Raw genomic sequence first — 117,207 nt, forward strand, 5'->3', positions numbered from 1 at the left:
TGTCCACAACCTCAAACAGTCACACTCCAAACTCCACTATGGCCAAGACCAAAGAGCTGTCAAAGTACACCAGAAACAAAATTGTAGACCTGCACCAGGCTGGGAAGACTGAATCTGCAATAGGTAAGCAGCTTGGTTTGAAGAAATCAACTGTGGGAGCAATTATTAGGAAATGGAAGACATACAAGACCACTGATAATCTCCCTCAATCTGGGGCTCCACGCAAGATCTCACCCCGTGGGGTCAAAATGATCACAAGAACGGTGAGCAAAAATCCCAGAACCACACGGGGGGACCTAGTGAATGACCTGCAGAGAGCTGGGACCAAAGTAACAAAGCCTACCATCAGTAACACACTACGCCGCCAGGGACTCAAATCCTGCAGTGCCAGACGTGTCCCCCTGCTTAAGCCAGTACATGTCCAGGCCCGTCTGAAGTTTGCTAGAGAGCATTTGGATGATCCAGAAGAAGATTGGGAGAATGTCATATGGTCAGATGAAACCAAAATATAACTTTTTGGTAAAAACTCAACTCGTCGTGTTTGGAGGACAAAGAATGCTGAGTTGCATCCAAAGAACACCATACCTACTGTGAAGCATGGGGGTGGAAACATCATGCTTTGGGGCTGTTTTTCTGCAAAGGGACCAGGACGACTGATCTGTGTAAAGGAAAGAATGAATGGGGCCATGTATCGTGAGATTTTGAGTGAAAACCTCCTTCCATCAGCAAGGGCATTGAAGATGAAACGTGGCTGGGTCTTTCAGCATGACAATGATCCCAAACACACCGCCCCGGGCAACGAAGGAGTGGCTTCGTAAGAAGCATTTCAAGGTCCTGGAGTGGCCTAGCCAGTCTCCAGATCTCAACCCCATAGAAAATCTTTGGAGGGAGTTGAAAGTCCGTGTTGCCCAGCAACAGCCCCAAAACATCACTGCTCTAGAGGACATCTGCATGGAGGAATGGGCCAAAATACCAGCAACAGTGTGTGAAAACCTTGTGAAGACTTACAGAAAACGTTTGACCTCTGTCATTGCCAACAAAGGGTATATAACAAAGTATTGAGATAAACTTTTGTTATTGACCAAATACTTATTTTCCACAATAATTTGCAAATAAATTCATTAAAAATCCTACAATGTGATTTTCTGGATTTTTTTCTTCTCATTCTGTCTGTCATAGTTGAAGTGTACCTATGATGAAAATTACAGGCCTCTCTCATATTTTTAAGTGGGAGAACTTGCACAATTGGTGGCTGACTAAATACTTTTTTGCCCCACTGTATATGTGACCAATAAAATTAGATTTTAAATATTTTGCTGCGCGACTTATAATTTAGGAGCACCAGCGCGCCAAGAAAAAGGTAAGGATTCCAGCTTTAATATCTTCCATGTTTTTATGCTCCTACATTTCTTTGTGTGTGCCCCCAAAAAAGACCCTTGCTGTACCAGCATCTCCAGCTCTACTGGCACTGATCCTGTCACCATGGGCAAATGGTAAATGCTTTTTGTGGGAGAAGGAAGGAGACTTCTCTTGCTTATTCAAGGAGCTCTGGTGAAATACTAAACAATCTTTGGCTCTGTGTGTAAAGCTCTGGAACAGACACAAATGTACATTCATACACAGACAAGATATGGAATGTGAAATAGACAAATAAACCATGAGATTAGGAGATTAATCTACGCTGTGTGGTGTGTTGTGTTAAACTGTGTGTAGGTGTGTGTGGGCGTACTAGTGTGTGTGTATTTAGTACTTCTTCAGTTAACAAGGAAACAACAAGTCACAAGATTGTGGACAATGGAAAAGCTACCTAAAAACACATCACTGCCACAGAAACAAACCACAAGAGGAGTCCTCCAATCAGCAAAGAGCCTGACAAAAGAGAAGCCAATCAGAAGCACTCTTTGCCTGGGGAAACAGCTCTGTGTGTAGGGGACATCCACCTGCGTTGTTTCCTAACATGCAGCACCATGTAGAGGGGCAGTGTGTGTGTGTGGTGTGCCTGTCAGGGTGTGTCTGTGTCTCCCTGAATGTCTTCACTTTGGTGTGTGTGTTAACATTACTGTATACCAGCACGTGTGTGGTTGTGCGCCTGTCAGAGTGTGTCTGCGTCTGAGTGTGACCCTGTGTGTGTGCTCCTGTCACAGTGTGTATGTCTCTGTATGTGTCCCTCCCTGTGTGTCTCTCAGTGGGAGGCCTTCTGCTAGGCTGTCAGATTGAGAGGTCAGCCGTCAGGGAGGGGTCAGCCCGTCAGAGAGGGGCCAGCCCGTCAGAGAGGGGTCAGCCCATCAGAGAGGGGTCAGCCCGTCAGAGAGGGGTCAGCCCGTCAGAGAGGGGTCAGCCCGTCAGAGAGGGGTCAGCCCGTCAGAGGGGTCAGCCCGTCAGAGAGGGGTCAGCCCGTCAGAGGGGTCAGCCCGTCAGAGGGGTCAGCCCGTCAGAGGGGTCAGCCCGTCAGAGAGGGGTCAGCCCGTCAGAGGGGTCAGCCCGTCAGAGAGGGGTCAGCCCGTCAGAGGGGTCAGCCCGTCAGAGAGGGGTCAGCCCGTCAGAGGGGTCAGCCCGTCAGAGAGGGGTCAGCCCATCAGGGAGGGGTCAGCCCGTCAGAGAGGGGTCAGCCCGTCAGAGAGGGGTCAGCCCGTCAGAGAGGGGTCAGCCCGTCAGAGAGGGGTCAGCCCGTCAGAGAGGGGCCAGCCCGTCAGGGAGGGGTCAGCCCGTCAGAGAGGGGTCAGCCCGTCAGAGAGGGGTCAGCCCGTCAGGGAGGGGCCAGCCCGTCAGGGAGGGGTCAGCCCGTCAGAGAGGGGTCAGCCCGTCAGAGAGGGGTCAGCCCGTCAGAGGGGTCAGCCCGTCAGAGAGGGGTCAGCCCGTCAGAGAGGGGTCAGCCCGTCAGAGGGGTCAGCCCGTCAGAGAGGGGTCAGCCCGTCATATGGTCAGATGCACGGTAGCGGGTTGCTATTAGCGGAGTGGAATGTAGCGAGGTAAAACCGCTGTATGGGAGCGAGAGAGCTCAGCGTGGGATAGACAGCAGGGTCATTTCCCACAAACCACTGCTTTCCCACCCATCCAGAAAGGCCACCAAGATTTTTATGAAGTTAGAATAGTCACATTTACTCGCATGGAGATCCTCTCTAGCTTGATGCATTTCTATGCTCAAAACACACAAGTAGAAAGTGTTGTTATTGACTTGGCCAACAGTTCAACAGTGGTTTAATGTCTATCATATTATAAAGTAACACAGCCATTCAAAAATAAAACTTACAATGTGAAACCATTGATAAAACGCTCATGTCGTTCAGTGCAGTTACAATACAGTATCTCCTTTCCCATTCAGTGAATCACAGACTCTTGTTTTAAAACCCACTTCACGTATAAAGAGAGAGAGAAAATATAATGTGAATTAGGCAGAAGGGTGTAATCTCCTGTGTGAGATTAAATGGGCGATAGGCGAGACGAGGGCAGGCCGGGGTGCTGACAACAAGATAAACGTGCGACTCTCCCTGGCCCCTCCGCACCACTTCACTGCCAGCCCATCAATCCTCTCCTTTATGAAACACAGAGTAAAGGGAGTTGAAGTGTTTTTTGGGCCCTGGTTAAACCGCTAAGCTAGAAGAGGCTTCAAAACAGAGGAGGACATATTCTTCCAGCCAAAGCTCCATTTGTAGACTTCAATTTCAGTCAGCCGCGTTGCGGTTCTAATGGGGTATAGGCCTATCTGCAAAAACATGTTACACCAGCGCAGCCATCATAATAGATCACACGGCGTGTCAGTGTGTGTGCACGTGTCCTGGTACAGAGAGCTAAAATGCTGTAGCAGTGTTTTGCCTGGTGTTTAATATGCAGCATATTAAGGAAGAGGGGCCATTACACAGGTGCACCTTGTACAGGGGACAATAAAAGGTCACTAAAATGTGCAGTTTTGTAACAAAGCACAATGCCACAGATGTCTCAAGTTGAGGCAGCGTGCAATTGGTATGCTGACTGCAGAAATGTCTACCAGAGCTGTTGCCAGAGAATTGAATGTTCATTTCTCTACAATAAGCCGCCTCCAACATCGTTTTACATAATTTGGCAATACGTCCAACCGGCCTCACAACTTCAGACCACGTGTAACCACACCAGCCCATGACCTCCACACCCGGCTTCTTCACCTGCGGGATTGTCTCAGACCAGCCACACGGACAGCTGATGAAACTGTGGGTTTGCACAAGCAAATCATTTCTGCACAAACTGTCAGAAACCATCAGCGTGTGTGGGCAAGCGGTTTGCTGATGTCAATGTTTTGAACAGAGTGCCCCATGGTGGCGGTTGGGTTATGGACAGGCATAAGCTACGGACAAGGAACACAGTTGCATTTTATCGAAGGCAATTTGAAAGCACAGAGATACCGAGACGATCTTGAGGCCCATTGTCGTGCCATTCATCAGCCGTCATTACCGCATGTTTCAGCATGATAATGCACGGCCCTCTGTTGCAAGGATCTGTACATAATTCTTCCATGGCCTGCACACTCGCCAGAAATGTCACCCACTGAGCATGTTTGGGATGCTCTGGATCGACGTGTACGACAGCGTGCTTCAGTGCCCGCCAATATCAAGCAACTTCACACAGCCATTGAAGAGGAGTGTGACAACATTCCACAGGCCACAATAAACAGCTTGATCAACTCTATGAGGAAGAGATGCATCGTGCTGCATTTGGCAAATGCTGGTCACACCAGATACTGACTGGTTTTCTGATCCACGCACCTACCTTTTTTTGAAGGTACAGTATCTGGGACTAACAGATCTGTATTGCCAGTCATGTGAAATCCATAGATTAGGGCCTAACGATTTGATTTCAATTGACTGATTTCCTTATATGAACTGTAACTCATTAATGCCTTTGAAATTCTTGCATGTTACGTTTATATTTTTGTTCAGTGTATTTTCTTTGAGGGAAAACTAAAGTTGCTCCCCCTGATCAATCTACTGAAGCAACAATGTTTGCTAATTTATAAAAATAAAAAAACATTTACATAAGTACTCAGTACTTTACTTTGTTGAAGCACCTTTGGCAGCGATTACAGCCTAGAGTCTACTTGGGTATGAGGCTACAAGCTTGGCACACCTGCATTTGGGGATTTTCTCCCATTCTTCTCTGCAGATCCTCTCAAGTGCTGTCATGTTGGATGGGAAGCGTTGCTGCACAGCTATTTTCAGGTCTCTCCAAAGATGTTCGATCGGGTTCAAGTCCGGGCTCTGGCTGGGCCACTCAAGGACATTCAGAGACTTGTCCCAAAGCCACTCCTGCATTTTCTTAGCTGTGTGCTTAGCGTTATTGTCCTTTTGGAAGGTGAACCTTCACCCCAGTCTTCGCCCCAGAGGTCCTGAGCGCTACCTGGAGCAGGTTTTAATCAAGGATCTCTCTGTACTTTGCTCCGTTCATCTTGCCGCAATCCTGACTAGTGTCCCAGTCCCTGCCGCTGAAAAACATCCCCATAGCATGATGCTGCCACCACCAAGCGGGCTGTGATGTGCCTTTTACTTAGGAGTGGTTTTCATCTGGCCACTCCACCATAAAGGCCTGATTGGTGGAGTGCTGCAGAGATGGTTGTCCTTCTGGAAGGTTCTCCCATCTCCACAGAGGAACTCTAGAGCTCTGTCAGTGGCCATCTTGCTCAGTTTGGCCAGATGGCCAGCTCTAGAAAGAGAATTGGTGGTTCCAAACTTCTTCCATTTAATGATGGACACCACTGTGTTCTTGGGGACCTTCAATGCTGCAGACATTTTTTGGGTACCCTTCCCCAAATCTGTGCCTCAACACAATTCTGTCTCGGAGCGCTACGGACAATTTCTTCGACCTCATGGCTTGGTTTTTGCTCTGACATGCACTGTCAACTGTGGGACCTTATATAGACAGGTGTGTGCCTTTCCAAATCATGTCCAATCAATTGAATTTACCACAGGTGGACTCCAATCAAGTTGTAGAAACATCTCAAAGATGATAAATGGAAACAGGATGCACCAGAGCTAAGGGTCTGAATACTTATGTAAATAAGGTATTTCTGTTTTTTATTTTTAACACATATGCTAACATTTAAAAAAAACTGTTTTCACTTCGTCATTATGGGGTATTGTGTGTAGATTGCTAAGGAAAAACATTTATTTAATACATTTTAGAATAAGGTTGTAATGTAACAAAATGTGGAAAAAGTCAAGGGGTCTGAATACTTTCCGAAGGCACTGTATGCAGCATATTAAGGAAGAGGGATTAGGGTTGTCTGGTGTTCATTTAGCAGCATATTAAGGAAGAGGGATTAGGGTTGTCTGGTGTTCATTTAGCAGCATATTAAGGAAGAGGGATTAGGGTTGTCTGGTGTTCATTTAGCAGCGTATTAAAGAAGAGGGATTAGGGTTGTCTGGTGTTCATTTAGCAGCATATTAAGGAAGAGGGATTAGGGTTGTCTGGTGTTCATTTAGCAGCATATTAAGGAAGAGGGATTAGGGTTGTCTGGTGTTCATTTAGCAGCATATTAAGGAAGAGGGATTAGGGTTGTCTGGTGTTCATTTAGCAGCATATTAAGGAAGGGGGATTAGGGTTGTCTGGTGTTCATTTAGCAGCATATTAAGGAAGAGTGATTAGGGTTGTCTGGTGTTCATTTAGCAGCATATTAAGGAAGGGGGATTAGGGTTGTCTGGTGTTCATTTAGCAGCATATTAAGGAAGAGGGATTAGGGTTGTCTGGTGTTCATTTAGCAGTATATTAAGGAAGAGGGATTAGGGTTGTCTGGTGTTCATTTAGCAGTATATTAAGGAAGAGGGATTAGGGTTGTCTGGTGTTCATTTAGCAGCATATTAAGGAAGAGGGATTAGGGTTGTCTGGTGTTCATTTAGCAGCATATTAAGGAAGAGGGATTAGGGTTGTCTGGTGTTCATTTAGCAGCATATTAAGGAAGAGGGATTAGGGTTGTCTGGTGTTCATTTAGCAGCATATTAAGGAAGAGGGATTAGGGTTGTCTGGTGTTCATTTAGCAGCGTATTAAGGAAGAGGGGCTCGTGAGTATTGCGTTTCAGCCTGGAAATTCAAGGTATTTTCACTAGGCATCAATTCAGAAAGGGGTGTGAGGGAGGGAAAGAGAGAAAGGGGAGTAAGGGAGGGAAAGAGAGAAAGGGAGATGGAGAAGAAGAGAGAGAAACAGAACGAATAATAGAGAAAAGATAAGCAAAAAAGTAGGAAAGAAAAGGAGAGTGAAAGAGCAGGAGAGAAAGAGAGAGAGAAAGAGACAAAGATCTAAAAAAAGAAAGGGTAAGAGATTGAGAGAGGGAAAGACCGCAAACTTAACCCAGGCGAGTGATTTCCAAGAGGCCTCTCTAAATCTTGTTTTACAAAAACTCTGATGGTGAAGATGCTTTTTTCGAAACTCTCACCCCAATAATCTTTACACAATGCTGCAGCTGAACTTAACAGAAAATATGTAGGTATTATTTTCCACCTAGTCCTCAAAAGCTGACTTTATCCACCCTGTGCGTGACTTAGGTGGATAAGTCTGTAAAGACAAACTTTTCAGCAACCTTTTCAGTACACATTTATTCCCACTAAGAGGCTCTCTAAAATCTCTAAACCTGGAGACAAATGCAAACATTATTTAACACACACACACACAGATTTAGTTACAACGTTCACGAGTGAGACTGAGCTGAGATTCTTGAGCTTCCTCTAAATTCAGAAGGCAGTGGATCTTTTCAGGGATGGGGGTATGGTGTTGTTCCTGCCGTTATCCTGGTGGGCCACATGGAGAAGCAGGGGGGTGTAATACGACTTAGAGGGGCCCAGCCCAGGGTATTTACTTAGAGTACCCAGGCTACTTACCAGGTCCTCACTGACTCAGGGCCACAACACATCACAGGCCACACACACACACACAGACTATATTTAGGGCTTTTTTAGGGAGATGGAGGAGAGGGGAGAGAAATGGATTGGGCTTTCAGAAGCAGAGGAATCGCGTGTCAGGCAAGGTGATTTATTTCCTGGTAATCCTGTCCTTATAAGAAGTACATTTCAAAGAATTCATTTTCCTTGCAGTGAAGAAAAGAGCTGATTTTGTGAGGCTTTATTGTTGACCTTATGCAATAGTGTTGCATACAGTATAAAATAGGTTGAGCTGTCTACTAAAGTGATGACTTCAGTTGAAATACCCAATATCCATCCTCATCCTATGCTTTGTGCATTGCAGAAAGTTCAGGACTTAACCAGTGAACTATTCATAAACATTGTACCCATACATGGGTGTTAACTGGAAAGGTCTAGGACAGGGGTTCCCAAACTCTTTTAGTCCACGACCACATTTTGATATTTAAAAAAATTTGCAACCCGAAACCATGTGATTTTTTTTTCTTCTGCCAATGTAAACTTTTTTATTTGGGGCTATGGCAGTCAATTTAAAAACATTCTAACAGTATTTCTGATTTTCTTAACTCACCATTACATACTTTTAATGTGGGGCTATCACAGTCATTTGCAAATTAGTCTGACATATGCCGCGTTCAAAACAACTGGGAACTCGGAAATCTCCGACATCTGACTACAGACAACTGAGAACTCTGCAAAAAAACGAGCTCTGATTAGGAAAAAATCGTTTTGAACGGTCATACAACTCGGAATTCCAACTCGGGAACTCGGGCCTCTTTCTAGAGCTCCGACATTCCGACCTGAAGATCACTGACGTCATGAATTGACCTTGTATTTTTGAGTTTCCAGTTGTCTTGAACGCACCAATAATGCATCTTATCCAACCTGGATTGATTTTTGGTTTTAATGCAGACAAAAGCACTGAATCGAGCTTCACACATATGAGCTGGCAAAGGGTACCATGAGTTTTATGGTGCTTCCAAGACTGGGAACTTGGAAAAATATGTGGTCAATTCATGACGTCAGTGATCTTCAGGTCGGAAAGTCGGAGCTCTAGAAAGAGGACTGAGTTCCCGAGATGGAATTCCGAGTTTGATGACCTATCAAAAAAATTATCCCAGTCAGAGCTTGTTTTTTTCCCCAGTTGCCAGTTGTCTTGAACGCACTAAAGTCGGAAGTCTGAGATTTGAAGAGTGACCAGTTCCCAGTTGTTTTGAACGCAGCATTAAATCTCAAAGGGAGATGGCAGGGTGTTCCCTATGAGTCATGAACCAAAACTCCTCTGTAGTGACCCGTGAATGCGTTGGCTGCAGCATTTGTTCACGTCAGCTAGATCAGCTGTTCAGTTTCACTTTCCGGCATGTCAACTGAGCCAGGATCACAGTCAAACGGATTGGGAAGTAGGTCCCAAAGTGCTATTCCAAGCGTTGGAGATGAGCAGTCGTCACTCGTGTGGGACACTTACTGGTGCTGTTTCTGTTAGAAACATGCACAGCTGAGGGAAGGGGGCATGTTTCACTCTTAAAATACTTTCTCCATCTGAATCCAAAGATTCGATCTGTAGAATGATTTTGTACTTCCCCTACATGCTTGCATCCAGTTCGTTCAATTTCCCAAATATGTCTGTTACATTGGCAAGAAGGCAGTTTCTTTTATTACATCCATTGTGAATGACAACAGTTCCTCTCTCAATGCAAACAATCTATCCAACACTCCCTCTCCATAACCACCAGGCCTCGGGGTGAAATAGAACATTGTCAAGGTCTGATCCCATATCTCCATACTGTTTTGCAAACAGGCATGCATGCAGTGTAACAATCGAAGTTACCTGCCGCAGTATATATATATTTTGTTTTACATTTTTTTAATAGATTTAACCTCTATTTAACTAGGCCAGTCAGCAAGTCAACAACGTCTTATTTACAATGACGGCCTACCCAAACCCGGACGACAATGGGCCAATTATGCGCCGCCCTATGGGACTCCCAATCACGGTGATACAGCCTGGAATCTAACCAGGGTCTGTAGTGACGCCTCTAGCACTGAGATGCAGTGTCTTAGACCGCTGCACCACTCGGGAGCCCTATCTCCAAGTTCTGTGCTTAGCTCTTTTGCCGCCAGTTCCTCTTGGTGCATCATATCATGACTCCATATGGGGATACACATTCATCATTTTCATTTAGATTTTTAAGGTTAACCACATTACAATGATTGAGATACAAAATACATTATTATAATATATATATTTTTGTATATATATATTTTTTTAAGTCTCCCGTGACCCCATTTTTATATCAGGCGACCCCACGTGGGGTTGCAACCCCAAGTTTGGGAACAGCTGGTCTAGGAGATGGAGCATGCCAGATGTGTATCCCAGTACTAAGAGACTGGCTTCTTCCATTCTCCTGAGTGGATGAATAGGCCAGAGGGAAGAGAAGCGTCATAGAGACAGCTTTTAAATAAATCTAGATAGGCCTAGTCCCCTTGGTCTAATGCACTATTCATTGAGTTGAGTCCCACAAGCCAAACCCTCTCCAAGTCGCCTTATGGGCAAAGGGAAGGCAGGGGAGGGAGGTTGAGAGGGTTGGAAAAACCAGGAAGCGGACCAATATTTATTTAGGTCACCCTGCTGCTATATAGAACAGGTGCAGCACCAGAAGCAACAATATGTTGCTTTTACAACAACGTGAGATGTCCAGAGCTGTCTGTTCAGACACTATTGCCAGTCGCTCTCAGGACCTCCCACCCCTGTTGTGGCCTACTACTACCCCACAACAGCCAACACCCATCCCTGCCATGGACATACGCAGGCACACACACCTCAAATGCCCCCACCCAATGGCATAGCCTAGTGGAAACTGAAGGGGCAAATATGCTGTGCAATTTCAGCCAAAATGTTTCACCTTATTTTCCAGAGCAAAACACGGCAGAAGCCTTTTATTTTTTGAGAATGAGAGAGAAGGAGGGAAATAGAGAGAGAGGGCTCTATAGAGCCCTGGGGCATAGCATTTTGCATTGTGTTAAGTTATTTATGTGAAATCTTCCAGGGAGGGAGTTGCAGAGGTCAGGACTTCATGGCAGACACACATCTATGGGCAGTGGGATCTGCTGTAGTGTGTACGCACACGCCCGATCGCCCACTCACACACATTCTCTTCTTTTCCCCTGTTATATCACTGTCATACTGGATCTCAGCGATGGTCACCTGATTGAAATATGCATTGCTGTATCTCTGCTCTCTCCCTCTTATTTATGAGTCTGTAGGTAGCTACTGAAGACAGCATGCCTTTGTTAGATTCTGGGTTAAACTTGGAACATTGTTATACTCAGAAGTATAGTATATAAGGAGTGAAAGAGACTGGTTTTTACATCAGAAGTTAATGGTTATCTGTAGGAGACAGATGGCTGTGGAATGTGTTAGGGGAGACGGGTGGAGATCTTTGGATAAGGCCTCAAGGGGGTTGAGGTCAGGTCAGATTCCGTTAAGGGAGAAACAATGGTTAATTATCCTATCACGTCGTCTTCCTGTCAGACCATAAAAATGTAAGGATGAGTGGCTAAATTGGAGTATATATATATATATGTCTGAATGCAGCTGTATCGACCCTCTGGGCAGAATAAACTTGGTTAAGCTTTCATAAATGTCCGTTGAGTTTTTTACTCTGAGAATTAGAACCTAACACCTTACTGTCTGATCTTTCACTGTGTTGAGTGGGTTCCCAGGGCTATGCTGGGGTAGTGAGAGGTCGGCGACACACTGGAGGGTGGCAGTGGTAGGGAATGCACATATTTTGTAGGGGACACTATCTTCCAGACTATGAGTAAGCCATTGAGTCAATCTATAAAAGTGTCCCGGTGTGTCGCAGGGTTCCTTTTGATTTCCTGTTGTATTGACTGTGTCCTACCACTGTTCTCAGGAAATGGGAAAGAAAGAGAGATTGATTTCCATCCCATCTGTCCCTGTACCCCCCTCCCTTCATAATTCTCTCTCTCGCTTCATTCCTCCTTGACACCACTGTGTTGCAGTGAATAGCAACTTGGTGAAGACTGATTAACCTTATTGCTTTGGCTACGGATTCTATCAATGTTAATCTAATTTAGCCCTGACCTGCTTGTGTATGTGTGTGCACGCATGCGTGTCATCGCTCTAAATCCAGTTTGCATGAATGTGATTGTGTGCATTAATCAAATGACCCCTTAACTCAGTTAATGTAGTAGGTTAAATGCAGTAAATGGCTTCTGTGTTTATAAAAATATTGATTGGTCTACATTCTAAAGATAGACCACCAACAGCACTTTTTATAATTTCCAAAGTAACTACAAAAACACCTTCTTAAAAATGCATAGTATGCCAAAAATGGGAGATTGGTTAAACTTGATCCCTGTGCATAGGTCTGTGAACCGTTCCTAAGATTCATTGTACTGTGACCCACAGTGGAATGTAAAGCAATTCAAATCCAGGGACTGGAGATGTTTAGCACGGCACTGCTGGTTTTCATCCTTCCGTCCCCTCTAACAAGGGACGGCTTCAGACCTGGTTGGTACTTGGGACACAACGAAGCAAATTTTATTGGTCGCGTACACATATTTTGCAAATGTATGGCGGGTGTAGGGAAGTGCTTATGTTCCTAGCTCCAACAGTGCAGTAATACCCAACAATACACGCAAATCCCAAAAAAGTAAAGGAATTAAGAAATATACCTGGCCAATCAGTGACAGTTATACACTCAGTAGTCAGTTTATTTGCTCCTAAAGACAGTGAGTCACGTGGCCTGCTATATAAAGCAGGCAGACAGGCATCGAGGCATTCAGTTACTGTTCGATTGAACTTTAGAATGGGAAAAACAAGTGACCTAAGCGACTGAGCGTGGTATGATCATCGGTGCCAGGTGCACCGGCTCCAGTATCTCAGAAACGGCAGCCTCCTGGGGTTCACGCACGACAGTGTCTAGGGTTTACAGAGAAAGGTCTACAAACAAAAACATCCAGTCAGCGGCAGTCGTTTGGGTGAAAACAGCTTGTTGATAAGAGGTTGAAGGAAAATGGCAAGAATTGTGCAAACTAACAGGCAGGCCACAAACAGGAAAATAATGGAGCAGTACTACAGCGGTGTACAGAACGGCATCTCGGAATGCACAACTCTTCTGTCGTTGTCACAGATGGGCTATTGCAGCAGAAGACCACACCGGGTTCTATTCTTATCAGCTAAAAACAAGAAGAAGTGGCTCTAGTGGGATCACCAACACTGGACAATTGAGGAGAGGAAAAACATTGCCTGGTCCTACAAATCCCAGTTCCTGTTGCGTCATGCTGATGGCAGAGACAGGATTTGGCCTGGGCACTAAGCAGCATTAGTCCATGGCCCCATCCTGCCTGGTGTCAACTGTACAGGCTGGTTGTGTTGGTGGTGTAATGGTGTGGGGAATGTTTTCCTGGCACACGTTAGGTCCCTTGATACCAATTGAGCAAAGTTTGAATGCCACACCTTGTAGAATCCATGCCCCGATACTAGATGGGTGTACCTAATAAACTGGCCACTGAGTGCATATCAATTATCTATCAGGGAGAAAGGAAGAGCAGAAAAAGGAATGCAGGACCCGGAGGTGTGGATGTGACTGACTTGCCCTGGTGTAGTGGGTTTATTTAGTCTAGTTGGTACGAAGTAGGGAAAGGGGATACCTAGTCAGTTGCACAACTGAATGCATTCGACCGAAATGTGTCTTCCGCAGTTGTTGTTGGGGGTTAACTGCCTTGCTCAAGAGCAGAACGGCAGACTTTTCCACCTTGCCGGCTCGGGGATTAGAATCAGCTCCCTTTCGGTTAGTGGCCCAACGCTCTTCACCGCTAGGCTACCTGCCACCCTAAGTAGCTTAAGTACTGTGTGTCTAATTAGACAATGGACTGAACTGGCGGGCTGCTGGTGACATTTGGTGTGTTTTAGCCATTGTGACATGTCAACACTCTGGCCAAAACGCAGACCGGCCGGCTTGACCTTTCCAGCGGCTCAGCAGTTTCCCCAGAGACAGTCATTATTTCATTTCTCCTTCCTCTATTATTCTCTCTCTCCCTCCCTGCAGTTTGTCACCCCAGAGAGGTCAGCTCTCCATCTGAGAGGCACGCCTAATGAGAGAGAGAGAGAGAGAGAGAGAGAGAGAGAGAGAGAGAGAAGGAGAGAATGAAAAAATAAGGAAAAGCTGGAAGGGATGAGCTCCCAGTAATAGTGCTAAAGACTGAGAGATAGCACCAGAGAGCCACAGAGATAGCATACACCGATAGAGATGCAGAGAGAAGAGAGAATTCTCTGGACACCGTGGGCCAGTGAAGGGGGTTCACCTAGGGGTCGTGACAGGGGCTGTACCAAATGTTTGATGTATTATAATAATTGATTATGCTTATGTTGTATTAATAGAAGGGGAGGGGTTATAAGATCCCGCCCTCCTTACATTTATAGGGTCCTAGACTACAGATTAACAATATATATTCATTTTAGAGGTTTAGTATTGTTCCACAGTTGTTTTCTGGTCTCTTTGCTCTTATTAAAGAGACCCCTCTGAGAAATGTGTGACTGTGAAGACAGAACTCTGCAGGGAGTGTAAGAGATAAGACATTAGTCAGACATTCCACTATAAATCAACTTGGATATTTACTGCTAAGCTTTTAGATAGCTATATAAACAAGAGTTTTAGTGTAGAATAGGCATTGTTTTGGTCTCATGAGTAAAAGATAATGACGTAGGCAGTGACATCACTAGGGCTGACTTCGGGTTTAATAAATAACTTGGGACTTTTTCTTTGATGCAGAACTGACTCGGAAACATGCGTTATGTTCCTGTTGTCAACTTCTGTCTGCAACTGCATTAATAAAGGTTTTTGAATGATTTAATTAAAGATATTGTCATAATGCTAATTTCACCAATGAGCCAATGACTGACAAGGAACAAGGAAACGAACCCCAACACCAGACTAACACATGACCCTTAGTCCCTCCAGTACTAAACACTGCAACCAAATGCTATATAACTCTAAATCAAATCAAATCAAGTTTATTTTATTTTATATAGCCCTTCGTACATCAGCTAATATCTCAAAGTGCTGTACAGAAACCCAGCCTAAAACCCCAAACAGCAAGCAATGCAGGTGTAGAAGCACGGTGGCTAGGAAAAACTCCCTAGAAAGGCCAAAATTAATTAACTCTAGGAGCCTAAATTAATTACCAGTGGAATGAAAGAGGAATGCAGCAGCTACCTAAACCTTTACCCTACCACACAAAATTCAGTTCAACAGCCAGCCCAGTTGGAAGCGGCCAGGGGGAAACCAGAAGCTTTGTGTCTTATTACCTGAGTCAAGACTCTTAACAATCCCATGGGCCCGGTGACAGGATGAACCTCTTAATCCCATGGGCCCGGTGACAGGATGAACCTCTTAATCCCATGGGCCCGGTGACAGGATAAAACTCTTAATCCCACGGGCCCGGTGACAGGATGAACCTCTTAATCCCATGGGCCCGGTGACAGGATGAACCTCTTAATCCCATGGGCCCGGTGACAGGATGAACCTCTTAATCATATGGCTCTGTGACAGGATGAAACTCTTAATCCTATGGCTCTGTGACAGGATGAAAGTCTTAATCCTATGGCTCTGTGACAGGATGAAACTCTTAATCCTATGGCTCTGTGACAGGATGAAACTCTTAATCCTATGGCTCTGTGACAGGATGACACTCTTAATCCTATGGCTCTGTGACAGGATGAAACTCTTAATCCTATGGCTCTGTGACAGGATGAAACTCTTAATCCTATGGCTCTGTGACAGGATGAAACTCTTAATCCCATGGGCTCTGTGACAGGAGGAGTTTGTGTGAATGGAGGAGAGGCGTGGATGCCTTTTATGACCAAGAGTAGGGCTAGGCCATCTATGAAATTCATTTGATATTCCAAAGGCCTGTATCGCAAGAATCCAAGTTATAATTTTTTTTATGAGCCTTTATCTCCGCTTGTTCACATCTTGTCTTTTTTATTTAGTCTCCTTCGCTCCTTCTGCTGTGACTGTGAACCTCCCCTGCCCCTCACAACAAAGATGAGAGATCACTTCTTCCTGTCTGTAACAAGTGGTTTCAACTCGCTAGTCGCTATTTGCATTTGAGGTTTGGTCCAACAGAATCAGTCATATGGACACCAAAATATCACTTTACTGTAATAGAGGAGAGGTTAAGCTTTCTAACGATACCCTTTTTGTGTCTCAACTGCTCAAGTTGCGCGCAGAGCAGACATTACTAACACAGGAGTATCAATGAACACAGATTTTGGAAAATGTATGCTCAGTTTGTCTCAGTTTGTCTAAACTTGAAATATAAAGATAAGATGGCTACTCACTAGTACTTGGGCTTGTGCTTGAGAGATTGTTTATGAGACCTGTGTTAATGTTCTATAATGCCTGCTACAAGAAGTTAGTCATTATTAGTGTATGTGCATTATGCATGGTTATGGTTAAATTTGAGAGAAAGAAGGCCTTTTCATAGACTTGAAAGCCAGATCAGTGAATATTGCAAAAAAAGCAGAGTAAACTATTTTTATTAAAATAATGACATTATTTGTGGGTCTTATTGTTGTAGAAGGCTTATATGCTGTTGTTAGGGTTCGTTCCTTTCGTCCTTGTCAATCATCATTGGCTCATTGGTGAAATTAGCATTATGACAGTATATTTAATTAAATTGTTCAAGAACTTTTATTAATGCAATTGCAGACAGAAGTTGACAATCAGGAACATAGAACACATGTTTCCGAGTAAGTTCTGCATCAAAGGAAAAGTCCACGTTGCTTTTATCATGCTTGGAGTCAACCCCCTGTGATGTCACTGCATACGTTATTACATCCTACTCCTCAGACCAAGCCCATGCATACACAGCTATACTAACTTGCAAGAGATACAATAGTTCCAGTGTTTTCTAACGCCTCAGCAGTAAATGTCCACTCCCCCAAGTTGATTTATTGTGGAATGTCTGACTAGTCTCTTACCTCCTTCACTCCCCTGCACAGTTCTGTCTCAGTCACACATTTCTAAGAGGGGTCTATTTATAATAGGCAGAGAGAGAGAGAGAGAGAGAAAACAACTGTGGACCAATTCTGAACCTCTATAATGAATATATATATTGTTAATCTGTAGTCTAGGACCCTATAAATGAAAGGAGGGAGGGCTCTTATAACCCCTCCCCTTCTATTAATACTACATAAGCATAATCAATTTATTCTAATACATCAAACATTTTGGTACAACCCTTATCATGACCCCTAGGTGAACCCGACACTGTGGAAGGCTTATATTATCACGCCCTGACCTTAGAGATCCTTTTAATTCTCTATTTGGTAGGTCAGGGTGTGACTAGGGTGGGAAATCTATGTTTATATTTCTTTGTTGGCCGAGTATGGTTCCCAATCAGAGACAGCTGTCTATCGTTATCTCTGATTGGGGATCATACTTAGGCAGCCCTTTTTCCCACCTTCAGTTGTGGGATCTTGTCTTTGTGTGTTGCATGTGTTGCACTCCTAGCTTTACGTTCGCTGAGTTGTTTATTGTTTGTGGTGGAACATTTACAATTAAAAGAAAATGTACGCCTACTACGCTGCACCTTGGTCTTCATTTAACGACGGACGTAACATATATGCTGAGCACAGCCAACAAGTGCTCAGCATATGTGGAAACTCCTTCAGGACTGTTGGGAAAGCATTCCAGGTGACTACCTCATGAAGCTGGCTGAGAGAATGCCAAGAGTGTGCAAAGCTGTCATCAAGGCAAAGGGTGGCTACTTTGAAGAATCTCAAATTTTTTTAACACATTTTTGGTTACTACATGATTCCATATGTGTTATGTCATAGTTTTGATGTCTTCACTATTATTCTACACTGTAGAAAATAGTAAAAATAAATAAAAAACGTTGAATGAGTAGGTGTGTCCAAACTTTTGACTGGTACTGTATATCGTGAATCGCCCATAACTTTGAAAAAAGATTGAGATATCATTTTTAGGCCATATCACCCAGCCCAAACCAAGAGGTACAGACACTGAACTGATTGGCTGGTGGCCATTGTACAGCTTAAAGTAAAGATTTAACTGTGTAGAAGCCACAGAGAGAGCGAGAAAGAGCCAGAGAGAGCGAGAGAGAGAGCCAGAGAGAGCGAGAGAGAGAGAGCCAGAGAGAGACAGAGCGAGAGAGCGAGAGAGAGAGAGAGCCAGAGAGAGACAGCGTGAGAGAGCGAGAGAGAGAGCGAGAGAGAGAGCGAAAGCGAGAGAGAGAGCGAGCGAGAGCCAGAGAGAGCGAGAGAGAGAGAGCGAGACAGAGCCAGAGAGAGCGAGACAGAGCCAGAGAGAGCGAGAGAGAGCCAGAGAGAGCCAGAGAGAGAGACAGAGAGAGCGAGAGAGAGCCAGAGAGAGCGAGACAGAGCCATAGAGAGCCAGAGAGAGCGAGACAGAGCCAGAGAGAGCGAGACAGAGCCAGAGAGAGCGAGACAGAGCCAGAGAGAGCGAGACAGAGCCAGAGAGAGCCATAGAGAGCCAGAGAGAGCGAGACAGAGCCAGAGAGAACGAGACAGAGCCAGAGAGAGCGAGCCAGAGATCTGTTTATTTATCTTCCCTTGCCATTCACACAATACCTAGTTGCACAACGTTACACCAGTGTAAATAGATAATAATATAACATTTGAGATGTCTATATATTTTTTATGCTTATTTTTTACATTTCGGATTGCATATTTCACGTTTGTTTGTTTTTCACTTGCTTTGAGAATGTAAACATAAGTTTCCCACGCCAATAAAGCGCCTTAGAATTTGAGATAGAGAGGAGAGCGAGAGAGCAAGAGAAAGAGAGAGTGAGAGAGGGCGAGAGAGCAAGAGAAAGAGAGTGAGAGAGGGCGAGAGAGCAAGAGAAAGAGAGAGTGAGAGAGGGCGAGAGAGCAAGAGAAAGAGAGTGAGAGAGGGCGAGAGAGCAAGAGAAAGAGAGAGTGAGAGAGGGCGAGAGAGCAAGAGAAAGAGAGAGTGAGAGAGGGCGAGAGCGTGCTGTGATTCTCACCCAGGATAGTTAAGGACTACAGGTTGCAGAGGGACTTGGTGATAAAAGCTAACAGAGTGTGAAGTGCATGTGGAGGGTGTTAAAGTCAAGTACAGCTGAAGAGTAAACATACCAGTAAATAGGTGTTTTGTTATTGGGAGCTGAGAAGCCACCTGACATCGACAGGAGATCAAGGTTGTGAAAATCTGGAGGTGCGAGTGGAACTTCAAACTTTTTGAAGAGGCAGAGAAGTAGGCTTGGACGATATACCGCATGTCAGGGTATCTGGAAATAACCACGGGATGTTTTTTCAATACCGTCAAAACTATTTATTTTCAGTTTTTTAATACATTTGAATTTTTGTGCCTACTTTTTAAGTAAGTACCTGCAATCAACTTGTGAAATATGTTAGGAGATAGAGGACTGCGTTCTTCATTTCACTGGACAAATAATTTTTCATTAGGAAGTTTACCGGTTGTCCCCAGTCACATGGTGTTTGTTTACAAGCACACAAGACCGGAACCTTGTAAGTCACTCACTGTTGTGCAGCACGAGCCAGGTGATTTAGTTACAGTATGGAATTCACAGATAAATGTTTGTGAGCTAGATAGCTTAGAACTATTATTTAACTGTCTAAATGTGCTAAATGCTCTGGAGTTGTGCATTTGGATAGCTAAGCTATCTAGCTAAGTGGTTAGCTTCTTCCAAAATCAAGCTTCACTTGGTAACAGCAGAGAATCCCCTCCTGGATCAAGCCTTGCTGTCTAGTATTTGTTTTGTGTGTGCAGCAAACTGTGAATAGCATTTTTTAGTACTTGTACAGTGCATTCGGAAAGTATTCAGACCCCATTTTGTTACGTTACAGCCTTATTCTAAAATTGATAAAATCCTCAATCTACACACAATACCTGATAATGACAATGCGAAAACATGTTTTCAGAAATTTTTCCAAATATATTAACAAATAAAAAACAGAAATATCTTATTTACAGAAGTATCCAGACCCTTCGCTATGAGACTCTAAATTGAGCTCAGGTGCATCCTGCGTCCATTGATCATCCTTGAGATGTTTCTACAACTTGATTGGAGTCCACCTGTGGTAAATTCATTTGATTGGACATGATTTGGAAAAGCACACACTTGTCTACATAAGGTCCCACAGTTGACAGTGCATGTCAGAGCAAAAACCAAGGTCGAAGGAATTGTCCGTAGAGCTCTAAGACAGGATTGTGTCGAGGCACAGACCCCCCCCCCCCCCCAAATACAGTGGGGAGAACAAGTATTTGATACACTTGACAATTTTGCAGGTTTTCCTACTTACAAAGCATGTAGAGGTCTGTACTTTTTATCATAGGTACACTTCAACTGTGAGAGACGGAATCTAAAAATCCAGAAAATCACATTGTATGATTTTTAAGTAATTAATTAGCATTTTATTGCATGACATAAGTATTTGATACATCAGAAAAGCAGAACTTAATATTTGGTACAGAAACCTTTGTTTGCAATTACAGAGATCATATGTTTCCTGTAGTTCTTGACCAGGTTTGCACACACTGCAGCAGGGATTTTGGCCCACTCCTCCATACAGACCTTTTCCAGATCCTTCAGTTTTCGGGGCTGTCGCTGGGCAATACGGACTTTCAGCTCCCTCCAAAGATGTTCTATTGGGTTCAGGTCTGGAGACTGGCTAGGCCACTCCAGGACCTTGAGATGCTTCTTACGGAGCCACTCCTTAGTTGCCCTGGCTGTGTGTTTCGGGTCGTTGTCATGCTGGAAGACCCAGCCACGACCCATCTTCAATGCTCTTACTGAGGGAAGGAGGTTGTTGGCCAAGATCTCGCGATACATGGCCCCATCCATCCTCCCCTCAATACGGTGCAGTCGTCTTGTCCCCTTTGCAGAAAAGCATCCCCAAAGAATGATGTTTCCACCTCCATGCTTCACGGTTGGGATGGTGTTCTTGGGGCTGTACTCATCCCTCTTCTTCCTCCAAACACGGTGAGTGGAGTTTAGACCAAAAAGCTCTATTTTTGTCTCATCAGACCACATGACCTTCTCCCATTCCTCCTCTGGATCATCCAGATGGTCATTGGCAAACTTCAGACGGGCCTGGACATGCGCTGGCTTGAGCAGGGGGACCTTGCGTGCGCTGCAGGATCTTAATCCATGACGGCGTAGTGTGTTACTAATGGTTTTCTTTGAGACTGTGGTCCCAGCTCTCTTCAGGTCATTGACCAGGTCCTGCCGTGTAGTTCTGGGCTGATCCCTCACCTTCCTCATGATCATTGATGCCCCACGAGGTGAGATCTTGCATGGAGCCCCAGACCGAGGGTGATTGACCGTCATCTTGAACTTCTTCCATTTTCTAATAATTGCGCCAACAGTTATTGCCTTCTCACCAAGCTGCTTGCCTATTGTCCTGTAGCCCATCCCAGCTTTGTGCAGGTCTACAATTTTATCCCTGATGTCCTTACACAGCTCTCTGGTCTTGGCCATTGTGGAGAGGTTGGAGTCTGTTTGATTGAGTGTGTGGACAGGTGTCTTTTATACAGGTAACGAGTTCAAACAGGTGCAGTTAATACAGGTAATGAGTGGAGAACAGGAGGGCTTCTTAAAGAAAAACTAACAGGTCTGTGAGAGCCGGGAATTCTTACTGGTTGGTAGGTGATCAAATACTTATGTCATGCAATAAAATGCAAATTAATTACTTAAAAATCATACAATGTGATTTTCTGGATTTTTGTTTTAGACTGTTTTAGACTGTCTCTCACAGTTGAAGTGTACCTATAATAAAAATGACAGACCTCTACATGCTTTGTAAGTAGGAAAACCTGCAAAATCGGCAGTGTATCAAATACTTGTTCTCCCCACTGTATATATATATATATATCTGGGGAAGGGTACCAAAAAATGTCTAAAGCATTGCAGGTCCCCAAGAACACAGTGGTCTCCATCAATCTTAAAAGGAAGAAGTTTGGAACCACCAAGACTCTTCCTATAGCTGGCCGTCCAGCCAAACTGAGCAATCGGGGTAGAAGGGCCTTGGTCAGGGAGGTGACCAAGAACCTGGTGGTCACTCTGACAGAGCTCCCAGAGTTCTTTTGTGGAGATGGGAGAACCTTCCAGAAAGAAACATCTCTGCAGCACTCCACCAATCAGGCCTTTATGGTAGTGTATACCATTGTCACGATCGTCTTTGGGTGAGAGATTGGACCAAGGCGCAGCGTGTGGAAAGTACATCTTCTTTTATTCAGAAGAGGGAAAAAAACACGAAACGAACACTATACAACTAAACAAACAAAATAACAAACTGACGACCGTGAAGCTATAATAACAAAATGGTGCTGACACTGACCACTACACACTGACATAGACAATTCCCCACAAACAGCTAAAGCCTATGGTTGCCTTAAATATGGCTCCCAATCAGAGACAACAATAACCAGCTGTCTCTAATTGAGACCCAATTCAGGCAACCATAGACTTTCCTAGATACCTACACTCAACCATAGACACAGCTAGACTTCTATACTAAACATAAACCCAACTACTCTAATAAACCCCCTAAACCTTACAACCACCCTAGACACTACAAAAAACACATACATTCCCCATGTCACACCCTGACCTAACTAAAATAATTAAGAAAACAAAGAATACTAAGGCCAGGGCGTGACATAACCCCCCCCTTAAGGTGCGAACTCCGGGCGCACCAGCACATAGTCTAGGGTAGGGTCTGGGTGGGCGTCCGTCCACGGCGGCGGCTCCGGCACTGGTCGTGGTCCCCACCCCACCACAGTCACTACCCGCCTCCGTAGCCTCCTCCAAATGACCACCCGCCAACTTAACCCCACTGGATTAAGGGGCAGCACCGGACTAAGGGGCAGCACCGGACTAAGGGGCAGCACCGGACTAAGGGGCAGCACCGGACTAAGGGGCAGCACCGGACTAAGGGGCAGCACCGGACTAAGGGGCAGCACCAGGATAAGGGGCAGCACCAGGATAAGGGGCAGCACCAGGATAAGGGGCAGCACCAGGATAAGGGACAGCACCAGGATAAGGGGCAGCTCCGGACTGAGGGACGGATCCTGGCTGGATGACGGCTCTGGCGGATCCTGGCTGGACGGCTCTGGCGGATCCTGGCTGTACGGCTCATGGCTGGCTGACGGATCTGGCTGCTCATGGCTGGCTGACGGATCTGGCTGCTCATGGCTGGCTGACGGATCTGGCTGCTCATGGCTGGCTGACGGATCTGGCTGCTCATGGCTGGCTGACGGATCTGGCTGCTCATGGCTGGCTGACGGATCTGGCTGCTCATGGCTGGCTGACGGATCTGGCTGCTCATGGCTGGCTAACGGCTCTGGCAGATCCTGTCTGGTTGGCGGCTCTGGCAGATCCTGTCTGGTTGGCGGCTCTGGCAGATCCTGTCTGGTTGGCGGCTCTGGCAGATCCTGTCTGGTTGGCGGCTCTGGCAGATCCTGTCTGGTTGGCGGCTCTGGCAGATCCTGACTGACGAATGGCTCTAGCGGCTCCTGACTGACTAACGGCTCTGACGGCTCGGGACAGACGGGCGGCTCTAATGGCTCGGGGCAGACGGATGGCTCAGACGGCGCTGGGGAGACGGATGGCTCAGATGGCGCTGGGGAGACGGATGGCTCAGATGGCGCTGGGGAGACGGATGGCTCAGATGGCACTGGGCAGACGGATGGCTCTGGCCGGATGAGGCGCACTGTAGGCCTGGTGCGTGGTGCCGGAACTGGAGGCACCGGGCTAAGGACACGCACCTTCAGGCTAGTGCGGGGAGAAGGAACAGGGCATACTGGACCCTGGGGACGCACATTAGGCCTAGTGCGTGGTGCCGGAACTGGTGGTACCGGGCTGGGGACACGCATCTCAGGCTAGTGCGGGGAGCAGTAACGGGATGCACAGGACTCTGGAGATGCACAGGAGGCTTAGTGCGTGGTGCTGGAATTGGTGGTACCGAGCTGGAGACACGCACCATAGGACGAGTGCGTGGAGGAGGAACAGGGCTCTGGAGACACACTGGAAGCCTGTTACGTGGTGTAGGCACTGGTGGAACTGGACTGGGGCGGGGAGGTGGTGCCGGAAATACCGGACCGTGCAGGCGTACTGGTTCCCTTGAACACCGAGCCTGCCCAACCTTACCTGGTTGAATGCTCCCCGTCGCCCGACCAGTGCGGGGAGGTGGAATAACCCGCACCGGGCTATGTAGGCGAACCGGGGACACCATGCGTAAGGCTGGTGCCATGTATGCCGGCCCGAGGAGACGCACTGGAGACCAGACGCGTTGAGCCGGCATCATGGCACCTGGCTCAATGCCCAATCTAGCCCTACCAGTGCGGGGAGGTGGAATAACCCGCACCGGGCTATGAACACGTACAGGAGACACCGTGCGCTCTACTGCGTAACACGGTGTTCGCCCGTACTCCCGCTCTCCACGGTTAGCCTGTGAAGTGGGCGCAGGTCTCCTACCTGCCCTCGGCCCACTACCTCTAAGCCCCCCCCCAAGAAATTTTTTGGGCTGACTCACAGGCTTCCTACCGCGTCGTCGTGCTGCCTCCATTCGCCGGTATCCCTCCTCACACTGTGCCAGAGAATCCCAGGCTGGCTCCGGCACTCGCCCTGGGTCGATCGCCCACCTGTCGATCTCCTCCCACGTAGTGTAGTCCATATTACGCTCCCATTTCCATTCCTCCTTGCGCTGCTCCTGTTGCCGCTTTTCACGCTGCTTGATCCCGCATTGGTGGGTAATTCTGTCACGATCGTCTTTGGGTGAGAGATTGGACCAAGGCGCAGCGTGTGGAAAGTACATCTTCTTTTATTCAGAAGAGGGAAAAAAACACGAAACGAACACTATACAACTAAACAAACAAAATAACAAACTGACGACCGTGAAGCTATAATAACAAAATGGTGCTGACACTGACCACTACACACTGACATAGACAATTCCCCACAAACAGCTAAAGCCTATGGTTGCCTTAAATATGGCTCCCAATCAGAGACAACAATAACCAGCTGTCTCTAATTGAGACCCAATTCAGGCAACCATAGACTTTCCTAGATACCTACACTCAACCATAGACACAGCTAGACTTCTATACTAAACATAAACCCAACTACTCTAATAAACCCCCTAAACCTTACAACCACCCTAGACACTACAAAAAACACATACATTCCCCATGTCACACCCTGACCTAACTAAAATAATTAAGAAAACAAAGAATACTAAGGCCAGGGCGTGACAACCATGCACTGTCAACCTATACACAGGTCATGTCCAATCAAGTTAGAAAACATCTCAAGGATGATCAATGGAAACAGGATGCACTTGAGCCCAATTTCGAGTCTCATAGCAAAGGGTCTGAATACTTATGTAAATAAGGCATTTCAGATTTTTTATTTATTTAACATTTGCTAAAATTTTGAAAAAAATCTGTTTTCGCTTTCTCATTATGGAGGATTATGTGTAGATTGATGAGGTATGTGTCTATCTTTTTAGGATAGCAAAGGGCAGGGTTTCTGCGTGTGTGTGCGGTTTATATAGTGATGTATGTCCTTACCTTGTTGGGCTGTCCAACGAAGGGGTTCCCAGCACAGCGCTGGTTGATGACATCTCTGATGAGGTGTTTCTGTCTATTGTAGGTGGTGAGGATGCTGATCCTGTCGGCAGGGTAACCCAGCAGACGCATGTACATGAACAGATCCACACAGTACTCTGCCTCACCCAAGTTCGACAGAGAGAGGGAGGAAGGGTTGAGAGAGAGGGAGGTGGGGGGGGGGGGGTGTTGAGGAGAGGGGGGTGAAAGAAAGAGAGGGCAGGTTAGACAACAAAAAGTTTTGCACACAGGGGAAATCAAACAAAATACTATTACTAAAACAGATACAAAAACAAATTTCCCAGTGTATTAGAATGTTTTCCCCTACTGGTTTGACTATAAGCGAGATGATTACAAAAGTCTTCATGTTTGTAATACACATTTCCACACTAATTCCAAGCTCTTTTAGTACCCAGAGGGCACTGTAAACCAGTCTGTGTGTGTTTGTTTTAATATATGAAATCTGTGCCCGTGCCCCTGTGCTGGTTGGTCTGCCACGCAGAGAGGGGTCTGATGGGGGTGAGGTTAGGCTGGCTGGGGTTTATGTCCCGCCGGGCTGGTAGGCGGCATGACGGGGTGTGAGGCTCAAGCTCATTGGCCTGCTGCTGAACCACACTGGGACTGGGATATGCGTTACTTTCCCTCTCACTAAACTAAAACACAGGATCGGGTGGCAGGTCTCATGCACACAGATGTTCACTTACAGATACACAAAGAAATGCACGTAAAGTTGCACGCATGATAAAAAAAGATAGACACCATCTTACATACGACACACAAATACACACAGACAGGCACGCACACACATGTGCACGCCAATGCATACACACACACACACACACACACACACAATGTGCAGTCAGCTGGGCTCTCAGTGCCTCGATTCTGTCTGCAGTGCAGTGAACAAAGGGGGTTTGGAGGATCATGACAAAAGTAGAACATCACGCTTCTCTTTCTCCTCCCAAATACAGACAGGTCACAGCTGTTCAACAGCAGCTGGCCAGCCTCTCTCTCCATCTCTCACTCCCTTTCTCTCTTCATCCCCCTCTCTCCGTCTCTCGCTCCCTTTCTCTCTCCATCCCCCTCTATCCATCTTTCGCTCCCTTTCTCTCTCCATCCCCCTCTCTCTGTCTCTCGCTCCCTTTCTCTCTCCATCCCCCTCTCTCCGTCTCTCGCTCCCTTTCTCTCTCCATCCCCCTCTCTCCGTCTCTCGCTCCCTTTCTCTCTCCATCCCCCTCCCTCCGTCTCTCACTCCCTTTCTCTCTCCATCCCCCTCTCTCCGTCTCTCGCTCCCTTTCTCTCTCCATCCCCCTCTCTCCGTCTCTCGCTCCCTTTCTCTCGCCACCCCCCTCTCTCCGTCTCTCGCTCCCTTTCTCTCTCGCTCACCCTCTTTTCCTCCATCTCTTTCTGCCTTCATCTCTTTCTCCATCCAAGTGTTTGATCCCTCCCCCACACTCATTAATACGTAGACATCTCTATAAAAAAATCAAAAGGCAGTTATATGTCTTTTTTTGTATACATTTGCAGCCTCAAGCTGCAGTGGCCTTACTATCACCGATCCTCTGATTCTCACCATCTATGTTCTAATTAGCGACCAGAAGCGTTTCAGTTAATCCGCTGTTTTCAGATTAAGACCACTATTAAAGAGGACTGTTTTCAGATTAAGACCACTATTAAAGAGGACTGTTTCCAGATTAAGACCACTATTAAAGAGGACTGTTTTCAGATTAAGACCACTATTAAAGAGGACTGTTTTCAGATTAAGACCACTATTAAAGGGGACTGTTTTCAGATTAAGACCACTATTAAAGAGGACTGTTTTCAGATTAAGACCACTATTAAAGAGGACTGTTTTCAGATTAAGACCACTATTAAAGAGGACTGTTTTCAGATTAAGACCACTATTAAAGAGGACTGTTTTCAGATTAAGACCACTATTAAAGGGGACTGTTTTCAGATTAAGACCACTATTAAAGGGGCTTGGATAGATTTGATAAAACACTTACCCGTCTCACTATTACTAAATTGTTATCGGTTTCAGTGACTTTTAACCAGGGCTGAAAGGCTATAATATACCACAAGCACACGGAGACGCACACACACACATGGAGACTGAGATACGCACGCATACACACACTGAAACGCACCCTGGAGGCAGTGCTTCCACAACGGAGAATGATCTGCCCTCCAAATGTCGCCAAAATGAAATTACACATTTCCAACAGTATGCATTATTCATCCAGTTTCAATTAAGGCTGGGCACGGTGGAATAACAGGGTGGAATAACAGAGCAGGGTGGGGTGGAATAACAGGGTGGAATAACAGAGCAGGGTGGGGTGGAATAACAGGGTGGAATAACAGAGCAGGGTGGGGTGGAATAACTCACACAGCCTGGACCTTTGCTAGACAACCTGCCATGGAACCCCATCAAAACACTGCACCACGTCTGTTTCTGTTCCCACTGACTTCCCCTTACCTGGCTCCAATGAACCCTGTTAATATGACTACCGACAGATTTTCCTGACCATGTGATCTGACCAGGAAACACTCTGGGCGCCTAGTTGTAACCCAGAGACACACAGACACGCTGTAAGACACACATAAGCACCAATGGACACACACATCCACCCACCAGAGGAGACATCTGTGTGTGCCCGCGCCAGGGTTTTCGTTAGGAAAATGTGATACCGGACAATGTGACCTGGAAGATTTTAATTTACCAGCCGTTTGAGAAATTTACAGGACCCATATGCATTGGGTGCATAATCCATTATTGAGTTGCGGCTGTCAGTGAGAGCATCTAAAATATGTGTGAAGATGTCTTGAGTAGGACTATAATTCTAAATATTGAGACAAGAAAGGGAAGGGTGTGTGGCGAAGATATAGATGAGTCTCTCCAGAATTGCTCAGCTGTCTCCCACCAATCTTAGCACATTCATTGTTTCATTGTGTGAATTATTTCCCTTTTTTGTATTTTTTTTTAATCAACTCCCCATTACATACACTATATGGCCAAAAGTATGTAGACACCTGCTTGTTGAACATCTCATTCCAAAATCATGGGCATTAATATGGAGTTGTTCCCCCCTTTGCTGCTTTAACAGCCTCCATTCCTCTGGGAAGGCTTTCCACTAGATGTTGGAACATGGAACATTGCTGCGTTAGTGAGATCGGGCACTGATGTTGGACGATTAGGCCTGGCACACAGTTGGTGTTCCAATTCATCCTAAAGGTATTCAATGGAGTTGAGGTCAGGGCTCTGTGCAGGCCAGTCATGTTCTTCCACACCGATCTCGACAAACCATTTCTGTATGGACCTCGCTTTGTGCACGGGGGCATTGCCATTCTGAAACAGGAAAGGGCTTCCCCAAACTGTTGCCACAAAGTTGGAAGCACAGAATCATCTAGAATTAAGGGTTCCATGCTCTCACTTACAGTGTATACTGTAGCGTTAAGATTTCCCTTCACTGGAACTAAGGGGCCTAGCCCGAACCATGAAAAACAGCCCCAGACCATTATTCCTCCTCCACAAAATTTTACAGTTTGCACTATGAATTGGGGCAGGTAGTGTACTCCAGGCATCCGCCAAACCCAGATTCGTCCTTCGGACTGCCAGATGGTGAAGCGTGATTCATAACTCCAGAGAATGTGTTTCCACTGCCCCAGAGTCCAATGGCGGAGAGCTTTACACCACTCCAGCCGACGCTTGGCATTGCGCAAGGCTTGTGTGCGGCTGCTCGGCCATGGAAACCCATTTCATGAAGCTCCTGCCGAACAGTTCTTATGCTGATGTTGCATCCAGAGGCAGTTTGGAACTCGTTAGTGACTGTTGCAACCGAGGACAGACAATTTTTACGCGCTGTGTGCTTTAGCACTTGGCGGTCCTGTTCTGTGAGCTTGTGTGGCCTACCGCTTCCCGGCTGAGCCGTTGTTGCTCCTAGACGTTTCCACTTCACAATAACTGCACTTACAGTTGACCGGGGTAGCTCTAGCAGGGCAAACATTTGATGAACTGACTTGTTGGAAAGGTGGCATCCGATTACGGTGCCACAATGAAACTCACTGAGATCTTCAGTAAGGCCATTCTACTGCCACTGTTTGTCTATGGAGATTGCATGGCTGTGTGCTCAATTTTATACACCTGTCACCAATGGGTGCGGCTGAAATAGCCAAATCCACTAAGTTCAAGGGGTGTCCACATACACTATATATAAAAGTATGTCACCAGTAGTAAATGTACTGTTAATACCGGTCATTTGGTTACATGAATTGAACTTAATGCATGTATTAATTACAGTCGTTTACCATTCTCGGAGTGGAAACGTTGTTTACAGAGTTGACAAACTGCTACACTTGTGAGAAACAAGTTTTGGTTAATTTCATAACCATAATTTACAAGATTTGTCCATTTTTTTATATTTTGTTTGGAATGCTCCATGTGAGCAATAAGTGTGTCTGGTTTCTCTGTCCTGATAATGTTGGGTGAGCGCTGTCGTGGTAATTTCCTGTATTACTCAATAAAGAGAGAGCCAACCACACACAAGTCAGAGTTATATTATACAGTACATCTTTAATATATATAAGCCCTTTTTTGACTCTCAGATCAATTCAGTGTCTATAAATGAATTCTCTGAGAGTGCTTACAAAAAATTCTTAGTTTAATTTATAGCCAAGATACACCCCTCTCAACTTACAAAGAATCCTTTACCCGAAAGAGGAGTATCCTATCGCTAGACAGCATCAGCTATAAATCATCGTTCAGTTTGATCTCCCAAGACAAGGTTTCAATCTCATTCTTGGTACTTCACTGTCTACCAACCATTACCTCATCCAATGGCATATATCAATTGTCATTTGAGATACTCCCATCTCAAATACACCCCCTCCTGGATAAGCTCAGAAAAGACAGAGAGCCTCTTAGGTCATATACTAGATCAAGATAAGGGCAACCTCAGAGGGGAGTGTTTGGAACAATGGTTCCAAACACTGCCAAACTCCTTCCCCCTATGAGAAAAGTAGGGAGTGACTGGCGTACAGACATTGTATGAGATAACTAACTGGTTCCCCATTAATAACGCCATCCCGTCACATGGTTTAGGAATAGTTACAGACACGTTCTCATAAGAAAACAACGTTCCCATAAGAAAACAACGTTCCATTCTGTCCTCCTCCCCTTCTGATATTCTACCTAGCACCACATGGTTTAACAGATACATTGACTTATGAAGACAAGCCTGACCTCTCCCCTCTCTGGCCCCAAGTTACTAATCCCTAGCTCAGAAGGGAAAATGCACTGTCAATCCTATAGGCCAGAGGGCCCCATTCTAATGACAAGTATCTCACAAGCATATGATGAAAATAACATCTTATCTATGTTACTTAGCTAAATCTGATGCTGCCACGACAGCGCGCACGCCTGAGCATGCACAGAATTACCTGGCCTACTGTTGAAACACTGTTTTTGTTTTTTTACATCCATTGCGAATGATAATATTTCTCACAGTAAGCTATTTGAAAAATCTTTACAACTCTCCCCCTCGATAACTTAACCTCGTTGTGAAAAAGCAACGGAAGTAATAGGCCTACTGCTGCATTGGTCTATAGGCTATGAGTTCCATGCACTAATTTCTTTAGCCGCCAATGGATCACGGTGCATCAATGTGTCCATATGACAGAGGTTGGTGATCTCACATTAGTTGACCTTTAAATTTGAGATTTTTATCATCTTAATTCACATTTTTATGATTAACCAGGTGACAATGATTGAGAAATTAAAAAGTTAATATTGAAATGAAACTGTTCCATGAAAATGATCATATGAAAATCATAACTGGCTCGCAGAATGGTAGGATAAATTGTAAGCTTCTCCAAACTTGAAACTCACAGGCCGCCTTTGAAGTCTTTATAAAATAATTGCCTCCACGTTTCCATGGTGGGATTTTGCCTATAGACTACTTTAAAGCAAGGTAAAATATACATCACAATATGAAATACAACACTCAGGTGTCGAACAATTAAGTATGTTTTCAAAATGCATAGTGCCTTCAGCCCACATTGTAAAGTGGTGGGTGACGCGCTGATAGCCTGTTGCCTGCATCTGAATGGTGAAGGGAGGCGCGCCTTAAATTACCAGTTGAGAAATAAATATAGTAACTCTTTTCAAATCGTGCACCAAAACTTTTTTGGACATGCCATTGCCTTTAGAATTGTTTCACAATGAATGGGCTTATAAAAGCACATTTTACTCCAGCAGAAACCAACTGAGGAGCTGCAGGAGAAATCCCACTTAAAATACGCTCTGTATGCTGTGCGTAGTTGTGTTGGATAAATAAGATACATGATGAGTAAGGAAAATACACACAGGCCAATTGAATTACATTAAACTTGAAAATGAACGTATAGACTGTCACGATCGCCTTCGTTGTGGAAATGACCGGACCAAGGTGCAGCGTTTTTCTTTATTATAAATGTCGCCAACAAAACAAGAAACAACAAAAACGAACGTGAAGCTTACTAGGGCTATACAGGCCAATAACAAAGACAACTACCCACAAAATACAAAAGGAAAAAAGGCTGCCTAAGTATGATTCCCAATCAGAGACAACGATAGACAGCTGTCCCTGATTGAGAACCATACCCGGCCAAAACATAGAAACACAGAACGTAGAGTTTCCCACCCGCGTCACACCCTGACCAACCAAACATAGAGAATAAAAAGATATCTACGTTCAGGACGTGACAATACCCTCCCGCCGCAAACCTGACACTATAGGGGAGGGTCCGGGTGGGCATCTACCTCGGTGGCTGCTCCGGTGCGGGACGCAGACCGCGCTCCACCTCTGGCTCCCCCCACTTTGGTGGCGCCTCTGGTGCGGGGACCCTCGTCGCCAACCCCGGACTGGGGACCCTCTCTGCAGGCCCCGGACTGGGGACCCTCGCTGCAGGCCCCGGACTGGGGACCCTCGCTGCAGGCCCCGGACTGGGGACCCTCGCTGCAGGCCCCGGACTGGGGACCCTCGTTGCAGGCCCCGGACTGGGGACCCTCGTTGCAGGCCCCGGACTGAGGACTGTCGCTGGAGGCTACGGACTGGGGACCGCCGCTGGAGGCTCCGGACTGGGGATCAATGCTGGAAGCTTCGTGCCATGGATCCTCACTGCAGGCTCCGGGCCATGGATCATCACTGAAGGCTTCGTGATGGATCATCACTGGAGGCTTTGTGATGGATCATCACTGGAGGCTTTGTGCCATGGATCATCACTGGAGGCTTCGTGCCATGGATCATCACTGGAGGCTTCGTGCCATGGATCATCACTGGAGGCTTCGAATGTGGAGCCGGAACCGGTCTCACCGGACTGAGGAGATGTATGGGGAGCCTGGTGCGTGGAGCTGCCACAGGGCTTTACCAGGCTGGGGAGACATACTGGAGGCCTGGTACGTGGAACCGGAACAGGTCTCACCGGACTGGGGAGATGCACTGGAAGCCTGGTGCGTGGAGCAGGCACCGAATACACTGGGCCGTGGAGGCGCACTGGAGGTCTCAAGCGTAGAGCTGGCACAACTCGTCCTGGCTGGATGGTTACTTTCGCCCGGCAAATGCGGGGCGCTGGCACAGGACGCACTGGGCTGTGCAGACGCACCGGAGACACAGTGCGCTGAGCCGGCGCAGGATATCCTGGGCCGAAGAGACGCACTGGAGGCCAGGCGCGCTGAGCCGGCACTATCCGTCCTGGCTGGATGCCCACTCTAGCCCGTCCAATGCGGGGAGCTGGAATGTAGCGCACCGGGCTGTGCACGCGCACTGGAGACACTGTGCGCTTTACCGCATAACACGGTGCCTGACCAGTACCACGCTCCTTGCCGTGAGCACAGGGAGTTAGCTCCGCCAACCTCCCCGTGTGCCCCCCGCCCAAATTTTTTGGGAGTGGCTTCCCGGTCTACCTTGCCAGCCTTGACACTATGTAACGCTGGTCCCCTTGACTAGCTGCTTCCGCCCTCCTCGCTGCTTCCACCTGCTCCCACGGCAGGCGATCCTTTCCAGCCAGTATCCCTTCCCACGTCCAGGATCCCTTTCCTTCCAGAATGTCTTCCCATGTCCACGCTGTCTGCTCCTCCCGGCCACGCCGCTTGGTCCGTTTGTGGTGGTTAGTTCTGTCACGATCGCCGTCGTGGTGGAAATGACCGGACCAAGGTGCAGTGTGGTGAGCGTACATTTTTCTTTTTTATAAATGTCGCCAACAAAACAAGAAACAACAAAAACGAACGTGAAGCTTACTAGGGCTATACAGGCCACTAACAAAGTCAACTACCCACAAAATACAAAAGGAAAAAAGGCTGCCTAAGTATGATTCCCAATCAGAGACAACGATAGACAGCTGTCCCAGATTGAGAACCATACCCGGCCAAAACATAGAAACACTGAACATAGACTTTCCCACCCGAGTCACACCCTGACCAACCAAACATAGAGAATAAAAAGATCTCTACGGTCAGGGCGTGAAATAGACAGATAAGCATGACTGTCAAATGTTATTTCCATCAATGAATAAAAACGTATTTTGCATTGGGATTTCTTTTCTTCACCGGTCATTTTATTTAAAATGGGGGGGGGGGGGGGAAACGGCAATTGCCGACTAATGGAAACCCTGGTGTGTGTGTGATCTCTCCAGTATGCTTGTGTCTCGCATGTCTCTGCTTGACACAAATGTGATCTTATGTGCCCAAACGCAAGAGAACTCAGTAACCATGGCAACAGCTGCAACAGCTGCCTCAGCCCATCGCCTCAGGTTGAGTGTAACGGCCCAGGACTGGCACGTGGCTGAGTAACTGAGGGAGATGTAAAGTAAAGAGGGAATACAATTGGGGAGGGAGTGAAAGAGCGTGCGGCTGTGGCACACTACCCCTAAAAGGAAAATAAGAGTTAAGACCTCAATTGAACTACTGTAGAATCAGGGCTGCGTGAAACATACTGAGAATGTAATGTACTGGTAAATACACACATGCTAAAATAATCCATCTAATGTTAACCTTTTCAAATGACCAGTGATTTCAATATTCCCCCGTGTCCCATCAGTGATCTACTGAATATTATAAACCAGGTAGCTGGGGTCCTGGATGCTGATTGGCTCGAACAGCATTTCAGCCGTGTGTATATCAGCCATTATATAATGGCTGGGTCTAATCCTGAATGCTGATTGGTTAAAAGTGCATTCCAGCCAGCATTCCAGCCAGTGTCTATTCCACAAGTTACCACCAGCTAAATCTACGACGTTAAAATGCCTATTTAGTCTGTCTCATCAATGGGCTCCCGAGTGGCGCAGCGGTCTAAGTCACCGCATCTCAGTGCTAGAGGCGTCACTACAGATCCTTGTTCGATTCCAGGCTGAATCACAACCGGAGCCCCGAGTGTCTTGCAATGGAACATTTAGAACGAAAGACTGGATTGCGTACATAGATACAGAACAAAAAGACTGGTTGCGTCTCTGGCAACCGAACCAATAGAACGAACGACCAGCCGGCTTGGTTAGCAACCCTAGATTTGTTTCGGGACTATATCTTGTGAAAGGATGAAATAGTACGAATAAATTCATCAAAATAACGTTAATAAAAATGTGTCAATCATTATTTGAGTATGTTGGTAACCCGAAGTATAAAAGTGATAATGCCCTAGAAGCTGGTGTTTGGAGGATATATTGGCACAGTTTGCCGGCCCTCTACGAATATATCCTCCAAACACCGGCTTCTCGGGCACTATCACCTAAATATACCATGGGTATGACACAGAAATACCCGTTTACTGTTCCATTTATGTTGGTAACCAGTTTTTAATAGCAATAAGGCACCTCTGGGTTTGTGGTATATGGCCAATATAGCACAACGCAACACTGAGTTCCTGGAGACAGCCCTTAGGCCTTGGTATATTGGCTATATACCACAAACCCCTGAGGTGCCTTATTGCTTTAATAAACAGGTTACCAACGTAATTAGAAAAGTAAAAATACATGTTTAGTCATACCCGTGGTATACGGTCTGATATTCCATGGCTTTCAGCCAATCAGCATTCAGGGCTCAAATCACCCAGTTTACGTATAATGGTCAAAATACCACACCCCCTCAGGCTTTGTCACTTAAATGAAGGGGGTCTACTTTACATCCCAACCATACAATGTGTATGATGTGACGCACGTCATTTTCCAACTACCCGAGATAAATAAAGAGAAAACATTTTCCTTTATGACTCATTTCAGAACAGTGCAAGTGCAGAGCAGGGGCACCAACAATGAGCTTGAGGGGTTGGAGTATTAACGCACATGTACTTTAGCAAATGAGCCACACCAAAGAGAAATGGGGATAGATTGTTGCTGGCTAGGTCTCATGTTGCTAGTGCTCAATGGAGTGCGTGCTTGTGGCACGGGGGAAAGATGGCCGTTTGTGTACTGCTGTGACAGGCATTCACCAAACACTGGCACTATCGCCACACTATCGTTTGTGTGTGTGTGTGTGTGTGTGTGTGTGTGGGAGGGAGGGAGGGTACCCCTCTGGTCTCGGGACAAGTGTGTGTAAGGGGGTGAGATTTGAGAGATGTGGTCAGTTCCCTTGAGGCGTCTGAAATTGGCAACAGCCAAACGGAGAGGAGAAACCGAGACACACATGCTCCTCATTTAACATGTCCAGACCGAGACACATGCTCCTCATTTAACATGTCCAGACCGAGACACATGCTCCTCATTTAACATGTCCAGACCGAGACACATGCTCCTCATTTAACATGTCCAGACCGAGACACATGCTCCTCATTTAACATGTCCAGACCGAGACACATGCTCCTCATTTAACATGTCCAGACCGAGACACATGCTCCTCATTTAACATGTCCAGACCGAGACACATGCTCCTCATTTAACATGTCCAGACCGAGACACATGCTCCTCATTTAACATGTCCAGACCGAGACACATGCTCCTCATTTAACATGTCCAGACCGAGACACATGCTCCTCATTTAACATGTCCAGGCCGAGAGATACATGCTCCTCATTTAACATGTCCAGACCGAGACACATGCTCCTCATTTAACATGTCCAGACCGAGACACATGCTCCTCATTTAACATGTCCAGGCCGAGAGATACATGCTCCTCATTTAACATGTCCAGACCGAGACACATGCTCCTCATTTAACATGTCCAGGCCGAGAGATACATGCTCCTCGTTTAACATGTTCAGACCGAGACATACAGTGTCTTGCAAAATAATTCATCCCCCTTGGCGTTTTTCCTATTTTGTTGCATTACAACCTGTAAATGTAATTGATTTATATTTGGATTTCATGTAATGGACGTTGGTAACCAAATAGTACAAATTGATGAAGTGAATTAAAAAATATATATTTATACATTTTTGGGGGGACAAAATTAAAAAGGGAAAAGTGGTGGGTACATATGTATTTACCCCTTTGCTATGAAGCCCCTAAATAAGATCTGGTGCAACCAAATACCTTCAGAAGTCACATAATGAGTTAAATAAAGTCCACCTGTGTGCAATCTAAGTGTCACATGATCTCAGTATGTATACACCTGTTCTGAAAGGCCCTAGAGTCTGCAACACCAAGAAGCAAGGGGCACCACCAAGCAAGCAGCACCATGAAGACAAAGGAGCTCTCCAAACAGGTCAGGGACAAAGATGTGGAGAAGTACAGATGAGGGTTGGGTGATAAAAAATATCCAAAACTTTGAACATGCTCCTTTTTGATTTGATGATAGTGGGATGTTCCCCTTAAACCCCCCATGATTTAAGGGGAAACATTTAAATGTCTTGGAATGGCCTAGTCAAAGCCCAGACCTCAATCCAATTGAGAATCTGTGGTATGACTTAAAGATTGCTATACACCAGCGGAACCCATCCAACTTGAAGGAGCTGGAGCAGTTTTGCCTTGAAGAATTGGCAAAATTCCCATTGGCTAGATGTGCCAAGAGACTTACAGCTGTAATTGCTGCAAATGGTGGCTCTACAAAGTATTGACTTTGGGGGGGTGAATAGTTATGCACGCTCCAGTTGTTTGTTTCACAATAAAACATATTTAGCATCTTCAAGATGGTAGGCATGTTCTGTAAATCAAATGATTACAAACCCCCCAAAAAATATATTTTAATTCCAGGTTGTAAGGAAACAAAATTTGAAAAATGCCAAGGGAGGTGAATTATTTTGCAAGCTACTGTATATGCTCCTCATTTAACATGTCCAGAACGAGAAACATTGTCCTCATGTCCAGACCGAAACATACAGTTGAAGTCAGAAGTTTACATACACCTTGGCCAAATACATTTAAACTCAGTTTTTCACAATTCCTGACATTTAATCCTAGTAAAATGTCCCTGTCTTAGGTCAGTTAGGATCACCGCTTTATTTTAAGAATGTGAAATGTCAGAATAATAGTAGCGAGAATGATTTATTTCTTTCATCACATTCCCAGTGGGTCAGAAGTTTACATGCACTCAATTAGTATTTGGTAGCACTGCCTTTAAATTGTTTAACTTGGGTAAAAAGTTTTGTGTAGCCTTCCACAAGCTTCCCACAATAAGTTGGGTGAATTTTGGCCCATTGATCCTGACAGAGCTGCTGTAACTGAGTCAACTTTGTAGGCCTCATTGCTGGCACACACCTTTTCAGTTCTACCCACAGATTTTCTATAGGATTGAGGTCAGGGCTTTGTGATGGCCACTTCAATACCTTGACTTTGTTGTCCTTAAGCCATTTTGCCACAACTTTGGAAGTATGCTTGGGGTCATTGTCCATTTGGAAGACCCATTTGCGACCAAGCTTTAACGTCCTGACTGATGTCTTGAGATGTTGCTTCAATATATCCACATAATTTCCCTACCTCATGATGCCATCTATTTTGTGAAGTGCACCAGTCCCTCCTGCAGCAAAGCATCCCCACAACATGATGCTGCCACCCTGGTGCTTCACGGTTGGGGTGGTGTTCTTGGGCTTGCAAGCATCCCCCTTTTTCCTCCAAACATAATGATGGTCATTATGGCCAAACAGTTCTATTTTTGTTTCATTAGACCAAAGGACATTTCTCCAAAAAGTACGATCTTTGTCCCCATGTGCAGTTGCAAACCGTATTCTGGCTTTTGATGGCGGTTTTGGAGCAGTGGTTTCTTCCTTGCTGAGCGGCCTTTCAGGTTATGTCGATATAGGACTCGTTTTACTGTGGATATAGATACTTTTGTACCTGCTTCCTCCAGCTTCTTCACAAGGTCCTTTGCTGTTGTTCTGGGATTGATTTGCACTTTTCGCACCAAAGTCCCTTCATCTCTAGGAGACAGAACACGTCTCCTTCCTGAGCGGTATGACGGCTGCGTGGTCCCATGGTGTTTATACTTGCGTACTATTGTTTGTACAGATGAACGTGATACCTTCAGGCATTTGGAAATTGCTTCCAAGGATGATCAGACTTTTGGAGGTCTACAATTCTTTTCTGAAGTCTTGGCTGATTTCTTTTGATTTTCCAATGATGTCCAGCAAAGAGGCACTGAGTTTGAAGGTAGGCCTTGAAATACTTCCACAGGTACACCTCCAATTGACTCAAATTATGTCAGTTAGCCTATCAGAGGCTTCTAAAGCCATGACATAATGTTCTGGAATTTTCCAAGCTGATTAAAGTCACAGTCAACTTAGTTTATGTAAACTTCTGACCAACTGGAATTGTGATACAGTGAATTATAAGTGAAATAATCTGTCTGTAAACAATTGTTGGAAAAATGACTTGTGTCATGCACAAAGTAGATGTCCTAACCGACTTGCCAAAACTATAGTTTGTTAACAAGAAATTTGTGGAGTGATTGAAAAACGACTTTTAATGACTCCAACCTAAGTGTATGTAAACTTCCGACTTCAACTGTACATGCTCATTTAACATGTCCAGACCGAGAGACATACATGCTCCTCATTTAACATGTCCAGACCGAGAGACACACATGCTCGTCATTTAACATGTCCAGACCGAGACATACATGCTCGTCATTTAACATGTCCAGACCGAGAGACACACATGCTCCTCATTTAACATGTCCAGACCAAGAGACATACATGCTCCTCATTTAACATGTCCAGACCGAGAGACACACATGCTCCTCATTTAACATGTTCAGACCGAGAGACATGGTGCTTATTTAAACAACAATGAGCAACTTCAGGACACTCCTGAGCGAGCCACTTTATAAGGAAAGACAATCTGGCTGCTAGTCCAGAGGACAAATCACTAGCCTGTCCTGAGTGGCTCCAGTGTTAGCGGTGCACTAGGTAATGTATATATCAACTGGACTTGTCCCGGATCCATTATGGTTTAAATGAATGAATCATTGAACAATATCCTCTGCTACTCTGCGGAGTGAGTGTGTATGTGGAATGCTTGTGTGTGTGTTCCTGTGTACTTGTGTGTGTGTGTTCCTGTGTATGTATGCGTGTGTTGCTGTGTACGTGTGCATGTGTTGCTGTGTACAGTACCAGTCAAAAGTTTGGACCCAGCCTAAAACCCCAAACAGCAAGCAATGCAATACAATATGTACTGAGCATTTCTGTTTTAACCATATTCACTGTTATGTCCCCAGTGCCCCTAACCCACCTGGCACGGGCACGTCCCTGGTCATCCAAGTCAACGGTGGGTACCCCAAGGTGTACGAAGCGGGTGAACAGGGACTGCTCCATGTTGGAGTACTTCTGGAAGGCCATGTTCTTAATGACGGGGGGCAGCTGCTGGTGGTCTCCTATCATGATCCAACGCTTCCAACCTGCTGTAACCATCCTCTGGGTTCTGGAGAGGAAATATACTGTAGGTCAGTGTCAAGGTTCAAGGTCAGTTCAGTTCTCCTCCACAGAGACCATAGAGTGTTTGAGGGAAAATGACTGCCCATGCATTACCAATTTAAAAAAAAAACGTTTTGATTGTAAAAGAAAAGTTTGCTTAAAGCTGCAATATGTACATTTTTGGGCGACCCAACCAAGCAGTAGATCTGTTCTATGTGCCCTATTGCTATGCTTCCTGTGCTTTGTTTTTGCGTCTTACTTTCGGTTTTGTACACCAGTTTCAAACAGCTGAAAATATATACTTTTGGTTATGGAAAATATATTTCACAGCGGTTTAGATGGTACAATGATTCTCAACACTACACTTGCTTGTTTTGTCACAAACTGAAATTAGGCAAACTATTAGAATTTTAGCAACCAGGAAATGGCAGAGTGATTTATGCATAGTGCATCTTTTTTAATTTTTAATTTTTTTATTTTTTTTATTCCATTTTCTCCCCAATTTTCGTGGTATCCAATCGCTAGTAATTACTACCTTGTCTCATCGCTACAACTCCCGTACGGGCTCGGGAGAGACGAAGGTCGAAAGCCATGCGTCCTCCGAAGCACAACCCAACCAGCCGTACTGCTTCTTAACACAGCGCGCCTCCAACCCGGAAGCCAGCCGCACCAATGTGTCGGAGGAAACACCGTGTACCTGGCCCCCTTGGTTGGCGCGCACTGCGCCCGGCCCGCCACAGGAGTCGCTGGAGCGCGATGAGACAAGGATATCCCTACCGGCCAAACCCTCCCTAACCCGGACGACGCTATGCCAATTGTGCGTCGCCCCACGGACCTCCCGGTCGCGGCCGGCTGCGACAGAGCCTGGGCGCGAACCCAGAGACTCTGGTGGCGCAGTTAGCACTGCGATGCAGTGCCCTAGACCACTGCGCCACCCGGGAGGCCCTGCATAGTGCATCTTTAATTATGGATGGTTAGATCTGATTGTATGGTGGTGATTAGCTAGTTAATATCTGTGTCAGTGTTGCTTTAGTTTAGCGCCCCCTTCCACAGCGTACAGGCGTTCCACTAGGACAGCTCATAGACTGGTGGTCATGGGGAGACATATTGCAGCATTAGTGTGTGTTGGTGGTGAACATGTGTTGGGTGCTGACGTTCTTTGCATTTGTCTGCTGCCTCACAAAAGCACAGACCCCTGGAGAATAGCTGTATGCCTTCTCTCCCTGTTTCCTTATCCCTACTTTCTTTCTCTTTTCACAAGCAGCGAAAACATTCATTCGGTCTGCCTTGCATTTCAAACACCCCTCATCGCCACGGCACCTCTTCACACATCTGTTCTTCACCTGCTTTCATTCTCTCCATTCTCACCCCTCTCTGCCTGTTAACTGAGTGGCGAACTCTGCGCTCCATCGCCCTCCAGCTGGACCACAGGACTGTGTCGCGGTGTCAGATACAGCCTGGAAACAACTATCTGCACCAATGCAAAGCTCCAAGCAACTGAAGCAAACTTATAATATTCCTGCAAAACTTCCAGAAGTATGTCTGTCTCTCCATCATATCTGCAAAGGACATCTTCAACAAAGTATATGGTTTTGGATAGGTGAAACTTGATGTCAAGACCAAGTCTTCAAATGAGTAGAATTCAAAACCTCTGGCTCGTCCAACACTGACACTAGCAAAGTCAATGGCAACCTGGAGACAAATGGGGTGAATACAGTCTGACGTTTAAAGAGAAGTGGACCACAGACCACACTCTGGGGACGGAGATCACCATTGAAGATCAGGCAACCAAAGGACCGGAACTTACGTTCAACACCCAACTCTCACCAAATTCTGTCAAGAAGAGTGGTAAGGTGAAGACTGCCTATAAGTGTGAATACGTCAACCTGGGAGTGGATGTAGACTGACTTTGCCGGCCCGGCCATGCATGGGGGCAGCGGTGGCCGGGTACGAGGGATGGCTGGCTGGCTACCAGAAGACCTTCAACACAGCCAAGTCCAAAATGACCCAGAGCAACTTTGCTGTCAGCTACAAGACAGGAGACTTAAAGCTACAAACCAATGTTAACGATGGCACAGAGTTTGGAGAGTCCATCTACCAGAAGGTGAATGACAACCTGGAGACAGCTGTGAACCTTGTCTGGACAGCACGCAGCAAGAGCATCTGCTTTGGCATCGCTGCCAAGTACCAGCTGGACTCCAGTGCCTCATATCCGCTAAAGTTAACAATGCCAGGTTGGTAGGAGTTAGCTACACCCAGACACTGCTGCCAGGTATGAAACTCACCCTGTCTGCACTGGTCGATGGCAAGAGCATCAACACCGGTGGCCACAAACTGGGACTGGGCCTGGAGCTAGAGGCATAAGTATCTAGCTAACCTGTCTAGTGAAGTCGTCATATTTAATATTTGACGGAATAGCAGAAGAATTTGGCCTGATGTATTACCAGCCAAACAACCCTTAAGGGATGTCTCAAAGGAAAGGGATGAATCTAATCTAAAGCAACAACATACATAATATAGCCTTCAGTTGTGTCAGTTAGATGGATCCCCAAACCATTAGCCACTGTCATTTCCTTTCAGTTGGTTTGTAGTCAGTCATCCTATGTGTTCTACAGTAGCCAAGTACTACTAGGTCTGCTATTTATTCAGTCATGTAGCCCTATTCTGTGTTGTACCACTAGTGAAAAACATCCTCCTCAAATAGAGCATTCCTTCTGCATCTTTTACATCTGCTTTAGTGGTTTGCCTCATTGGATAGGACAATACGAAGAGGGTTACATGAAGACACACTATATATACACACAAGTACTATGTATGTGGACAACCCTTAAATGTGTGGATTCAGGTATTTCAGGCACACCCATTGCTGACAGGTGTACAAAATCGAGCACACCGCCATGCAATCTCCATAAACAAACATTGGCAGTAGGATGGCCTTAGTGAAGAGCTCAGTGACTTGGAACGTGGCACTGTCTGTTCAGTCGCGAAGTGGTAGGTCACACAAGCTCACAGAATGGGACCACCGAGTGCTGAAGCGCGTAAAATTTGTCTGTCCTCGGTTGCAACACTCAGTAGAGTTCCAAACTGCCTCTGGAAGCAACATCAGCATAAGAACTGTTCATCCGGAGCTTCATGAAATGGATTTCCATAGCCGAGCAGCCACACACAAGCCTTGCGCAATGCATCGACGCGCAAGCGTCGGCTGGAGTGGTGTAAAGCTTGATGCCATTGGACTCTGGCACAGTGGAAACACATTCTCTGGAGTGATGAATTACGCTTCACCATCTGGCAGTCTGACGGATGAATGTGGGTTTGGCTATTGCTAGGAGAACACTACCTGCCAAATGCATAGTGTCAACTGTAAAGTTTGATGGATGAGGAATAAAGGTCTGGGGCCGTTTTTCATGGTTCCGGATAGGCCCCATAGTTCCCTTGAAGGGAAATCTTAACACTACAGCATACAATGACATTCTAGACGATTCTGTGCTTCCAACTTTGTGGCAACAGTTTGGGTACGGCCCTTTCCTGTTTCAGCATGACAATGTCCCCGTGGACAAAGCGAGGTCCATACAGAAATAGTTTGTCCTGACCTCAACCCCATTGAACATCTTTGGGATGAATTTAAATGGCGACTGCGAGCCAAGCCTACCCGCCCAACCTCACTAATGCTCGTGGCTGAATGGAAGTAAGTCCCCGCAACAATGTTCCATCATCTAGTGGAAAGCCTTCCCAGAAGATTGGAGGCTGTTATAGCAGCAAATGCCAGATAAAAAATAAAAAATGCTCTACCATAAGCCGCCTTCAAGAGAATTTGAGTGTACGTCCAACCGGCCTCACAACCACAGAACAGGTGGCCCATGGCTGCACCCCTGCCTAGTCATTGTTCAGTATATTTAGCTAATATTCTTCAGGATATGTTAATTATGCTTATTGAACAATTAACATATCCTGGCAGTCATTGGCAGACCCGTACTCTCTTGATTACCCAACCTGCTTCCTGGTTGAACATGGTAATATAAATTGCACAATGCCAAACAATGCCAAATGGGATTTTCTGGGTGTGATTAGAAAGGAAAAGATGACCTATTATAACTGAGTGTATCCTCCAGGTCCCCTTCCCATAGCTGTGTATAAATGATATGACTGGAACAATGATCAGAAACCAAGTCCACTTGTGTATGTCTACCTTTACAATAAAGTCCTTAAACAAGTAAAATATATACAGTACCAGTCAAAAGTTTGGACACACCTACTCATTCCAAGGTTTTTCTTTATTTTTACTATTTGCAACATTGTAGAATAATAGTGAACTATGAGCGTGCAAAGCTGTCATCAAGGCAAAGGGTGGCTACTTTGAAGAATCAAATATAAAATATATTTTGACTTGTTTCACACTTTTTTGGTTACTACATGATTCCATGTGTGTTATTTCATAGTTTTGATGTCTTCACTATTATTATACAATGTAGAAAATAGTACAAATAAAGATAAACCCTTGAATGAGTAGGTGTGTCCAATAACTTTTGACTGGTATTGTTTTTACACAAAATAAAATGTAAAAAAAATTGTGCTCTATACATCTGCCTGGTACACTGAATGTAGGAGAGTAGGAAAGAGACTGATGAGTTGGCTTAGCTGCTGCTGATTAGGAGGGAGAGTTTAATGAGGGCTTGCCCCAGACAAACTTGATATTACCAAGGCTTGTAAGTCAAACATGCTTCAATCACCGATAGGGATGCAATGGAAGGAAAAAGAGGGGGGATGTGGGGGAGGTGGATTTTCGTTACCACGCGTAGCGGATACTACAACAGAAGGCATCATGGGCGAGAGGAGACTAAGAGGTCATTGGCCAGGTTGATGTGGCTTAATGGTCTCCTCTAAACAGACCCTTGTTTTATCTGAGGATATTAGGCCCCAGCATTGACAACCCAATAGAGTACCCCAGTATGAGTCATAATACCCATAAAACATAGAGGTCAAACAGGGAAACTGTAACGGCTGTTGGAAGGAGAGGACCAAGGTGCAGCGTGGTACGTGTCCATATTTATTAAATGAACACTGAAATAACAAAAATAACAAAGACAACGACCGAAACAGTTCTGGCTGGTGCAGACACACAACAGAAAACAACTTCCCACAAAACACAGGTGGGATGAGGCTACTTAAGTATGGTTCTCAATCAGAGACAACGATAGACAGCTGCCTCTGACTGAGAACCACACTCGGCCATAGAAATATAAAACATAGAACAAAAACATAGAATGCCCACCCCAACTCACGCCCTGACCAAATCAAAATAGAGACATAACAAAGGAACTAAGGTCAGGGCGTGACAGTACCCCCCCCCCCCCCCAAAGGTGCGGACTCCGGCCGCAAAACCTGAACCAATAGGGGAGGGTCTGGGTGTGCATTTCACCGCGGTGGCAGCTCTGGTGCGGGACGTAGACCCCGCTCCACCTCTGGCTTGGCCCACTTAGGTGGCGCCTCTAGAGCGGGGACCCTCGCAGCGGGCCCCGGACAAGAGGGCGACTCTGGCTGCTCCGGACAGGAGGGCGACTCTGGCTGCTCCGGACAGGAGGGCGACTCTGGCTGCTCCGGACAGGAGGGCGACTCTGGCTGCTCCGGACAGGAGGGCGACTCTGGCTGCTCCGGACAGGAGGGCGACTCTGGCTGCTCCGGACAGGAGGGCGACTCTGGCTGCTCCGGACAGGAGGGCGACTCTGGATGCCTCGCGCCATGGATCATCACTGGAGGCTTCGCGCCATGGATCATCACTGGAGGCTTCGCGCCATGGATCATCACTGGAGGCTTCGTGCCATGGATCATCACTGGAGGCTTCGTGACATGGATCACCACTGGAGTCTTCGTGCCATGGATCACCACTGGAGGCTTCGTGCCATGGATCATCAATGGAGGCTTCTTGCCATGGATCATCACTGGAGGCTTCGTGCCATGGATCATCACTGGAGGCTTCGTGTCATGGATCATCACTGGAATGGATAGAAACACAGGAGGCCTGGCTCTGGGAGAAGGCACAGGACTCACCAGGCTGGGGAGACATGCAGGAGGCCTTGTCCATGGCCGAGGCACCGGATGCACTGGGCCGTGGAGGCACACTGGAGGTCTCGGGCAAGGAGCCTGCACAACCCGTCCTGGCTGGATGGTGACTTTGGCCCTGAACGTGCGGGGCGCAGGACGCACTGGGCTGTGCAGACGCACTGGAGACACAGTGCGCAGAGCCAGCACAGGATATCCTGGGCCGTAGAGATGTACTGGAGGTCTGGATAGCAGGGCTGGCACAATCCCTCCTGGCTCGATGCCCACTCTAGCCCGGCTGATGCGAGGAGCTGCGATGTAGCGCACCGGGCTATGAACATGTACTGGAGACACCGTGTGCTCCACCGCATAACACGGTTCCTTGACCAGTACGACGCTCCACCCGGTAAGCACGGGGAGTTGGCTCAGGTCTCCTACCTGACTCCGGCAATCTCCCCGTGTGCCCCTCCAAATAACTTCCACCATAATTTGCAAATAAATTCATTAAAAATCCTACAATGTGATTTTCTGGATTTGTCTGTCATAGTTGAAGTGTACCTATGATGAAAATTACAGGCCTCTCATCTTTTTAAGTGGGAGAACTTGCACAATTGGTGGCTGACTAAATACTTTTTTGCCCCACTGTACATATGAGATGAGTAGTGTAGGGTATGTAAACATGATATAAAGTGGCATTGTTTAAAGTGACTAGCAATACATTTATTACATCCAATTTTTTATTATTAAAGTGGCTAGAGATTTGAGTCAGTATGTTGGCAGCAGGCACTCAATGTTAGTGATGGCTGTTTAACAGACTGATGGACTTGAGATAGAAGCTGTTTTTCAGTCTCTTGGTCCCAGCTTTGATGCACCTGTACTGACCTCGCCTTCTGGATGATAGCAGGGTGAACATGCAGTGGGTCGGGTGGTTGTTGTCCTTGATGATCTTTTTGGCCTTCCTGTGACATCGGGTGGTGTAGGTGTCCTGGAGAGCAGGTAGTTTGCCCCCGGTGATGCGTTGTGCAGACCTCACTACCCTCTGGAGAGCCTTACGGTTGTGGGCGGAGCAGTTGCCGTACCAGGCGGTGATACAGCCTGACAGGATGCATCTCGATTGTGCATCTGTAAAAGTTTGTGAGCGTTTTTGGTGACAATCCGAATCTCTTCAGCCTCCTGAGGTTGAAGAGGCGCTGTTGTGCCTTCTTCACCACGCTGTCTGTTTGGGTGGACCATTTCAGTTTGTCCGTGATGTGTACGCCGAGGAACTTAAAACTTTCCACCTTCTCCACTACTGTCCCGTCGATGTGGACAGGGGGGTGCTCCCTCTGCTGTTTCCTAAAGTCCACGATCATCTCCTTTGTTTTGTTGACGTTGAGTGTGAGGTTATTTTCCTGACACCACACTCCAAAGGCCCTCACCTCCTCCCTGTAGGGCGTCTCGTTGTTGTTGGTAATCAAGCCTACCACTGTAGTGTCATCTGCAAACTTGACGATTGAGTTGGAGGCGTGCATGGCCACGCAGTCATGGGTGAACAGGGAGTACAGGAGAGGGCTGAGAATGCACCCTTGTGGGGCCCCAGTATTGAGGATCAGCGGGGTGGAGATGTTGTTTCCTACCCTCACCACCTGGGGGTGGCCCGTCAGGAAGTCCAGGACCCAGTTGCACAGGGCGGGGTCGAGACCCAGGGTCTCGAGCTTAATGACGAGTTTGGAGGGTACTATGGTTTTAAATGCTGAGCTGTAGTCGATGAACAGCATTCTTACATAGGTATTCCTCTTGTCCAGATGGGTTAGGGCAGTGTGCAGTGTGGTTGCGATTGCGTCGTCTGTGGACCTATTGGGGCGGTAAGCAAATTGGAGTGGGTCTAGGGTGTCAGGTAGGGTGGAGGTGATATGATCCTTGAATAGTCTCTCAAAGCACTTCATGATGACGGAGGTGAGTGCTACGGGGCGATAGTCATTTAGCTCAGTTGCCTTAGCTTTCTTTGGAACTGAAACAATGGTGGCCCTCTTGAAGCATGTGGGAACAGCAGACTGGGATAAGGTTTGATTGAATATGTCCGTAAACACACCAGCCAGCTGGTCTGCGCATGCTCTGAGGACGCGGCTAAGGATGCCGTTTGGGCCAGCAGCTTTGCGAGGGTTAACACGTTTAAATGCTTTACTCACACTGGCTGCGGTGAAGGAGAGCCCGCAGGTTTTGGTAGCGGACCGTGTCGTTGGCACTGTATTGTCCTCAAAGCGAGCAAAGAAGTTGTTTCGTTTGTCTGGGTGCAGGACATCGTGGTCCGCGATGGGGCTGGTTTTCTTTTTGTAGTTCGTGATTGACTGTAGACCCTGCCACATACCTCTCATGTCTGAGCCGTTTAATTGCGACTCTACTGACGCTTAGCTTGTTTGATTGCCTTGCGGAGGGAATAGCTACACTGTTTGTATTCGGTCATGTTTCCGTTCGCCTTGCCCTGATTAAAAGCTGTGGTTCGCGCTTTCAGTTTTGCACGAATGCTGCCTTCAATCCACGATTTCTGGTTGGGGAAGGTTTTAATAGTTGCTGTGGGTACAACATCACCGATGCACTTGCTAGTAAACTCGCTAACCAAATCAGAGTATTCATCAATGTTGTTGTCCGACGCTATGCGGAACATATCCCAGTTCAAGTGATCGAAGCAATCTTGAAGTGTGGAATCAGATTTGTCGGACAAGCGTTGAACAGACCTGAGCACGGGCGTTTCCTGTTTTAGTTTCTGTCTATAGTCTGGGAGCAACAAAATGGAGTCGTGGTAAGATTTTCCGAAAGGAGGGCGGGGCAGGGCTTTGTATGCGTCGCGGAAGTTAGAGTAACAATGGTCCAGGATTTTTTCCGCCCGGGTAGCGCATTCGACATGCTGATAACATTTAGAGAGTCTTGTTTTCAGATTAGCCTTGTTAAAATCCCCAGCAACAATGAATGCAGCCTCAGGATATGTGGTTTCCAGTTTACATAGAGTCCAATGAAGTTCATACAGGGCCATCGATGTGTCTGCTTGGGGGGATATATACGGCTGTGATTATAATCGAAGAGAGTTCTCTTGGTAGATAATGTGGTCGACATTTGATTGTAAGGGATTCTAGGTCAGGTGAGCAAAAGGACTTGAGTTCCTGTATGCTGTTATGATCACACCACGTCTCGTTAATCATAAGGCATACCCCCCGCCCTTCTTCTTACCAGAGAGATGTTTGTTTCTGTCAGCGCGATGCGTGAAGAAACCAGGTGGCTGTACCGACTCCGATAGCGTGTCTCGAGTGAGACACATTTCCGTGAAACAAAGAACGTTACAATCTCTGATGTCTCTCTGGAAGGCAACCTTTGCTCGGATTTTGTCTCCCTTGTTGTCAAGAGACTGGACCTTGGCGAGTAGTAAACTTGGGAGCGGTGCGCGATGTGCCCGTCTACGGAGCCTGACCAGAAGACCGCTTCTTCTGCCCCTCCTGTGGCGCCGTTGTTTTGGGTCGCCGGCTGGGATCCGATCCATTGTCCTGGGTGGTGGACCAAACAGAGGATCCGCTTCGGGAAAGTCGTTTTCCTGGTCGTAATGTTGGTAAGTTGACATTGATCTTATATCCAATAGTTCCTCCCGGCTGTATGTAATAAAACGTAAGATTTCCTGGGGTAACAATGTAAGAAATAACACATAAAAAAACGAAATACTGCATAGTTTCCTGAGAACGTGAAGCGAGGCGGGCATCTCTGTCGGCACCAAAAACATGGACAATTCTGTGAACTGTCTTGTGCAAGTTTTAAATGGACACAATACCTGTTAGCAAAGGTATCAGCTAGAGCTGATGTGCAGGAGTTTAAAGGGATTTGTAGTTTTTCATACTACTTTGATGCCAATTAGCATTTACGAATCTGAGCATAAATAGAGCAGAATACAGTACATTCGAAAGTATTCAGACCCCTTTCCTTTATCCACATTTTGTTCCGTTCCAGCCTTGTTCTAAAATGGATTAAATAAAAATGTTCCTCATCAATCTACACACAATACCCCCATAATGACAAATTTATTAAAAATAACAAACAGAAATACCTTATTTACATAAGTTCTCAGACCCTTTGCGATGACACTCGAAATTGAGCTCAGGTGCATTCTGTTTCTATTGATCATCCTTGAGATGTTTCTACAACTTGATTGGAGTCCACCTGTGGTAAATTCAATTGATTGGAGATGAATTGGAAAGGCACACACTTGTCTATATAAGGTCCCACAGTTGACAGTGCATGTCAGAGCAAAAACAAAGCCATGAGGTCGGAGAAATTGTCCATAGAGCTCCGAGACAGGATTGTGTTGAGGAACAGACCAGGGGAAGAGTACCAAACAATATCTGCAGCATTGAAGGTCCCCAAGAACAGTGGCCTCTATCATTCTTAGATGGAGGAAGTTTGGAACCACCAAGACTTTTCCTAGAGCTGGCTGCCCGGCCAATCTGAGAAATCAGGGGAGACAGCTTTGGTCAGGGAGACGACCAAGAACCCGATGGTCACTCTGGCGGAGATCCAGAGTTCCTCTGTGGAGATGGGAGAACCTTCCAGAAGGACATCCATCTCCGCAGCACTCCACCAATCAGGCCTTTATGGTAGTGGCCAGACGGAAAAAACTGCTCAGTAAAATGTACGACAGCCCACTTGGAGTTCGCCAAAAGGCACTTAAAGGACTCTCACACCATGAGAAACAAGATTCTCTGGTCTGATGAAACCAATATTTAACTATTTGGCCTGAATGCCAAGCGCCACATCTGGAAGAAACCAGGCACCATCCCTACGGTGAAGCATGGTGATGGCAGCATCATGCTGTGGGGATGTTTTTCAGTGGCAGCGACTGGGAGACTAGTCAGGATCAAGGGAAAGCTGAACGGAGAGATCCTTGATGAAAACCTGCTCCAGAGCGCTCAGACTAAGTCAAAGGTTCACCTTCCAACAGGACAATGACCCTAAGCACACAGCCAAGACAACGCAGGAGTGGCTTCAGGACAAGTCTCTGAATGTCCTTGAGTGGCCAAGTCAGATCCCGGACTTGAACCCAATCTAACATCTCTGGAGAGACTTGAAAAAAGATGTGCAGCGACGCTCCCCATACAACAGAGAAAGGACAGAGAATGAGAGGATCTGCAGAGAAGAATGGGAGAAACACCCCAGATACAGGTTTGCCAAGCTTGTAGCATCATACCCAGGAAGACTCGAGGCTGTAATCGTTGCCAAAGGTGCTTCAACAAAGTAATGAGTAAAGGATCTGAATACTTATGTAAATGTAATATTTCAGTTTCTTATTTTTAATACATTTTCAAACATTTCTAAAAAACAGTTTTTGCTTTGTCAATATGGGGTATTGTGTGTAGATTGATGAGGGGGAAAAAACAATTCAATCCATTTTAGAATAAGGCTGGAACAAAATGTGGAAAAAGTCAAGGGGTCTGAATACTTTCCGAATGCACTGTATATTGGTAAAAGTCCCCTTGTCCGAGAGAGATTTACAAGGTTATCAAAACGTCACACCAGAGTAAGCCTACAAAAAACGCAGCCCTTATTTTAAGTGTTTCTAATATCCCCCATGGGGAAAATGAAAGGAACCATTTCCCTGTTTGACCGTAAGGTTTTATGGCTATTACGACACCTCCACTGTGGGGCTCTATAAAGACTGGACGGACCTATTCATCCTGAGTGACAGGGAATTCTCTTTTCAGGTATAGACCTGAAGATGGGCTTTAGACCTGAATAAAGGGGTTTAGCTATGGTGGTTTTTCAGGTCTGGCTGTAGTAATTTACCTGTAGCAGGAGAGGGATGAAGGTCTCAATCGCCAGGATCTGAGCTGCGTCCTCCATCAGGATGTTGTCATACTGAAAACAGAAGATAAGAAGTGTAACTGTCGAGTTGCCTCTGACTCGAGTACTATGTGTCTGATCTTTATGTACAGGATTTTTTCTGGATCAAAAAGGGAGTTAGTGGGGGTGGCAGGGGGTGTATCTGCATTTTAAATAACATTTCAGAGGCCCCACCTCCTACACCAGCAGGTACTTGGAGCGGTCCAGTCCGCTCATCAACAGCTCAAAGGCACAGAACTCCTGATTGGGGGACGGGACCACCCACCCACCCACACACACTAGTAAGACGACTGCTCAGAGGTCTGGGGTTAGGTTTAGAGGTTAAATTGTCAGCATGGACAGGTAGTGACAACTGGTTCTAAGGGCTGCACCACAGTGAGCAAATGTTTGTCATTAGATGATACATGATGGAAGACAATCATCCTTGGACGCAAAAGGGAAGAGTAGTATAATTAAGCAATAAAGCCCGAGTGGGTGCCTCAGAGACAGGCTGGGTGAGAATTTAAAGGGTATGGGTTAGTGTTCAATAGAAGCTTAGTGAGCAGCCAAGCACTTCACAACAGATTCCCTTCCAAGGCCTGGTCTGAATAGGAAAAGCACGATTGGGGGTGTTTTCCTGAAAGGAAAAGAAAAGCGGAGCCTTTGAGTGCACTAGAGAATATTCATATTAGATGCTTTACTATTTTAACATTAAACCCAATCAAAACATGCAATATTAATTAGCTCTAGTTTTAATGCCTGTGGTTCTTCAGCGGTTGAAGGGTGAAATGAAGCCGGATTTCTTCCCTCCCTGGGCATTCACTCAGACTGGAAGGAGAGAAAGAATGGAGAAAAGAAATAGGATCAACGGCATTGGGATGGATGTCGAGCAATCCAAGCGGTAGATGTCTGTACATGCTGAGTTCATTCAGGGAAACTGATTGTGTGTGTGTGTATGCGTGGGCTTGTGCGTATGATGGCATCGTCTGCTTAGATGGCATCTCATAAACACAACCTTTATCTTTAAACACTCCTTGTAGGAAACAGGCACCGAGGCGGATCACTTTCCTTCTCCTGTGATTCTAGAGGGAGAGTCTAACATCTCTGAGCGGGGGGAGACAGACATATCTCTGCAGCACCATAATGGAAGAGGCTGAGCTGAAGGAACACAGTAAAGTGCTCCAGTCTGATGTGATGCAGCCAGTGATGCGGGGGATACCAGATAAATCAAGACCACACATGTTAGGATATTACCTCCATCCAATAACTTCTTTATTGCTTCTACAAGGCCTTCGTATGGCTCCCATAAATCTCTAATGTTATTGTTATCTCTATATAAAGACTGGATGCAACCAGGAGGGGCTGAATACAAGTGTGCCGGCTTTTGGCCGCTAAAAAACGTAAAAGCCGATAAATAAAATTGCAGCCGGCCAATTGTCCAGGAGAACAAGAAAAAATACCATTGCGAAATAATGCTTTTAAGCCTATTCATTAATGGAAATACCAATCGATGTAAATACATTTGACTTGTCATGCTCATCAGTCTATAGGTTAATTTGCATAATTATGTTGAATTAAATTGGCAAATGTACACTTTATTCATTATGCATCTCATTTATTACACGCTTATAGCATATAGAAACAGAGCCATTGAGAGGAAAATCTGTCAGACAGTGTGAGAGCTGCTGCTACAGCATCTCAAACAGTAAATGTATAGGCACCGGAAGACAGGCCTCATCAGCACCTCACACACCACTTTGCAATGAGCTGGAGGCAGTATGCATTTTGAAAACATATACTTGTGATTGTTTTGATCACGCGTACTGGAATATGTTCCGGTCAGCCTCAGAGAACAACACTGACTTATTCGCTGACTCGGTGAGTGCGTTTATAAAGAAGTGCATTGGAGATGTTGCACCCACTGTGGCTTTTAAAACCTACATTAACTTCTTGTGGCTGCAGGGGCAGTATTGAGTAGCTTGGATGAAAGGTGCACAGAGGTGCCCAGAGTAAACAGCCTGCTCCTCAGTCATAGTTGCTAATATATGCATATTATTATTCGTATTGGATAGAAAACACTCTGAAGTTTCTAAAACTGTTTGAATTATGGCTGTGAGTATAACAGAACTCATATGGCAGGCAAAAACCTGAGAAAAAATCCAAACAGGAAGTGGAAATTCTGAGGCTGGTCGATTTTCAACCAAGATCCCATTGAAATCACAGCGAGATATGAATGAGTTTGCACTTTATACGGCTTCCACTAGATGTCAACAGTCTGTAGAACTCTGTCTGATGCCTCTACTGTGAAGGGGGGCCGAATGAGAGGGGAATTAGTCAGGTCTGCCATGACCTGACCATTCTTTGACATGAGAGGGAGCTCTGTTCCATGCTCATCTGAGGTCAATGTAATTCTCCGGTTGGAACGTTATTCAAGATGTATGTTAAAACTTCATAGGGATAGGGGGCAGTGTTTCCACTTTGAACAAATTGCGTGCCCAAACGAAATTTCCTCCTACTCTGTCCCAGAAGGTAATACATGCATATTAGTATTACTATTGTATAGAAAACACTCTGACGTTTCTAAAACTGTTTGAATTATTTCTGTAAGTATAACAGAACTCATTTGGCAGACAAAAACCTGAGAAGAGGTCAAAACAGGAAATGAGAAGTCGATTTTCAAAACAGTGTCAAATGGTACCCTGTCTAGATATGGCTGAACAAACACTGCCTAGGGCTTCCACTAGATGTCGTCGTCTTTCGATTTTAGTCTTATTATTATACTATAAAGGAGGGGCTCATGGGAGCTGTTCTAGTGAGTGGTCCTCAGAAATTCTCAGTCAGGATTTGCGCGCGAGGGAGAGAGAGAGCTCTCGTGCCAATGCTCTTTCTTCAGACAATGAAATTCTCCGGTTGGATCCTTATTGATGATTAATGTAAAACACATACTAAATATGGATTGCAAACATCATTTGACCTGTTTCTACGACCTGTAACGGAACTTTTTGAGTTTTTGTCTGGATGGATTGTTTGTGCGTCATGAAATGGATTCCTGGGATGAACATGCTAACAACAAGTGGCTAAATGATGGGCTTTATGGAACTTTTCAGTCATTTATTGTCGATCTGGGAATCCTGGGAGTGCCTTCTGATTAAGTTATTCGAAGGTAAGTGCATATTTATAGTGTTTTTGTAGCTTTTGTTGACACCAAAATGGCGATTATTTCTTTGGCTGAATTGTGCTCTAAAACGCCGTTCTCAGATTAATCTTTTTCCGTAAAGTTTATTTTGAAATCTGACACAGCGGTTACATAGAGGATAAGTTTATCTTTAATTATGTGAATAACACTTGCATCTTTTATCAATGTTTATTATGAGTATTTCTGCAAAATCACCAGATGTTTTGGAATCAAAACATTACTGCATGTAACGCGCCAATGTAAACTGAGATTTTTTTAATATATATATATGCACATTATCGAACAAAACATAAATGTATTGTGTAACATGATGTTATATGACTCATCTGATGAAGAATTTCAAAGGTTAGTGATTAATTCTATCTCTATTTGGGGGTTTTGTGCAAGCTACCTGTGCTGTGAAAGAAATGTCTGTGCTTTTTTGTATTTGGTGGTGAGCTAACATAAATATACGTGGTGTTTTCGCTGTAAAACATTAAAAAAATCGGACATGTTGGCTGGATTCACAAGATGTTTATCTTTCATTTGCTGTATTGGACTTGTTAATGTGTGAAAGTTAAATATTTCCCAAAAATATTTTTTGAATTTCGCGCGCTGCCTTTTCAGTGGAATGTGGGTGCTAGACAGGTTAACAACATTCTAAAGATTGATTCAATACATCGTTTGACATGTTTCTACTGACTGTTACTGAACTTTTGGACATTTCGTCAGCTTTTAGGGAACGCGCTTCGTGACTTTGGAATTGTTTACCAAACGCGCTAACAAAAGTAGCTAATTGGACATAAATAACGTACATTATCGAACAAATCAAGCATTTATTGTGGACCTGGGTTTCCTGGGAGTGCATTCTGATGAGGATCAGCAAAGGTAAGGGAATATTTATCATGTAATTTCTGGTTTCGGATTGACTCCAACACAGCGGTTGCATTAAGGAGAGGTATATCTATAATTCCATGTGTATAATTTGTATTATCATCTACATTTATGATGAGTATTTCTGTTGAATCGATGTGGCTATGCAAAATCACTGGATGTTTTTGGAACTAGTGAACGTAACACGCCAATGTAAACTCAGATTTTTTAATATAAATATGAACTTTATCAAACAAAACATACATGTATTGTGTAACATGAAGTCCTATGAGTGTCATCTGATGAAGATCATCAAAGGTTAGTGATTAATTTGATCTCTATTTGTGCTTTTTGTCCTATCTTTGGCTGGAAAAATGACTGTCTGATTTGGCGGTGGCCTAACAATTGTTTGTGGTGCTTTCGTTGAAAATCCTATTTGAAATCGGGCACTTTGGTGGGATTAACAACAAGATTACCTTTAAAATGGTGTAAGACACATGTATGTTTGAGGAATTTTAATGATGAGATTTCTGTTGTTTGAATTTGGCGCCCTGCACTTCACTGGCTGTTGTCATATCGATCCCGTTACTGGGATTGCAGCCATAAGAAGTTAACCAGAAACCATGGATGGATGGCAGCATTCGTGCAAATCTGAAAGCGCGATCCACCGTATTTAACGATGGAAAGAGGTCTGGGAATATGTCTAAATATAAACAGTGTAGCTACTACCGCCCAAAGGCAATCAAACAAGCGAAATGCCAGTACAGGGACAAGGTGGAGTCGCAATTCAACGGCTCAGACACAAGATTTATGTGGCAGGGTCTACAGGAAATCTTGGACTACAAAAATAAATCCAGCTATGTCACGGACACCAACGTCACGCTTCCAGACAAACTAAACAACTTCTTTGCCCGCTTTGAGGATAATACAGTGCCACCGTCATGGCTCGCTAACAAGGACACCCCCCCCTTCTCTGTGGCTGACGTGAGTAAAACATTTAAACATGTTAACCCTCACAAGGCTGCTGGAACAGATGGCATCCCTAGCCACGTCCTCAAAGCATGTGCAGACCAGCTGGCTGGTGTGTTTACGGACATATTCAATTGCTCCCTATCCTAGTATGTTGTCCCCACATGCTTCAAGATGGCTACCATTGTTCCTATACCCAAGAAGGCAAAGATAACTGAACTAAACGACTACAGCCCCGTTGCACTCACTTCTGTCATCATGAAGTGCTTTGAGAGACCTCCAATGTACCGGCCACCCTAGACCCACTTCCGTTTGCATACCGCCCAAACAGGTCCACAGACGACGCAATCACCATCACACTGCCCTATCCCATCTGGACAAAAGGAATACCTATGTAAGAATGCTGTTAATTGACTACAGCTCAGCATTCAACACCATAGTACCATCCGAGCTCATCATCAGGCCCTGGGTCTCAACCCCGCCCTGTGCAATTGGTTCCTGGACTTTGACGGGCTGCCCCCAGGTGGTGAAGGTAGGAAACAACATCTCCACTTCGCTGACGCTCAACACTGGGGCCCCACAAGGGTTCATGCTCAGCCCCCTCCTGTACTCCCTGCTCACTCACGACTGCGTGGCCATGCACGCCTCCAACTCAATCATCAAGTTTGCAGACGACAACAGTAGTGGGCTTGATTACCGACAATGACAAGACAGCCTACAGGGAGGAGGTGAGGGCACTCGGAGTGCGGTGTCAGGAAAACAATCTCTCACTCAACGTCAACAAAACAAATGATCGTGGACTTCAGGAAACAGCAGAGGGAGCACTCCTCTATCCACATCGAAGGGACATCAGTGGATTAGGTGGAAAGTTTTAAGTTCCTCGGTGTACACATCACTGACAAACTGAAATGGTCCACCCACGCAGATAGTGTGGTGAAGGCGGCGCAACATTTGATTTGATTTACTTAATTGTTTGAAACCTGAACGTTTCCTACATATTATGAGGCATGTCTTACCTTGCTTCAAAGTAGGCTAGCCAAAATCAGACCATTACCGTGGAGGCAATTATTTTATATAAAAATTATTTCATTGTCCAGTAGCCAAAGACACAATCCTAGTCATTTTAGCAATCCATGCTAGATGTTGCATATTAGATTTCCCGTCTTTCAAAAAAAAAAGAAATTTTTTCTCCCCAATTTCGTCATATCCAATTACGATCTTGTCTCATCGCTGCAACTACCCAACGGGCCTGGGAGAGGCTGTCAGGTTCTTAATAAAGAGAGTAAAAAATGAACGGGCGACTACGAAAAGCTCAAACCAAGTTTATTCACCCACTGGGTCAAACAGCTGCAAAGACAAAGACATAATTACACAAGCACATATATTTATACCTTCCTCCTAATGCTGAGTCTCCTCCTTACACATCTGGAATGTCAATACATTTCTGTTCTTGACAGGACTTTAGTGATGCCTGTTCTTTCTCACTTTATCTTACACCTCCAACTCACGGCTGTCCTATTGACTTGAATCAGACTGTGGCCCTTCTCCTCTCCATAGGATAGCTGATATCTAACAATAACATGTTCTGACAGAATGTAAACTTTCTCACTCAGTAGATTTCCATACCCTCAGTTCTGATATAATAACATGAATAAGGATATTTCATATTTCAAGTAAGAACTCAGTACCCATCAAGGCGAAGGTCGAGTCATGCGCTCTCCAAAACATGACCCGCCAAACCGCGCTCCTTAACACCCGCCCACTTAACCCGGAGGCCAGCCGCACCAATGTGTCGGAGGAAACACTGCCTGCCACAAGGAGTCGCTAGAGCGTGAAGAGCCAAGTATGGAAGATGTTGCCGACAGATACAGCAGCTCTGCTTCTAGCTCCTAAGCAACAAGCATTTTGCTACACCCGCAATAACATATGCTAAATATGTGTATGTGACCAATAACATTTTATTTGAAGCCCCCCCCCGGCCAAACTCTCCCCTAACCCGGACGAGGCTGGGCCAATTGTGCGCTGCCCTATGGGACTACCGGTCACGGCCGTTTGTGACACAGCCTGGCTCTGTAGTGACGTCTCAAGCACTGTGATGCAGTGCCTTAGACCGCTGCGCCACTCAGGTCTTTCAAAATTTATAACGGATATTTTTCTAATAGTCACATGAAACCACTTGCAGTGTTTTCCCGCCAATTGCATTATGGAACGAACGTTCCCGCGTAGCCTACTGCCTTGTGCACATTGCAGTACTTATAATGTAAAGAAATAATAGTTTATCAACATTTTCAGCAAACCGTTCTGATCTGTTGCATCAGACTCATAGCTGTTTTTATTTTTTATTATGTGGACTAGGCCTGCTACTTGTATGAATTTGGGATCTACGTACAACAACTTCCCCAAACTTTGTTTGGAATAGGCTACTTCTTTCTCAACTTCCTGACTAATAGAATAGGTCAACTTTTCTACTATGGGGGATAGTAGATTGACATGCTAGTTATTTTGCTGTTCATAACCGCATATCATTGTATCCTCAAATGGCTTGTTCTTTTAATATGAATTAGCATAATCTAAATGTGATTTCTGTCATTCTGAGCTCGGTGAGTGGACACCCAGATCAGGTTACGTATCCAATGCATATGGGTCCGGTAAATTTCTCAAATGTCCGGTATTATGTGTAGGGAATGTATGTGTAGGGAATGCAGGGTGAGTGAAAGGCCCTATTACCTTCCATCCACATCTGTGGAGACAGACAGCAGGTCCTGTGTCACTGCCAATGGGGTCAGGGGAGGAGGCGACATGTCACCAAATCATCATGTAATTCCAACCAATGTCTCACAGAACACACTCAAACAGAGGGAATGAGTGAGTGAGAGAAAGAGAGATTTAATAAAGAGGGTGGAAAAGTATGAAAAGGAAGAATCTCACTATATCCCCATCATATTACAAACTCCTAATATCACAACAGAAACACACAAAAAAACATTGAAATGTGATTCAGTGCGATGTCACAGTGGCTACTTCTCCAGTAGGAGTGGGAGAGAGGGTCTGAATGGAAACAATCACATGTGAGCCTGGGCAGACCTGTCATGGCATCAGTTGTGGAAAGAGAATCACGTGTGTTCAGCGTTCCAACTCCCACTTCACCACACACACACACACACAAAGATGGCTAACGACCCGTGAGGAACATCCGAACTGCTGACATGGTGTGTATGTGTGTGACAGTGTGACAGATTTACCTCTGACTGGGAGGAATATGGTATGTGTGTGTTTGTTTGTGACATGTTTATCTCTGACAGAGTGAGGATCTTCATGGTGTGTATATCCCTTTAGCTAGGTAAACATGTGATGTGTGTGTGTGTGTGTGTGTGTGGCCTGCCGCCTCCAGCTGGGTAAAAATCTTCTTGATGTGTTGGTAGCAGCCCTCGGCGAAGTCCATGTCTTCGTCGTACGAGCGACCGTGGAACACAGGCTGGGGAGCGTTGGAGAAGAACTTGTGGAAGGGGAAGTGTGTGGCCACGGCCTCGGCCTCCACCCTGCTTAGACCTGACCTTGGACATGTACTTTTCCCAGTGAGACATCACCTGCAGCGGGGAGAGAGAGGACAGCAGCAGACAGCCCCCCTGGATGTTACAGGTCTGGCTCTTTTTGGTATGCCGCACACATGCATTCTCACTCAAAGACAAACACAGTTGCGTCACATACAAAGTAGGACTGGATGATATATTTAAATAATTTGAATTTATGTTTTAGCTCGATATCCCAAATGCATAAAACAATTATATAAGGTATTGAACTTAATTGAAACGTGAACAAAGTTGACAGGCTCGCATGCTGTTCAAACAGTTGGAGACGGACAGAAGGGTGTGTTCATAACAAATCAACTGTTCTACCTTGTAAGCTAGCAAATAGATCCAAGTTGGCTAAACATAAATATAAAGATATTTGTAGTGTTGATATTTTGGTTCAGTATACACACACACACACACACACACACACACATATACAGTTGAAATCGGAAGTTTACATACACTTAGGTTGGAGTCATTAAAACTCGTTTTTCAACCACTCCACAAACAAACTATAGTTTTGGCAAGTAAAAATAGAACACAAGTATAAACACCATGGGACCATGTAGCCGTCATACCGCTCAGGAAGGAGACGCATTCTGTCTCCTAGAGATGAACGTACTTAGGTGTGAAAAGTGCAAATCAATCCCAGAACAACAGCAAAGGACCTTGTGAAGATGCTGGCGGAAACAGAAACAAAAGTATCTATTTCCACAGTAAAACAAGTCCTATATCGACATAACCTGAACGGCCGCTCAGCAAGGAAGAAGCCACCGCTCCAAAACTGCAATAAAAAAAGCCAGACTACGGTTTGCAACTGCACATGGGGACAAAGATGGCACTTTTTGGAGAAATGTCCTCTGCTCTGATGAAACTGTTCAGCCATAATGACCCATTGTTATGTTTGGAGGAAAAAGGGGGAGGCTTGCAAGCCCAAGAACACCATCCCAACCGTGAAGCACGGGGGTGGCAGCATCATGTTGTGGGGTTGCTTTGCTGCAGGAGGTACTGGTGCACTTCACAAAATAGATGGCGTCATGAGGTAGGGAAATTATGTGGATATATTGAAGCAACATCTCAAGACATCAGTCAGGAAGTTAAAGCTTGGTCGCAAATGGGTCTTCCAAATGGACAATGACCCTAAGCATACTTCCAAAGTTGTGGCAAAATGGCTTAAGGACAACAAAGTCAAGGTATTGGAGTAGCCATCACAAAGCCCTGACCTCAATCCTATAGAAAATTTGTGGGCAGAATTGAAAAAGCGTGTGCGAGCAAGGAGGCCTACAGACCTGACTCAGTTACACCAGCTTTGTCAGGAGGAATGGGCCAAAATCCACCCAACTTATTGTGGGAAGCTTGTGGAAGTCTACCCGAAACGTTTGACCCAAGTTAAACAATTTAAAGGCAGTGCTACCAAATACTAATTGAGTGTATGTAAACTTCTGACCCACTGGGAATGCGATGAAAGAAATAAAAGCTGAAATAAATCATTCTCTCTACTATTATTCTGACATTTCACATTCTTAAAATAAAGTGGTGATCCTAACTGACCTAAGACAGGGAATTTTTACTAGGCTTAAATGTCAGTAATTGTGAAAAACTGAGTTTAAATGTATTTGGCTAAGATCTATGTAAACTTCTGACTTCAACTGTATATACACACACACATATACATATATATATATATATATATATATACACATGCATACATACACACGTGTATATATATACACATACACACACACACATACAGTGGGGAGAACAAGTATTTGATACACTGCCGATTTTGCAGGTTTTCCTACTTACAAAGCATGTAGAGGTCTGTAATTTTTATTATAGGTACACTTCAACTGTGAGAGACGGAATCCAGAAAATCACATTGTATGATTTTCAGTTGTTGTTGCCTTCTCACCAAGCTGCTTGCCTATTGTCCTGTAGCCCATCCCAGCCTTGTGCAGGTCTACAATTTTATCCCTGATGTCCTTACACAGCTCTCTGGTCTTGGCCATTGTGGTGAGGTTGGAGTCTGTTTGATTGAGTGTGTGGACAGGTGTCTTTTATACAGGTAACGAGTTCAAACAGGTGCAGTTAATACAGGTAATGAGTGGAGAACAGGAGGGCTTCTTAAAGAAAAACGAACAGGTCTGTGAGAGCCGGAATTCTTACTGGTTGGTAGGTGATCAAATACTTATGTCATGCAATAAAATGCAAATTAATTACTTAAAAATCATACAATGTGATTTTCTGGATTTTTGTTTTAGATTCCGTCTCTCACAGTTGAAGTGTACCTATGATAAAAATTACAGACCTCTACATGCTTTGTAAGTAGGAAAACCTGCAAAATCGGCAGTGTATCAAATACTTGTTCTCCCCACTGTATATACACATACATATATATACACATACATACATATATATATATATACACATACATACATATATACACACATACACATATATACATACACACATATATATATACATACATACACACACACATATGTATACATATATATATACACACACACACACACACACACACACACACACACACACACACACTGAGCACATATAACATGAGGAACACCTTCCTAATATTGAGTTGCACCCCTCCTCCTTTTGCCCTCAGAACAGCCTCACTTCGTCAGGACATGGACTCTACAAGGTGTCGAAAGCATTCCACAGGGATGCTGGCCCATATTGACTCCAATGCTTCCCACAGTTGTGTCAAGTTGCCTGGATGTCCTTTGGGTTGTGGACCATTCTTGATACACACGGGAAACTGTTGAGCATGAAAAACCCAGCAGCGGTGCAATTCTTGACACCTACTACCATACCCCGTTCAAAGGCACTTAAATCGTGTCTTGCTCATTCACCCTGAGAATGGCATACATACACAATCCATGTCTCAAGGCTTAAAAATCCTTATTTAACCTGTCTCCTCCCCTTTATCTACATTGTTTGAAGTGGATTTAACAAGTGACACAATAAGGGATCATAGCTTTCACCTGGATTCACCTTGTCAGTCTATGTCATGGAAAGAGCAGGTTTCCTTAATGTTTTGTACACTTGATGTGTAGATAGATGTCCTAGCCTACCTCTTTCAGGTAATACATTCAATGCAGTATTAGTCTTAAATTTAGCTAATGAATGATGGGTTATGCATAAGTCTCTAACTTATTGCCTCTGTCTTGCACAATACGCACTTGCGCTCCGCTGGCCTCTCTCCTTAAATAACTTTCCTTAGCTCTTGTAGTCCCATGAAAAGAAGTACTAGAATAGCATGCTCTACATTTTTGTTGTTTCGTATACTAATAGACCATTAGAAGAGGGATGCAAGCTCTTGTTTGCAGCATGTTAAATGCAGCATGTTAAATAAAGCAGCCAATTGAACTCACAGGGAGTTTGAAAGAGAACTCGATGGCGGTAGGCTATAGCAGTTATTTGTTCAGACCCATAACCATTCAATCTCCGTGAAGAGAAATGACAGCCGTCTGCATCTTATTCCAGTCCTATATTATTCAAGCATGTCATTACAATGATGAACATGAGGACAACAAAACTTATTTAATTTAAACTCAAATTCGCAAGTCTATAATTGTAACTTTGTAGGCCGCATGTCCTGCACTAGCATCACGTTCTTTCCCAGCTTCATGGTTTGAATGAGGTGTGTAATTCCAGTCCATATAATACAGTATAATACAACAAAAGGACAGTAATACAGTCCATACAAAAATATTAGCCTACTGGAGCTAGTTTAATTGATTTACCCAAGAGAGCATAGCTACATCTATGGGCTTTTATGTTTTCTGTCGTGTGTAATGTGCGGTAGCTTATATATGATAGGCTATGTATTGGATAACGCCGCAATCATTTGGGCTTTTTTGGGCTTGGGCTCATTAAAGGTCTTTAATGTATAGGTCATCAGGCTCAGGTAGCATCAGTACAGTACTGTACAGCACTTCGAGATATTAGCTGATGTACGAAGGGCTATATAAAATAAACTTGATTGATTGATCAGGCTTGAATTTGAATGACGATCAAAGCTCTTACCAAATACAGACATATTTATATATGTTTTAAACTGAACATTTGTCAAATACAATATTCAACCCTACTCTCCCCTCTACACCCCACTTCCAGCCTCCCTCTTCTGTCTCCCCTCTACACCCTAATGCCAGCCTCCCTGCTGTGTCTTCCAGTCTCCTCTTACTGACAGGATGCCGCCTCAGTGAGATATCCACTCCACTCTTCTAGATTTTAGATCTGGGCTATTTTATGAGCTCTCTCAGGTCCTCTTAAGCTGACAGTTGCCTTGGGTTGTCTCCTCTTTGTTAAAAAGGCTCTGTTGTCTATTCTGGGCCTTTCTGCTGATGCATGCTGCCACAATCAAGAGCATCCTGTCGGGCTGTATCACCGCCTGGTACGGCAACTGCTCCGCCCACAACTGTAAGGCTCTCCAGAGGGTAGTGAGGTCTGCACAACGCATCACCAGGGGCAAACTACCTGCCCTCCAGGACACCTACACCACCCGATGTCACAGGAAGGCCAAAAAGATCATCAAGGACATCAACCACCTGAGCCACTGCCTGTTCACCCAGCTATCATCCAGAAGGCGAGGTCAGTACAGGTGCATCAAAGCTGGGACCAAGAGACTGAAAAACAGCTTCTATCTCAAGGCCATCAGACTGTTAAACAGCCATCACTAACATTGAGTGGCTGCCGCCAACATACTGACTCAAATCTCTAGCCACTTTAATAATTAAAAATTGGATATAATAAATGTATCACTAGTCATTTTAAACAATGCCACTTCATATAATGTTTACATACCCTACATTACTCATCTCATATGTATATACTGTACTCTATATCATCTACTGCATCTTGCCTATGCCGTTCGGCCATCGCTCATCCATATATTTATATGTACATATTCGTATTCATTCCTTTTTCCTTTACACTTGTGTGTAAAAGGTAGTTGTTGTGAAATTGTTAGATTTTGTGTTAGATATTACTGCATGGTCGGAACTAGAAGCACAAGCATTTCACTACAATAGCATTAACATCTGCTAACCATGTGTATGTGAACAATAACATTTGATTTGAATCAGAACTGTCTGCTGTGGCATTTTTTAAGATCAGTGTCGTGATCTGAGGGTCATATCACATCATTCTGAGGGGATGTTGTGAGGAGAACTGAAGCCTAAACCTGTGACATCACAGCCTAGGGAAAATAGTTTCAAACCCTTCATGCACAAATCAGTATCAGCTGCAAGCAACAAGCCAGTAGGCTTGAAGTGGAAAATCAAATCTAAAGTTTAAGAACCCAAACTCAAAGCTGGCTATTAATAGTTTTGGTTGCTGAGACGATGGAAGCTAATAACCAGAAGGACCAAATTGCAGTCTTCGCTAATACATGTAATAACATTGACAAGGTATAACAGGAATTGGAGCTGCATTGGTCATTATAAAGTTGTCAGTTTCAATGGCTTAAAATATTCACATTAAAAATATGGAAATTAAATATTTTTTAACAAGACATAAGTTACCTACACTTGTTACAATGATTGATATTGAATAAATACAAAGCTCACAAATTATATTGTCAAACAAAGAGTGTAAAACAAACACAATAGTTTGCTTTTCAACAAACTGAAAAAGACAAAAATACAGAAACCCGAGCCATCTTTTGTCTAGTCAGGCGTCCCGGTGTGCCGCCACAACAAACCAGAAAGACGATTTGTGGGTGGCAGTGGCACCTGGCCATGCTATCTTCGATGTCACCCAGACACTGCTGTGCTGTGTGCGCGTGTGTCAGAGTGAAACTTTAACTCTTAAATAGATCTCTTGCTAAGCCTCACAGCAGATGATTCATAAACAGAACTACACCTGCTGATGACGATCAAATTAAAAAAGTGGTGAACTTGTTTCCCTCATCACAAAAGCAGCCCTCTGCTCTCCCGTCCCAGGAGACTGCCAAAGAGAGAGAGACAGAGACAGAACTAACCCATTTAGTCATAAAGTGCTTTCAACTTCCACAAAAGCGCTCTATATACCTCTGTCTTTCATATACACAGTATTTCAATATCTAATTAAGGGGGGGGATTTATATAATTTTTTATTTATTCATTAAAAGGCAATGTAATGTATATTAATGTCACTGTAAACTAGCCTTGGTTGACCATTGAGAAAAGATAATAATTTTTCATCCCATTGCCTATACAGTACAGTGTTAATTAGTTACCCCAGGTTTCTCCTTCCTCGTCATTGGACCGGAAGGAAGGAAGAAAGGGTGAATGTTGATTCAGTCAGTGTGCATGTTGTAGACAGCCTCTCGTCCTGGTACTGTAACTAGCTTTAGCTGATCTGCAGAATGCAATGGTGCTATTCCAGAGCCGTCACATCCACTCCACATTCTTCAAACTCACGCCATTCTCACTGGCTCTGCTCTACGCAACAAGGGCCTGTGTTCAGTTGGCACGAAACAGGAGAAAACTGGTCTGTTTTTAAACAGAAGATTACCATATCTGAATCCTTCAGTGAGCTAAGGGTAGGTAGGGCCAGAATCGAATTTTACAGCAATATCTGCCCATTTAATGAACACAACTGAATCTACCCATGTACTGTATATTTTGTATCACTAGGCCTTTTTGTTGTGGTTTCCATTGACAAGATGGTTTCCAGTGGATAAAGAATACGTATCTGCAGACTCCTTGAGGCTTCTGCTCTGACGTATGGCCTGAGGCTAATCATCCTCATGGATGTTTATACTGATATAATCTCTCATGGACAGACTTTATAAATGGTACCGTAGATGCGGGATGCGTGAGATAATGAGCAGCATTAGCTCCGGTTCTTGGGTTTTTCCATCACTGGTTATATGCACAAATCATGATTTTGCACGTATCTTTCGAATTGCGGATGGGGAGGGGAAATTTGGCCCATAAACTTACCCGTAACTTGCAAAGAGAAAGTGTGGAGTTCTACGTTCCGGTTCCGATCCTCGTTCTCTCTCTTCTCTTAACACTTATGGACCAAGAACTTAATCAAGCATCTGACCACTTACGCAAGCCTTTGGTTCTGTGTTAACTGAGATTTGTACTTATATAGCCTGGATCTCAAAGCTATAGTTAGTTATTCTGACAGCAAGATCAGAGCTAGTGAAAACGGCCGCTGCATGAGCACTGAATAAATATTTAATGAAGTTGGAACTATTTTAGACCAAGGGCTCTATTTTGGTCTTTAACGCAGACTGACAATAATAAATAACACATTTGAGGTGGTTCATAAAGTCATGAAAAAAATAGCACAAGTTATATTATATAACTCTACATATTTTGAACATGTCATTCCAAAATCATGGGGAATACAATTTGGAGTTAGTCCCCCTTTGCTGCTATAACAGCCTCCACTCCTCTGGAAAGGCTTACCCCTAGATGTTGGAACTTTGTTGCGGGGACTTGCCTCCATTCAGCACCAACAGCATTAGTGAGGTCGGGCAAAGATGTTGGGTGATTAGGCCTGGCTTGCAGTCGGCGTTCCAATTCAAAGATTTCCCTTCACTGGAACTAAGGGGCCTAGCCCCAACCATGAAAAACAGCACCAGACCCGTATTACTCATCCACCAAACTTTACAGTTGGCACTATGCATTGGGTCAGGTAGTGTTCTCCTGGCATCCGCCAAGCCCAGATTCGTCCGTCGGACTACCAAATGGTGAAAAATGATTCATCACTCCAGAGAATGCGTTTCCACTACTTCAGAGTCCAATGGCGGCGAGCTTCATACCACTCCAGCCGACGCCTGGCATTGCGCATGGTGATCTTAGGCTTGTGTGCAGCTGCTTGGCCATGGAAACCCATTTCATGAAGCTCCCAACGAACAGTTCTTGTGCTGACGTTGCTTCCAGAGGCATTTTGGAACTCGGTAGTGAGTGTTGCAACTGAGGACAATATTTGTGCTACGTGCATCAGCACCCGGCGGTCCCATTCTGTGAGCTTGCTACCACTTCCCGGCTGAGCCGTTGTTGACCGTGGCAGCATCACTTACAGTTGACCGTGGCAGCTCTAGCAAGACAGAAATTTGACGCACTGACTTGTTGGAAAGGTGGCATCCTATTACGGTGCCACAATGAAAGTCACAGATCTTCAGTAAGGCCATTCTACTGCCAATGTTTGGCTACGGAGTTCTCGATTTATACACATGTTAGCAACAGGAGTGGCTGAAATAGCCGAACCCACTAATTTGAAGGGGTGTCCACATACCTTTGTATATACAGTTCCAGTCAAAAGTTTCGGACATACCTAGTCATTCAAGGGTTTTTCTTTTGTTTTACTACTTTCTACAAGACATCAGAACTATGAAATAACACATATGGAATAATGTAGTAACCAAAAAAGTGTAAGAATATATTTTAAAGTAGCCACCCTTTGCCTTAATGACAACTTTGCACACTCTTGGCATTCTCTCAACCAGCTTCTCCTGGAATGCTTTTCCAATAGCCTTGAAGGAGTTCCCACATATGCTGAGCACTTGTTGGATGCTTTTCCTTCACTGGGTGGTCCAACTCATCCCAAACCATCTCAATTGGGTTGAGATCGGGTGATTGTAGAGGCCAGGTCATCTGATAAAGCATACTCCTTCTTGGTCAAATAGCGTTACACAGCCTGGAGGTGTGTTGGGTCATTGTCCTGTTGAAAAACAAATGATAGTTCCACTAACCGCAAACCAGATGAGATGGCGTATCGCTGCAGAATGCTGTGGTAGCCATGCTGGTTAAGTGTGACTTGAATTCTAAATAAATCACAGACAGTGTCACCAGCAGTTAAGGCTGTAGAGGTCATTGGGTCTAGTTAGGGCTATAGGGGTCATTGGGTCTAGTTAAGGCTGTAGAGGTCATTGGGTCTAGTTAGGGCTGTAGGGGTCATTGGGTCTAGTTAGGGCTGTAGGGGTCATTGGGTCTAGTTAGGGCTGTAGGGGTCATTGGGTCTAGTTAGGGCTATAGGGGTCATTGGGTCTAGTTAGGGCTATAGGGGTCATTGGGTCTAGTTAAGGCTGTAGGGGTCATTGGGTCTAGTTAAGGCTGTAGAGGTCATTGGGTCTAGTTAGGGCTGTAGGGGTCATTGGGTCTAGTTAGGGCTGTAGGGGTCATTGGGTCTAGTTAGGGCTGTAGGGGTCATTGGGTCTAGTTAGGGCTGTAGGGGTCATTGGGTCTAGTTAGGGCTGTAGGGGTCATTGGGTCTAGTTAGGGCTGTAGGGGTCATTGGGTCTAGTTAGGGCTGTAGAGGTCATTGGGTCTAGTTAGGGCTGTAGAGGTCATTGGGTCTAGTTAAGGCTGTAGAGGTCATTGGGTCTAGTTAAGGCTGTAGAGGTCATTGGGTCTAGTTAGGGCTGTAGGAGTCATTGGGTCTAGTTAGGGCTGTAGGAGTCATTGGGTCTAGTTAAGGCTGTAGAGGTCATTGGGTCTAGTTAGGGCTGTAGGGGTCATTGGGTCTAGTTAGGGCTGTAGGGGTCATTGGGTCTAGTTAAGGCTGTAGGGGTCATTGGGTCTAGTTAAGGCTGTAGGGGTCATTGGGTCTAGTTAAGGCTGTAGAGGTCATTGGGTCTAGTTAAGGCTGTAGAGGTCATTGGGTCTAGTTAAGGCTGTAGAGGTCATTGGGTCTAGTTAAGGCTGTAGGGGTCATTGGGTCTAGTTAGGGCTGTAGGGGTCATTGGGTCTAGTTAGGGCTGTAGGGTCATTGGGTCTAGTTAGGGCTATAGGGGTCATTGGGTCTAGTTAAGGCTGTAGGGGTCATTGGGTCTAGTTAAGGCTGTAGGGGTCATTGGGTCTAGTTAAGGCTGTAGGGGTCATTGGGTCTAGTTAAGGCTGTAGAGGTCATTGGGTCTAGTTAAGGCTGTAGAGGTCATTGGGTCTAGTTAAGGCTATTGGGGTCATTGGGTCTAGTTAAGGCTGTAGGGGTCATTGGGTCTAGTTACCGCTGTAGGGGTCATTGGGTCTAGTTACCGCTGTAGGGGTCATTGGGTCTAGTTAGGGCTGTAGGGGTCATTGGGTCTAGTTAGGGCTGTAGGGGTCATTGGGTCTAGTTAGGGCTGTAGGGGTCATTGGGTCTAGTTAGGGCTGTAGGGGTCATTGGGTCTAGTTAGGGCTATAGGGGTCATTGGGTCTAGTTAGGGCTGTAGGGGTCATTGGGTCTAGTTAGGGCTGTAGGGGTCATTGGGTCTAGTTAGGGCTGTAGGGGTCATTGGGTCTAGTTAGGGCTGTAGGGGTCATTGGGTCTAGTTAGGGCTGTAGGGGTCATTGGGTCTAGTTAGGGCTGTAGGGGTCATTGGGTCTAGTTAGAGCTGTAGGGGTCATTGGGTCTAGTTAGGGCTGTAGGGGTCATTGGGTCTAGTTAGGGCTGTAGGGGTCATTGGGTCTAGTTAGGGCTGTAGGGGTCATTGGGTCTAGTTAGGGCTGTAGGGGTCATTGGGTCTAGTTAGGGCTATTGGGGTCATTGGGTCTAGTTAGGGCTGTAGGGGTCATTGGGTCTAGTTAGAGCTGTAGGGGTCATTGGTTCTAGTTAGGGCTGTAGGGGTCATTGGGTATAGTTAGGGCTGTAGGGGTCATTGGGTCTAGTTAGGGCTATTGGGGTCATTGGGTCTAGTTAGGGCTGTAGGGGTCATTGGGTCTAGTTAGGGCTGTAGGGGTCATTGGGTCTAGTTAGGGCTGTAGGGGTCATTGGGTCTAGTTAGGGCTGTAGGGGTCATTGGGTCTAGTTAGGGCTGTAGGGGTCATTGGGTCTAGTTAAGGCTGTAGAGGTCATTGGGTCTAGTTAAGGCTGTAGAGGTCATTGGGTCTAGTTAAGGCTGTAGGGGTCATTGGGTCTAGTTAAGGCTGTATAGGTCATTGGGTCTAGTTAAGGCTCTATAGGTCATTGGGTCTAGTTAAGGCTGTATAGGTCATTGGGTCTTGTCTAGAAAAAACACTACTACTCAAGTTGGAAAGACTCAAACAAACAATTTTCATTTCCATTTTCATCAGGGCTTTTCCAGGGCAGAAGGTGCTCACAGACTAGTGGAGGCTAAAACTTGGAATGGAGTTTACTTGATGGTATATTCATCTAGCCACGTCACACCTCAGGTAAGTCACATAAAAGCCAGTCCACTTTATACACTACAGACCCAAACACAGAATAACACATATAAACAGCTCAAGACGATAGGAGAAGCCTGGGACTGGGAGGCTGCCTTGGCTGCTAATGATTGTCCCGACACATGCCGGTGAGTGGTTTGTGTGTGTGTGTGTAGAGTTGTTTTACGACTGTGCTGATAGCCATGCTGCCATATTTACTCCCCAGCAGTCACCCAATAAATAACAGACAGATCCCTCTGCCAGCTACGAGTCACCAGGCCAGGAATGAGCTTCATCAAAGCAAAGCAGGAGTGTGTGTGTGTGTGTGTGTGTGTGTGTGTGTGTGTGTGTGTGTGTGTGTGTGTGTGTGTGTGTGTGTGTGTGTGTGTGTGTTAGTGAATGCGTGTTTCTGTAGAGGAGACGCTGTGTGTGTGTTAGTGAATGTGTGTGTTTCTGTGGATGAGAGGCTGTGTGTTTGCGAGGCAGCTGTGTGTGTGTGTGTGTGTGTGTGTGTGTGTGTGTGTGTGTGTTTCTGTGGATGAGAGGCTGTGTGTTTGCGAGGCAGTTGCGTGTGTGTGTGTGTGTGTGTGTATGTGTGTGTGTGTGTGTGTGTGTGTGTGCGTGTGTTTCTGTGGATGAGAGGCTGTGTGTTTGCGAGGCAGTTTTGTGTGTGTGTGTGTGTGTGTGTGTGTGTGTGTGTGTGTGTGTGTGTGTGTGTGTGTGTGTGTGTGTGTGTGTGTGTGTGTGTGTGTGTGTGTGTGTGTGTGTGTGTGTGTGTGTGTGTGTGTGTGTGTGTGTGTGTGTGTGTGTGCGACAGCTGTGTGTGCGCTCCATCGGCACCATTTAATTTAGTGGAGGGCCTTTCAGGGCAGTAATTCACTAAGAGGGCCTGACTGAGATCTGCAGGAGTGAGGAGGAATGGAACGCCAAATAACTCCACATTACTAGTGTCTGGGGGAAGGTCCTAGCCAGTCCCCTGCGTCAGGAAGAGTAGTTACAAATCCTCAGCTCTTCAAGAAGCCAGGGCCAATAATACACCTGTCATAGGTAGCCAACAACCCACTCTGGGCTATGAGTGATTGAAAAGTACAGTTTAACTAACGAGCCAATGGATAGGAGACTTCAGCTGTGGCTCAAACTTTTAATGCTGTCCGTCTATTGCCTTGGTTTACTCAGGTGGCTAGATATGAGTAGTCACATTTTTTTAAATTATTTTTTACCAGACAAGATGTTTGATCTTGACCACATCTTAAATTATGAAAGTCAATATCATCAAGAACATCAGTAAATGTTCTTACCATAGTGGGTCCAGGCTGCATCCCAGCATGGATGGCCTCAATCTGAGTTGGTGTAAACTGGATGGTATTTCTGTTCAAACATACAAAGTTATCACTCATGGTTAGAGGATTTTAAGGAACATGTTGAAAACTTGAGAAGCAAAACAAGAGCTGTTTTCAACAATATTTCGATACTTTGACTCCAAGTATATATTTGTATTTGTTTTTATATATACAGTGGGGAGAACAAGTATTTGATGAAAATAAAAAAAAATCCAGAAAATCACATTGTATGATTTTTAAGTAATTAATTTGCATTAATGTCTGTGAGTATAACATAACTTATTTGGCAGGCGAAACCCCAAGGACAAACCATCCAGGATTTTTTTTTTTGTTGAGTTCACTGTGTTTTCAATTGGTTTTCTATGGGAAACTAGATTTCTGAGGCACCTGGTTGCAGTTCCTATGGTTTCCACTAGATGTCAACAGTCTTTAGAAAATGTTTTTCTTTTGAGTAATGAAGAAGTAGGGTTGTTCAGACTGAGTGTCAAGCCAAGTGGACTCTTTTGTTTGGTGCGCGACCTGGAACTCGCTCCACTTTGATTTTATCCGCTATTGAACACAGTATATTCCGGCTTAAATTTTATCGATTATTTACATTTTAGGATACCTAAAGTTGGATTAGGAAAGTTGTTTGAAATGTTTGGACCAAGTTTACAGGTAACTTATTAGATCATTTATAGTCATGTTGGGCGAGTTTTAACAGGTGTATTTCTGAATCAAACGCGCCAAATAAATTGACATTTTGGGGATATAACGAAGGAATTTATCGAACAAAAGGACCATTTGTGATGTTTATGGGACATTTTGGAGTGCCAACAAAAGAAGATCTTCAAAGGTAAGGCATGAATTATATCGTTATTTCTGACTTTCGTGTCGCACCTCCCTGGTTGAAAAGGATTTGTATGATGAGGCGCTGTCCTCAGATAATCGCATGGTTTGCTTTCGCCGTAAAGCCTTTTTGAAATCTGACACGGCGGCTGGATTAACAAGAAGTTAAGCTTTATTTTGGTGTATTGCACTTGTGATTTTATGAAAGTTAAATATTTCTAATTTAATTTAATAATTTAATATTTCTAGTAACTGTATGGCTTCCTTTTGTGGCTGAACGCTGTTTTCAGATTATTGAATATTGTGCTTTTGCCGTAAAGCTTTTTGAAATCTGACACAGCGGTTACATTAAGAACAAGAGTATATTTAATTCTATGTAAAACATGTATCTTTCATCAAAGTTTATGATGAGTATTTATGTTATTTGACGTGGCTCTCTGCAATTTCTCCGGATATTTTGGAGGCATTTCTGAACATGGCGCCAATGTAAACTGAGGTTTTTGGATATAAAAATGAACTTTAGCGAACAAAACATATATGTATTGTGTAACATGAAGTCCTATGAGTGTCATCTGATGAAGATCATCAAAGGTTAGTGATTAATCTTTCTGCTTTTCGATTTCTGCTTTTTGTGACTCCTGTCTTTGGCTGGAAAAATGGCTGTTTTTCTGTGATTTTGCGGTGACCTAACATAATCGTTTGTGGTGCTTTCGCTGTAAAGCTTATTTGAAATTGGACACTTTGGTGGGATTAACAACAAGATTACCTTTAAAATGGTATAAGATACATGTATGTTTGAGGAATTTTAATTATGGGATTTCTGTTGTTTGAATTTGGCGCCCTGCACTTTCACTGGCTGTTGTCATATCATCCCGTTAACGGGATTGCAGCCATAAGAAGTTAACCTTTGACCCTCACTGTGTGGGCTGGTTGTAGGGGTAGGGCCCCCGGTTGGGTGTGACATGAGGCTCCACTATAAGCATTTTGCCTTCCTCCTTTTTCTCCTCCTCTTCCTCCTCGTCTGCCTTCCACCTCTTGCCTTTGTTGGCCCTGTTCTGCACATGGAACTTGATTCTAGGGTGGGAAAAGAGCAGAAGGTTGAAAGATATGTTGCAGTTGGACCACATCAGAAAGACAACACCCCCAGAAGAATGACCCCAACCGTACTCCATCTGAACCTTGACCTCTGACCTGAAGGCATGTATCAGCAACTCGGGGTTGTCCTCTGTGACCTTGACGGTGTAACCAGGGAAACAGGACCTCAGGTGGTCTACGGACAGGAACATGTCATTGAAGTCCAGGGAGGATTGGGCATCTTGGAGTAAGGGGCAGAGCCCGGATCACCGTAGCCCAGGATGATGTAGGATCATGGAGCCATTCTGGGACCACACACAGTGTTCATCAGGTTCCTAATTGTCTCCAGGACAGCCTGGGGGACAAAACAAGGGGTGGAGAAAATGATCAGATATAAAAATGGTTAACCTTAGGGATCCCTTGCGGCTCGAATCCCGTTACCGGGATCGATTTGACAACATCCGGTGAAATTGCAGAGCGTGAAATTCAAATGACAGAAATAGCAATATGAAACATTCATGAAAATACAAGTGTCATACATCAGTTAAAAGCTTAACTTCTTTTTAATCCAGCCGCTGTGTCAGATTTCAAAAAGGCTTTACGGCGAAAGCACACCATGCAATTATCTGAGGACAGCGCCCAGCACACAAAAGCATTAAAAACATTTTCCAACCAGGCAGATGCGCCACGAAAGTCAGAATTAGCGATAAAATAAAATCACTTACCTTTGAAGATATTCTTCTGTTGGCACTCCAAAAGGTCCCAGCTACATCACAAATTGTTGTTTTGTTCGATAAAGTCCTTTTTTATATCCCCAAAAACTCAGTTTAGCTGGCGCGCTTCATTCAATAATCCACCGGTTTCCCTCCTTCAAAATGCATACAAAATGAATCCCAAACGTTACCAATAAACTTCTCCAAACAAGTCAAACAACGTTTATAATCAAACCTCAGGTACCCTAATACGTAAATAAACGATCAAATGTAACACGGAGAATAGTTATTGTCATTACCGGAGAGAAACAACAAAGTATGCGCATTCACCGGAACACGTAACAAACACTACAGCCAAAATGGGAGCCACTTAGAAAAACTACAGATTCTAGCTAATTTTTCCAAAAACAAGCCTGAAACTCTTTCTAAAGACTGTTGACATCTTGTGGAAGCCCTAGGAACTGCAATCTGGGAGGTATTGCTTTCATATTAAAAATGACAGCCATAGGAATCAATGGTGGGCTGAACATTTTTTTTTTCTGGATGGTTTGTCCTCGGGTTTTTGCCTGCCATATCAGTTCTGTTATACTCACAGAGATTATTTTAACCATTTTAGAAACTTTAGAGTGTTTTCTATCCAATACTACCATGCATATGCATATCCTAGCTTCTGGGCCTGAGTAACAGGCAGTAAACCTTGGGCACCTCAGTCATCCAAACTTCCGAATACTGCCCCCTAGCCTTAAGAAGTTTTAATATGTACCAAAATCTGATCAAATGTGAAAAGAGGGACTTGCCTACATGTCAATCACATTTTAATGAGTGTTCAACTATGTGATATCCTCTGTGTCAAATAATTGAGCAACATCTTCCTTTTCATTTAATTTTGTGAAATGTTAAACAAAACATATATCTTCAAGCATTGATGTAATTTTGAAATGACAGTAATGAGCTTGTGTTAGGACTGCACAATATGGGCAAAACATTTAATTGTGTGTTTTTTTACTGCGATTGCGATTTGATTTGCAATATTTTCAAACCACTTGGGTGATCTGTGGAACCATAGAAATATAATGATTAGTCTAATGATATAGTTGGAATACAGTGTTGTTTGGCATAACAACAGATTAAAAAGCCAGGGAGGAGTTTGTTGTGACAGGGTAGGAACCAAAATGTTGGTCTGTGTTTCCCGCGGCACAACAGCTAGAATTGAATAAGTGTTATATTAGGACAACAACTTTAGAATATGCTTAGTTATTCCTCTCTGATTCAGAACATGCCATAGTACAAACATGATGATATATACAGTGCATTCGGAAAGTATTCAGACCCCTTGACTTTTTCCACTTTGTTACGTTACAGCCTTATTTTAAAATTGATTAAATCGTTTTTTTCCCCCTCATCAACCTATACAGTTTGCTAGCCAGATTTGCCCTCTCAGTTAGCTAGTTAGCATTAGTGGCTAATGCAAAAAAAATGGACATGTGCAGCATGCTAAGACTAACACGCATTTTGCAGATAGCAAGATAAAATAATAGTATAATAAAGGAAACATGGATTTATATTAGGACGCAAAAATATGGATCTCTTGCGATATGGATATTTCACATACAGCAAATGTACAAAACATTAGGAAAACCTGCTTTTTCCATGACAGACTGACAAGGTGAAAGCTATGATCCCTTACTGATGTCACTTTCTAAATCCACTTCAATCAGTATAAATGAAGGGGAGGAGACAGGTTAAAGAAGGATTTTTAAGCCTTGAGACAATTGAGACATGGATTGTGTGTGTGTGCCATTCAGAGGGTGAATGGGCAAAACAAAAGATTGAAGTGCCTTTGAATGGGGTATGGTAGTAGGTGCCAGGTGCACTGGTTTGAGTGTGTCAAGAATGGTGCTGAGGTTTTTCCATTCTCAACAGTTTCCCGTGTGTATCATGAATGGTCCACCAACCAAGGGACATCCAGCCAACATGACAACTGTGGGAAGCATTGGAGTCAACCTTGTGGAACTTGTAGAGTCCACGCCCTGATGAATTGAGGCTGTTCTGAAGGCAAAAAAGGGGGTGCAACTCAATATTAGTGTTCCTAATGTTTTGTACACTCAATGTATATCTTTTGTACACTCAATGCAATTCCAATGTACTACATTCAATAAATTGTGCAGCCCTAGCTTGTTTGCACATGAAATTGACAGCAAGGGTCTGAAATTACACTCAACATGTAAAACACACATTCTTTCAAGCTCTTTAAAGGGGTTAAAATCAAATCAAATCAAATGTATTTATATAGCCCTTCTTACATGAGCTGATATCTCAAAGTGCTGTACAGAAACCCAGCCTAAAACCCCAAACAGCAAGCAATGCAGGTGTAGAAGCACAGTGGCTAGGAAAAACTCCCTAGAAAGGCCAAAACCTAGGAAGAAACCTAGAGAGGAACCAGGCTATGAGGGGTGGCCAGTCCTCTTCTGGCTGTGCCGGGTGGAGATTATAACAGAACATGGCCAAGATGTTCAAATGTTCATAAATGACCAGCATGGTCAAATAATAATAATCACAGTAGTTGTCGAGGGTGCAGCAAGTCAGCACCTCAGGAGTAAATGTCAGTTGGCTTTTCATAGCCGATCATTAAGAGTATCTCTACAGCTCCTGCGGTCTCTAGAGAGTTGAAAACAGCAGGTCTGGGACAGGTAGCACACTGAGAAACAAAAAATAAAACCAAGATAGTTAGCGGCTACATTTACATTTCCAAGATAACTTGCGCCCTTAGCCATCTCTGCCAGCAGCAGCCTCCTCCGGTAGCGCAACCAGATCTAACAGAATGTGCATCGTACTACAGGCATGCCTCCAGAGATGGATGCCTAGAGAGACAAAGGGAAGGTCACGCTCAGCCACAAGGGCCTCTGTCTGGGGTCAGTGGGGGGGATCAGGGGCCTTGAGCTGGTGGTAATCCTGGATCATCCCAAGGCTCTCAGCTCCCAGACCCAGCGGGACCAGTCAGTGATTGATCACCAAGGGGTGGGTGGAGTAGGAAAAACCAAGGCCTGGGGGCTGTGCTCAAATAAAGGGAGGAATGAGGGAAGGGAAAGAGGGAGGAAGCAAAGGATGGGTGGAAGGTGAGAGGTAGTATGAAAAGGAAGAAGGGATAGAGGTAGGGATATAGAGAGAGGGAGTGTAAATACCAAACTGGGTCATGTTTAATGTGCAGTAATACAGACCCCCCCACTAGCCTTGAAGTTGTTCTCCTTGGGTTTGCGTCTCATGATGATGTTGAAGGACTCATAGTGGTCCTCAGTGCCGTTCTGGATGCTGTCGGTCATGTCCTACTGGTACTGGTTAGGGTCCAGCCACACTCTGAACGTCCTGGTCAAGGCCTGGGGAATAGGAGAGAGACAACAAATGGATATTGTAGTACACTATGGTAAAGATTTCACAAACGCAAAAATTGTACCTGTTCATCTGTTTCCAGCAGGAATAGGATAGTAGAAAAAAAGTTAATTCAACATAAATATGACATTATTGTTCATTTTAAAGGTTTAATATTTAAAGCTATTGATTTTAGTCCTCATTCAATTATTTTTTTAAGCATTTTTGGAGAACTACTTACACCGACTGCACAAAACATTAGGAACACCTGCCCTTTCCATGACAGACTGACCAGGTGAAAGCTATGATCCTTTATTGATGTCACCTGTTAAATCCACTTCAAATCAGCGTAGATGAAGGGGAGGAGACCGTTTAAAGAAGGATTTTCAAGCCTTGAGACATGTGTGTGCCATTCAGAGGGTGAATGTGCTAAACAAAATATTGTTGTCAAAGTGCCTTTGAACAGGGTATGGTAGTAGGTGCCAGCAAAACAGCTGGGTTTTTCACACTTAACAGTTTCCCGTTGATATCAAGAATGGTTCACCTCCCAAAAGGACATCCAGTCAACTTGTCACATCTGCGGGAAGCATGGGCCAACACCCCTGTGGAATGCTTACAACACCTTGTAGTCTATGCCCCGACGAATTGAGGCTTTTCTGAGGGCAAAAGGGGGTGCAACTCAATATTAGGAAGGGGTTCCTAATGTTTTACACACTCAGTGTATATAATCTCTCGGTATCTACAGTCAGCAAGTGTTATATGGTTTGGGGGGAATGCAAAGCAGAATCTGTTATCCTACGTTTCCACAAGAGACCAACATAGAAAGTTGGGGGTGATGAAACAACGGAAGTGCATTCGTGAAGGACGCAAAGTGGGCGGGGGGACCGTTGGGCGATGCGACCGTTGGGCGATGCGACCGTTGGGCGATGCAAGCATAGGTGAGGGACTTGAACAGGGAAGGACCAAAGTTGGAATAAGCTGAACTTTATTCAATACTCTCCGACATCATGTTGTGATTGACCAAATCGAAGTTCACTATAGTTTTCAGCCCCTACTGATTTGGCTGTTGATACACTTCCGGCGCCGACAGAGATGGCCGCCTCACTTCGCGTTCTCGTATTATTTCTTACATTGTTACCCCAGGAAATCTTAAGTTTTATTACATACAGCCGAGGAACTATTGGATATAAGAGCAACGTCAACTCACCAATATTTCGACCAGGAATACGACTTTCCCGAAGCGGATCCTCTGTTTGGTCCACCATCCAGGACAATGGATCGGATCCCAGCCGGCGACCCAAAACAACGGCGCCGCAGAAGGGGCAGACGGAGCGGTCTTTGGGTCATGCTCCGTAGACGGGCACATCGCGCAGCGCTCCCGAGCATACTACTCGCCAATGTCCAGTCTCTTGACAACAAGGTAGACGAAATCCGAGCAAGGGTTGCCTTCCAGAGAGACATCAGAGATTGTAACGTTCTTTGTTTCACGGGAATATGGCTCACTCGGTATACGTTAGAGTTGGTACAGCCACCTGGTTCTTCACACATCGCGCCAACAGAAACAAACATCTCTCTGGTAAGAAGGGCGGGGGTGTATGCCTTATGATTAACGAGACGTGGTGTGATCATAACAACATACAGGAACCCAAGTCCTTTTGTTCATCTGACCTAGAATTCCTTACAATCAAAAGCCGATCGCATTATCTACCAAGAGAATTCTCTTTGATTATAATCACAGTCGTGTATATCCCCCCACAAGCAGACACATCGACGGCCCTGAAAGAACTCCATTGGACTCTATGTAAACTGGAAACCTCATATCCTGAGTCTGCATTTATTGTAGCTGAGGATTTTAACAAGGCTAATCTGAAAACAAGGCTCCCTAAATTTTATCAGCATATTGAATGCACGACCCGGGCTGGCAAAACCTTGGATCATTGTTATTCTAACTTTCGCGAAGCATACAAAGCCCTCCCACGCCCTCCTTATGGAAAATCTGACCACGATTCCATTCTGTTGCTCCCAGCCTATAGACAGAAACTAAAAATGGAAACGCCCATGCTCAGGTCTGTTCAACGCTGGTCCGACCAATCGGATTCCACACTTCAAGATTGCTTCAATCACGTGGACTGGGATATGTTTCGCATAGCGTCGGACATAAACATTGATGAATATGCTGATTTGGTGTGCAAGTTTATTGGCAAGTGCATCAGTGATGTTGTAACCACAGCGACTACTAAAACCTTCCCCAACCAGAAATCGTGGATTGATGGCAGCATTCACGCAAAACTGAAAGCGCGAACCACTGCTTTTAAATCAGGGCAAGGTGACCGGGATCATGACCGAATACAAACAGTGTAGCTATTCCCTCAGCAAGGCAATCAAACAAGCTAAGCGTCAGTATAGAGACAAAGTAGAGTCGCAAATCAACGGCTCAGACACGAGAGTTATGTTGCAGGGTCTAAAGTCAATCACGGACTACAAAAAGAAAACCAGCCCATTTGTGGACCACGATGTCTTGCTCCCAGACAAACTAAACAACTTCTTTGCTCGCTTTGAGGACAATACAGTGCCACCGACACGGTCCGCTACCAAAACATGCGGGCTCTCCTTCACTGCAGCCAACGTGAGTAAAACATTTAAACGTGTTAACCCTCGCATGGCTGCCGGCCCAGACGGTATCCCTAGCCGTGTCCTCAGAGCATGTGCACACCAGCTGGTTGGTGTGTTTACGGACATATTCAATCAATCCTTATCCCAGTCTGCTGTTCCCACATGCTTCAAGAGGGCCACCATTGTTCCTGTTCCCAAGAAAGCTAAGGTAACTGAGCTAAATGACTATCGCCCTGTAACACTCACTTCCGTCATCACAAAGTGCTTTTAGAGACTAGTCAAGGACCATATCACCTCCACCCTACCTGACACGCTAGACCCACTCCAATTTGCATACCGCCCCAATAGGTCCACAGACGACGCAATCGCAATCACACTGCCCTAACCCATCTGGACAAGAGGAATACCTATGTAAGAATGCTGTTCATCAACTACAGCTCAGCATTTAACACCATAGCACCCTCCAAACTCGTCATTAAGCTCGAGACCCTTGGTCTCGACCCCGCCCTGTGCAACTGGGTCCTGGACTTCCTGACGGGCCGCCCCTAAATGGTGAGGGTAGGAAACAACATCTTCACCCCGCTGATCCTCAACACTGGGGCCCCACAAGGGTGTGTTCTAAGCCCTCTCCTGTACTCCCTGTTCACCCATGACTAAGTGGCCATGCACGCCTCCAACTCAATCATGAAGTATGCAGATGACACTACAGTGGTAGGCTTGATTACCAACAACAACGAGACGGCCTACAGGGAGGAGGTGAGGGCCCTCGGAGTGTGGTGTCAGGAAAATAACCTCACACTCAATGCCAACAAAACAAAGGAGATGATCGTGGACTTCAGGAAACAGCAGAGGGAGCAGCCCCCTATCCACATCGACGGGACAGTAGTGGAGAAGGTGGAAAGTTTTAAGTTCCTCGGGTTACACATCACGGACAAACTGAAATGGTCCACCCACACAGACAGCGTGGTGAAGAAGGCGCAGCAGCACCTCTTCAACCTCAGGAGGCTGAAGAAATTCGGATTGTCACCAAAAACACTCAAACTTTTACAGATGCACAATCGAGAGCATCCTGTCGAGCTGTATCACCGCCTGGTACGGCAACTCTGCTGGTGGAAGAGGAATATTCTGGGTACAAGTTGTTGTAGGCGCAGATCTAGGACCAGCTAGCCCACCTACAGATCTAGAACCAGCAAACCCACCTAGAGATCCAGGACCAGCTAACCCACCTACATATCCAGGACCAGCTAACCCACCTACAGATCAAGGACCAGCTAACCCACCTTACAGATCTAGAACCAGCAAACCCACCTAGAGATCCAGGACCAGCTAACCCACCTACATATCCAGGACCAGCTAACCCACCTACAGATCAAGGACCAGCTGACCCACCTACAGATCTAGAACCAGCTAACCCACCTACATATCCAGGACCAGCTAACCCACCTACAGATCAAGGACCAGCTAACCCACCTACAGATCTAGAACCAGCTAACCCACCTACATATCCAGGACCAGCTAACCCACCTACATATCCAGGACCAGCTAACCCACCTACAGATCAAGGACCAGCTAACCCACCTACAGATCAAGGACCAGCTAACCCACCTACATATCCAGGACCAGCTAACCCACCTACAGATCAAGGACCAGCTAACCCACCTACAGATCAAGGACCAGCTAACCCACCTACAGATCAAGGACCAGCTAACCCACCTACAGATCAAGGACCAGCTAACCCACCTACAGATCAAGGACCAGCTAACCCACCTACAGATCAAGGACCAGCTAACCCACCTACAGATCAAGGACCAGCTAACCCACCTACAGATCCAGAACCAGCTAATCCACCTACATATCCAGGACCAGCTAACTCACCTACAGATCAAGGACCAGCTAACCCACCTACAGATCAAGGACCAGCTAACCCACCTACAGATCCAGGACCAGCTAACCCACCTACAGATCAAGGACCAGCTAACCCACCTACAGATCAAGGACCAGCTGACCCCCTACAGATCTAGAACCAGCTAACCCACCTACATATCCAGGACCAGCTAACCCACCTACATATCCAGGACCAGCTAACCCACCTACAGATCAAGGACCAGCTAACCCACCTACAGATCAAGGACCAGCTAACCCACCTACAGATCAAGGACCAGCTAACCCACCTACAGATCAAGGACCAGCTAACCCACCTACAGATCAAGGACCAGCTAACCCACCTACAGATCAAGGACCAGCTAACCCACCTACAGATCAAGGACCAGCTGACCCCCTACAGATCTAGAACCAGCTAACCCACCTACATATCCAGGACCAGCTAACCCACCTACAGATCAAGGACCAGCTAACCCACCTACAGATCAAGGACCAGCTAACCCACCAACATATCTAGGACCAGCTAACCCACCTACAGATCAAGGACCAGCTAACCCACCTACAGATCTAGGACCAGCTGACCCCCTACAGATCTAGGACCAGCTGACCCCCCTACAGATCTAAGACTTGCTAAACCACCTACCGATCTAGGACCAGCTAACCCATACAGATCTAGGACCAGCTTAACCCCCCAATAGATCTAGGACCAGCTAACCCATACAGATCTACAGTAGGACCAGCTAACCCATACAGATCTAGGACCAGCTAACCCACCTACAGAGCTAGGACCAGCTAACCCACCTACAATGGCAGGGGAAATGCAAAACTGACCTTGGGATCCACATTGAGAGGTATGTCTGAAAGTCTCATTTGAAAGCCAAACCACAGGGGAAATTATCTTTTTATTTTACTAGGTAGGCCAGTTGAGACCAAGTTCTCATTTACAACTGCGGAATGGCCAAGATAAAGTAAAGCAGTGCAACAAAAACACACAGAGTTACACATGGGATAAACAAACGTACAGTCAATAACACAATAGAAACGTCTAAATACAGTGTGTGCAAATGTAGTAAGATTAGGGGGGTAAGGCAATAAATAGGCCATAGTGGCGAAATAATTACAATTTAGCATTAACACTGCAGTGATAGATGTGCAAGTAGAGACTGACGTCACTTCCTCTTTAATTTGCAGACGTGTTGCTGTGCGTTTTATTGCTGTGCGTTTTGTTGCCAACCTTACTTTGCTAGCTGACAACTTTACGTTTTTTTCTTTTTACTTTTTAATTACCGTTTATATTTTTAGTTTTTCCATCAACTTTTTCACTCCGGACGCTTTATCTGGACATGGTTCGTCAGCACTTTCAACAGCCGAAGCTAAGTAGTAACATTAACATGATGTCTTTTAATTGCAGTCGCTGTACTCATAATATACAGGAGAACGATCGCCTTACGGCGAGGATAGCTGTGCTACAAGCCCAACTTCAGACGCAATCGTTAGGCAAGGGTAATTTCAGTGTAGGAAAGGAAGAAACAGCGTCTGTGCCACCAGTAAGTACAGATACTAACGTTAGTATAAATCCCCCCGCACAGTCCCCGCAGCCGGACAACTTTCTCATGGCTTCTGGAGGGAAATGCTGTAGGAATGCTCAACTGGTGTCGCTCATTCAGCCGACAGAAACTTTCAACCGGTTTTCCCCATTAAGTAGCGAGTCGGAGTCTGAGGCCGAGTCTTCTCTTGTCTCTACTCCTCCCGTTACGGGGTCTGAGACGCCGAAGGCTCCCACCATTAGCTCTGACAAATTGAAAACCCTAGTCATTGGCGACTCCATTACCCGCAGTATTAGACTTAAAACGAATCACCCAGCGATCATACACTGTTTACCAGGGGGCAGGGCTACCGACGTTAAGGCTAATCTGAAGATGGTGCTGGCTAAAGCTAAATCTGGCGAGTGTAGAGAGTATAGAGATATTGTTATCCACGTCGGCACCAATGATGTTAGGATGAAACAGTCAGAGGTCACCAAGCGCAACATAGCTTCAGCGTGTAAATCAGCTAGAAAGATATGTCGGCATCGAGTAATTGTCTCTGGCCCCCTCCCAGTTAGGGGGAGTGACAAGCTCTACAGCAGAGTCTCACAACTCAATCGCTGGTTGAAAACTGTTTTCTGCCCCTCCCAAAAGATAGAATTTGTAGATAATTGGCCCTCTTTCTGGGACTCACCCACAAACAGGACCAAGCCTGACCTGCTGAGGAGTGACGGACTCCATCCTAGCTGGAGGGGTGCTCTCATCTTATCTACCAACATAGACAGGGCTCTAATTCCACAATGAAATAGGGTGCAGGCCAGGCAGCAGGCTGTTAGCCAACCTGCCAGCTTAGTGGAGTCTGCCACTAGCATAGTCAGTGTAGTCAGCTCAGCCATCCCCATTGAGACTGTGTCTGTGCCTCGACCTAGGTTGGGCAAAACTAAACATGGCGGTGTTCGCCTTAGAAATCTCATTAGGATAAAGACCTCCTCCATTCCTGCCATTATTGAAAGAGATTGTGATACCTCACATCTCAAAATAGGGTTACTTAATGTTAGATCACTCACTTCAAAGGCAGTTATAGTCAATGGACTAATCACTGATCACAATCTTGATGTGATTGGCCTGACTGAAACATGGCTTAACCTGATGATGATAGGGGGCGCTATTTACACTTTGGGGGAAAATCGTTCCCAATTTAAACGGCATCGTACTCAATTCTTGCTCGTACAATATGCATATTATTATTACTATTGGATAGAAAACACTCTCTAGTTTCTAAAACCGTTTGAATTATTTCTCTGAGTGAAACAGAACTCATTCTGCAGCACATTTCCTGTCAGGGAGTGAGATTTCAGAAATCGAGGTCCCTGTTCTGGGGTCAGTTTATAAGTCCCAATGTAAGCTATGGGGCTACATGCACTGCATACGCCTTCCTCTAGATGTCAGTAAGCGGGGAGAATTTGAATGGAGTGGATTGCGCAATCTGGGACCTTATATAAGACCGTGGAACGGAAGTACCGTCCTTTTCAACGGTGCGCTTGGCGCAAGAAGACATCACAATGGCGTCCTGCAAACGCTTTCGTTTTAGTAGTTCTATATCTCCGGTCATGTTTTTATTCGTTATAGGTGTTAAAGACATCATAAGGTAGTTAATTTAAACCGACTTATAGCAGTTTATAGCAGTTTATAGCAGTTCACCGGTGCATCATCCAACAGGTCGATCATCAAAACCTGGTCATTTTCTTCTTCCTGAATGATGATTTCTGGAACGGGCAGCCTACTCAGAGCATCAGCATTCCCATGGTATCTACCTGGTTTGTAAATGATTCTGTACTCGTAGGCCCTGAGCCACACATTCCAACGTTGAACTCTTGGAGAGACCATTTGTGGTACTGGCTTTTGTTCATGGAACAGAGAGATCAGAGGCTTATGATCCGTCACAATAGTGAATGTTCTCCCGTACAAGTATTTGTGGAATCTCTGTATTCCGAATATGACAGCCAGTCCTTCCTTGTCCAGCTGAGAGTACTTTTTCTCCGCTGGCGACAACGTTCTTGACATGAACCCGATAGGTTTCTCTGCACCATTCTCCATCCGGTGGGATAGCACCGCCCCCACACCATACGATGAGGCATCACACGATAGGATGAGATCTCTGTCTGCTGAGTAGTGCACTAGCACTTCAGCTGATAGCAGTAACACCTTTGACTTTGCAAAAGCTTCTTCCTGTCTTTCTGACCATTTCCAGGCCACATCCTTCCTTAGCAGTTGATGTAGAGGAGCTAAGAGGGTAGAGAGGTTCGGGAGGAAGCGATTGTAATAGTTCAGTAAGCCTAGATAGGCTTTCAGCTCTGTAACGTTTGTCGGAGCTGGAGCTTCCTATAGAATTGGGACCTGTTCATCAGAGTGACACTACATCCTGTCTCTAGTTCAAACGGTACCTTCAATCCATTTATTCCCATTTCCACAATGAAAGGCTCCACCTTCTTCATATTCGCCCCCTGTACACTGTACATTGAGAATGCTTGCTCTGCGTCTGCGCACTCACTTTCACTTTCTATCACTTGATTAGAGCGGTAGCTAGCACGTCTGGAGGTATTCGGTTTTCTGTCCGTCCTCTTTTCTGCAGCCCGTGGCTTTTTTATATTGCGGCACACCCTCGCAATGTGGCTTATTATCCCACATGCATAACACTTTTCGTGTTTGAATTTACAGTCAAACGCTGCGTGTTTGCCTTTGCAACGATAACAGTCTCTATTGGCTGCTGCACCACGGCTTTCTGTTCTTTGAAATTTTACGCGCTCAGAGCTGCTCTCTTTTACTGTATGGCACGCAGTTGCGCCCCTTGCCTGCAAATCCAGTGCATTTCTATTTGCGGACTCCATGGCCTGGGCCAGTTTGAGTGCATTCTCAAACGTGAGATTAGGCTCTGATAACAATCGTATTTGTATCCTGTCATCATTAATCCCACACACCAGCCGATCGCGTAGCATTTGCGATAATGTATTCCCATAGTTACAGTCCAATGCTAGTTTTCTCAACTCAGCCACATATTCCCCCACTGATTCGATAGGTTTTCTCATGCGTGAATCAAACTTGAATCTTTGTACTATTTCACTGGGTTTGGGGTTGAAGTGATTTTTTAATAGCTCGACTAAATCTATGAATGACTTTTCTCCTGGTTTATCTGGGCTCAACAGGTTTCTCATTAAGCTGTACGTCTGTGCACCGACAACGCTTATGAGTATGGATTTCTGTTTAGCGGCATCAGTTATTTCATTAGCAGCAAAGAAATGTTCCATTATTTCACAGTACTCCTCCCATTCCTGATTTTTAGGATCAAATGGTGGTAGCGAGCCTATTGTTGCCAAAGCCATCTTTTCCGATTCTCTCTCCCCTCACACAGTCAATAATTTGTCCTACCCGTATCCAGGGAATCAATCCTTCAGAATCTTCCACCGTTCATTTGAGTCTCACCTCCCGCGTCGCACGCCAAACACTCCGTTAACTTCGTTGCAAAAAAAAATCCAACGCAGTTCTCCATAGTTATCCTCATCGCCAAATATGTAGTATCCTTAAAGGCTTCTTAGAATTACGACTCATGAGACTTACATACGGTTTAGTATTTAATTGTAACTTAGATTTACATTATCTTATGCACCTGGCTTAAACCTACCTGAAGCTTTCTTAATCATAGTTAAATAGGCAGACATAGGAAATAGCTACGGATAGCGGGAAGCAAACCCCCGTCTTGAGTCAATACTGCCATCTATTGGTAAACATAAATATACCAGGTTACTACATTTCGAACAAAACATAGATTTATTGTGTAACATGTTATAAGACTGTCATCTGATGAAGTTGTTTGTTGGTTAGTTTGGTTGGTTCTTGGTTAGTTAGGTTGGCTTTGTGCATGCTACCTGTGCTGTGAAAAATGTCTGTCCTTCTTTGTATTTGGTGGTGAGCTAACATAAATATACGTGCTGTTTTCGCTGTAAAACATTTAAAAAATCGGACATGTTGACTGGATTCACAAGATGTGTATCTTTCATTTGCTGTATTGGTCTTGTTAATGTGTGAAAGTTAAATATTTCTAAAAAATATTTTTTGAATTTCGCTCTCTGCCTTTTCAGTGGAATGTGGGAGGAGTTCCGCTAGCGGAACGCCTGGGCTAGACAGGTTAAGCCTGATGAATTTACTGTGTTAAATGAGGCCTCACCTCCTGGTTACACTAGTGACCATATCCCCCGTGCATCCCGCAAAGGCGGAGGTGTTGCTAACATTTACGATAGCAAATTTCAATTTACAAAAAAGAAAATGACGTTTTCGTCTTTTGAGCTTCTAGTCATGAAATCTATGCAGCCTACTCAATCACTTTTTATAGCTACTGTTTACAGGCCTCCTGGGCCATATACAGCTTTCCTCTCTGAGTTCCCTGAATTCCTATCGGACCTTGTAGTCATAGCAGATAATATTCTAATTTTTGGTGATTTTAATATTCATATGGAAAAGTCCACAGACCCACTCCAAAAGGCTTTCGGAGCCATCATCGACTCAGTGGGTTTTGTCCAACATGTCTCTGGACCTACTCACTGCCACAGTCATACTCTGGACCTAGTTTTGTCCCATGGAATAAATGTTGTAGATCTTAATGTTTTTCCTCATAATCCTGGACTATCGGACCACCATTTTATTACGTTTGCAATCGCAACAAATAATCTGCTCAGACTCCAACCAAGGAGCATCAAAAGTCGTGCTATAAATTCTCAGACAACACAAAAATTCCTTGATGCCCTTCCAGACTCCTTCTGCCTACCCAAGGACGTCAGAGGACAAAAATCAGTTAACCACCTAACTGAGGAACTCAATTTAACCTTGCGCAATACCCTAGATGCAGTTGCACCCCTAAAAACGAAAAACATTTGTCATAAGAAACTAGCTCCCTGGTATACAGAAAATACCCGAGCTCTGAAGCAAGCTTCCAGAAAATTGGAACGGAAATGGCGCCACACCAAACTGGAAGTCTTCCGACTAGCTTGGAAAGACAGTACCGTGCAGTATCGAAGAGCCCTCACTGCAGCTCGATCATCCTACTTTTCCAACTTAATTGAGGAAAATAATAACAATCCAAAATTTATTTTTGATACTGTTGCAAAGCTAACTAAAAAGCAGCATTCCCCAAGAGAGGATGGCTTTCACTTCAGCAGTAATAAATTCATGAACTTCTATGAGGAAAAGATCATGATCATTAGAAAGCAAATTACGGACTCCTCTTTAAATCCGCGTATTCCTCCAGGGCTTAGCTGTCCTGGATCTGCACAGCTCTGCCAGGGCCTGGGATCGGGAGAGACACTTAAGTGTTTTAGTACTATATCTCTTGACACAATGATGAAAATAATCATGGCCTCTAAACCTTCAAGCTGCATACTGGATCCTATTCCTACTAAACTACTGAAAGAGCTGCTTCCTGTGCTTGGCCCTCCTATGTTGAACATAATAAACGGCTCTCTATCCACCGGATGTGTACCAAACTCACTAAAAGTGGCAGTAATAAAGCCTCTCTTGAAAAAGCCAAACCTTGACCCGGAAAATATAAAAAACTATCGGCCTATATCGAATCTTCCATTCCTCTCAAAAATTGTAGAAAAAGCTGTTGCGCAGCAACTCACTGCCTTCCTGAAGACAAACAATGTATACGAAATGCTTCAGTCTGGTTTTAGACCCCATCATAGCACTGAGACTGCACTTGTGAAGGTGGTAAATGACCTTTTAATGGCGTCAGACCGAGGCTCTGCATCTGTCCTCGTGCTACTAGACCTTAGTGCTGCCTTTGACACCATCGATCACCACATTCTTTTGGAGAGACTGGAAACCCAAATTGGTCTACACGGACAAGTTCTGGCCTGGTTTAGATCTTATCTGTCGGAAAGATATCAGTTTGTCTCTGTGAATGGTTTGTCTTCTGACAAATCAACTGTACATTTCGGTGTTCCTCAAGGTTCCGTTTTAGGACCACTATTGTTTTCACTATATATTTTACCTCTTGGGGATGTTATTCGAAAACATAATGTTAACTTTCACTGCTATGCGGATGACACACAGCTGTACATTTCAATGAAACATGGTGAAGCCCCAAAATTGCCCTTGCTAGAAGCCTGTGTTTCAGACATAAGGAAGTGGGTGGCTGAAAACGTTCTACTTTTAAACTCGGACAAAACAGAGATGCTTGTTCTAGGTCCCAAGAAACAAAGAGATCTTCTGTTAAATCTGACAATTAATCTTGATGGTTGTAAAGTCGTCTCAAATAAAACTGTGAAGGACCTCGGCGTTACTCTTGACCCTGATCTCTCTTTTCACGAACATATCAAGACTGTTTCAAGGACAGCTTTTTTCCATCTACGTAACATTGCAAAAATCAGAAATGTTCTGTCCAAAAATGATGCAGAAAAATTAATCCATGCATTTGTTACTTCTAGGCTAGACTACTGCAATGCTCTACTTTCCGGCTACCCGGATAAAGCACTAAATAAACTTCAGTTAGTGCTAAATACGGCTGCTAGAATCCTGACTAGAACCAAGAAATTTGATCATATTACTCCAGTGCTAGCTTCCCTACTCTGGCGTCCTGTTAAGGCAAGGGCTGATTTCAAGGTTTTACTGTTAACCTATAAAGCGTTACATGGGCTTGCTCCTACCTATCTTTCTGAGTTGGTCCTGCCGTACATACCTACACGTACGCTACGGTCACAAGACGCAGGCCTCCTAATTGTCCCTAGAATTTCTAAGCAAACAGCTGGAGGCAGGGCTTTCTCCTATAGATCTCCATTTTTATGGAATGGTCTGCCTACCCATGTGAGAGACGCAGACTCGGTCTCAACCTTTAAGTCTTTACTGAAGACTTATCTCTTCAGTAGGTCATATGATTGAGTGTAGTCTGGCCCAGGAGTGTGAAGGTGAACGGAAAGGCTCTGGAGCAACGAACCACCCTTGCTGTCTCTGCCTGGCCGGTTCCCCTCCACTGGGATTCTCTACCTCTAACCCTATTACAGGGGCTGAGTCACTGGCTTACTGGTGCTCTTTCATGCCGTCCCTAGGAGGGGTGCGTCACTTGAGTGGGTTGAGTTACTGACGTGATCTTCCTGTCTGGGTTGGCGCCCCCCCTTGGTTTGTGCTGTGGTGGAGATCTTTGTGGGCTATACTCGGCCTTGTCTCAGGATTGTAAGTTGGTGGCTGAAGATATCCCTCTAGTGGTGCGGGGGCTGTGCTTTGGCAAAGTGGGTGGGGTTATATCCTTCCTGTTTGGCCCTGTCCGGGGGTATCATCGGATGGGGCCACAGTGTCTCCTGACCCCTCCTGTCTCAGCCTCCAGTACTTATGCTGCAGTAGTTTGTGTCGGGGGGCTAGGGTCAGTTGGTTATATCTGGAGTACTTCTCCTGTCTTATCCAGTGTCCTGTGTGAATTTAAGTATGCTCTCTCTAATTCTCTCCTTCTCTCTTTCTTTCTCTCTCTCGGAGGACCTGAGCCCTAGGACCATACGTCAGGACTACTGGGCATGATGACTCCTTGCTGTCCCCAGTCCACCTGGCCTTGCTGCTGTTCCAGTTTCAACTGTTCTGCCTGCAGTTATGGAACCCCTACCTGTCCCAGACCTGCTGTTTTCAACTCTTAATGATCGGCTATGAAAAGCCAACTGACATTTATTCATGATTATTATTTGACCATGCTTGTCATTTATGAACATTTTGAACATCTTGGCCATGTTCTGTTATAATCTCCACCCGGCACAGCCAGAAGAGGCCACCCCTCATAGCCTGGTTCCTCTCTAGGTTTCTTCCTAGGTTTTGGCCTTTCTAGGGAGTTTTTCCTAGCCACCGTGCTTCTACACCTGCATTGCTTGCTGTTTGGGGTTTTAGGCTGGGTTTCTGTACAGCACTTCGAGATATTAGCTGATGTACGAAGGGCTATATAAAAGAAACTTGATTGATTGATTGATTAGAGATACTGGGGTGCAAAGGAGCAAAAAAATAAATAACAATATGGGAATGAGGTATTTGGCTATTTACAGATAGGCTGTGGAGAGTTTACAGTCTAACCAGACACCTAGGTATTTGTAGTTGTCCACATATTCTAAGTCAGAACCGTCCAGAGTAGTGGTGCTAGACGGGCGGGCGGGTGCGGGCAGCGATTGGTTGAAAAGCATGCATTTAGTTTTACTTGCATTTAAGAGCAGTTGGAGGCAACGGAAGGAGCGTTATATGGCATTGAAGCTCGTCTGGAGGTTTGTTAACACAGTGTCCAAAGAAGGGCCAGAATTATACAGAATGGTGTCGTCTGCGTAGAGGTGGATCAGAGAATCCCCAGCAGCAAGAGCGACATCATTGATATATACAGAGAAAAGAGTCGGCCCGAGAATTGAACCCTGTGGCACCCCCATAGAGACTTCCAGAGGTCCAGACAACAGGCCCTCCGATTTGACACACTGAACTCTATCTGAGAAGTAGTTGGTGAACCAAGTGAGGCAGTCATTTGAGAAACAAGGCTGTTGAGTCTGCCGATAAGAATGCGGTGATTGACAGAGTCGAAAGCCTTGGCCAGGTCGATGAATACGGCTGCACAGTACTTTTATCTTTTATCGATGGCGGTTATGATATCGTTTAGGACATTGAGCGTGGCTGAGGTGAACCCATGACCAGCTCGGAAACCAGATTACATAGCGGAGAAGGTACAGTGGGATTTGCCATAAACCATGGTAAGCCCAGTCACAGCTTCAAAAGGATGGATTTGAGACTATGGCTGTCAAGGTATTCTGGAGTCTAGAGATGCCCGTCATATAAAATGCCCGTCATGCCTTTCTACCACAGTAAAATCAAATAAATAAAACACTGAGAGGCATTCAGGTGTGATGGGTTTCCCTAAGGTTAATGGAACGTTAATGCGAACAGGTCAGGTCTCTGAGTGTCACCATGACAACCCCACTAGACCTCAAGGGCTGGAGGTTAAGGGGTCGGAGGAGGATGAGGAGAATGGTGTGTGACATGAGTTTGTGAGTGTGTATAGGTGGGGTGTGGGTGTCTGTGTGTGACGGTGGGAAATGTATGTATATGCATGCACTTCTTTGTGTGTGTGTGTACGCCTGTGTGTGTACAGATGTCCAAGTGTGTACCAGCCTACCTTCCTCGATGACGCGGTCCTTGTCGTCCAGCACGCCCTGCACCTCGCAGCCACTCACGTAGGCCAGGCCTGTCTGCTCCACAAAGGGCTGGCGCCAGTCGAGGCGAGTGCCGAAGGACAGATTGGGCAACACCGTGACCAGAAAGCAAACGTCGTGCTTCCGCAGCCCTGGGAGAAGGAGAGCGAAAACTCCCTGTCAGCGCTCGGCTGATCTTTAAAACATGAAGCTCTAATTATACAATGGGGAGGAGGAGAGGGGTGATGAGGGAGGCAGGCAGGGAGAATCATATCACACACCTCTCAACTGAAAGACAAAAAGGAGAATGCGAACCCGTAAAAGAGGTGTGGAGGTGGGAGAGAAAGGGAGGGGGATTCTGGTAGTACTAGACTATCCTGACATTGAGCCATCCTCCTGCACTATGTGTTGAAGAGCAGACTCCTTTAGTAAATCTACAGATTTAAAAAATAATCAATCCACTAATTGACGAGCAAAGCATTTTCCACATATCTTACTAGCTTATTTTTTGAAGCATTACTCTTTGCTAGAACTTACACTGAGTAAAAACATTAGGAACACCTGCTCTTTCTATGACAGACTGACCAGGTGACTCTAGGTGAAAGCTATGATCTGTTATTGATGTCACCTGTTAAATCCACTTCAATCAGTGTAGATGAAGATGAGGAGACAGGTTAAAGAAGGATTTTTAAGTCTTGAGATATGGATTGTATGTGTATGCCATTTAAATGGTGAATGGGAAGACAAAAGTGCCTTTGAATGGGGTATGGTAGTAGGTGTCAGGCGCACCGGTTTGAGTGTGTCAAGAAGTGCAACACTACTGGGTTTTTCACGCTCAACAGTTTCCCGTGTGTATCAAGAATGTTCCACCACCCAAAGGACATCCACTTGACAACTGGAGGAAGCATTGGTCAACATGCCTATCTGTGGAATGTTTATGACACCTTGTAGTCCATGCCCCGACAAATTGAGGCTGTTCTGAGGGCAAAAGGGGGTGCAACTCATTATTAGGAAGATGTTCCTAATGTTTTGTACACTCCGTGTATATAATCTCTTGGTAGCTACAGTCAGCCAGTGTTATATGGTTTGATATGTTCATGGTAAAACAGTAAATCAATGCCAGGGAGGATGACACCACACTGTTAACATTATCTATAGCAGCCCTGCTGCACCCGTTGGGAGAAGATGAGGAAATAAAACACTGAAGCTAAGTGATCAGGGCTGGTAGGAAACAACACGTCTACAGGCAGATACAAGGCTAGAGGGGGGGTCACAGGTCAAGGTACAGCAGGTATGGACAGATGGTCTGGATAGACAGACTTCATGGAGACATAAAGGCTTTATTACTGGGAGGGAGTGGGATCCACGAAGAGAGAGGGCATGAGAAAAGGAGAACAAAAGAAAGAAAACTAGACGGTATATAGAGGGAATGCTGAAAGGTAGAGAAGAGAGAGGGAGAGCAGGGGATAGAGAGATGGCCCAGCCATGTGCCTTCCCACTCGTGTTTGATGTGGTCTCGTACGTTGAGGTTGACAGGGATGGCTTAGCCACCTCCACGATGGAGAAGGCTGTGATGTCTGAGACATCCTGGCTGGCCCCCAAACACCACACTCTGACTGCCTAACGAAAGACAAGACAGCAGGTCAACCCACAAACACCACACTATCATACTACGAGCGCCTGGAAATGTCATAGAAATTGAGTTATGAGTGAGACAAAAATGATACATTCTCAGTAAACAGAAATGTGGGAACATTTTCTTACTATCAGTTATAGGTGTGTGTTCTCTGCTCACCATGGTTTCATGCGAGTCACAACGTCCCCCACGTCATGTCTGATCTCGTAGGTGGACTCCAGACGGAACAGGTTGAAGTTTCTCAGCAGGCAGTCGTGGAGGGTCAGGAACTGCAGGTTCCGTTTAGGAAGAGCCAGACAAACTGGAACACAAGGATTAAACAGAGAGATATGACAAAAAAATCCTCTGAAATTGATGTCATTGGTATAGATCTATTACCTACCTATTTCAGTGTAACATAAACAGGACCCCGAGTTTTCCCTGACCAGGAACAACTCGGTAGCTATGTGACAGGGACAATCCCTTTGATATAACAGCGGCAGAGTAGACTAGAAAGCTAATTTACACCTGTAATCTCTTGTCAGGCTAAAACAGTTAAGATAGCCTTATAGACGTCGATAGGCTCTTGGATTTCAATGGGATTACAGGGCTTGTAGGCATTTTAGCCTGTGAAGGTGCCCCTGCTAGCCTAAAGAGGACTGCCCATCAAGAGGGTGCCAGCTCACTGCCTCTGTGGTGTGGGATAACACAGCAGGGAGTGTGTGTGTGTGCGAGATGAGTTTGCGCGGAGACACAGTAGACAGACACCTTCACCAGAATAGTACTCATTCAGGACTATGTTCTCATCCAGATAATCTCCTCCGTTGGCTAAAGAGGCATCTGGTTAAGTTGCTCGATCTGGGAGATTCGTCTCTCATGACGAGACACCTGTTAGTGTGCGAGAGGGAAGAAAGAGAGACAGAAAGAGAGCTGGAGAGAGAGAAAGAAAGACATTGGGTGAATGGACCATCCCCCCACTCTTACCCTCCCCTCACTCACTAAACAGTGGTATTAAAAACAAAGTTTGTAAATGAATCATGTCAGACGCATCACACTACTTCACCGTCAGTCATGACAACCCCCTTATTAGAGACCATCTCTCTCATACAGTTTGGCTTGTATCTCTTCAGTGAGCCTGCAGGCTGTTTTTTTTTAGGTCAGGGGCCTAAATGTTGTAGCATCAATGATGGTTGTGTGCCAAATATGATGCAGAAGTCTATATAATCCCTGTGTTTTATATGTGATCAGTCAGTCACTAGCCGCCATGCTAAACTAATCCTGTTATACTGCGTGTTCCCTGCCAGTTACTATCTAACCCAGGATTTTGTCACTGTCGTCCATCTTGTTACACCGCCGTGTTCCCTACCAGTTACCATCTAACCCAGGGTTTTGTCACTGTCGTCCATCTTGTTACACCGCCGTGTTCCCTGCCAGTTACTATCTAACCCAGGGTTTTGTCACTGTCGTCCATCTTGTTACACCGCCGTGTTCCCTGCCAGTTACCATCTAATCCAGGGTTTTGTCACTGTCGTCCATCTTGTTACACCGCCGTGTTCCCTGCCAGTTACTATCTAATCCAGGGTTTTGTCACTGTCGTCCATCTTGTTACACCGCCGTGTTCCCTGCCAGTTACCATCTAATCCAGGGTTTTGTCACTGTCGTCCATCTTGTTACACCGCCGTGTTCCCTGCCAGTTACCATCTAATCCAGGGTTTTGTCACTGTCGTCCATCTTGTTACACAGCCGTGTTCCCTGCCAGTTACTATCTAATCCAGGGTTTTGTCACTGTCGTCCATCTTGTTACACCGCCGTGTTCCCTGCCAGTTACTATCTAATCCAGGGTTTTGTCACTGTCGTCCATCTTGTTACACCGCCGTGTTCCCTGCCAGTTACCATCTAATCCAGGGTTTTGTCACTGTCATCCATCTTGTTACACCGCCGTGTTCCCTGCCAGTTACCATCTAATCCAGGGTTTTGTCACTGTCGTCCATCTTGTTACACCGTCGTGTTCCCTGCCAGTTACTATCTAACCCAGGGTTTTGTCATAGTCATCCATCCGGGACTGACAGAAAGGTACATAGATCTAAAGACTGTAGAACCCTAATTGAGACTAATACCCATCGAGCACATCTCGGACAGTTATTGCAAAACGAAGCAAAAATTCCATAATGATGGATAAGAAATCCACTGCAATATCGGTAATCTAAATAGGAAATCATTCATTCAAGAGTGGTTGGCTCATGGCTTTGAGGAATTATGTAAATAACCCCAAGAACAGTGATAGCAGAAGCTCAGTAGCACTCTGGCCAACTCATCCTCTCATTCCCCAGGTTTAATTACAGACTTTCTCTGCAGTGTGTCTGTGGGACCTGCTCTGCTCCCTCCTGCACATCTCTACACAGCACATCTCTACACAGCACATCTCTACACAGCACATCTCTACACAGCACATCTCTACACAGTACATCTCTACACAGCACATCTCTACACAGTACATCTCTACACAGCACATCTCTACACAGCACATCTCTACACAGCACATCTCTACACAGCACATCTCTACACAGCACATCTCTACACAGCACATCTCTACACAGCACATCTCTACACAGCACATCTCTACACAGCACATCTCTACACAGCACATCTCTACACAGCACATCTCTACACAGTACATCTCTACACAGCACATCTCTACACAGTACATCTCTACACAGCACATCTCTACAAGCCTCTGGCACCGGCGACCAAACAAATAACGCATAATACCAGAGTGGAATCTGGAGATTTTCGGTTGCTCAGGGCAACCCGGGTCCACGCAAATGAGTCCCATGACAATGGCTCTGGGAACAATCTAATCAGCTAATTATGGAAAAGCTTATCTTCAGTGGCGGGCAGAGGAGAGGAGGCCTAGAGAAGACTTGAAGTGGGTAATTACAGCAGTAGGGACAGAGCAGGTCAGTGGATGGGCTGGTCGCATGGTGATGGAGGGTTACAGGGATGAGACTTGTTAACAACACACTGTATGCTTGTTTATAGGAGGGACTAAGGGTGGGTGGGTTTGGAGAGCAAAGCAGATCAACAGTGGTGTTTTTTCCTAGGATAAGAGAAACCTTGCTGCTCTTTCCTCATTAGTCTCTCTCTACCTCCCTCTCCTCCACTTCACCCACTCCATCTCTATCACCAATGTTGAGCCCTAATTGGATTCAAAGGCAAATTCAAGGGCGGAGAGGAGTGTGTGTGGGGGGTTGCATACTGTATGCACTCCAAAAGCATAAACGAATGTATTTTAAACGAGCCACGCCAACCATATTATGATGCTATGCTCTCTGGGCGGTTATTGTTCCGCAAGCCAACATATCCTGACGTCGCTTCGGTTTAGCCAAGCCGTAAATTGAGGAGGGGTTCTCTCATTCTTAAGCGCATCTTGGGGGGCATGTAAATATTCATTACCTTAGCATCCTCTCCTTGTCTCCTTCCCATCATCCCTAACCATAGATCTAGGATCAGATGAAACTTCCCCAATTCCCACATTTTAAGCATTAGAACGATGAAATACATATCTGATCCCCTATCAGCGGTTAGGGACAACATCTTCCCGTTTCGTAACAGCACCTACCAGCAGCTCCAGGAGGACCTCTTTCTCAATGGTGGTGTCCTGTCCCTCTGCCAGCTCTGGTAACAGACATAGGTACGAGGCCACCCGGTGGAGAGTGTTGGGACTGTAGGGAGAAAAAACAACTTCAGCATATTTTACATTATGAACTATGAACTTCCAATTCATATGTATTTTCTTTGAGCATCATGGTTATATTTTTTGCAACGCTCTTCTATTGAAATAAATATATGAAATGAAGACCCAAGGGTAGAAATGCACATTCCAGAGAATATATTACCGTGCAGTGCAGATGATTTGAGGAAAATGATCCTCTTTCAAAGTCACTACCTTTCATCTGACAATATGAAAAGTGTCCCATTCACCTAAGACACAGATATTTTCTTAAGTCCTGTGCTTGTAAGCATTGCGATGTACTGTACGCTAGTCCTCGTGTTTTCCTACTCTGCCCTGCTAACTAAGGCCACTGCAGTCCTGCACTGTCAGCATGGTGTGTACAGGGGCTGGGGCCGCATCAATGCGACGGGATTATGAAAATCCAACCGCATCTCCATTTCTCAGAGCTGAATCAGAGGGTTGAGAGGCTGCTGTCTGAATAGAAGGCTGTTTTAATCAGACAGATGTGACATGTGCCACCATGACACAGACAGGGGTTGGTATAGAGAGACACTGTCTGTGACAGAGTCCTATTCAGACAGACCGGGACACGTGTCATTGTAAGCAGCAGTGTGGCCAGACTCGTGATGCCATGTGTAGTTTGACCACATGGGTCTGGGGTTTTGCTGACCAGGCAGTTGGTCTGTCTAGGGACTGGCATGGGTCACGTTGCTGTACTGTACTCCATGACAAAGCTAAAATAGCTGCTTCCATTGAGTTGTTAGGGAGATGAGGCTAGACGGCAGGATAGATCTGAGAGCTGTTACTTTTTGTTAGGGCCATGAGCCCACTAGCCTGCCTAATTGTAATTTTATCTCCACCAAATCTCTAGCCAGACAACACGCAATGAGGAGTTCTTAAAACAGAAAGAGAAAAATACTGTGTGTGTGTGTAACGCCCTGCCTGTGAGGGTTTCCGTTAGGAAAATGTGGCGGCGGACATTTGACCGGCAGCATTTAAATTTACTGGACATTTTATACATTTACTGGACCCATATGCATTGGATACGTAACCTGATCTGGGTGTCCACCCACCGAGCTCAGAATGACAGAAATCACATTTAGATTATGCTAATTCATATTAAAAGAACATGCCATTTGAGGATACAAGGATATGCGGTCCTTCTTACCGAATTCTGATGCCCACTTTGAAGAAGTTAGAATAACTGTCCACATGTACTCAGCCAACATGACTAGTAATGAACAGCAAAATCACTAGCCTGTCAATCTACTATCCCCCATAGTAGAAACGTTTAACTACTTTATTGGTTAGCTTGTCGAGAAATAAATAGCTATTTAAACTGACACTGGGACAGTTGTGGGACGATAGATCACAAATTCATAAAACCAGTAGGCCTAGGCTACATAAAAAAAAAAAATCTATGAGTCTGATGCAACAGATCAGAACGCATCGCTGAAAATGTTGATGAACTATTATTTCTTCACATTACACAGTGCATTCGGAAAGTACTCAGGCCCCTTAACCTTTTCACATTATTCTACGTTACAGCCTTATTCTATAATGGAGTAAATGAAACTATTTCCTCATCAATTTACACACAATACTCCATAATGACAAAGCAAAAACAAGTTAAGAATTGTTTGCAAATGTATTACAAGTAAAAAACAGAAATAGCAAAAGATCTGAATACTTATTGTAAGGTGCATCCTGTTTCCAATGATCATCCTTGAAATGTTTTTACAACTTGGAGTCTGTGGTAAATTCGATTCATCAAACATGATTTGGAAAGGCACATACCTGTCTATATAAGGTCCCACCATTAACAGTGGATGTCAGAGCAAAAACCAAGCCACGAAGTCGAAGAAATTGTCCATAGAGCTTAGAGACACTATTGTGTCGAGGCACAGATCTGGGGAAGGGTACAAAAAATATCTGCAGCACTGAAGGTCCCTAAGAACACAGTGCCCTCAATCATTCTTAAATGGAAGAAGTTTGGAACCACCAAGACTCTTCCTAAAGCTCGCCGCTCGGCCAAACTGAGCAATCGGGGGAGAAGGGAGGTGACCAAGAATCCGATGGTCACTCTGACAGAGCTCCAGAGTGCTTCTGTGGAGATGGGAGAACCTTCCAGAAGGACAACCATCGCTGTAGCACTCCACCAATCAGGCCTTTATGATAAAGTGGCCAAATGAAGCCAGTCCTCAGTAAAAGGCACATGACAGCCCGCTTGGAGTTTGCCAAAAGGCTACCCAAAGGACTCTCTTCAGGACTCTCTTCAGGACTCTCTTCCCAAAGGACTCTCTTCCCAAAGGACTCTCTTCCCAAAGGACTCTCTTCCCAATTGACTCTCTTCCCAAAGGACTCTCTTCCCAAAGGACTCTCTTCAGACCAGAGAAACAAGATTCTCTGGTCTGAAGAAACCAAGATTGAACTCTTTGGCCTAAATGCCAAGCGTCACATCTGGAGGAAACCTGGCACCATCCCTATGGTGAAGCATGGTGGAGCGGCAGGTAGCCTAGTGGTTAGAGCGTTGGACTAGTAACCGAAAGGTTGCAAGATCGACTCCCCAAGCTGACAAGGTAAAAATCTGTTGTTCTGCCCCTGAACAAGGCAGTTAACCCACTGTTCCTAGGCCGTCATTGAAAATAAGAATTTGTTCTTAACTTCTCTAGGGTAGGGGGCAGCATTTGGAATTTTGGATGAAAAGCATGCCCAAATTAAACTGCCTGCGTCTCGGGCCCAGAAGATATGATATGCATATAACTGGTAGATTTGGATAGAAAACACTCTAAAGTTTCCAAAACTGTTAAAATAGTGTCTGTGAGTATAACAGAATTGATTTGGCAGGCGAAAACCTGAGAAAAATCCATTCGGGAAGTAGTTTTTTTTTTGGTTTTGTAGTTTTCTATTCAATGCCATTACAGTATCCATTGACTTAGGACTCAAATTGCAGTTTCTATGCCTTCCACTAGATGTTAACAGTCTTTAGAAATTGTTTCAGGCTTGTATTCTGAGGAAGTAAGAGCAGTCTGAATGAGTGGACCCTAAAGTGTCACAGAGCTTTTTCATGCAAACGACCGAGAGAGTGCCTTTCTTGTTTACCTTTTATATTGATGACGTTATTGTCCGGTTGAAATATTATCGATTATTTAGGCTAAAAACAACCTGAGGATTGAATATAAACATCGTTTGACTTGTTTCTATGAACTTTACGGATACAATTTGGATTTTTTGTTTGCCTGTTTTGACTGCGTTTGAGCCTGTGGATTACTGAAGAAATCGCACGAACAAAACGTTTTTTGGATATAAAGAGACTTTATCGAACAAAAGGAACATTTATTGAGTAAATGAATGTCTGCTGAGTGCAACCATATGAAGATCATCAAAGGTAAGGGATTAATTTTATCTCTATTTCTGACTTGTGTAACTCTTCTACTTGGCTGATTACTGTTTGTAATGATTTGTCTGCTGGGCTATGTTCTCAAATAATCGTAAGGTAGGCTTTCGCCGTAAAGCATTTTTAAAATCTGACACCGTGGTTGGATTCATAAGAAGTTAATCTTTAAACCTATGTAAAATATGTTTTGTTTTCTGAATTTTTATAATGAGTATTTCTGTATTTGAATTTGGCACCCAGCAGTTTCACTGGCTGTTGAAGATGTGGGACGCTAACGTCTCATGTACCCAAGAGAGGTTAACTGACTTGCCTAGTTAAATAAAGGTCAAATAAAAAATTGAATAAAAAATGGTGGTGGCAGCATCATGCTGTGTGGATGTTTTTCAGCGGCAGGGACACTAGTCAGGATCGAGGGAAAGATGAATGAAGAAAAGTACAGAGAGATTCTTGATGAAAACCTGCTCCAGAGCACTCAGGACCTCAGACTGAGGCGAGGGTTCACCCTTCAACAGGACAATGACCATAAGCACACAGCCAAGACAACGCAGGAGTGGCTTCGGGACAAGTCTCTGAATGTTCTTGAGTGGCCCAGCCAGAGCCCGGAACTTGAACCCCATCGAACATTTCTGGAGAGACCTGAAAATAGCTGTGCAGCTACGCTCCCCATCCAACCTGACAGAGCCTGAGAGTATTTGCAGAGAAAAATCGGAGAAACTCCTCAAACAACGGTGTGCCAAGCTCGTAGCGTCATACCCAAGAAGACCAGAACAGGGCTCCGGGCAGCCGAGCGGAAATGGAGGAGAACTCGCCTCCCTGCGGACCTGGCATCCTTTCACTCCCTCCTCTCTACATTTTCCTCTTCTGTCTCTGCTGCTAAAGCCACTTTCTACCACTCTAAATTCCAAGCATCTGCCTCTAACCCTAGGAAGCTCTTTGCCACCTTCTCCTCCCTTCTGAATCCTCCTCCCCCTCCCCCCCCTCCTCCCTCTCTGCGGATGACTTCGTCAACCATTTTGAAAAGTAGGTCGACGACATCCGATCCTCGTTTGCTAAGTCAAACGACACCGCTGGTTCTGCTCACACTGCCCTACCCTGTGCTTTGACCTCTTTCTCCCCTCTCTCTCCAGATGAAATCTCGCGTCTTGTGACGGCCGGCCGCCCAACAACCTGCCCGCTTGACCCTATCCCCTCCTCTCTTCTCCAGACCATTTCCGGAGACCTTCTCCCTTACCTCACCTCGCTCATCAACTCATCCTTGACCGCTGGCTACGTCCCTTCCGTCTTCAAGAGAGCGAGAGTTGCACCCCTTCTGAAAAAACCTACACTCGATCCCTCCGATGTCAACAACTACAGACCAGTATCCCTTCTTTCTTTTCTCTCCAAAACTCTTGAACGTGCCGTCCTTGGCCAGCTCTCCTGCTATCTCTCTCAGAATGACCTTCTTGATCCAAATCAGTCAGGTTTCAAGACTAGTATTTCAACTGAGACTGCTCTTCTCTGTGTCACGGAGGCGCTCCGCACTGCTAAAGCTAACTCTCTCTCCTCTGCTCTCATCCTTCTAGACCTATCGGCTGCCTTTGATACTGTGAACCATCAGATCCTCCTCTCCACCCTCTCCGAGTTGGGCATCTCCGGCGCGGCCCACGCTTGGATTGCGTCCTACCTGACAGGTCGCTCCTACCAGGTGGCGTGGTGAGAATCTGTCTCCGCACCACGTGCTCTCACCACTGGTGTCCCCCAGGGCTCTGTTCTAGGCCCTCTCCTATTCTCGCTATACACCAAGTCACTTGGCTCTGTCATATCCTCACATGGTCTCTCCTATCATTGCTATGCAGACGACACACAATTAATCTTCTCCTTTCCCCCTTCTGATAACCAGGTGGCGAATCGCATCTCTGCATGTCTGGCAGACATATCAGTGTGGATGACGGATCACCACCTCAAGCTGAACCTCGGCAAGACGGAGCTGCTCTTCCCCCGGGGAAGGACTGCCCGTTCCATGATCTCGCCATCACGGTTGACAACTCCATTGTGTCCTCCTCCCAGAGCGCTAAGAACCTTGGCGTGATCCTGGACAACACCCTGTCGTTCTCAACTAACATCAAGGCGGTGGCCCGTTCCTGTAGGTTCATGCTCTACAACATTCGCAGAGTACGACCCTGCCTCACACAGGAAGCGGTGCAGGTCCTAATCCAGGCACTTGTCATCTCCCGTCTGGATTACTGCAACTCGCTGTTGGCTGGGCTCCCTGCCTGTGCCATTAAACCCCTACAACTCATCCAGAACGCCGCAGCCCGTCTGGTGTTCAACCTTCCCAAGTTCTCTCACGTCACCCCGCTCCTCCGCTCTCTCCACTGGCTTCCAGTTGAAGCTCGCATCCGCTACAAGACCATGGTGCTTGCCTACGGAGCTGTGAGGGGAACGGCACCTCCGTACCTTCAGGCTCTGATCAGGCCCTACACCCAAACAAGGGCACTGCGTTCATCCACCTCTGGCCTGCTCGCCTCCCTACCTCTGAGGAAGTACAGTTCCCGCTCAGCCCAGTCAAAACTGTTCGCTGCTCTGGCACCCCAATGGTGGAACAAACTCCCTCACGACGCCAGGTCAGCGGAGTCAATCACCACCTTCCGGAGACACCTGAAACCCCACCTCTTTAAGGAATACCTAGGATAGGATAAAGTAATCCTTCTAACCCCCCCCCCCCCCCCCTTAAAAGATTTAGATGCACTATTGTAAAGTGGTTGTTCCACTGGATATCATAAGGTGAATGCACCAATTTGTAAGTCGCTCTGGATAAGAGCGTCTGCTAAATGACTTAAATGTAAATGTAAGACTCGAGGCTGTAATCGCTGCCAAAGGTACTTCAACAAAGTACTGGGTAAAGGGTTTGAATGCTTATGTAATTGTGATATCAGTTTTTTATTTGCGAACATTTCTAAAAACCTGTTTTTGCTTTGTCATTATGGGGTATTGTGTATAGATCGATGAAGGAAAAAAAACAATATAATTCATTTTAGAATAATGCTGTAATGTCACAAAATGTAGATGTCACGTAGAGTAGGCCAGAAGGCTAAACTGGAAAACCTAACCTCTATCAAAATAAAAAGATGGCGGAGCCGCAAAAGTTCTTCTGTGCAAGAGGGTTTATTTACAAAGTGATTCTGGAACAAAAACAACAGTACTGCAATCAAACATATACCTTATGGGCCTTATGGGTCCTTATCCAGCATACCCGGAAACTACAGAGATGGAGAGAGAGAGGAACAGAACAAACAAACAAAGCGCTCATCCACAACATCGATAAGTATAATAAATATTGCTTATATTAAATATGAACACTGACATAAGTGTGAAATGTATGTACTAAGACAGAGAAGTTAACTTGTGTGTCGACCCACATTGTTAACTTATCTGATAACGGAGCAGGGAGGAGTGATGAATGTGTGCGTGCGTTAAAGTACCAAATACTGCCAGCAGCCAGTGACGGACTTCTACGTCACAGTAGAAAAAGTCAAGAGGTCTGAACACTTTCCGAAGGCACTGTAAGTGCAGCAATGTGCACAAAGCAGTAGGCTAGACATGAATGTTTGTCCCATAATGCAATTAACGGGAAAACACCATTGTCAAAGCACACAAAGCACACATGCAAGCGGTTTCATTTGACAGACGAAAATATCAGCTAGAAATTTAGGAAGAGGGGAGATCTAATATGCAACAACTAACATGGGTTGCTAATATGACTAGGATTGTGCCTTTGGCTACTGCACTATGAAAGAAAGTTGATATAAAATAATTGCCTCCTAGGCTGTGGTCTGATTTTGGCTAGGCTACTTTGAAGCAAGGTAAGACATGCCTCATAATATGTTGTAAACGTTCAGGTTTCAAACAATCACAAGTATATGTTTTCAAAATGCATACTGCCTCCAGCTCATTGCAAAGTGGTGTGTGAGGTGCTGATGAGGCCTGTCTTCCGGTGCCTATACATTTACTGTTTGAGATGCTGTAGCAGCAGCTCTCACACTGTCTGACAGATTTTCCTCTCAATGGCTCTGTATGCTGTACGCATGTGATAAGATACATAACGAATATACTGTACAATGTATTCCACAAAATTATGCAAATTAACCTATAGACCGATAAGCGTTACCAGAAAAATGTATTTCCATCAACTGGTATTTCCATCAATGAATAGGCTAAAAAGCATTATTTCGAAAAGGGATTTTTTCCCAAGGCAATTGGTCGGTGGCAATTTTATTTATCGGCTTTGTTTTTTGTTCTTTTTTCGGCTAAAAGCCGGCTATTACCGGCTAACGGAAAACCTGCTGCCCATGTGTGTTTTGGGGACTTAGCGAATCTATCTGGAATAATGGATGAAGAGCAGTTTAGCTTCTGGGTAGCACAGCTGGAATAGCTGGCATTAAAAAGAGGGTTTTGTGGGTAAAAAGCGCCTTGTTAAAAGTGATGGAAGCCTTTGAAGCCGGGGGGGGGGGGGCTCGGTGACAATAACAGAGAGGGGATAGAGAGTCTCAGCAGAACCTAGGACCAGGGTCAGAAGGAAAGGAGAAAAGGATAGGAAGCACACACACACTAACAAGGCCCAGCCCCATGAAAGCGATGGGGGGGGGGGGGGTTTGGCAAGGCCACTTGCTAATATGATCTGACAAATACAGCTGTTCAAAGAGTTTATTCTCAAGCCCCTGCAAATTGCTGGAATTAATGATGCGAGTCTCTCTCTCTCTTGCTGGTACCACACTACTCTGCACATTCAAGGACTCACATGCTGCCTGCCATTTGCGGTCAGGGGGGCAGCATTTGTCATCATGGTAGCATAAAGGTTAGGATGTGTATGGATGTTTTTTGGGGATCACAATCCCAGATATGACTCCCCTCCCCACCCACACACTACCTGAAATGGCCAAACTGTTTGGTGAGGGATTCTTGTGTGTCCACGGCTCCTACATTGGACAGGGCAAAGTCCTGCAGCTCTGGGAAATGGGCAAAGGCTGCCTTCTGAAAGACAAGACACAGCAAACATTTAGAGATCATGAGGAAACAGCTCCTTACCCACACACCCCAGAGACCATGTGATGTCAGGCACCTTTTTCATTTCCCTAATGTACTAATCCAACATCTGTGTGGGGCTAGTGAGAGGTAGGGGAAAGAGCGAGAGATGGACAGATGGAGAGAATATTAGGATGAACAGATGAACCAGCCTCCATATTTCCCTTTAAATTAATTTGATCATATCAAGTTGAGAGGTAAAAATGCATGTAAGACTGAAATCTAAAATATTGAGAATTCTCTCTAGGACTGACTTTGACTTGATATTCTTTCTTGTAAATGACATCTGGAAGCTGTCACTAAATTATGAATGTTCCATATTCATACATGTACAACTCACAGCATGGGTTATGTCTACCAGGTGCACACAGTACACTTAGGTAAACTTTCAAATGCAAATGATGCAAATTATGTTCAAAACTGATGCCTATCAACGATTTGAATAATATAGAATAATGTGTGATGTGGACAGGTCAAGTAAACAACCAAACAAAACAGAGTAACTCATCCATCCATCCTGGGTAGTACTGTATACAAGTACATGCAGTGATGTGATTCTGTCATAGTGGAGCGTGGTCATCTCCTTCTCTGTCAGGGCGTTGCCTGTCTGGTCATTGATCCCAATGCCGGTGTAGAACAGTATGTCCAGTAACTGGCAGAAGAGGTGTCCTTCCTCCTCTCTCTGCATGAGGCTGGACACCAGGTGGGAGTCATCACCACCAGGTGGGAGTCATCCAGCACTGTGTTGAACCAGCGACGTGTTAGGAGCAGGGCCTGGGGACAGACATAGAAGGGAACCACACATTACACATCATGGTAAAACAATGAAACCGCTGCCCTTATACAAGACAATAGGCTCAATAAATATGATCTTAAAATGTTAGTTTTTTTATAAATATTCACGCATCTACCTATAACTAGAAAACACATAATTTGGGTTCAATCAGATCAATCCATCTACAAACCAGAATTCCCAGCATTAAGGCCCAGACAATAAATAGGGCCCTATTGATTCAGAGTCTATTTCAGCAGGGTGGTTTGGACTATTTTTTGCATTTCATAGATGAGGGTTGGAGGTCAAATTTCAAAAAGAGGAAAGGAGAAAAACAATGACAACAGCCTACACAGTGACCTCTACTCACAAAAAGAACAGCAAAAATGAATAGAAAAAATGCCATGTCTTCTACTGAGTTCACCTCTCTGCAGATGATACTGCTCCCGCAACAAGACAGACGAGCTTTATCTATGGCCACAGCTTTGATCTCCACAGACCTGTCACAGATGGCTCAACCTAACAGACACACAAAATGTAGGATCTCTTTTTCCATACAGAGATTCACAGGGTCTTATCACATCATCCCAGAGGGAAGCATGAGATTTCAGCCATCCCTTTGTAAAATGATACTGCTGAGGGGGAAAGGACTTCTCCGGAGGCAGCTTGCCTTGCCAGTGCCAGGAAAAGGATAGCATGTCATCGGATAGGGGGAAAATCAATCCATCCGATCCTCCCTCAGGGGAAACAGGAGCACCGTGGCCACGCAGCCCAGAGAGGGAAGGAACCATCTTGACTATATGACATCCTCTCTGCTTGTCATGATGAAGCCAAACCAGACCACAGAGAAGCACACTACACCATGACGTTACACCTCAAATGTTCTACGCTAGAAATAACCTGTATTTTCTCACCGTCATCAAAAAACAATCATTCAAGGTTGCATACTTCTACACATATCAAGATATAAATAGGTGTACAGGTATAGGTAGGTACAGCAACCTCAAACGTGTCTTTGCATGCTCAGTGAATGCAGATATTCAGTTGATTCTATATAAATGGCTGCCTAGTACACTTCATACATATGCTACACAACACCACCATAGTTTCCCTTGTAAATAGTGTGTTTCTTACCTCCAGGTGAATCATGAGCTCGATGAACCTCACGCAGGAGTGGACCTTCCCCTTGGGTACAGGGCTTGAGAGAGACAACACAGGGAGACATTCAGTTCAGGTAATAACATACACAACACGCATGACCACCATCACACACTCAAACACAGAGGTTGATGTGGGAGATGAAGGAGGGTTTTCAGCAAACAACTGTGGACGACACCATGGCCTCTGTGTGAGAGAGTGTGAGAGAGAGCGAGAGCGAGAGAGAGAGAGAGAGCTGGGGCCAGGAAGTGGCCCAGCCGTGCACAAAGACCTCGGTATGTTTGTCTCTCCTCTGGGGCACTGCAATGTATGCTGGGAGATCAACCCTCATTAGGGGAGGTAGGTGTGTGTGTGTGCAGTAGCACATGTCCATTGTGCTACATACCACCGTGTATGTGTGTGTGTATCCCTGTGCTGTTCACCAATGCTCTGACAGGGAGGATTAGAGTCTGGGTCTCAGCAGGACTACCACCACCCAGCTACATGTTGGGAGAGATGCTATTCTGAGCACACAGGTTGGGCGTGTGGGGTGGGGGGAGAGGGGTCTGTGTGTCGCCCTACATTACATCACCACACAGACTGTCGCCGTGGGCGTGGCGGGGGGCAGCTGGACAGGGCTGCTCTTTCAGAGTGGGGGTCAAGTCAGGAGGAAAGGATGTTCTTTGGGACTAATAAAAGGTTGGAAATGGTGCATCTCACACCGGTAATGAGGGACTTTTGGACTGTAGAAATGTCACGTATAAAGACTAGGAGGTAAATGCATGTGCATAGGGTGTCCTAGTTTACCTCTGGTACCCAAGTAAGATGTCGGTCTCTCTGCTAAAGCTTAAAATAAACAGCAGAGTATGTTTAAATTGGCACAATAAGTTGTGAAAACTTTTCAGCATGAGGAAAATGTCTTTGAGCACCATTTTAAGCCTTGAGAATCTCATCTTTCTCCTCCAGTAAATGTGGCCTCCCCGCTGCGGTGTCCAGCTGCTTACGAGAATACAACAAAGCTGCATTGTTCATAAATCCCAGCTGTTGCTAAATGTTTACCTGCTGGGGAGACGGACATCAGAACCACCAAAAACTTGTTAATGAGCTCAGAAAGGAATGTCCTCTCCATCTTGCCTCTGGAAATAAAAGGCAGGAAATAATAATTAGCGACACACATCACAACGCTGTGCCTTTGATGGAACTATTCTAATTTCTGAGAGGACTATTATACTTTGATGGGACTATGGACAAAAAAAATGTAGATTTTGGATGGGACTATTATATTTTTTTGATAGAACTACTATATTTCGGATGGGACTACTATATTTCGGATGGGACTACTATATTTCGGATGGGACTACTATATTTCGGATGGGACTGCTATATTTAGGATGGGACTGCTATATTTCGGATGGGACTGCTATATTTCGGATGGGACTGCTATATTTCGGATGGGACTACTATATTTCGGATGGGACTACTATATTTCGGATGGGACTACTATATTTCGGATGGGACTACTATTTCGGATGAGACTACTATATTTCGGATGGGACTACTATATTTCGGATGGGACTGCTATATTTCGGATGGGACTACTATATTTCGGATGGGACTACTATATTTCGGATGGGACTACTATATTTCGGAAGGGACCATTAGATTTTGGATGGGACTGTTTCTACAGCTGGTGGCAGAGGGAGAAGGTCTTACTGCTCTGAAGCTTTGCCATCCAGCTTGTCAAAATTCTTTGATTCTTTCTTCTTCTTGATCAGATTCAAAAACTTTTGGAGCTTGGGAACATTCGTCAACTCGTGTTGGAGTCAAGACTGTACAGATGACAGACAGTGCGTTGATTAATCAATCTTAATGACGCTATAAAAAAATAGCAAAACATTGAGACAGTTTGTCTTTGGTTGACCAACCCTTTTCTACATAATAAATCCCTATTCAGTAATGTAAAAAATATTTAGGCATAATCTTAAACGTTACGCATATTTAACAGTGTGACAGTTCTAAAGAAAGGAGCACTGCAGGATAAGGGAGAGAGGAGCTCTTACTGGTAAGAGACACATCCACATGGGCAGTAAGATGAGCTGCTGCACCTGCTCTCTGATCAAATCCACCTCCTGAGAGACAAACAGAAAGGAGCAGAGGGAGAGCAGAGAGAAAGACAGAGAGAAAATGGGAGAGGGGGTCAGAGAGGGACATAAGGATATTTGAGAGTTGGTAGAATAATTGCATTGCACCAAATAGATTCTAACCATTGCATATGCTTCAGTAGAATTAGAGGGATAACAATCGAATTTCAGAGTGAGACTGGTGCAGTGGCTACCCATTGTTTTGAGCAGGAGTGGGGAATACAGATATGCTTGGGTGGCACCTGAGTATAAAATGTTGAAGTGTAATACTGCCACCTAGTGGAACCTAAACCAAACTACTTTCATGGAAACCACATCCAGGATGTTTTTCATGACTTCTGCTCTTGTTCGCTCAGCTTTGTGGATCTGAGACTAGGGCTGTGGCGGTCATGAAATTTTGTCAGCCGCTGATTGTCAAGCAAATAACTGCTGGTCTCACTGTAATTGACCGTAAATTAACACAAACATTTGGTATCCACACATAGACTACAAGGCACTGATGCAGCCCTTTGGAATGTCTACATTTGAAAAAGTCTAATAAATCCATGTAATATAGCATATACCATCACAATATATCCATTATTTATTTTAGACAGGTCTAAAGAAACATGATATGAAGAAAATGTAGTCTATTTCAGAATAACATATTCTGAGTTGTCCTTATGTTAGGTCCTGATCTGGCTATGACATATGGCTGTGGGCTACACTAGTTCCCTTAGCAGACAAGATTTGATTAGAATTCTGTGGCATTATTTTATAGTATGAATTTCACAGCGGCATCCCCTTGTGTGGTTGTAATGCCCCCTAAAAAAAAAAACTTTATTATAAAGGTGCATTTTTAAATGGTGAAAATTACCTTCCCCAAACTTGAAACTAACACGCCGACTATTTATGCCAGTTAGGCTCCACACCATTTGTAAAGCAGATGAATGTGCTGCATTTTAAGAAGTTATTTGGCCACTTCAGTTACAAAACAAACCTTATCAAAACATATAGACCTATGGGCTAGGATACATGAGGTGTGCGACTATGATAAAAGGCATGCACTGTTTCTTGCCTTACTGCACAAGCTGGGCATCATTCACAAGTGATAGGTTAATATTGTCACCCATCAGACTATTCTTAATGTAATCTTGTCTTTACATATACTAAATTATATATATATATATGTGTGAAATGTGTTTTTATTTAGAATGGACCATCATGTCTCAGAACAGGCAGGGGAAATAAATATGTAATATATGCACTTAAATAGCTAACGGAGGATCCTTTCCCGTGGTTCATTTTCGTGCTAGCCAGGTAGGCTATACTCCTGTTGTAAAGCGAAGCAATGTGCATAATATTAGGAAAGTATAGAAATAAATGTAATAGGCCTAACCGACATGAAGCTGACAGGATCCTATTTTAATTAGATGCCATCAAAACTCTGTTTTCTCACATAACTGCATAGCCTATAGAAATGTTGCTGCAACTTGAGCTCATGGACTCTCATGAAGTGTTTGATTTTCGATTACATTTGCATTGATGTCAGAGTGATTAGAGGGACAACAGAGTACTGAGTACCAGGCAGTTAGCAAGTTTGGTAGGCTACTAATGACCGTCAGCAGCATCATAGCTTGGAGAAGCCTAATTGGAATTTGACTGCAGTCATGACTCGTGACCGCCGGTGTGGCAGTAATACGGTAACCGTAACAGCCCTATCTGAGACCACTAGGTAGGCATGACTAGTAGCTCTATCTACAGTACCAGTCAAAAGTTTGGACACACCTACTCATTCAAGGGTTTTTCTTTATTTTTACTATTTTCTACATTGTAGAATAATGGTGAAGACATCATAACTATGAAATAACACACATGGAATCATGTAGTAACCAAAAAAGTGTTAAACAAATCAAAATATATTATATATTCTTCAAAGTAGCAACACTTTGCCTTGACAGCTTAACACACCCTTGGCATTCTCTCAACCTGCTTCACCTGGAATGCTTTTCCAACATTCTTGAAGGAGTTCCCACATATGCTGAGCACTTGTTGGCTGCTTTCACTCTGCGGTCCAACTCATCACAAACCATCTCAATTGGGTTGAAGTTGGGTGATTGTTGAGGCCAGGTCATCTGATGCAGCACTCCATCACTCGTCAAATAGCCCTTACACAGCTTGGAGGTGTGTTGGTAATTGTCCTGTTGAAAAACAAATGATAGTCCCACTAAGCGCAAACCAGATGGGATGGCAATCACTTCAGAATGGTGTGGTAGCCATGCTGGTTAAGTGTGCATTGAATTCTAAATAAATCACTGACAGTGTCACCAGCAAAGTGCCCTCACACAATCACATCTCCTCCTCCATGATTCACGGTGGGAACGACACATGCGGAGAACATCCGTTCACCTATTGCGTCTCACAATGACACGGAGGTTGAAAACAAAAATCTCAAATAAGGACAGATTTCCACCAGTCTAATGTCCATTGCTCATGTTTCTTGGCACAAGTAAGTCTCTTCTTCTTATTGGTGTCCTTTAGTAGTGGTGTCTTTGCAGCAATTCGACCATGAAGGCCTGATTAACACAGTCTCTGAACTAGAGGTCGACCGATTATGATTTTCAACGCCGATACCGATACCGATTATTGGTGGACCAAAAAAGCCGATACTGATTAATCGGTCAATTTTATTTATTTATTTGTAATAATGACAATTACAACAATACTGAAGGAACACTTATTTTAACTTAATATAATACATCAATAAAATCAATTTAGCCTCAAATAAATAATGAAACATGTTTAATTTGGTTTAAATAATGCAAAAACAAAGTGTTGGAGAAGAAAGTAAAAGTGCAATATGTGCCATGTAAAAAAGCTAACGTTTAAGTTCCTTGCTCAGAACATGAGAACATATGAAAGCTAGTGGTTCCTTTTAACATGAGTCTTCAATATTACCAGGTAAGACGTTTTAGGTTGTAGTTATTATAGGAATTACAGGACTATTTCTCTCTACCATTAGTATTTCATATACCTTTGACTATCGGATGTTCTTATAGGCACTTTAGTATTGCCAGTGTAACAGTATAGCTTCCGTCCCTCTCCTCGCCCCTACCTGGGCTCGAACCAGGAACACATCGACAACAGCCACCCTCGAAGCATCGTTACCCATCGCTCCACAAAAGCCGCGGCCCTTGCAGGGCAAGGAGAACAACTACTCCAAGTCTCAGAGCGAGTGACGTCACCGATTGAAACGCTATTAGCGCGCACCCCGCTAACTAGCTAGCCATTTCACATCGGTTACACCAGCCTATTCTCGGGAGTTGATAGGCTTGAAGTCATAAACAGCTCAATGCTTGAAGCATTGCGAAGAGCTGCTGGCAAACGCACGAAAGTGCTGTTTGAATGAATGCTTACGAGCCTGCTGCTGCCTACCATCGCTCAGTCAGACTGCTCTATCAAATATCAAATCATAGACTTAATTCTAACATAATAACACACAGAAATACGAGCCTTTGGTCATTAATATGGTCGAATCCGGAAACTATCATTTTGAAAACAAAACGTCTATTCTTTCATTGAAATACGGAACCGTTCCGTATTTTATTTAACGGGTGGCAACCCTAAGTCTAAATATTGCTGTTACATTGTACAACCTTCAATGTTATGTCATAATTATGTACAATTCTGGCAAATTAATTACGGTCTTTGTTAAGAATAAATGGACTTCACACAGTTCGCAACGAGTCAGGCGGCCCAAACTGCTGCATATACCCTGACTGCTTGCACGGAACGCAAGAGAAGTGAAACAATTTCCCTAATTATAAGAAATTCACGTTAGCAGGCAATATTAACTAAATATGCAGGTTTAAAAATATATACTTGTGTATTGATTTTAAAGAAAGGCATTGCTATTTATGGTTAGGTTTGGTGCAACGACAGTGCTAAATCATCACCTGTTTGGCGAAGTAGGCTGTGATTCGATGAGAAATTAACAGGCACCACATCGATTATATGCAACGCAGGACACGCTAGATAAACTAGTAATATCATCAACCATGTGTAGTTAACTAGTGATTATGTGAAGATTGATTGTTTTTTATAAGTTTAATGCTAGCTAGCAACTTACCTTGGCTTCTTGCTGCCCTCGCGTAACAGGTAGTCCGCCTGCCACGCAGGCTCCTCGTGGAGTGCAATGTAAGGCAGGTGGTTAGAGCGTTGGACTAGTAACCGGAAGGTTGCAAAAACGAATCCCCGAGCTGACAAGGTAAAGATCTGTCGTTCTGCCCCTGAACAAGGCAGTTAACCCATCGTTCCTAGGCCGTCATTGAAAATAAGAATGTGTTAACTGACTTGCCTAGTTAAATAAAGGTGTAAAAGAATCGGTCGACCTCTACTCTGAACAGTTGATGTTGAGATGTGTCTGTTACTTGAACTCTGTGAAGCATATATTTGGGCTGCAATTTCTAAGGTGCAGTTCAATCAATCAATCAAGTTTATTTTATATAGCCCTTCGTACATCAGCTAATATCTCGAAGTGCTGTACAGAAACCCAGCCTAAAACCCCAAACAGCAAGCAATGCAGGTGTAGAAGCACGGTGGCTAGGAAAAACTCCCTAGAAAGGCCAAAACCTAGGAAGAAACCTAGAGAGGAACCAGGCTATGAGGGGTGGCCAGTCCTCTTCTGGCTGTGCCGGGTGGAGATTATAACAGAACTATGCCAAGATGTTCAAAATGTTCATAAGTGACAAGCATGGTCAAATAATAATCATGAATAATTTTCAGTTGGCTTTTCATAGCCGATCATTAAGAGTTGAAAACAGCAGGTCTGGGACAGGTGGCGGTTCCATAACCGCAGGCAGAACAGTTGAAACTGGAATAGCAGCAAGGCCAGGTGGACTGGGGACAGCAAGGAGTC

The 117,207-nt window shown here is 44.9% G+C and overlaps 2 pseudogenes; one reads left to right on the forward strand and one right to left on the reverse strand.

The window, feature by feature from the left end:
• Positions 1-7,692: 7,692 nt before the first annotated feature.
• Positions 7,693-112,643, reverse strand: LOC120023267 (annotated as a pseudogene).
• On the forward strand, positions 41,890-42,715 carry LOC120023773 (annotated as a pseudogene).
• Positions 112,644-117,207: the final 4,564 nt, after the last annotated feature.

Source organism: Salvelinus namaycush, chromosome 28 (assembly GCF_016432855.1).
Source record: "Salvelinus namaycush isolate Seneca chromosome 28, SaNama_1.0, whole genome shotgun sequence".
Lineage (NCBI taxonomy): Eukaryota > Metazoa > Chordata > Actinopteri > Salmoniformes > Salmonidae > Salvelinus > Salvelinus namaycush.